The sequence below is a fragment of the Macrobrachium rosenbergii genome, chromosome 3 (genome assembly GCF_040412425.1).
Source record: "Macrobrachium rosenbergii isolate ZJJX-2024 chromosome 3, ASM4041242v1, whole genome shotgun sequence".
NCBI lineage: Eukaryota > Metazoa > Arthropoda > Malacostraca > Decapoda > Palaemonidae > Macrobrachium > Macrobrachium rosenbergii.
Window position 1 is genome coordinate 60332763 of NC_089743.1, and position 144179 is coordinate 60476941.

At 40.6% G+C, this 144179-nt stretch overlaps 2 protein-coding genes across 5 annotated transcripts in view; one reads left to right on the forward strand and one right to left on the reverse strand.

The window, feature by feature from the left end:
* Positions 1-13043: 13043 nt before the first annotated feature.
* LOC136856150 (S-phase kinase-associated protein 1) lies at positions 13044-83320 on the forward strand. Of its 2 annotated transcripts, XM_067133819.1 has the most exons (5): positions 13044-13087; positions 13338-13449; positions 43453-43555; positions 64933-65108; positions 82294-83320. In XM_067133819.1, the coding sequence occupies exons 3-5, from the start codon at positions 43453-43455 to the stop codon at positions 82501-82503; spliced, it is 489 nt and encodes a 162-aa protein (XP_066989920.1). In that variant the 5' UTR covers positions 13044-13087; positions 13338-13449; the 3' UTR covers positions 82504-83320. The 2 variants fall into 2 exon arrangements, with proteins under 2 accessions (XP_066989920.1, XP_066989928.1); XM_067133827.1 differs by lacking the exon at positions 13044-13087 and having other exon boundaries at positions 13322-13449.
* A 16060-nt stretch (positions 83321-99380) lies between these two features.
* The window catches only part of LOC136856140 (tetratricopeptide repeat protein 23-like), a 125695-nt gene continuing 80896 nt past the window's right edge, over positions 99381-144179 (reverse strand). For 2 of the 3 annotated variants that reach the window (XM_067133799.1, XM_067133792.1), the window contains exons 7-12: positions 143841-143966; positions 139576-139760; positions 132335-132518; positions 127695-127790; positions 111001-111164; positions 99381-99899 (exon numbers count right to left, since the gene is read on the reverse strand). In XM_067133799.1, the coding sequence (XP_066989900.1) occupies positions 99818-99899; positions 111001-111164; positions 127695-127790; positions 132335-132518; positions 139576-139760; positions 143841-143966 (837 nt within the window). In that variant the 3' untranslated portion in view covers positions 99381-99817. Of the gene's footprint in view, positions 99900-111000; positions 111165-127596; positions 127791-132334; positions 132519-139575; positions 139761-143840; positions 143967-144179 lie in introns of all 3 variants that reach the window. The other variant, XR_010858257.1, reaches the window with a different exon arrangement.

Here is a 144179-nt window from a genome sequence, read left to right on the forward strand (position 1 = left end):
TTAACGAAGCTTCAGTTCCCAGTAAATGACGAATAGGTTCCTAACACAAATAGGTTAAATTACTGATAAAAATTCTTTAATACCGACGGAGTTCTTCGTTGGGCGAGTGGGTTCCGTTCTCAGCTAGCGCTCTGCTGGCCGCGAGTTCGAATCTCCGACCGGCCAATGAAGAATAAGAGTATTTCTGGTGATAGAAATTCATTTCTCGCTGTAATGTGGTTCGGATTCCACAATAAGCTGTAGGTCCCGTTGCTAGGTAACCAGTTGGTTCTTAGCCACGTAAAATAAATCTAATTCTTCGGGCCAGCCCTAGGAGAGCTGTTAATCAGCTCAGTGGTCTGGTTAAACTAAGGTATACTTAACTTACTAAATGGCGATCCATTACTATTAATGAAGTTAGAGCTCATACAAAATATGCTTCATTTCTGTTAAACGGCTAAAAGATTCCTAATGCAAAAAGGATCAATGAATTGCAAAAGATGCTGCGGATCCTACAGCTTGATGCTCCAGCTACTAATCATGATTTTTCAATTCTGGTTAATTAGCGCTCCAGCTCATGTTAAATGTCAAATAGCTTCTTCCCACAAAAAAAAAGGTTCAATTTATACTTGAAACTACTTGAGTTCCCATTAAACGACGATCCATCTTTTACTAACGAATATTGTTTAATTACTATGAAATGGCAATTAACCTCCAACAAAAAGAGAACTCTGCTACTGAGAAGGATACTTCATTTCCAGCAGAATGAAGATCCATCCAGTGATGATGATGTTTCAAGTCCTGCTAAAAATGTTCGTCTCTGCTGAATAGCAAACAGGCTACTGTTACTATAAAGTTTAATTACTGTTAACAGATACGTTGGTTGCCATTACATCATCTCCCAACGAACGATGTTAAAGGTTCTGATTAATGATGCTTAAGATGCTTCAGTGAGGAGTCATTTTCTAAGAATCATTCTTAATTTCCTGCTTAATGATGGTTCTGTCTTTGCTGAATGAGAAATAGTTTCCGTCTACATAAAGGTTCAGTTACTGGTAAAAGATGCTTCTGCTATTACAAAAAGAAGACTCCTTTACTAACATTTATGTTTAAATTACTGTTGAATAACGTTCCAGTTCCTGTTACGCGGCAATTGTGTCCTTGCAACAATACGGTTCAATTATCGCTAAAAGATGTTTCATTTCTCATTAAATGGTGAGTCATCCATCTACTTACATGATGTTCAGGTTCATGCTGAACAAAGTTCCAGGATCTTTTCAGTGATAAAAGATCCTTCAGTCCCTATTATATGATGATCCATCCACCGGTAGTGGTGTTTAAGCGCCTGGTAAATGGTTTTTTAGTCGTTCTTAAATGGCAAAATAATCATTCTAAAATAAGTGCACTTGCTCATAAGAGATGCATTGGTTATATTTAGACTATTATCCCTCTTGATAATGTTCAAGAACGTGCTGAATTAAGCTACAATTCCTGTTAATGGCATTGCTAAATAATGCTTCAAGGGTCTATTAAAAGTCAACTGGGGTCAGGCTACAGAAAGTTTAATTACAGGTAAAAGCTGATTCTGTTTATAACAAGTAAAAAATGCGTCGAAGTTTCTTCTCCGCAGTCGAGTTTTCTGTACAGCGTATAATGCTGTATGAAACTCTCACCCACGGCCCATAAAACTCTCAACCGTGGCCCATGAAACTCACCTGCGGCCCATGAAACTTTCAGCTGCGGCCTGTGTTGTTGGCACCTATAGTGGTACCAACCAGACGCACGGTCATGGCCAACTTTAACCTTAAATAAAATAAAAAACTACTAAGGCTAGAGGGCTGGAATTTGGTATGTTTGATGATTGGAGGGTGGATGATCAACATACCAATTTGCAGCCATCTAGCCTCAGCAGTTTTTAAGCTCTGAGGGCGGACAGAAAAAGTGCAGCTGGACGGATAAGTGCCATCTCAATAGCTTTCTTTTACAGAAAACTAAAAAATGATGATCCATCAATTACCAGTTTTCAAGTTTCTGTTAAATAGTGCTTCAGTCCCTGTCAAATGGCAGATAGTTTCCAGCCACAAATAGATTACATTACTAGTAAACGATGCCTCAGTTCTCATTAGATGATGAGCCATCAACTTATAATGATCTTAATCTCTGCTGTACATTGTTAAATAACAATAAACTCTTACCCAAAGAAGATTCAATTACTGATAAAAAATGCTTCAGTCGCTACAGAATAATTCATCCACTAATAACGATTTTAAAGCTACCATTAAAAATTTTCTGTTAATTGACATACAGGAGCCTATTCCAAGGCGATTCAGTTACCGGTAGAAGACGATGTAGTTCCTACAAACTGATGATCTATCTTTAAATAATTATGTTTAAGATCCTGGCAAAAAATGCTGCAGTCATGTGTATTGAAAAAAACAAAGGCTCCTAGTACTGTACAGAACGGTTCAAGTATTGATTAAGAATTCACTGTGAATAAAGCTGGAGTTCCTGTTAAATGACAAATAGGATCGATCTCATGGCAGAAAGGTTCATTTGCTGATAAAACCTGCTTCATTCCTAGAAAATGAATATCAACATATTTTTAATGATGTTCAAGACCTTACTCAACGCTCCGGTCTCAGCTGAATGGCAATTAGTTCCGACTATTGGAACGTTGAGTTACTGGGAACAGGTGCTTCTGTTCGTACGAAATGATGATCCCTATCTTAGTGATTATTTTTAAATTACCACTCAATAATTATTTAATTTTTGGTAAATAGAATATAATGTAGGATTTAGGACCAAGACCAAGTACTGAGACCTATGAGGTTGTGAGAGAGGTGCAAAATAATGAGCAGGAACACAAGTACTGCTAGTTTATTGATGTTGTTTTAGATTTAGCTGGCCTTGTGCCAGCACGGGCTCTTGCTCCTCAAGCAGCCCGCATTATAAAGCGGCGTGCGGACGTCTGCGTACTTCGCAGAGACCGCGGGTACAAAGATTTACAGGTGACCTGAGGTCAAACTATTCTCTACAAAAAACAGGACAGGTACATACAGAAAACATAAATGATTAATAATGTCTGATGTGTTACAAAAATACTCCGTTACATGTACATAATGCATGGTCATTTGAACAGACAATAAAATATACAATTCACAATTCACAATATTAATGGTAATAGTATGTGTTCAGTCGACCCCAGGCCAAATGTGAAGGCACCGCAGAAAACAGGATGTTCATTACAGAGAACGCGTTGAGCGGGGACTTTACAAGGTCATTCCTCGCTGAAAGGGAAATTAAGAGTAGAAACGTTGGAAAGGTGTAACAGGAGGAAAACCTCACAGTTGCACTATGAAACAGTTGATAGGAGAGGGTGGAAAGAAAGATATAAGAAAGAGAATACGAACGTAGGTACAATAAAAGGAACAAAAGGGGTTGCAGCTAGGGGCCGAAGGGACGCTGCAAGGAGCCTTAAGTGATGCCTAAAGTGCACCACATAAGGTGCACTGACGGCACTAGCTCCTACGGGGTTAATTTTTTGTTGAATGGCAAAGAGGCTTTTAGTGCAAAAGATAGTTATTGAGAAAAGATGTTTTAGTGCTCACAAGGTGAAGATTCGCTACTGATAATATTGATACAAGATGCTTTAGTTCTTACAGAATCGTAAGTAAAGTAAGTATATCTTAGTTTAAAATCGTAAGTTCCTGCTACTGTCATGGGATGGACCCTCGACAAGAAGGTTCGGTTACTAAATAAAAGAAAAGATGCTAAATTTCCTTCAAAATTATTCATCTTCTAATAATGATGTTTAAGTCCCTAGTTAAGATTGCTTCTTTCCTTTTGTGGGTACAGTTCTTACTGAATTATAAATTCATCTAATCATAACGATATTTAAGATCATGCTAAATAATGCTTCAGTATTGTTAAATGTAAATAAGATCCTATTGCAAAAAGGTTCAATTACTAATAGACTGTGCTTCATTTCCTATAAAATACTAACACGTCTAATATTTATGATGTTTAAGGTCCTGCTAAATAGTGCTTCAGCTCCCACTATATGGTGGTCATTCTACTAATGATGTGCAACCTCCTGCTAAATAATATTTCGAGTTCTGTTAATTAACAAATAGGATTTTTATATGAACAATTTCAAATACCGTTAAACGGAAGAGACCTTCCAACTACATGGAGAGTCAATATTAATAAATGACGGTTTGGTTCTCGGTAATTATAATCTTCCTCGCAGCAATTATGGTAAAGTTCCTATTAAATAACTATTCAGTTCCTATCAAATGGCAAATGGGATCTAACAGGTTCAGTTACTGATAAAAGATATTTCGGTTCCTATAAAATGATAAATCCGTCTGTTAGTAAGATTATTTAGGTTCTTGCTAAATGATTCCTCAGGAAAAATTCCAGTTCTCAATCATTACCCACAGCCTAACAATCATTTTAATTTTATAAGTTCCGATTAAATAATGTTTTTGTCCCTGGTGAATGGTAAAAATGTTTCCCTACAAAAAGGTTCAGTTACTGATAAACTGTGCCTCAGTTTCCTAAAAATAATGATCAATCAACTTTTGAAATGGTCGATAACAATGATATCCGAGTGGATCTTGTTTGTCCTCCCTCGGGTGACAGCAGGGGAGACATGACAAAGCCACCCAGACCCTGCAAACCGGGTTGTCTGTTCCATGTTGGGGCGGGGTAGGTAGTTGAACGGGAGGGTAGGGGAGACCTTGACCACCCACCTGCAAACATGTTTATCCTTCCCGAATGGGAGCCGGGTCGGTAGGGGATGGGGAGGGTAGGGGAGACAGCAGCACCAAGTTTCAACGGGCGTAGCGCACGCCAAGCTCGTATAAAATAATGGCCTGTCTGCTTATAATGAAGCTAAATTTATTTCTTATGGTCTACTTTGTGATCTGCATCTTGGAGTATATCACTCCCCACCCCTACCTCTGTATGTGCCTCATAAATGACGATGGTTTCCTCGGCTTCTCTGTCTTCCCGTCCCCTCCCAAAGTCTGTAATGCATGTAAAAGATTGGCTGGGTGTACTCCCTAATATTCTGGAGACATCCATGGCCCTTTCTAATGTTATTTCTGCTCCACTGAATCTGCATCACAAACTCTTCTGCTATTTCTTATTCCAGACCCCTTCACACAGCTTGTCGAGAACCACCCCAGCTTGGTTTCCAAAGTCACTGCCTTTTATTTTGACTTTTAAACAATTCATGGGTGACTACCTAGACTGATCTCTGAAAAATCTTTTCTGATTTGCCCATGGAACGTTCTGAAATATCAACTTTTTTATGGAACAGTTTGTCTGGCAGCAATAAGTCACCTACTGTACATGTTCTCCATATGGGTACATTTTTTTGTGTGCAAAATGCTCACTTGATATCTAATTCTCATTACGTAAACATCATCAGTTTCCTACATCTGCATACCCCCTTTCGTTTCCCACACCTACACAACACTTCCTTTTCTGCGCCAAAACACCTATCCCATTTTCCAAGCCCATGTTCGACATTTCTCACACTACCTATTCGCATCACACTGCTCTCTTACATCCCACGTCCACCATCCATGACTAACCCTTCTCCCCATGATCTCTCTCTCTCTCTCTCTCTCTCTCTCTCTCTCTCTCTCTCTCTCTCTCTCTCTCTATATATATATATATATATATATATATATATATATATATAACTTGGGAAAGTTATATTTTTTTTTATTTCTTTCCTGCTTGTCCATTAGCTGGAAAAAAGTAATTAGATTGAGCCTAGATTTGCAACTGTCCCAAACAGCTACATGGTAACGAGTAAGATCATCTGAATTATAATGTTTTGACCTAAAATTTTGTATGACCATATATTTTACTTTGTCGCGGTCTCATGTACACACACACACACACGTCATTATACGCCATTTCTCGCCTTAGAAGCAGATGATAAATAATTCTGCTTTAGATTTTTGCACCAATGATACAGGGCCGTGTATAGAGACGGCTCTGCAGTGATGTAGACAATACCGTCAGTGCGCACCCAAGACGATAACGTTTTTTTTACGCAATGCTAGTTTTTGTGGAAAAAACTTGTATTTAGAAACTCTTCGTATTTTTTTTAAACATTCCTCAAATTCCTCAATAACATTATCACATTCTTCGTCTTTCCTCCTGCCATCATGAAACTATTATTTATTTGTATATTACCTGAATCTTAATTAATGAAGTAGAGCATGCATTTCTTTGTCTTCTCCTCCAAGCCTATGACGAATCCATGTTTATAAAAATCTCTGAGCCATTTCTACCAGTTACAAAAATTTCCTTCATGTTGAAATTAGGATTGCTGACTAAAACATATAGTGGCACTGTTTGCCGTAGTTCAGTCAGAACAACTTCACAGTCAAATACCTTTGATACAAGCAAGGATGCAAGCAGTGGAATTCATGGGACTTTCAGGCTATGGAGTTTCAGCTCTCACTACGCTGCCCTGCCTATCGGCGAGACCAAAATCAGTATACTTTGTAATTTCCAATACATTACCTCGCTCAGTGTCAAATGTGGGTAGGTGGCTCAGAATTATTCAGAAAATTTTCCAGGAAGCCATAGTGCTGTGCGGCTGCTCACCACCAAATGTCACCTCAAAACAATTTCATCACTCCGGACAAGTAGCCTACTCAATTAATTTTATACTTAGTGTAAGACGCAACTCATTCAAAGCTCATTTGATTAAGCAGGGGCTGACTGAAGTTCCAAAAAACTAAAAGATTCAATATTTCTGTCATTTGATGAAAATGCGCAGAACTTGACAGCCTTCCTGCTAAAGAGGTGAGAAGGGCGGCGTCATTCAGTCCGAGTGTTCCAAAAGGTTAAGGAAAGATAGAGATTCTTTGTTACTAAAAAAAAAAAAAACACACACACACACACAAATGTTCACTTTCTCTGACAGTCAAGAAACACAATAGATACTCGGGTGACTCTGCATGTTTGCATGATGTTGGAAATTTCTACACAAACAGCAAAACAGTGTTTGATTTCCGCAAACTGGTGTTTTTATGTTGTTCCTCAATTTTGCACAAAATCTATTATCACTGTACTGTGCTCAATTTTACCAGCAGTTTACGTGTACAACTGCTGTAAAATCAATAGCGTCTCGCGATAGAAGGGCGAGAAAGCACAATTTAAGATCCTCAAGCAGCATCTGGCATACAAATTTGTCACAGTTACTCATCCAAAGAAATTCACTTGCAATGTGTGAGATAAACCGTTTACAGATGACGTAAGTAGTTTACATTATAGGAAATTCATGCAGAGATTCGGTCCTAAATCTATGAATGATGCTATCATCGCAATACTCCGAGAATAAACTAAGAAATGGGAAGGGGAAATCAAATTTGTTAAGGTGACGTTGTAACAAGAACTTGGAGTCCTTACTGAGAAACCAGAGCCCAGAGAGGAAGATTAGTCTATAGATTGATAATCTATAATTTGCGGGTGTTACAACGCAGTAGTTTTACAAGCATTGTTTTGAACTAATATTTTTGGCATTTATGGAAGCCATCCCTCAAAACGGCAAATAAACACTTGTTTTGGAAAAGACTGGAGAGAGACAGTCTGTGGGAATTTTCTTTGCGGAACTAAACAGAATATGCGCCAGATGACAGAACGTATATGAATTAGTAGGTATTTTCTTTGCGGAACTGAACAGAACACGCACCAGAAGATGGCAGTGTAAGGGCGTCAAACCGCCTCTCCATTCCATATGTTTCGGTCTACTTTTGTACATTAATCATGTTGTATTTGTCACTTGTTATTGTTTCAGATTTTTTATGTATCTCATTATATGTATCATTCTACGGCCTATTCGCCGATATATATATACTGCCTTGTACATGTTCTGTAATGCTCTGTATGTCATTTTGTCTTTCAACAAACACAATTCTGTACGGACACTGCGTGGGGCCGTAGGTCGTCCGCTTTTCGCATTATAAGTACCTGCTGTGAACAATAAAGAATCAGTCTCACTTCTGGCCTTTTTTGAACCTCACACTGGTGACCACAGGAAGCAACAGGTAGCGCAGTTTTGGCCCAGCCATTAACGGACTAATTACGGCCACAGCCTACCATCCAGAGAGCCTTTAACGGACTAAACATGGCATCAAGTTTAGGCCTCGATAGCTTCTTCCCTGGCGGAAACTGTGCCATTAACAGACTAAATATGGAGTACCCAACAAAGGGAACGTTTTGGCACTACAATCAGCACCATTAACGGACTCAACACAGCGCATTTTCCTGCATTTTGGTGCATGAGAAGTAAAGATGGCAGAAGATGAAATTAAATGTAAACATGTGAGCATCATCTGTACGCCTCTCTCGCTGACAAAAGCAGATGCGGTCAAACTCCCTCAGTTTTCGCGCGAAAACACGGCATCATGGTTCCAGTGCGCAGAAGTACACTTCCACATGGTGCGCATAACAGATGATGCAAGCAAGTCCGACATCACCATGGTGGCACTCCGGTAGAGGTGTTCAACAGGATATCCCCCTGGCTCGATGTGCATGCAGACGAAGTTACATACGCGGCATTAAAAGATAAACTAATCAAGACCTACTCCATGCTTGTGACGGAAAGAGCACAGTGCACACGCGACTTGGCATCCCAGCCCCTCAGAGAAGCATTACCCAGAGAGGCCTAGGACAAATTGCAGGGGCTCATAACATTACCAGGCTGAGATGAGAACGGGAGGACAAGGAAAATCGACCTCGCAAGGGCGATCTTCCTTCGACGCCTCCCGCAGGTAGTGAGGATCCAGATAAGGGACGCCGATACCCTCAACACCAGGACATTAATAGACATCGCCCAGAACATGCCACCACCCTTGCATCTGCCGCCCTGGAAGCCTGCAGCCTGATGGAGAGCAACAACGACGACAGAGAGATAACATCGTTTTCAAAAAGAAACCAAAAGAGAACAGAGGGAAATCATTTGCACCGTGGTGCTTCTACCACAAGAAATTTGGAGCCAAAGCAAAGTACTGCAAACACCCCTGTTCCTTTCCAAAAAACGACTTCAGCAGTCACAAGTAACAGCAGTGGCTGCAAAACTGATCTCCCCCCGACCAGCAGGCTTTTTCATCAAAGATGGAATCTCCAAGCACCACCTGCTGGTAGACACGGGGGCAATACAGTCTGTCTTCCTGCCAGCAAAGGAAGATCTTAAGAAGAAATCTGACTCAACAAACGCCCTCATCACAGCAAACGGGACACCCATCTGCACATACGGCACGACACGGATCATCTCCATCCTGGGCCGCAGATACCACTGGCCCTTCGGCATTGCGAATGTTAAGTTCCCGCTGCTGGGTGCAGATTTCCTAGGACACCACGGACTTCTTGTCGATGTCGGAAGGGAATGACTACTGGACACAAGAACCTGCCACTCCCGCCAACTCGCCAAAGGACCAGGGATGCCCGCCATCTGCTCCACAGCCTCCAGCAGCTACACGTCCCTCCTACAGGAATTTCCAGACGTGTTTAAACCGGAGCTAAGACAGTCACCAGGGGCTTCAGCAAAGCACAGCATATTCCATCACATCACCACAACAGGCCTACTAACTCATGCGAAGTTCCGGCGCCTGTCCCCACAAAAGCTACAAGACACCAAATGGGCCTTCACAGAGATGGAACAAATGGGCATCCGCAAAAAAGCATCAAGCCCGTGGGCATCACCCCTTCACATGGTAAAGAAAGCAGATGGTTCATGGAGGCCATGCGGAGAATAGCGCCGCCTAAACGCAGTCATGACACCAGACCACCACCCCTCCCAAACATGCGGGACCTGACGAGCACACTCCATGGGGCAAAGATCTCCTCCAAAATGGACCTGCTCAAATCATATTTCCAAGTCCCTATGCACCCCGATGACGTCCCAAACACCGCAATGATAACACCCTTCGGGACCTATACATTCTTCTATTCAACCTTTAGTCTCAGAAATGCAGGTGCCACATTCCAGCGACTGATGGACACCATTTTGGAGGACCTGCCCTTCTGCATCTGCTACATCGATGACATCCTGATCTTCTCCAGGTTGCCCAAGGAACACCTTTGACACGTCCGGGCAGTTCTAAAACATCTACAGGAGAGCGGCCTAGTGGTGAGGTTAAACAAGTGCATCTTCGGGAAGGAAAAAATAGATTTCCTCGGACACGAAATCTCACCTGCAGGAGCACGTCTGATGGCATCTAAGGTGAAGGCCGTAGAGAAGTTCCCAGAACCCCAAAACATCAAGGCCCTGCAGGAGTTTCTGGGGATGATAAATTACTACAGGCAGTTCATCCCCAACATCACCTGAATCATGTACCCACTAACATCAGTCCTGAAGGGAAAGCCAAAGGCGCTGACCTGGGAAACTCTGCAGCAGAAGGCATTCAGGGAAATGAAGGGAGCCCTTGCCAGTGCCACGACTCTGACACACCACAACCCCGCAGCTGCCCTCAGGTTAACAACGGACACCAGCAACATCACCTATGGTGCAGTACTGGAGCAGGTGGTGAACGGCGCCCCTCAGCCCTTGGCTTTCTTCAGCCGGAAGTTCTCACCAGCTGAAAACCGCTACAGCGCCTTTGACAGGGAACTGCTGGCTATCTACCAGGCCATAAGGCACTTTAAGTACCTGCTGGAGGGCACTGAATTCACCATCCTGACAGACCACAAACCCCTGGTACACACCTTCACAAAGCAGGGAGATACACGGTCGGCAAGACAGCAGCGGCACCTAACCGCCATCTCAGAATTTGGCTGCATCATCAAATATGTCCCTGGGAGAAAAAACCCAATAGCCGATGCCCTGTTGAGAGTAGAAATAAACTCCCTCCAGCTTGGCATCGACTAGAAAGACCTGGTGAAGGAGCAAGCAGCGGACCCTGAAACGGCAGCCTACAGAACATCACTGATGGCACTGAAGTGGGAAGACGTGCCCTTAGGAAACCCCAGAACTACACTCCTCTGCGACACCAGAACAGGCCACCCTTGCCCCCTTGTGCCAGCTTCGAGGAGAAAGAAGGTGTTCGACGTGATACACAGTCTCTCCCATCCTTCAGGGCACACAACGGCATGCCTTATGACCAACAAGTTCGTCTGGCACAGTATCAACAAGGACGTACGCCATTGGGCGAGGAACTGCATAGTGTGCCAGACAAGCAAAACATCTTGCCACATGGAATCAGGGATCGGCGAGTTTCCCCAACCATGTCAGCGCTCCACATCGACGTCGTTGGCCCCCTTCCGCAGTCTGGAGGAGCAAGATACCTCCTGATGATTATAGACTGCTCCACCCATTGGCCCGAAGCAACCCCCAATAAGGAGGAATCCACAACGTCATGCGCAGAGGCCCTTCTCTCCAGCTGGATCAGCTGCTTCGGAGTGCCTGATAGCATCACCATGGACAGGGGCCCTGCCTTCCTCTCAGAACTCTGGGTCTCCCTGGCACGTCTGATGGGCTCGAAGCTGCACAGCACAATGGCGTACAACCCTGCAGTGAACAGCATGATCAAGAGAGCCCACCCCTCTTTTAAGGCAGCTCTCATGGCACACTGCACCAACGAGAACTGGAATACACAGCTCCCCTGGGTCCTCTTGGGTCTTCGCACCACACCTAAAGCAGATGGCAATGCCTCCCTGACCAAAAAAGTATACGGGGAAACACTGGTTGTGCCTGGAGAATTCTTCCCGCTGTCAGCTGGGGCGCAGATACGCCCCTCCCGAGGTTGAGGGAACTCTCATGGATGTTCGCTCCCTGCCATAGAACCTTCACCGACAGGACCAGCAGATACAACCCACCCGCCTTAGACTCCTGCGCCTATGTCTTCGTCAGGGTGGATGCTTGTCGGCCGCCCTTAACCAGGTCCTACAGGGGGCCCCACAGAATCATCAGGGGGTGGCCTAAAGCATTCCTGCTGGACATCCACAAGCGTGAGGACTGGGTAATGATTGACAGGCTAAAACCAGCGTTCCTGTTGGACAACGAAATCAGCGAGGAGACAGGCAAGTGACCCAGAGTTCCCCCTCAGCAACACTCCGCAGGAACAGCCGCCCCCACGCCGAAAAGAGGTCCAGGTCTGCCCAGGAAACAGCCCGCGCCAGAACCAGAGGTTGCACCCACACCCCGCCCGCAGTTCTCGAAAGTAGTGGCCCACTCAAGTTGCCGCAGCGCCTCCACGATTGATGTGTCATCCAATAATTTCTCGCATAATTATTGTCTTGGGGGAGTATTGTAAGGGCGTCAAACCGCCTCTCCGTTCCATGTGTTGCCTCTGCATTTGTACATTAATCATGTCGTCTTTGTCACTTATTGTTTCAGATTCTTTGTGTCTCATTATATGTATCATTCTACGGCCTATTTCGCCGATATATATATATATATATATATATATATATATATATATATATATATATATATATATATATATATATATATATATATATATATATATGTCTTTGTACATGGTCTGTAATGCTCTGTAGCCTATATGTCATTTCATACTTTCAACAAACAATTCTGTACGGACGCAGCGGGGGCCTGCAGGTCGTCTGCTTTTCGCATTATTAGTACCTGCCGTGAACAATAGAGAATCAGTCTCACTTCTGACCTCAGAACAGAATTAACAGGAATTTTCTTTGCGGAACTGAACAGAACACGCGCCAGAAGATGACAGACCGTATATGAATTAGTGGGAATTTTCTTTGCGGAACTGAACAGAATACGCGCCAGATGACAGATCGTATATGAGTCAGTAGGAATTTTCTTTGCGGAACTGAACAGAATACGCGCCAGATGACAGATCGTATGAGTCATGAGTCAGTAGGAATTTTCTTTGCGGAACTAAACAGAATACGCGCCAGAAGATGACAAAACGTATATGAATTCGTAGGAATTTCTTTGCGGAATTTGAACAGAATACGCGCCAGATAACAGAACATATATGAATTAAACATGTTAACCAAACAACAAAGACAATACCTTCATTCTTATGATCAGGGGCCTTTCGTTCCTTTTGGTACCGCACTTAAACGTGAGAGGAGAATCGTGGAAATGGCAGTGGTATGATAAAGATCATATATATTTTAATTGTATGCTACCTCTGGCTCAAGGCCTAATGTTTGCTAGCGTTGTATATTCCGACAGCATAAATAGGAATACTTGCTTTTATAAGTAAAAATACTTGTTTTTTAAGTTACCTTGGTATTAACAAATATACATCTGATGGGATGATAAAAGGCAAACGAGGATTACAAACGTAATTTTGAAAACGATTATACATTTAACTGGCTTCGATTGCGTGGTTTTATAGATGGCAGCAGCACAGCAGACAAAGCAATGCTCCTCGACCTCGTAGGCTCGTACCAACGGCAACAACAGTGACAGAGTGAGAAAGTCGTGCTCCCCTGCTACCTAACGTCAAGGTAAATAAGAAGTAAACCATCAATTGTTAAACGTTTCTTGACGACTGAATCCTTATTAGGGATATGTGGAAATTAACTGTCATGAAGTTGGGTCATGTTATTGATGTGTTAGATGTACTGTTGAGAAATCTCTCGGTAGGGAAATGTCCCTTTCTAAGAGACGAGAGAGAGAGAGAGAGAGTTGGTGGCGAGTCTATTTTTATTTCACTCTGGAATTTCAGGTGGTCTCGGGAATTTTAAGAAAGTCGTTTCAAATAAGCGTGATGCCTAATGAACATTTTTCAGTATTTATTCTTGATGATATAAGGGGTTAATCAGGCGAAGCTGAGTTTGCATTGTGGAATATTCTACTCTTTACTCGGCCGCCTGAAATTCTCTTATATTCAAATGTAATCTCACGCAATTTGACGGTCGTGCTATTGGCTGCTTGTCAGAGTGCGGCATTTAATATACGTTTGCTAAATAAAGATTTTTATGTAATTTTACCCAAGTAGCTTATGACAGAAGGAGAGGCTAAATATATTGAAGCAGTATCAAGGCCAGGCAGTTTCGTACTGGTTGAAGTTAGGCCTAGACTAAGGGCCTCGTGCTCTACCCTGTTAAGCCAAGATTGAGAGCTGCTGTTCACAATAGCCTATCAAGTCTAAATACACAGCTTTAATGCTATGCTACATGATTTTCAATGTAAATACCCCACATGAACTATATATTTTTCTGGTAAAACTGCAGGGTAGTCCCGCATGGACTGCCATGTTGTTGTTATGGAATGGGCCAATTCTAAGTACTAGCTCTGCGCCTGTTTTTACCTTGGAAAATGGTTTTTTCTACACTTTTAGGGCGTCTGATACTGGCAGTGAGTTTGTTGTCAGCCAACTGTTATTTGCCCCCTAACTACTCAACAGTAAAGGGGATTGTGGGAATTCTGGGTTTTGGTTGGGGGAGAACACAGAAATGGAGCGGACATGTTTACGTTGGGGAGGCCCCCGCTGGAGGGGAAAAACGAGAGGGAGCCTTTCACCAACAGGAGGGAGTTAAATGCATTTTGCTGTGTTTAGTACTGGCATCGGCAGGATGGAATGTCCCTTCGCCGTGTTTAGTACTGGCCGGGTGGGGGAGACCCATACGTTAACAAGTTATTGCACTTGCTGGACGGCATGTGAACCGTTCCAAACAGATGTACCCGTGCTGTCTTGTGAAGATCGCTTATGGAAATCCCTTGTTGGATGGACTTCAGGGATTAATTACAGGTTAATTACATTCGTGTGACAAAAATTAAAGATGAATCCATAATTGGCAACCAAAAAACTGTAGAAAATGTCAAGTTAGAAGGAAATTGCTGCAGAATGGTTCTGTGCATGCACAAGTCATTAGGGAGCCATATGTTCAAGAAGGGATTGGCTAAGGAAACCTATTACCAAAGGAACTATACTAACCTAATATACCGTAACCTAACCTAGCCCCCCGAACCGTCCGGTGAAGGAAACCACATTTTACCAAAACCTACCCCATAGTACTGTGTAGGCGTGATAGCATTCCAGGATGGCCAGCATATGAAAACACCTGTTCTGATGTTAATTACAGGTTAATTACAGTCAACTGCCAAAAAAATGGTAAATTACTAATAGGTAATCAAAATACTACAGGAAAAGTCAATTTCCTATACCATTTTTCTCTACTGGTTAGCCTGTCTTGCATTTTATGCATTTATAACTGTGGCTGTCACAAACCATTTGTTATTTATTCATAGATATTGATAGAAAAAAATGCAATATGTAAATTACAAAAGAATCAGTTGGAAAAAATTACATAGTTCAACGATAATAATAAAAAAATTTACGAAGCATGAAAATATTGCACGTACGGTTAGGCTAAAGATATGCATCCTAACCTAACCTAGGGTGCCAAGTAGCCTATATTCCTGGCCCTAGTGGTGAAGATCTCCAAGTCAGTTTTTATTTGAAACAATTGCATTCCAGAGTTGAAAATATGATTGTCTTGTGCTTTAGTGAGTTTTTGAGTGTCTGTGACAGTCATCTTGGTAGTGAATTACTAGTTTTGATGATGCTTGACCTCCCTGTGTCTTGTAATTATGGAGGAACCAAAGTGGGAACCAGGAGTTTTGGGTGCGGGAAAACAAAAGATGTGAATTACAGGGATGTATTTGATCTAATGCATTGGGTCCTATCCTGGCAACCCTGCCCCCAGCCTAATCAAACATAAATTGAAATAAAAGTTGAAATAAACATGGTTGCCACCTGACTTAACCTAAGCACCAGGTCCTTACCAGGCTGGGGAGGGGAGCTTTGCCTTCTGGATTACCCCCATTGAACCTAATCTATGGTTATTGTAAATTGAAATAAATGATAGGGTTATGACTTAATCTAATCCTACATGGCCTAGGGGGCTTGGTCCCCTCTTGACCCTCCACTTAACCTAGTAGATGGTGTCACTTTGAAAATTTGTAATTTTGTACATGCAACTTACCCGTCAGATATATACTTTGCTATAGTCTCCGGCGTTCCCGACAGAATTTCAAAACTCATGGCACACGCACAGGTAGGTCAGGTGATCTACCATACCCGCCGCTGGGTGGCGGGAATAGGAACCATTCCGTTTTCTAATCAGATTTTCTCTGTCGCTGGTTCCGGCAACATCTGTTGTTGGTTCCTCCTGCTTTGATTTTCGTTTCTCGCTTGCTGAGGATCTGTTTTGGCCTGATTTTGGTGACGTATTGGATCTTTGGTTTGGCATACGCTATTGTGGACTGTTTTTTGATTTGCTTTTGGATTGTTCATTAAGATGTCTGATGTTAATGTTTCGCCTGTGTTCCGTGTGTGTGCTAGGCAAGAGTGTAAGGTGAGGTTGCCGAAAGCTGGTAGACCCTCACACTGTATGTATGAGGTGTAGGGGAATGATTGTTCTTGGACAATAGGTGCAAGGAGTGTGAGAAGTTGTCTGTTCAAGAATGGAAGGTTTTGACTTCTTATTTGAAGAAGCTCGAAAAGGATAGAGTTAGGAAGGCTTCCTCCAGAAGCTCGAGTAGGTCTCGCTCTGCTGAGCACGAAGTAGAGATTAATACAGTAGACTCTCCTAATCATTTGGTTTCAGCCCCTTCTCCCTTCATCGAACCTGTGGATTCGTCCTCTGAAATGGCTGCGATGAAAGCGGAACTTCTTCGGATGAAATCGCAACTGCGTGCGATGAAGGAAGGTAAGAGTGATAGTGATATGTGCAGTGTCCCCAGTGCAGTGGAGGGGGCGTCTGATCGGCTCCGCATTGCTCCTAGGCCTAGACCTCTTCCAAACTCCCAGGACCAGTGGAGGAGGAATGTCGAAAGCCGCAGGGAGGATGTAGAGCATCCCCAACGATCAGGCGTCCCTTCGGCAGATCCTGTAGTTGCGTCCCAGGCTGCCTTGGATCGCCATAGAAAAGGCATCCTGAAGAAGTATTTCTCGTCTTCTGACGCGTCTTCTCCGAGGCGCGGTTGGAGTTCGGCTGAGGAGTCGCACCCTCTGAAGAGATCCTGGAAAGCTCCTAGAGTTGAACTTTTGGACTCGAGCCCTGAGCACTTCCCGGAGGATTCTCCTATAGTCAGGAAGAGAGCTCGTAGATCCCCCTCCTCCTCTCCAGCAGGAGTTAAGGATTCGTCGAAGAAGATTTTGATCGGCCTCCAGGAGCAGTTATCGGCACTTGTTGGATCTCTTGCAAAGGATACCTTGTCTCGTAGGAAGGATGACTTTCTTCCTATTAAGAGTTCCAGGAAGCTCTCTTCTTCAACTCGTCGCTCTTCTCCTGCCAAGCTTCCTTCTACTAGCAAGTTTGTTCATGACACTTACCTGCCAGATATATATATAGCTGTATTTCTCCGAAATCCGACAGAATTTCAAAACTCGCGGCACACGCAGTGTGGCCAGGTGGTTAGTACTCATTCCCGCCGCTGGGAGGTGGGAATCGGGAACCATTCCCATTTTCTATTCAGATTTTCTCTGTCGCCGGTACTGTTAACATCTGTTACAGTACCTCCGCCTCTGGATTTTGTTAACTTGCATATTTCCACTTAAGTATTCTCTTGACTTTTGGTTTTGGATCTTGGACTGTGGATTGGCACACGCTTTTTTTTGGACTGTTGTTGATTTTGCTTATGACTTCTCTTTAAATATGTCTGGTTCTAGTTCTGCTAGTTTTCGTGTATGTTGCATGAGTGATTGTAAGGTGAGGCTACCAAAGCTTCGGTAGACCCTCACCGGTTTGCTTGAGGTGTAGGGGCATGTTTGTCTAATAGATGATCGATGTAAGGAGTGTGAACCTTTATCGGATGCGAGCTGGAAGTCTTATGATTCGTATGTTCGCAAGTTGGAGCGTGACAGGGTCAGGAGGTCTTCCTCCAGGAGTGTGTGCAAGAGTCAGGTTATTTCCTCTCCTGATAATCCTAATGTAGTTGATGTTGCACCTGTCCCTGTGGTTTTGCCTTCGGGCCCTGATGTTGTGTCTGCGGAGGGTTTGGCCCTGGCGGAGATCATGAATTCCATCCGTGCGCTCGAAAACAAAGTGACATCTCTTCAAAGTGTTGTGAAGTGTAGTGCTCCCCCAGTGTTGTGGAGGGGGCGTCAGATCGCCCCATAATGCTTCTAGGCCTGGACCGCTGTCAGACTCCCAGGACTCAGGAGAAGGCATGTCGAAAGCCGCAAAAGAAGGTTACGGGGCTTCCCACCGATCTGACGTCCCTTCGGCAGGTCCTGTTGTCGCTTCCCAGGCTGCCAGAGATCGTGCTTCGGCGCGCATTCTCAAGGACTGCTTTTCGTCCTCCGAGGCGTCCTCCCCTCGTAAGGGGTGGAACTCTCGTAAGGACTCTCGTCCTCTGAAGAGGAGCTGTGTTCAAGAGGACGCTTCTCGTCAGTCTTCTTCGTCTGCTTGGTATCTTGAAGCTTTTCCACCGCAGAAGAGGACTAGGATTTCGTCTGATGAGGACGTTTCTGAGCGCCCCAGTCGCTCTAAGGAGAGAACCTTTCTTGCACCTGTGAGGAAGAAGAAGGCGTCCCCTCGCCCATCGTCTTCCCACAGGATTGTCTCTCCCCCCAGACTTGATTCTTCTCCATCTAAGAAGATTTTGTTGGAGATGCAGCGGCAGTTGTCTTCTCTTATTGCTGAGAGGGACTCTGCTCCTCGTCGTCGCAAGGACTTGACTTTGCCTGTCAAGAGGTCCAGGAAGTCTCCTTCTCCTGCTCCTTTTTCTTCGTCTCCATCTCCTGTGTCGTCGCCTTGTCACCCTCTTAGCTCTCAAGTTCCCCGTCGTGACGCTTCACGAGCTGCTTCCCGGGACGCTTCGGTTGCCGCTCTTCAGGACGCTTCTGTGCAGGACGCTCTTCTGGTTTTTGGGCGGGACGCCCGTGTGGACGCTCTTCAGGACGCTCTCCAGGACGCTCCTCAGGACGTCCCTTCGGTTGCTCTTCAAGACGTTACGGAGCATTCTCTTTCGTCTGGGAAAAGAAGATCTCTTCTTCGTATCGGACCTCAAGGCCTTCGTTCCCCTAAAGTGTTGGGTGACTCGGTTGTTTCTCCGGCTGTGGCGGGAGAGGTTTCTGGCGAATCGGATCCTGCTGACGTCGAGCCCTCGTCTGCTTCCTCTACTTCCGATTACCAAGTTTTGACCGGATTGCTTAAAGACTTGTTCGGAGACAAGTTTAAACCCTCGGCTCCTCTCTCTCCGTTTTCTCAGTTAGCTTCTTCCAAAGCGAGGAGAGCGCCGGGGTTTTTGAAGATGACTTCTTCGTTGGCGACCAAGAGGGCTTTTAAGAAAGTCAACGTGTGGATGGAGGAACGGAAGTCCCATGGCAAGACCTCTTTCGCAGTGCCTCCGTCTAAGCTTTCCGGCAAGGCTGGTATGTGGTATGAGACGGGAGAGGATATCAGTCCTAGAGTTCCTTCCTCTTCTCAAGGGGATTTCACCAGTCTTGTCGACGCTCCCAGAAGGTCGCATCTGTCTACTGCTAAGGTTTCTTGGACTTTGTCAGAGACAGATCATCATCTCAAGGGTCTCTTCTGCACCATGGAGGTGTTTAATTTTTGGACTGGTGCTTGGGAGCTTTAGATCTTAAGCTTCGAGCTCTGATTCAATTAGCCTGGGGAGCTCTCTAGTGTCCTTAACTGTATGGACAAGGCAGTCAGGGATGGATCTGAAGAACTGGCGTCTCACTTTTGGTACGGGCCTCTTAAAGAAGAGGGCCTTGTTTTGCGACTTCACATCTAAGTCTGTCTCTCCTTCGCAAAGGGCAGAGTTATTGTTCGCCCCTTTGTCCAACCATCTGTTCCCCCAGTCTTTGATTCGGGACATCTCCTCAAGTCTTAAGGAGAAGGCCACGCAAGATCTGCTGGCTCATTCTTCGAGACGTCCTCCAGCTTCTTCTTCAGCTTCAGTTTTGTCCGCCAGGAAGAAGAAGCCCTTTCGCGGAGGAACTTCTTCCTCTAGATCGTCTCCGCGAGGAAGAGCTTTCACCAGAGGAGCGGCCCCCTCAAAACCTAGGGGAAAAAAGTGACTCCTTACGCCTCCAGACACCAGTAGGAGCCAGGCTTCTTTATTTTGCGGGAGCCTGGAGAACGAAAGGGCCGGACGCATGGTCGCTAAGTGTTCTAGAGAAGGGTTACAAGATCCCCTTTCTCATGTTGCCACCCCTTTGCACGTCGCCCAGGGATCTGTCGCCTTCTTACCACCGAGAGAAGCAACAGATTCTTTTAGACCTCCTGGAGCAGTTGATAGAGAAGAGAGCCGTGGAACAAGTTCTGAAGTTGGATTCTCCGGGGTTCTACAACAGGCTATTCTTAGTCCCGAAACAGTCGGGAGAGTGGAGACCGGTCTTGGATGTAAGCGTCTTGAATCGCTTTATTTCGAAAGAAAAATTCAAGATGGAAACGCCCCAGTCAGTTCTCGGGGCTTTAAGACCAGGAGACTGGATGGTCTCTGGACTTACAGGATGCGTACTTCCATGTTCCCATACATCCTCAGTCAAGGAAGTACCTGAGGTTTGTGCTGGGGGGACGAGTCTTCCAGTTCAGAGCTCTCTGCTTCGGTTTGAGCACTGCTCCCATGATCTTCACGGTGATCATGAAAAATGTTGCGAGGTGGCTTCACCTGGCGGGTGTTCGTGTTTCGTTCTACCTGGATGATTGGCTCATACGAGCCTCTTCTCGGGGGAAGTGTCTGGAGGACCTGACTTTGACGCTGAATTTGACGAAGTCCCTGGGACTTCTTGTGAACCAAGAAAAGTCCCATCTGATCCCGAAGCAGTCCATCGTCTATCTGGGGATTCAGATGGATTCAGTGGCTTTTCGAGCTTTTCCATCCCGAGAACGGCAACTGCTTTGCTTAGAAAAAGTTTTGTCCTTCCTAGGGAAAGAAACATGCTCGGTGAGGAATGGATGAGTTTGCTGGGGACCATTTCCTCGCTGGAGAAGTTTGTTTCCTGGGGAGGCTTTCATCTCAGACCGCTCCAGTTTTTCATGGCGGAGAACTGGAGGGACAAGGAGAATCTGGAAGAGACTTTGACGATATCTCCTTTAATCAAGGATCATCTGAGGTGGTGGTTCGACCCCTTAAAGCTTGCGGAGAGGGGTTTCTCTTAAATCTTCAGAGCCCCGACCTAGTGTTGTTTTCCGACGCGTCCAGGGAAGGATGGGGAGCAACACTAGGAGGGGAGGAAGTGTCAGGCACCTGGAGAGGGGAACAGGTGTCCTGGCACATAAATCTCAAGGAATTGGGTGCTATCTTTCTGGCCCTTCAATTCTTCGAAGACCAAGTTTCAGGCAGAATTGTCCAAGTAAATTCGGACAATACCACAGCTCTAGCGTACCTCAAAAAAACAGGGGGTACTCGATCTCGTTCCCTGTTCATCCTAGCGAGGAGATCCTGCTTTGGACTCGGGGTCGGGGGTCACTATTCTCACGAGGTTCATTGCGGGCGTGGAGAATATCCGAAGCGGACCTTCTCAGTCGGCAACATCAGCTTCTACCGACCGAGTGGACCCTTCACAAGGAGGTATGTTTAGAGTTGTGGAGGATATGGGGACGTCCTCTAGTGGACCTCTTTGCTACGTCCAGGACGACAAGACTCCCCCTTTATTGCTCTCCTGTCCTAGACCCAGGAGCGGTAGCCATAGACGCGCCCTCCTCTGGGACTGGAAAGGCCTCGACCTTTACGCTTTCCCTCCCTTCAAGATCCTGGGAGAAGTGATAAGGAAATTTGCAACGTCAGAAGGAGCAAGGATGACTTTAATAGCCCCCTTCTGGCCAGCAGCGGATTGGTTCCCAGAGACCTTGGCCTTCCTAGTGGACTTTCCAAGGACGCTTCCACTGAGGGTGGACCTTCTCAGGCAGCCGCATTTGAAAGGTTCCACAAAAACCTCTCCGCTCTGAGTCTGACTGCGTTCAGACTATCACAAAGCTGGCTAGAGCAAGAGGTTTTTGAGAGCTGTGGCAAAGGCCATCGCCAGTGCCAGGAGACCTTCTTCGAATGCGGTCTACCAGTACAAGTGGGCTGTTTTAGGAAATGGTGCAGGAGTAAAGGAGTTCCTCGACCACGACCTCTGTACCACAAATAGCTGACTTCCTTTTTTATCTCAGGCATAAGAATAAACTGGCAGTCTCGACTATTAAGGGCTATAGGAGTATGCTATCGGCAGTCTTTAGGCACAGAGGCCTGAACTGCGACAACAAGGATATTCACGATCTACTGAGATCCTTCGAGACTGTCAAAATTCCTCAACTCAGGACGCCTTCTTGGAATCTGGACGTTGTCCTGAAGTTTCTTATGTCAAGTGCTTTTGAACCTCTGTCTTCAGCTTCCCTCAAGAACGTGACTAGGAAAGCTGTCTTCCTAACGGCTCTGGCGACAGCTAAGAGGATTAGTGAAGTGCAAGCCATTAGCAAGCATATTGGCTTTAGGGTCCTAATGCTGTATGCTCCCTAAATCCTTTGTTCTTAGCCAAGAACGAAAATCCTTCAAACCCTTGGCCCAAGTCGTTTGAGATCAAAGGTTTGACGGAGATGCTTGGGCAGGAGTCAGAAAGAGTCCTGTGTCCTGTCAGGGCTCTCAAGTTCTACTTAGCCAAGACCAAGAAGACTAGAGGCTCATCAGACAGTCTGTGGTGTTCGGTGAAGAGACCTGATCTTCCCATGTCTAAGAATGCCTTAGCATTCTTTTTAAGAAGTACTATTAGAGAGGCTCATTCCTCCTGCCTAGAAGGTGACATGAGACTTCTGAAAGTAAAGGCTCATGAAGTAAGAGCTATCGCGACTTCGGTGGCTTTCCAAAAGAATATGTCCCTGAATGATATTCTTGGTGCCACCTTCTGGCGAAGTAATTCAGTGTTCGCTTCGCATTACTTGCGGGATGTGAAGACGACATTTGAAGACTGCTCTTCGCTGGGACCATACGTTTCCGCAGACACGATGTTGGGAGAAGAGGGCAATACTCATCCTATCCTTTAGGGGTTAGGTAGTATTTTTTAATCTTGTTGTTGTATTTTTTGGTTGTTGGGTGGCCATTGAGATGGACGTCCCAATTTTTTAGCCTATGTTAGGTTCATTGCCTTAGATAGGTCGGTCAGGTGGTTGGTCGTTGCTCCTTTTCCCTCTCTGTATGGTCGCATGATCTAGTCCTATTGTGGTCACGCCCCCGTGGACAGGTCATCTAGATCTCTCCAGCTTTATAGGTCCCTACCTTGCTGGAGACTCTAGAAAAGCAGAAGCAGGCTTGGGTGACAGATAACCTCGAAGTCAGCTATGCTAACAGGTAAGGAACCAAGGCGTCAATCGCCTACATTTATTTGTTTCCTAAATCCTATTCTGTCTCTTCCCACCTCCAACGGTGGGATTCAGCTATATATATATATCTGGCAGGTAAGTGTCATGAACAAAATGATATTTTAATAATAAAATAAGGTTTGTTCATACTTACCTGGCAGATATATATACTTTTAGTGCCCACCCGCCTCCCCTCTTGAGACAGTGGCACTAGAAAATCTGAATAGAAAATGGGAATGGTTCCCGATTCCCGCCTCCCAGTGGCGGGAATGAGTACTAACCACCTGGCCACACTGCGTGTGCCGCGAGTTTTGAAATTCTGTCGGATTTCGGAGAAATACAGCTCTATATATATCTGCCAGGTAAGTATGAACAAACCTTATTTTATTATTAAAATATCATTTTTCTTCGTCTTGTAGACGCTCTTCGCCGAGCAGGCACCCGTCTCCCAGCAGGCGCTCATCATCGGAGGGAAGCGCCTCTCCTTCCAGGCGCCGCCAAAGTGATCGCCGCAGTACTTCTCCTTTGGACAGGCGCTGTCTTCCAAGCTCCCTCCTTCCAGCAGACACCGCTCTCCTGCCAAGCGTCCCGCTTTAGGGCCTCTTCTCCTGGAAGGCTCTCATCAGTGGACAGGACCCCCCTCTCCTGTCAGGGCGCCCGTCCGGTGTCAGGCGCCATTCTCCTGGCAGGCGCTCTTTGTTGGACAGGAGTGCCTCTCCATCCAGGCTCGCTTCTCCTGATAGGCGCTCTTCTTCTTTTAAGCCTTCCTCTCCGCCTGCTGCATTGGAGGAAGTATCAGAGGAGGAATCTCCTAAGGACGCTGGAGTTTCAGATTACAAACGGTTGGCTTCGGTTCTGATTCAGGAGTTTGGAGATTCTCTTTGTCATGCTGCCCCTCCTTCTCCGGGATCTTTGTGGGACAGCACCAAGTCAGCAAGACCCTCTTCGTTCGTCAAGATGCGCCCTATGATCTCGATGAGGAAAGCCTTTAAAGGAGTCGGAGAGTGGATGCAATCTAAGAAGGATGCAAGGCAAGACTGTTTTCTCTTTCCCCCCTTTGAAACTTTTGGGAAAGTCAGGAATGTGGTATGAGACCAAGGAGCCTATGGGGTTGGGGCTCCCCACATCAGCAGACGCAGATTTTTCTAATCTGGTAGACTCATCCAGGAGACTTTCTCTTTCATCAGCGAAGGCGACTTGGGGAATGAGCGAAATGGACCATCTCCTCAAGGGTCTTTTTAGAGTTGTGGAGGTTTTTCAACTTTATGGATTGGTCTCTTGGAGCTTTGGCCAACAGGACTCGGGACCCCGAATTCCTGTGTATGGATGACTTCGTGAGTGTTTTGTCTTGTTTGGACAAAGCCGTGAGGGACGGTTCCGCGGAAGTCGCTGCCTTATTCGGAGCTGGTATACTCAAGAAGAGGTCAGTATTCAGCTCTTTCCTCACGAAGTCCGTGTCTCCTCTTCAGAGATCCTCTCTTCTGTTTGCTCCTCTTTCTCCCCACTTTTTTCCTCAGAATTTGGTGAAGGAGATTTCTCGCTCTTTATCAGAAAAGGCGACACAGGATCTTTTGGCCTAGTCATCGAAGAGGATCAGACCTGCTGTCCCTTTCGCCAAGAAGGAGAAGGCTCCCTTTCAGGAGCCCTTTCGAGGTGGTCCTTCGTCTAGATCCTCCTTCAGAAGCAGAAGACCCGAGAGAAGAGGAAGATCTTCCTCTCGTCCGATCAAAAGGACTAAGTGAGGAACGAGTACTCCATACGACAGTGGGTGCCAGACTGTTACAATTCGCCGAAGTCTGGGCACAGAGATGGGCGGACGACTGGTCCCTCTCCATTCTAAGAAGAGGCTACCTTATCCCCTTCAGGGAAAGTCCTCCCTTAACATCAACTCCCAGGGAGTTATCCGCCAGCTACAGGGATCCCGTCAAGAACCAGGCTCTTCTTCTAGCAGTGGAGCAAATGCTAGAAAAGGAAGCCATAGAACCGGTTCAAGACCTCCATTCCCCGGGGTTTTACAATCGGCTTTTTCTGGTTCCGAAATCCTCGGGGGGTTGGAGACCGGTTCTGGATGTAAGCGCCCTGAATTTCTTCGTGATCAAGACGAAGTTCAAGATGGAAACTACCTCTTCGGTTCTTTCAGCTCTTCGTCCAGGGGATTGGATGGTCTCCCTGGACCTGCAGGACGCTTACTTCCACATTCCCATTCATCCCTCGTCAAGAAAATTCCTGAGGTTCGTGATTCAGGGAAAAGTTTTTCAGTTCAGGTCCCTGTGCTTTGGACTTTCGACGGCCCCACAAGTGTTCATGGGCATTTTAAGGAATGTGGCACGCTGGCTTCACTTAGAGGGAGTGAGGATATCAATGTATCTCGACGATTGGCTGATCTGAGCTCAATCGAAGGAAAGTTGTCTGGAGTACTTGTCGATCACCCTAAAACTGACACAGTCCCTTGGACTATTAGTAAATCTACAGAAATCCCAGGTTGTTCCGCAGCAGAGCATTGTTTACCTGGGGATTCGGATGGATTCTCGGGATTTTCTAGCCTTTCCATCCCAGGAGAGAATAGATCACTGCTTAGAAAAGGTGACAGTCTTTCTAAGGAGAGAACATTGTTCGGCGAGGGAATGGATGAGTCTGCTGGGGACCATTTCCTCGCTGGAACAGTTCGTCTCCTTGGGAAAACTTCATCTGAGACCGCTTCAGTTCTACCTAAAGGAGAGATGGGACCAGAAGTCTCAGGACTTAGCAACTTTGTTCCTAATTTTGGACAAGGTAAAGAGGATCTCAGCTGGTGGTTAGACCCTTGAAAATTAAGCAAAGGACTGTCTCTTCAGTTACGAGCCCTACCCTAGTGTTGTTCTCAGACGCCCGGAGTCGGGATGGGGGCAACACTAGGGTCGAGAGAAGTGTCAGGCACCTGGGAAGGAGACCAGGTGAACTGGCACATCAACAAGAAAGAGCTGACAGCGGTACATTTGGCTCTCATCAAGTTCGAGTTCCTAGTCTCAGGACAAGTAGTCCAAGTGAACTCAGACAACACTACTGCCCTGGCTTACATAAGGAAACAGGGAGGAACACATTCCTTCTCCCTTTACGAAACGGCAAAAACGTTGCTGTTATGGGCACAGGAGAGGAAGATCAGACTCCTCACCAGATTTGTACAGGGAGAAAGGAATGTGAGGGCCGACCTTCTCAGCAGGAAGGATCAGGTCCTTCCCACAGAGTGGACTCTCCATTCAGAAGTCTCTGAAAGCTGTGGAACCTGTGGGGAAGGTTGAATATCGACCTATTTGCAACCCACTGGAATGCAAGACTGAAAACTACTGCTCTCCGATATCGGACCCGAGAGCAGTTGCAACAGACAGTCTTCTCCTAGAATGGACAGGATTAGACGGGTATGCTTTTCCCCATTCAAGATCTTGGGAGAAGTGGTAGGAAGTTTGCGTCGTCGGAAGGAGCGAGACTGACCCTGGTAGCTCCGTTTTGGCCAGCTCAAGATTGGTTCACAGAGGTACTGGAATGGATAGTAGATTTTCCCAGATCGCTTCCACACAGGAACGATCTTCTCAAATCTCCCCGCTCTCAGACTAATCAAGGTCTGGTCAGAGCGAAAGGTTTTTCGCACAAAGCTGCGAAGGCTATTGCAAGAGCCAGGAGATCCTCAACCCTTCACGTCTACCAGTCGAAGTGGGAGGTCTTTAGAAGATGGTGCAGGACCTATAAGATATCCTCTTCCAGTACCTCTGTGACAAACATTGCTGATTTCCTTATCTTCCTGAGGGAACAATGCAACCTCGCTGTATCTACAATTAAAGGTTACAGGAGTATGTTATCATCAGTTTTCAGACAGAGATCTGAATATCTCTGAAAATAAAGACCTTCATGATCTTATAAGGTCTTTTGAAACGTCGAAATTCATGACTTCGAAGCCTCCCAGTTGGAATCTAGACATAGTCTTAAAATTCTTAATGTCTAAGAAATTCGAACCTCCTCATCAAGCTTCCTTCAGGGATCTCACCAGGAAGTCACTTTTCCTCTTTGCCCTCGCTTCAGCTAAGAGAATAAGTGAAATACAAGCCTTAGACGGTAAAGTTGGTTTTAAAGAAGTTCGGCTATATGCTCCTTTAAACCATTCTTCCTGGCGAAGAATGAAAATCCTTCTAAACCATGGCCAAGAACCTTTGAATTAAAAGGTCTTTCTTCAGTGACAGGACATGAGTTGGAGAGGACTCTATGCCCTGTCAGGAGCCTTAAATTCTACATAGAAAGGAAGAAATTACTGGGAGGATCGGTCGAAAGTCTTTGGTGCTCTGTCAGGGATCCTTCACGAGCGATCTCAAAGAATGCGCTTTTCTTTTTTATTAAGGACGTCATCAAGGAAGCGCATATCTCGTGTGAGGATGAGCACTTCAAGCTCCTTAGAGTGAAAGCACACGAAGTGAGAGCCATTGCTACATCCTTGGCTTTTCACAAGACGTTGTCTCTCCAGTCTATTATAGAGGCAACTTATTGGAGGTGTAACTCAACGTTCGCATCTCATTACTTACGAGATATTAGAGTAACGTATGATAAGTGCTTCTCTCTAGGAGCATACGTATCTGCGGATTCGGTGCTGGGACAGGGAGCTGAATCCAATCCTATTTAGTTTAGTTAATTCAGTTGTTTTTAAGGCCTGGTGATTTGTGTTTTTATGGTTGGTTGGAAGAGGTTGGTGGAGTTTTGCTTCCCCTTTCAATTCTTATCACTAACAAGGTTAGGATTGGTCAGGTGGTCGGGATTGGTTGTCATGTTCCTTGTATCTTTTATGGACACCTAGCTCTGTCATATAAGAGGGATAGCTCCCATTGATACGATTCAGGGGTAGGCTCGGTCATGTAAGTGGGTCAGTCCCCTTTGACACGATCCGCTATAGGCTCTGCCATGTTAGTGGGTCATCCCCCATTGGCACGATCCAGAAGGGCTGTCAGTCATAGGTCACATCCTTGCTGAAGCTCCTGAGGCAAGCAGACTCATAGACAGTATCCACGAAGTCTTCTGCCCAATCAGGTAAGAACCATGGTTTTTTTTGTTTATCCTACAACATATGTTGTTTCCCGTTTTTTAGTGATTTGCTGTCTCTTGCCCGCCTCCAAGGGTGCCAATCAGCTAAGTATATATCTGACGGGTAAGTTGCATGTACAAAAATGATATTTTTATGATAAAATAAAGTTTTGTACATACTTACCCGGCAGATATATACGACATTAACGGCCCGCCCAGCCTCCCCTCAGGAGACAGGTGGAAGAGAAAATCTGATTAGAAAACGGGAATGGTTCCTATTCCGCCACCCAGCGGCGGGTATGGTAGATCACCTGACCTACCTGTGCGTGTGCCATGAGTTTTGAAATTCTGTCGGGAATGTCGGAGACTATAGCTAAGTATATATCTGCCGGGTAAGTATGTACAAAACTTTATTTTATCATAAAAATATCATTTTACAGAAGAAACTAGTGCTCTTATATAGTAGACCGTGTTAGACTAGACAATGTTGGCCCAGTGCTCCATGATACTTTATTTCTTAAGCAGTACAATGTGGTGGCTGTCACCCATCTTGGTTTTATGGAACCCCACCAAAACAATAGTGCATCCACAAGCGCAGTCGCACAATATACTTTACAGTCCTCCTTCAGCGATGAAAAATACTCAGCAAAAGGGAAAAAAGCTACATGTAATTATTATCTGTATCATAAGGTAAAAAAATAAACCATTACAAATTGAATTCATCAGGAGATTTAATAACTGTACTTGATCTCCTCAAAATTGGGCTATGTGACACAGTAGGATAACTATTCAGAAATCTGCGCACCACCGGATGTAAGTTTTTCATATGATGCAGTGTAACTATATTTTGGAGTCGCAGGAACATTACATTCTGGTTGGGGCAATACCTCTACAGGGGTGGTCCCCATATGGGGTTTGTGCCATCAGTGCATCGGTAGACATTAATTAAGGTTTTTTGCAGCATGCCTTCAGCCCATAGCTGCAACCCTTTTCGTTCCTTGTACTGTACCTCCTTTCATATTCTCTCTCATCCATTTTACTTTCCACCCTCTCCGTTCAAACCTTTTACTGTCAGTTTCCATTTCAGCGCAGAATGACCTCTTAGGTCTCAGTGCTTGACCTTTGGCCTAAATTTTATATTCAGTTCAATACAGGGGGTGAACAATCAGCAGGCCTAAGTGAATCCTTAGGTAGATTATAAGAATTACATGTAAATCAGGGATTAGCTGATCATGATGTTGCTTCCATAACTTTTTACCAAAATTATGTATGTGGATTTAGTGATTTCTTACTCTTAGAACTTTAGAAACATCACCTTCAGTCCAAGGTTGTCCCTAAAATTTCTAGCAATTGGGTTTCCAGGGTGAATAACTTCATGGATAAAGATTTACATTTTTTTTTCACTTTTATTGGTCATTTTTAGTGACTCAGGGGTTTTCTTAAAACAACTAACAAACAACAATTCTGCAGGAGGCTTCCCTATACCACAATGCACACTTTTTTGGTAACTGTGCAAAAATTGACACACACACACTGGTATCGAAAGAATCACACTTGAACTTCTTCAGACCTTCTTTAAGCGTTCTAGCTGAAGGGTTACTTGGAGTTGGTGTTATGCGATTTATACTATTTTTCTTTTAAAAAGGCCCTAATTTCTTCTGAAACAAAATATGTTGCACTGTTACCGATGACATCATCAGGAATGCCAAAATTAGAAAACGTTCCCAAGGAGTTTATTTGTAACATTTGATGTCATTGAGGAAGTAATATGAACATCCAGAAACTTAGAATAAGCATCCACAATCAGAAGAAAATATTTATTATAAATAGGTCCAGAATAGTCTGCATGAAGTCTTGACCATGCCTTACCAGGTTGATGATGAAGAAAGAACTGGAGCTTGGTTTGGTTGAAAATTACCAAAAAAAAAGCATGACAATTCTGTGTTACTTCTCTAAGGTCTGGATCACTCCTATGCCACTGGACCCAATTCCTTGCTTTGGCCTTCATTGCATTTATTCCATTATGACCACTGTGCAGGTTTCCAACACCTTACTTCTTAAAACAGCAGCTATGACAATTCTGTCTCCATATATTATTACATTATCATATAAGCTCAGATCAGATTTGACAGCTACTGTATATTTAGATAACCTTACGTCACTCTCATGTTCAACCAAATTAAGAGTTGTGAATGAGTAAGCTCAGAAATTCATTGTTTGTAGTGCACTTCTTAGTAACCTCAAAGGATATATCCTCAAAATTTAAAGTTTCCCGTAGTTGAATACAGGTATACAGTATTCAACTGGGGTTCCTACTTCGAGATCGTTATTAACTGGTAATCTACCAAGGGCATTTGCCATTACATTTTCTTTACGAGACTTCTAAGATCAGAATCGTACTGTGATGATAACAGAGTCCAGTGCTGAGTGCAAGCATTAACTTGATTATGAATTTAATGCCCTTGATTAAGCAAACCTAATAGGGGTTTATGGTCTGAGCCTCAAATTTCCTGCCCAGGATGAAACACCTAAATCTGTTTAAGCCAAAAAATAAGCAGTTCCTTCTCAGTTTCTGTAACTATAGTTCTGTTCAGTTGAAGTGAACTTTATACTTGAGAACTACATAGGCATCTTTCCACCAGCTTGTAGCAAAGCACAGCCTACTCCAACAGGTGAAGCGTCAACCTCGAGTGCCCATTGACACTCCATCATAGTTATACAGTAATGGTTCTTATTGCTAAATCTTTTTTTAATATATGTAACTTAATAAGTAATTACATTGCTTATACTTTCTCTTGCTGGCAGCTTTAAAATTTTGAAATTTGTGGTAGCACTAGTGTCGGTGTAGGTAACTAGACCCCGCCCACTTGCGGGGTAAGAGAGGAACGACTTCAACATCGAGATTCAATTGTTTTTCTGCCGGCTCCGACAGTGGTTCAGTTGTGAGCAGTCAGCTTAAATTTTGGCTTTTGTCATTTTTCCTTTTGAGATTCTTCTTTGGGTGGAGTACTGGTACTCTACTCTACAGCTTTTGTATTTATGTTAGGTTTTCTTAGCAAGACCGTTAATTTTCAATTTAGGATGCTTTTTCTTCTATTTGATTTAGATTTTAACTTGATTGTTGACTTCTTAGACTTAGTATGCCTGACTCTAGTGCTACTATCCTATGCTATTGCAGCAAAGACTGCAATACTAGGCTTACTAAAGAGAAATATGACTCTCACTCTATGTGCGTAGAATGTAGGGGACAAGAGTGTTCAGTTGATTGAACCTGTGTGACTAATGTTCAGAGTCGGATGCTAGAAAATGGAAGGTTTTGGGGTTTCATTTAGTGAAATTAGACAGAGACAGGAAAGTAAGGCGGCTGCTAGAGCTGAAAAACAGACCGTAGATAGCAAGACCATGGTTAGTTCTGCTGATGATGATATTCCTGCTCTACCTCTGCCTGCTCCTGCAGTGTCACCTGTTCCCAATTCTCTGACTATTCAACCTAATCCTTTACCCAGCTCTCTTGCCTCCGAACGTGACCCCCATGCCAGCCTCGAGTCAAAACTCGCATGTAATTTTGATGTCAAGATGGGGTTAATTGTGGATACTGTGACCCAGTTGGGTGCTTCAATGCGTGTCCTTGTGGACAAAGTGGAAGAAAGTACTAGTGTTAGTGAAGTGCCAGTGGAGGTGATGGCTGCTCATCCCGCCAACACTCCTAGTCAAAGGTCACTGGCGCACTCCCCTACACCTGGGAGCAGTCGCACCAGAGACCCAAAGTAGGGTCTGCCCACGGCCAGTCATTGCCTCAGTCAGACTTGTTGCAACTTCCCAGGTCACGGCAAAGGATAGCTGTTGGAAAGGCATCCAAATGGAAGTGAGTAGGCTATCCTTGAGTTCTGAGGCTTCCAGCCCTGAGAATAGGCTCTGCTGGCACTTTAGTGATGAATTGCAGCCACTGAAAAGGCCTGCAGTGGACACGGTCTGCTCCCCTCAAGTGGCTTACAAGAAATTTAGGGAGCCCCTGCAACAGCCTTCTTGTAGTTTCTGGGATTCCCGAGAACGCTTTTCTCCAGTGTATCCTGTGCGTGAGGCCAAGCGTTTGTTGTCTGCTTCAAGACCCTCCTTGTCTCATGAGCACCCAAGAGCAAAGTTAAGTATACCATAGTTTAACCAGACCACTGAGCTTATTAACAGCTCTCCTAGGGCTAAGAACCAATTGGTTACCTAGCAGTGGGACCTACAGCTTATTGTGGAATCCGAACCACATTATAACAAGAAATGAATTTCTATCACCAGAAATAAATTCCTCTAATTCTTCATTGGCCGGTCGGAGAATCGAATGCGGGACCAGCAGAGTGCTAGCTGAGAACGATACCTACCCGTCCAATGAGGTACTGCACCCAAGAGCAACCGACCTCCCAGCAACAGATGGACGCTCGGTAGCTCCTGAGCACCCAGTAACACCTGAGCATCCATTAGCGCCTGTTCCTCCATTAGCGCCCTTCAGTATCCGAGCACCCTTCAGTATCTGAGCGCCCTTCAGCGCCCAAGACTTGAGCTCACGGACAGATTTTGCCTTCCTTGGAACACTCAGCACTTTCCCTGACGCATCTGGCACCTGATGCCAAATGCCTGACGACAGCTATCCCGACGCTTTCTGCAAACATGACCGACCCATCGCTAGCTCCCATTCAGCGTCAGCTGGCGGACATCTTAAATTTACCCAAGAGAGAGCCTTCTTCTTTGGCCCAGGCCCCTCAAGATTTGATTCTATCCCGTTTCGTTGGAGGATGAGGGTGAAGTTGGTGAAGTGGATCAGGGCTCCCCTCTGACAGCTTAGGCAGCTTTATTGATGTACTTGCTGCAGAACTTTCTGGAATTCTTCTCGACTCTGGCCATGGCCTCCCCAGCTTCGACGTTTGTCATCAGTGACAAGCCTTCCAACTCCTCCAGGTTACTGAAGATGGTGCTCTCATCTTCTGCTAGGAAGGCTCTCAGTGAGCTGGACGGCTGGCTTATGGAGAAGAGAGAGCAGGGGAAGTCTTCCTTCAGCTATCCTCCCCCTCGTCTTGTGCGCTGGAGGTATTCTTTGTACGAGACCAGAAAAGCTCCCTCACTGGGAGTGGCTGCCTCCTCCCAGGGGGACTTTTGGGGACTTATTGACTCGTCTAGGAGGTCAGCCTTTGCCGTCGCTAAGGTGATGTTCTCCCCTACAGAACTCGAACACCTTTTGAAGAACTTGTTTAGGATTTTTGGAGTTTTAAGATTTTTAGGCTGGTCAGTGAAGGCCTTGGCCCGCAAGATTAAGAATTGCTCCTCGCTCCCTGAGGAAGTCTCATCGGATTGGCTGAGTGTCCTTTCGTGCACAGATAGTCACTCCTCTTCATCTAAGAAGCATCTTCTTTCTGATTCCAAGTGCCCCGCTTCTAATGTACAATGAAGTTCTTCGTCTAAGCGCCTAGATTCGAACGAGTGCCCAGTAGCGGCTGAGTGCCATATATTACTTGAATGCCTGCCTTCAATTAATTGCCCTGAATCAGCTAAGCTTCCTGTAGTGTTCAAGCTTCTTGAAGCACCCAAGCTGCCTGAAGCACCTGAAGTGCCTGAGCTGCCTGAAGTGCCCGAGCGCCCTGTAGCACCCGATTTCCCTGACACTGCTGCATGCTTTAGAGCTCCGACTCGTTGTAGTGCATCGTCTCCTCCACCTTCCACCAGTGCCTCGGGGGGAACCAACCAGTGTTGTGATGTTGGCTTCCAAGCTTCAAGTGCCAGCTTCGTCCAGTTTGGTGACGAATTGTCAGTCTGCTTCAAGTTTGGATCCAGCTTTAGCTCCGCTTCAGCGCAAGTTGGATAACATTCTGCAACTTCCTCATGGACCATCCACTGCTAAGGCACCTCTATCAGATGCTCCTTTGTCTCTGGTTTGGTCTGAAGAGGATTCAGATCAAGATTCTCCAATGACTCCTTACACGCCACTTCTGAAGTTTTTACTCCAGAATTTCTCAGAATTCTTCTTGCCTGCAACTCTTTCGTCCCCGACTTCGTCTTTCGGACACTGCTGGACTACCCAAGTTGGTTCTCTCATCCTCATCCAAGAAGGTCCTTAGTGAAGTGGAGAACTGGCTTTCCGAGAAGAGGGAATATGGGAAGGCTTGCTTTAGTGTTCCTCCTCGTCTTTCTAGGTCTCGCTACTTGTCTTATGCTACCGGGGAAGCTCCTTCCCTGGGAGTGGTTGCCTCTTCCCAGGGGAACTTCTCTGGTCTCATTGATGCAGGCCATAGATCCGCGCTATAATCAATGCAGGTCTTCTCTTCGGCACAAGAGATGGACCACCTCCTGAAAAGTCTTTTTAAGTTTCATGGACTGGTCTTTAGGCGCTCTCACCAAGAAAGCTCAAGAGCCATTGCTTCCGCCTGATTACTTGTCAGAACTTCTGAGTTTTCTCTCCTGCGCTGACAAAGCAGTCAGGGGAAGTTCGCAGGAGATTGCTTTGCTAGGCCTATACGCAATGGGTGTGCTCAAGAAGAGGAAACTTTGGGTTCCTTTACGTCTAAACGTGTTGCTTCATCCCAAAAGTCAGCGCTTTTATTTTCCCTGCTGGACAAACATCATCCTTTCCCACAGACAACTGTTAGTGAGATTGTTTCTACCCTTCATAAGAAGTCCACACAGGATCTTCTGACAGTCGACGAAGCGACAGAGATTGGTCCGCAGTACCCACCAGGGCTTCCTCTCCTCTGCTGTCTACTCCCTTTCGGGCAGCGGGGCGGGGGATAGACAGAGATCTCAATCTAGGCCCAGAGGATCAGTTACGTTCATACCCCAAGCCATCAAGAAGTCATCAACTAAACCTTCAACCCGCAAGTGAGACCTCAGTCCTCCATGCCCCAGTGGGTGTGAGGCTCCTTCTCTTCTGGGAGAGATGGAGTTCGAGAGGGGTGGACCAGTGAGTAGTCAAAGTACTCGAGGGTTATTCTATCCCCTTCAGGTAGAGGTCTCCCTTGACCAATACTCCCGTCACCTTGACGGCTTACTCCAAAGGATCGGAGAGGTATTCGGCCTTCTCAGAGGAGGTTTACTCTCTCATCAGCAAGAAGGCCATAGAATTAGTCAGTAACCTCAAGTCGATGGGGTTTTACAATTGACTCTTTGTAGTGCTCAAGTCTTCAGGGGGATGGAGACTCATGCTAGATGAGAGTGCTTTGATTGCCTTCATAGAGAAGACAAAATTCAAAATGGAAACAACACAATCGGGTCTTGCTTCCATCTGTCCGGGGATTGGATGATCTCCTTAGACATGCAGGATGCATATTTTCACATCCCTGTTCACAAGGATTCAAGAAAATACCTCAGGTTTGTCTTCAGGAACCCAGTTCATCAATTCAGAACTCTTTATTTTGGCCTCTCGACTGCCCCACAAGTTTTTACAAGAGTACTCGCTCCCGTAGCACGTTGGCTACATCTAGCAGGGGTAAAGATCATACTGTGCTTTATTTAGACAACTGGCTACTTCGCTCTCCCACGAAGAATCAGTGATTGGAGGACTTACAGAAGACAAATTGCATGACTCAAGATTTAGGACTTATTGAATCTCCAGAAATCTCAACTAATTCCCACTCAGAGAATTCTCTGTTTGGGGATTCTGATAGACTCTCGGAGTTTTCGGGCTTCGCCGTCCCCCAAGAGAGTGGAGGACTGTTTAGGGAAGGTGGAGTTGTTTCTCACCCTTCATTCGTGCACAGCAACTCAGTGGATGAGTCTTTTAGGTACACTAGCCTAATTGGAGCAGTTTCTAAGACTAGGGAGACTGCCCATGAGGCCACTAGTTTTACTTGAGAGCCTGCTGGGATCAGAAGGCACATCAAGATCTTCACTCCTTTCTTATCACAGCAGAAATAAAGGAGGACTTGCATTGGTGGAAGTCAAAAGAAAGATTGACTGAGGGGAAGTCTCTTCTCCCAGTGAGCCCCGACCTAGACTACTACTCCGACGCGTCGGATCTGGGTTGGGGAGCGCTCCTCAGGAACTGAGAAATCTCGGGAATTTGGTCCCCGAAGGAGAAACAGCTTCACATCAACCTTTGAGAATTAAAAGTGATTCACTTGGGTCTCAATTATTTTGCAGCAGAAGTCTGCAACAATATGGTCGCAGTGCATGCAGACAACACTACAGCCTTGGCTTACATAAGACATCAAGGGGGAATGCTCTCATTCTCCCTGTGCAAGATAGCAAGCGATCTGTTGTGCTGGGCAGACCAGAACCAAACCCAATTAGTCACAAGGTTTATCCAAGGCAAATGCAGTGTCCTGGCCGACGAACTAAGCTGCCAGAATCAGACTTCGTTAGACAATCAAGCGTGCTCCAACCTTTGGAGATTATGGGAACAACCAACCCTAGACTTATTTGCAACGTCTTGAAATCACCGTCTACCTCTGTTCTGCTCCCCTGTTCCAGATCCTCTTGCGTTGGGCAACAGATGCGATGATTCAAGATTGGTTGAATCTGGACCTTTACACTTTTCCACCCTTCGGAATGATAAGGGAAGTTCTCAAGAAGTTCCGCTCTCAAAGCAGTGTAAGAATGACTGGTGGCCCCCGTTTGGCCACAGAACGAATGGTTCCCAGACCTTCTGGATCTCCTCATAGACTTTCTAAGGCTCCTCCCTGCTATTCCAAGTCTTCTCAGACAACTGCACTGCAGGATTTTCCATCAAGGCCTGTCCACTCTGGCCCTGACAGGCTTTCGGCTGTCAGTAGACTTGTCCGAATAAAAGGTTTTTCGCAATCGTCGGTGGAGGCCATTGCCAAATGTAGATGTGCCTCTTCCAACAAGCTCTACCAGGCAAAGTGAAAGTTTTGTAGTACCTGGGGCAGAAGAAACAGAGTTTCATCTTCCCAGACATTTATCCCTCAAATAGTGGATTTTCTTCTTTTCTTGAGGACTTCTCTAGGAAGGTCTTCTTTCACCAGAAAAGGCTGCAGAGCAATGCTCAGCTCTGTTTTCTGTCACAGAGGCCTCGACAATTCTGCTAATCAGGATATTTCAGACCTAATTAAGTCATTCAACACCACCAGATCTAGAAAGGAGGAGAATTTCACTTGGAATCTAGATGTGGTGCTTTAAGTGGTTATCAAGTGGGAAGGCAATAATACAACTGGGATGATGGTTCTCTTTTTTAAAATGTCAAAGTAGGTTCTGAAAAGTCCTTAATCGACCTCACTTGCCTCGTGACCCTGCCACAAACTTGTTGATCCGTGCTAGTCTAAATTGTACCTTATGTTTGTGTTTTGCTTGTGGCTGAGACTTTGCTTAACTTTACCGCATCATATTTTTGAACTTATACAGTGAACTCCCCGTATTCGCGGGGGATGCGTCCCACACCACCCCGCAAATAGCTAAAATCCGCAAATACTTAAAACCCCTCAAAAAACACTTAGAACTGCCCATTTTGATAGTTTAAACACGGAAAAAACCTGTAAAAATGCATATACTTGAGTATTTTAATAGTTTTATCACAAAAAGTGCATTTATTCATGAAAATTATATGAAAATACAGTAATTAGTGAATATTTCTCAGTGAAAAATACTGCGAATGGGCGAATTTTCCGCGAATGATGGCTAGATTTGTTCTACAGAGAAACCCGCAAATGTGCGAGTCCGCAAATCATGAGAACGCGAATACGGGGGGTTTACTGTATTGTGATTAGTAATCGGGAATAACAATGCCACATGTGAAGAAGAAGAAGAAGCCAGTTAAGGAAGTGATGAAGAAAAAGGAGTCTTTAACTGTTGAAGTTAAGTAAGAAATGACTGCCAAGCATGAAGCTGGCACACGTGTCCGACTTAGCTCGAGAATATGGCAGATTTATGTCGACAATATGTACCATTCTAAAGAAGAAAGAGGAAATAAAGGCATTAGACACTGCAGTAGGAGTAACAAGAATATCGTTTAAGCAGTGTGAAATGTGGGAAAATTTAAAAAAATTTGTAGAAACAAACAATCCAAGGCGCGCAGAAGCAGAACATGGCACCACTATGTTTGATGATGTGGGGCTAAATATCGCAAAAAGCAAGTGTCACTTGATAGGTATTTTACCTTAACAAAAAGAAGTGATTCGGGCGAATCAAGTGTAAGTGATAGCAAGCAGGTGAAACATATTGAAAAAGAAAAATCAGCCAAGCCCGGTCCCAGTGGCACATCTGGGAATTCAGTGGTAAGTGAACCCCCGTCTCCCACCCAGTAACCCATCACCATCCCCTCCCTCACCTCTCTACTACATCACTAGCGCTGTCCCGAACACTCGCTCGAGGTAAGACTCTCTTTCAATTTTTTTTATTGTTACTGCATTGCATTTGATTGTTTTTATATTGTATGACTGTTAAATTTATTCTTATATTTTTTTTACGTGAATTGTTACTGCTTTTACGTACATACAGTACAGTCATGTTTTTACTGTCTCTTCTCCTTCCCTTCTTAACTAAATGCTCCCTCCCCTATCTCAAGTCAGCTGTGCATCATCTTTTATGTTAAATTTTATTGTGAAATGCTTTATTCTTTTATTTATTTTGTTAAATATGGTTATCATAAACGATATATTCTGCTTGCGCTTAAAATAATTGTGTTGAAATGGTACAAAGAGTTGACATGGGGGAAATTCTTGAGGGTGGGACAAATTAACTGAATACCCATTATTCCTTATGGGAATATTCAGATCGATATACTAATATTTCGATATACAAATTGGAATTTGGAACGAATTAAATTCGTATACCAAGGAGCTACTCTATTTATCTTACTTATTCAGAATGTCAGGATTGGGCCGAGCAGAAGTGACTGATATCGCATTTAGCAAGTTTGGATAGGAATTGAAATAGGAAGGTGGCCCTTAGGGCCAAAAATAAGGCTAGTGTAGCTCCTGGTCCATCTCCTCCTGTGTTAGGAGATAGTGCTGTTTTTTTTCCTCAGATCCCTGCTTTGTATCCAGTCCTTAGCCCTCCTACTTCATTATCACATACTCCGTTACCAGGTTCCCGTGCTTCCAATCTCGACACCATTGCCAGTCTTAAATCTAGGTTCGATAAGAAATTTTAATATTTAGCAAGCACGGTAATGGAATTGGGTATGCCAGTTAAAGCCTTTCTGGAAAGGGCTTCCAGTGTTCCCAGTGTCAGTAGTGCAGTGCAAAGTGACAGTGTTGTGCATAATGAGGTGGTGGCTACCCATACCACCAGTGCTCCTAGAAGAAGGTCCCTGTCCCTCTCCCCCGCACCGGGGAGAAGACATACCGGAGGTCCAAGGGAGACTGGTGGGGTTTGTCCATGGGTAGTTGCCCCTCCACCGAGCCTGTTGTCCATTCCCAGGCTGCGGCTGACTGCTACTGGTAAGACGTCTCTGTTAGTGCTGATTGTCTGTCATTGGACTCCGGTGACTTGTCGCCCAGCAGGACGCGCCAGTAGCTCTGAGTTGTCACCTCTAGGCGTTTGAAGAGGCATTCCACCATTGCAGACAGTTCTCCTTCTCCTGTTAAGAGGTATAAGGAGACAAGTGCCAGTCACAACCTTCGTGCGGCTTCACCGTTCCACCTTCGGACAACCAGAAGTCTGTGAGGTTTTCAAGTGACCAGTGCTTGTGCCTAGATCCTCTGATCTTCCTCTTAAGCGTCCATCAACCTCTTCTCTTCAGTCTTGGGCTTCCAAGCGCCTGTCTCCTTTCAGTCACGTGTCACTCTCTTCAGCGCCACACTCAGCTTCTTCAACCCACGTGACGCCAACATCAGTCCGCTCGGCGCCAGCTGCTGAGGGCTCAGCGCCAACCTCGCCGCTTCCGCACCCGTCTTTGCAGGAAGATTCTTCCATGTCTCCAATTTCATCGGATGCAGAGCACAATTCCACCCCTTCGTCAGCTTACTCCAGTTTGCGAAAGTTCTTCCTGGCAAACTTTCATGACTTTTTCAAGCCTGCTTCTTCTGCTTCGCCTACGTCTACTTATACTTAACAAGCAGTTACATAATCGGAGCCCACCCTCCTCCCCGCAATGGACATTTGGGCATCAAACGAATTGAAGCTCCTTGCTGAGTTGTACCTATCAGTCCTGAAAGTGGGCGTGATCCTGTTACCTACGCTAGCAATGGTGGTGCCACTGAGAAAATTTGAATTCTTAAGATTGCTACGTGGAAAGCTAGTAGCTATGTAATTGCTTGGTAAGTATATATAAAACTATTTTATCATAATGTCATTTTCATCGAATTGCAACAGCTTTTGGTAGGTGTACTACAGCTGTATCATTTTCCTATACACAGGCAGTCCCCGGTTATCGGCGGGGGTTCCATTCTGACGGTGTGATGATAACTGAAAACTGCCAATTTTGGTTTTTTTTTTTGTTTTTTTTCTGCAGTTTTTGGGGCTTACTGGCGCCGAAAAGCGCTGAAAATTGCCGATTTTCGGTTATTGATGCCTCTGTTAGGTATGTATCGGTGCCAGTACCCAATCATCGGCACCAATAAGCGGAAATCGGCGATTTTCGTTGCTGGACAATCATCATCTATGTCGTTCTTGTGAATGTCGCCTCCACTCTATGGTTGTGAGTTTAGAGTACCATACAGAAGAGACACAGCACTATACACCTGCAATGCTGCTGTTGCTGCAATGAAAGCCACATTCTTAGGATGTATTATTACGCTAGAAAACCACTCACAAACAGTTCAAACAAGTAACTGATCATCTACAATTGTACAAAGAGGGGAAAACACTCTTTGCTATTTTGTGCATTGTTACTTTCTGGATGTAGCCAATTAAAGAAAGGTATGTTTATGATGCATATGCCTGTCAGCCATCAAAGAGGGAAAATCACAATGACGTACTTATTTCCACCAACAACGAGGAAGCGTACAAAAACAAAAATGCTTGGCCGCCAATGCACCCTCTACCATATGTTATTAAATTGATGACATATCTGTATCAGCCAATAAACAATGATAAACAGAGTGGTGTTTCATGATATGTTAGGTAATGTTATGCATTTAAGACAATAACAGTCATGAAAGCTTGTTCACTGTCTCTACCTCTTACACTTTGTGGGTGTTATAAGTTGTACATATATAGGTGTGTTTTAGTGTGGTATCACTCATTCTCTCCTTTTTTTTTCGGTGATTTGTTTCAGTACAAGTTTAGTTGACTCAAATATATTATCACATGTACAGTAAACCCCCCGTATTCGCGTTCTCATGGTTCGCGGACTCATGCATTCGCGGGTTTCTCTGTGGAACATATCTAGCCATCATTCACGGAAAATTCACCCATTCGCGGTATTTTTCACTGAGAAATATTCACTAATTACTGTATTTTCATATAATTTTCATGAATAGATGCACTTTTTGTGATAAAACTATTAAAATACTCAGGTATAAGCATTTTTACAGGGTTTTTCTTGGTTTAAGCTATAAAAATGGGCAGTTCTAAGTGTTTTTAGAGGGGTTTTAAGCATTCGTGGATTTGACCTATTCGCAGCGGGGTGTGGGACGCATCCCCCATCAACACTGTAGTATATATCATAACAGAACACGAGAATATTTTAGCACTGTTCATATACTGTATGTTCATATTCACAGTAAAATATTAATTGAAAGAATGAAAATTTCATCATGAATTTTGTCACAGATGTTGGCAAAACGTGATATCAGCTATGTTTTATTCTCATTTGGGTTGTAAATATTGTTTTTCATCTTTTATGCAGTAAAAATTATGACAAGCACATAAAAGTAAAAAATGGGAAATACATCAAGCACAGTGCAGAGAGAGAGAGAAAAATTGAGGTATTGCCAATTTTAAAGCCTATAGCACACATTCTCCTTCCCTTTTTTTTTATTTTTATTTATGCTATTCTCATTCTTGTTTTTTATTTTGATTAAAATGAGGAAGTACTGTACAGTAAAAATAAAAGTGAGAATCACATCAAATAAAAATCCTAAAAAAAGGAAGGAGTATGTGTATGAGTAGACTTTAATGTAGGTGATACCTCAATTGTTTTCTCTCTCTCTCTCTCTCTCTCTCTCTCTCTCTCTCTCTCTCTCTCTCTCTCTCTCTCTCTCTCTCTACCCCCGTATCTTTTTTTTTTTTTGTGCTTGATGTATTTCATTACAAGTTACAGTAAAGTACTTTACATATCCTTTGAGTATGGGTTCTCACGGCCTGATTGAGTAATGGCATACAAACCCTTTACATGATGTTCTGGAAGTCTAGCAACTGTTACATCCCATATGTTCAGTATGCTAGATTTGCAGGGCCCCTTCATCTGCTCTTAAACAGACCAGGAAGGTAACACCCAAGCTTGGACAAACCTAGCAGTCGGTTCAGAGAGTACCCAGATTCCTCCCACCAATGAATAAATCTCTTATGTAAAGATTGAAGGCTTGTATTTGTGTAGGAACAAATAGCAAATTTTTTAAGTAATTTGTATTTTTCCTAATATAAAAACCTGAAGTTCTTCACATTAATAGCCCCTCAGCCACCCCTCAATCTGGCACTGGACTGGAAGGCAAAGCAGACTGCATACTGATAGGTGGGCAGGGCTTCCCCCACCTGTGGCTAGTTAACAATCTTGTCTGAAAGTTAAACAGCTGTTCCAGCTCATATTTGCAAGCTAAATACTATGTAAAGAACTTCAGTTTTGTATCCTAGAAAAAATTACGTTAGAAATTTGCTATACAGTAAACTCCCCGTATTCGCGTTCTCATGATTCAAGGACTCATGTGTTCTCGGATTTCTCTGTGAAACGTATCTACCCATTATTTGCGGAAAATTCACCCACTCGCGGCATTTTTCACTGAGAAATATTCGCTAGTTACTGTATTTTCATATAATTTTCATGACTAAATGCACTTTTTGTGATAAAACTATTAAAATACTCAGGTATAAGCATTTTTAGAGGGGTTTTCTTGTGTGTAAACTATCAAAATAGGCAGTTCTAAGTGTTTTTAGAAGGGTTTTAAGTATTCACAGATTTTAGCTATTTGCGGGGGGTTGCAGTACGCATCCCCCACGAATACACTGGGCTTACTGTATATCCTTGTACATTTGAGAACTTATTTCACTTTGGCATGCTAACAGTTGAAACCTTTCCAGGTGGAAAAAGTTTGTTGATGATAAATTTTATTATCCCGAGCAATTTTGTCTTTGCAGATGCCAAGTATTAAGCTCCAGAGTAGTGATGGGGACACCTTTGAAGTGGATGTCGAAATAGCAAAACAGAGTGTTACCATCAAAACTATGTTGGAAGATCTAGGTAAGAGTTTTTTTTTTTTTAAGCCTGTCTGTTTTATGACCATTTAATAGTAACTGGTTCAGTTTTTGTAATTAATAGTACTGAGTAGCCCTTCAAGTGTGATAATAAATGCAGTTGATACTATTTGTTTAATGTAGATTCAAATGCATTTTTAGTTTTCTGTAAAAGAAAACTACTGAGATGGCAATTTGTCTGTCTGTCTGCACTTTTTCTGTCTGCCCTCAGATCTTAAAAACTACTGAGGCTAGAGGGCTGCAAATTGGTCTGTTGATCATCCACCCTCCAATCATCAAACATACCAAATTACAGCCGTCTAGCCTCAGTGGTTTTTATTTTATTTAAGGTTAAAGTTAGCCATGATCATGCATTTGGCCTTCTATAGGTGCCAACAACATAGGCCACCACTGGGCCATGGCTGAGAGTTTCATACAGCATTATACACCATACAGAATACTCGATTGCGCCAAAGAAACTTTGGCACATTTTTACATGTTTTGGTTTTGGATTCAGTTTTATGATAGATTAGCTTTTTTTTTATCTTAGTGCAACTTGTACCTTGTTAACATTTAACATTGAAAGAACTGGTAGTAGTATATATATTTAGTTGTTGATTGACTATTTATGTCAGCGTTAGCTTAATTTTGTAAGACATTATATTTTTATAATTAACCCTTAAACGCCTACTGGACGTATCATACGTCGACTAAAATTGTCTGTTGGATGCCAAGTGGACGTACCGTACGTCGACTACAAAAAATTTCAACCTTCGGTCAACTTTGACTCGACCGAAATGGTCGAAAAACGCAATTGTAAGCTAAAACTCTTACATTCTAGTAATATTCAATCATGTACCTTCATTTTGCAACAAATTGGAAGTCTCTAGCACAATATTTTGATTTTGGTGAATTTTTGAAAAAAACTTTTTCTTACGCCCGTCATGTAACTCGGCCGAAAAATTTCAGAAATTCTTTTGTCATTTTGTCGTAATTTTTGCACTGTTCTATATTAGCCGTTACATAAAGTCTTATATATGAAAATGTGCGCAATTTCATGTACAATACAACAGAAAATAACTCATGGTTGTAGCTTTTATCAGTTTTGAAATATTTTCATATCACGATAACTGCCAAAATTTCAACCTTTGGTCAACTTTGACTCGACCGAAATGGTAAAAAAATGCAATTGTAAGCTAAAACTCTTACATTCTAGTAATATTCAATCATTTACCTTCATTTTGCAACCAATTGGAAGTCTCTAGCACAATATTTCGATTTATGGTGAATTTTTGAAAAAAACTTTCCTTACGTCCGCGCCAGAAATTCTTTCGTCACGTTGTCGTAATGTTTTATATTAGTCGTTAAATAAAGTTTTTTATATGGAAATGTGCACAATTTCATGTAGAATACAACAGAAAATAACTCATGGTTGTAGCTGTTATCAGTTTTGAAATATTTTCATATAAATCACGATAACTGCCAAAATTTCAAGCTTCGGTCAACTTGAACTCGACCGAAATGGTAAAAAAACGCAATTATAAGCTAAAACTCTTACATTCTAGTAATATTCAATCATGTACCTTCATTTTGCAACAAACGATAAGTCTCTAGCACAATATTTCGATTTATGGTGAATTTCTGAAAAAAAAAACTTTCTCCTTACGTCTGCGCGTGGTAACTCGGCCGAACATCTCAGAAATTCTTTCGTCATGTTGTCGTAATGTTTGCATCGTTTTACATTAGTTGTTACATAAACTTTTATATATGAAAATGTGCGCAATTTCATGTAGAATACAACAGAAGATAGCTCATGGTTGTAGCTTTTATCAGTTTTGAAATATTTTCACATAAATCACGATAACTGCCAAAATTTCAACCTTCGGTCAACTTTAATTCGACCGAAATGGTCAAAAAACACAATTGTAAGCTAAAACTCTTACATTCTAGTAATATTCAATCGTTTACCTTCATTTTGCAATAAATTGGAAGTCTCTAGCACAATATTTCGATTTATGGTGAATTTTTGAAAAACATTTTCCTTACGGCCTTTGGTAACTCAGCCTAACATCTCAGAAATTCTTTCGTCTCGTTGTCGTAATATTTGCACCGTTTTATATTAGTCATTACATAAAGTTTTATATATGAAAATGTGCACAATTTCATGTACAATACAACAGAAAATAACTCATGGTTGTAGCTTTTATCAGTTTTGAAATATTTTCATATAAATCACGATAAATAGAAACAATTCGACTTTCGGTCAACTTTGACTCGACCGAAATGGTCGAAAACTGCAATTGTAAGCTAAAATACTTACAGTCTAGTAATATTCAATCAATTAGCTTCATTTTTCAACAAACGGGAAGTCTCTAGCACAATATTTCGATTTATGGTGAATTTTTGAAAAAAACATTTTTTTTATGTCTGCGCGTTACGAATTCATGGATCATTTTGTGATAATATTTTCTCTGTGTTGCTTTGATCGTTTTACAATTTGTTATATACCAAAATCATCGCAGTTTAGTGTGCAATACAACTAAAAAAAATTAACTCATTAGCTTTAACCGTTGTGCTTACAGCGCGATTTGTATACAATTATGTTTTTTTTTTTTTGCTGTCATATATTCCAATATTTATATATGATAATGATATTTTTTTCCATTTCTGATGGTTGCATACTAAACTTCAGGCAATGACAAAAAAAAGGAGCCAAAAATGAACTCTTAATCTTAAAAACTAAGCGTGCTGTGATTTTTAAAAAAAAACTTTTTCCGCTTCGGCGCTAACTCACCGAACGCCGCCGGCATACGGGAGACGTTTTTGTAAATAGAGGCTCGGCGTTTAAGGGTTAAGGACTAAATGGGACATAGGAATTTTATTTTCCATACATCTGGCTTTTTTTGGTATTCACCCCTGTTCAGTATTGGAAGTCTGTTTATGTCCTACAAACATTTATGATTGGGCCTGATGCTATAACTAGGCTGCATTCCATTATGATCAGTCATAGAATAATACACTGTAAATCTATACATAAAATAGAAAATACAGTAACAAAAATGTTTGATTCCAAGTGATAACCAACCCACTTAGTCAGCTTATATAATTTTTGTGCTCCAAATTCAATTGAGTACAGTACTGTGTATCATACAAGATGTATGTGTGTGAGATTTACAAACCATCACCCCCTAAATTGCAGATAGTCTATTCATCATTATTTTTGTTAGCTGTCAGGTCTGATGACAGTGAAGCTGTGCAAGTATAGTACCGTACAGTAGCAAAATCATAGGTATCTTGTTGTTTTGTTGGTTTATCACAGTATCCAAATTCATTTCAGGAGCCAGGATCTTATTTACTTTTTTCAGCTTGTGTGTGTGTCTAAACTTGGCCAACATTTTTTCACTGTTCAGTACACTAAAAACTCTTGAAGGTAGTTATACATTTGCTCATATTCACTACAAAAATCACAATGCTGTCATATATTTTTCACTTGAAATCTTGCACAGTGATGTGTTCAAAGTCCTTTGAAAATGGTGTATTGAACACTAATAAAAAAAAAAGCTTTGAGTAGGGTATCATAAATATAATAATGCAGTCATTAATGACCTGATACTCAGAAAGTGCAAAGCCATATGTTAACGAGATTCTGCACAGTTTCTCAGCATTCTTCGTAGCAGAACAACTCTTGTAAATAAGAATTTGTATAATCTGGCATTCTTCCCAGCAGAACAGCACTCCTCTATATATAAAATGTATGATCTAGTGGTGTTCTTCCCAGCAGGAGGGCACTCTCATACAAAGAAGCTTCTGTGCTGTCTATCAGCATTATTCCTAGCAGTGTAACAGTGGTGTGAGAATGATTTTGTCCCACCTCTCAGCATTCTTCCCACCAAAACAACACTCATTAATTAACCCTTAGTGGACGGATTGGGCTTCAGTGTGAAGTAAAACAGGTTTGGGGAGGTAGACGGATTGAGCTTCAGTGTGAAGCAGAATTACGCACATCTGTTATGGTAATAATGATTTGAAACAAAGGTGCCAATACTTCTGTATGCTATAAATTCACTAATGGCAACTTTTATACAGACGTGAGAGTTAGGCCAGTAGCCCAGTATCAGTAATGCTTTTGACTTCAAGGTGGAAGGTACGGCATCTCTCTCTCTCGCGTAAGTCTTTTTGTAAATTTGCTTGTAAATATACAAAGGGGTTGCCGTTGTTTTTTGTTTTTGTCTTTTACGACAGTATGTCGGTTGTAAATGTAATTTTACAAAGAAAATTGCAAAGAAATATTAGAAAAAGCATGTAAAAGTAAAAAAAAAGATACTGAATCTTCCTTCTCGTAAATTTATGTGAATATTTTACAACAAATATGCAAAAAATTTGTTACTGCTTTTATTTCTTATCTGTTTTGATATTGTGTGAGCAGTAATAATAATTTTACAAAATCCAAAAAACTTATTTATTAGAAAAAATATATATAAGTTGGTAAAATTTACAATTGTCTTGTAAATGAGGCCCCACAAGGAGTTGTAAATAGTCATTTTCAACTTCTCGTGGAAGGTAGGGAAAATTTTTTAGAATTTTTTTATTTATACAGGGTGAATGTACGTGTCATTCTCTTTCCATTGATGTGATTTTTTTTTTATTTTGCCAACCTCAAAGTTTTCCCAGTCTGGGGTGCTGCACATTGATAAATTATGCTGTCCCTTAAGGGTTAATATGAGTGGGGGACTGGCTCCCTCCCTTCGCTCTTTTATCTTTCCTCTCTTGCCGAGAGAGGCAAGTAGCCATCTGTCACGTGCTGGTTGGGCGGGTCTTGCAGGTGAGCTTACATAACTGAGTACAGTACCCTGTCTATAATCTCAGATGATTATTAGATGCAAGTCCTCCCCTCTCTCCAGCAAGGGGAGAGAGGGGCTGATGATAAAACGACCCATTGGTTACCTCTAGTTAAATTGCCTCCGACACACGGGGATCATCCAAACCTCTTTTGAAGCAATGTGCCTACACACACACATAAATTCGAAAGGTCCAGAAGTCTGTCAGTTGAACACAGTTCTTCACACTTATGTTCAACACGTCAGAGGCATGGTTTCCTTCCTTTGCTCTTATGACCAGGAAGGTGAACTACCAGTCAGTTCAGAAACTTACTCAGAATCCTCCCACCAAGGAAATAGGTCTTACTATTGTAAAGACTGATGGTCTGTATATTGTGTAGGAACAAATGACAAATTTTAAAAGTAATTTGTATTTCTCCTAACTATACAAACCTGAGGTCTTTACAAGTTAAATGCCCACCTCAAGCTACCCCTCATTCTGCTCCCTGGGCCAAAAGTGAATGCGTTCTGACTGGGTGGGGCCAACTCCCACCCGTAGTCAGTAGACAACTACAGGCAGTCCCCGGTTATCGGGGGGCTTGATTTCCACTTATCGGCGCCAATAATCGGGTGCTGGTGCTGATACATACCTATTAGTGGTGCCGACCTCCGGTTATTGGTGTCGATAAGCGCCAAAAATCTCCAATTTTCAGTTAACTGCGATTTTGGCTTATTGTCACACTGTTGGAACGGAACCCCTGCCAATATCTGAGGACTGCTTGTACATACTCAACCACCATGTTTAAAGTTAAACAGCTGGTCTCGAGCTGTGCTGAAGCATATTCCTATTGTAAAGCCTCAGGTTGTTTAGATTTTTATACTTTTAAAATGTGTCATTTTTTGTGTTTGTCTAGTTTATCCTAAGTGGACAAAAAGAAGAAAAAAGGGCATTTTAAGGGATAAGAGCATTTGTGTAGGCACTTCTATATCTCTGTTGGCACTGAACCATACAAATTTGTTCTTGCCACTCTCCATGTAAGGAGTGCACTGGTTGGTCTCCCTCCCAGTAGGAGAGGTTTATGAGGGAGAAGAAAAATCATGGGGAGCATTTACCGGTCTCCTTGGGGGAGGTTACTTTCCCAGTGTTTCTTCTGAACCTTTTCAGTTCTTTTTTCCCTTCCCCTGCCTCCTTCACATAACACTCTCCCTCAGTCTTTTGGGGGTGGGGAGAAGGGTGCACATGGAAGGAAGGAAGTGCACCTACCATACTCTGTCCTTGTATGATAAGTTAGGTACCCAGGTTGATCTCTTCCTTCAGTAAACCTTGAATGGTTGTACTCCACTCTCCACTGTCTACTGCACTTGATTATATTGAAGTTCCAGGTATACAGTCATCTTAGGTTGGGTACATGCAGAAGATGTGCCATCTTTGAACATCCAGGGTAGTCTGTCTTTCACTGTGTTCCTCAAACACTTCAATTTAGCCAAGGGGGTTCTGCTGCTGCTGCCATCACTGTTACTGTTTATCCCACTCTAGGGAGGTAGATCCTCCTGTAGCAGCAGCACTTACAGTTGGAGATGCTCCTGTTCCTTTCACAGGAGTCCCATATTCCATCCCATTGCGTTCCATTCCAAGATGCAGTTGCTCTAGAACAAAGACCATCTCTCATTCTGTTACAGACTAAGGAATGTGGTAACCTGGAAGAAATTAGAGCTCCTTCCAAATTAGCAGACAAAATACCTGGGCATTCTCACAGGTGCAGCAGAGTGGGTGTCTTTCTATCCATCTCTGAGGTGAGCAAGCTCAGGGAGGTAGTAGTAAGTTCTTTTCTGACAGGAAGCTCCAGCTCAGCTTTGGTGGTATTTTTGACCACCTGTTGTCATTGGAGAAGCATGTTTGTTCCACATCTGTGCCCTCCGTCACTTGCCTTTCTGTTTTTCACACTTGGAATCTTGTTTAGTGCGTTAGCTGAAAGATTGTTTCCCACCATTTGGAAAACATTATTCAATGCAACGTATGCAAGTTCTACCATCATCAGCACCTCATATAAGGTTGTTAGCACCAAGACTAATTATATAGGATAGTGTTATTGATATAATGTGTCTGTAGTGAGTTGTAATTTTCTGAAGTGATGTTGACTCAGTTCATTGCTAAACAAATCTCTTCCTCAATTGCTCATTGTAAATTCTAGTCTGCCAGCCTATTCCTCTTTCTCCATCGAAATGCACTTGTTTGGTCTTTGCCTGCTTTTTCTTCAGCTGTCAGCGAATCTCTTACTTCTGCTACGATTAATGTTTCTCTTTCTCATCTTACCATGGCTACAGTATCTTCTGTTGTTTCCAAGCTAGATATTATTCTAGCTACTTGGCTTTCGAAGGATGTCGTATGGGAATGCTCTCAAGTCTGTTGACTCTGGGAGCAAAGCAGGAGAGTCATAACTCTTCTTCCCCCTGCCTCCCAATATTTCCTGTTTTCTTTTGCCCAGTCGACTTGTGTCGACACAGCTGAGTCTCTTCAGTCTGTTTTCCTGTCTCCCCTTTGTTGAGTCACAGATGCTTTATGTCGTCAGCTGACTCACTTTCGGGTGAGACAGGAAGGATGTAAGTAACCAGCCACACGGCTTGTAACTCGGATGCGTTGTGTACGTACTGTTTAGTGTATGAGTTTATGAGTTGTATCTCTCTCTCTCTCTCTCTCTCTTTTATTGAAATACGAATTACTGTATCATAAACATGAAAATGCGAAACTAAAACTCCAAGAAGTTCACGAAGCACACGAATGAGTACGTGTCGACACATGTATGTTACAGTTTTTTTATAACATATATGTATGCACACACTCATTTGTATGCTTTGTGAACTTCTTGGAGTTTTAGTTTCATATTTTTGTCTATGATACAGTAATTCATATTTCATTAAAGGATATGTACAGTGCTGAGAGAGAGAGAGAGAGAGAGAGAGAGAGAGAGAGAGAGAGAGAGAGAGAGAGAGAGAGAGAGAGAGAGAGAGAGAGTAAATATTTCATTAAAGGATATGTACAGTGCTGAGAGAGAGAGAGAGAGAGAGAGAGAGAGAGAGAGAGAGAGAGAGAGAGAGAGAGAGAGAGAGAGAGAGAGAGAGAGACTGGACGATAATAAGTGATAATAGATCAATATGATAATAGAGTATATTATGTTTTATTGATATTTTACTGTGTTTACATTAATATTAATATTTGAAAATTAGTAAATTGTTGTAACGTGTCATACCAACTTCACTCACTGGCAGTACTTTTACTTTTACCTCTTAGCCAGGTATATTCCAGGCAAGAGTAATGTAATGGCCGACAAGCTAAGTTGTCAGGTTCAGGCCTTAGGGACAGAGTGATCTCTGCATCAGCAGATAGTGGACAGTCTCTTCCAACTATGGGGAAGGCCCATGATAGACCTGTTCGTTACAAGGTTCAACAGGAAGCTAGAGGTCTATTGTTTGTTGGCTCCATAGTCCTTCACTGTGGCGGAGGACGCCCTTCAGCATCCTTGGGACAATCTGGAAGTTTACACCTTTCCCCCCCTTTTGCCTGATCTGTCAAGTCTTGAACAGGGTAATGATTTCCAAGAATCCCAGGATGATCTTAGTAGTTCCCCTATGGCCTCACTCAGAGTGGTTCCCAGACCTGTCAACCTCACATCAAGAGATTTCACCAATCTATAGGATCCATATCTCTTCATGGTTGGAGAATACCCAGTATCTCCTGTGACCGAGAGGCTTTTCTCGCAGAGCAGCAACAGAGGTGACTGGCTATCTCAGAAGATCTTCCTCAGCTGTGTACCAGGGAAAATGGGCCGTCTACTGTGATTGGTGTTGTCGACGGGGTTTCCTCTCTGGTCAGAACTTCCTATCAGCAGGTAGCTGATTTCCTTATTTTCCTCCATAGGGAGAAAAATCTTTTTGTCTGCCATCAAAGGCTGCATAGCTGTTTTGGGCAAGGTCCTATGTTTGAAAGATGTAAACCTGTCTACTTTATAGGAAATGTCGATGCTGCTCAATTTTGAGCAGTCTTGTTCTCCTAGAGAACTTAAACCACCTAATTGGGACCTGACTCTAGTACTAAGCAGTCTCACTCGTGCTCCACATGAACCTTTATGACGATCATCAGACAGCAGCTTGACCCTCAAGACGGTCTTCTTACTGGCCTTGGCTTCATCAAAGAGAGTGGATGAACTTCATGGCCTCTCTTTTAGTGTTAAATACACGAGGGGTTGGGGGTCCGTAGCCTTCAAATTTGTCTCCGAACTTGTAACTAAGCCTCAGAATCCCTCAGCACGTCGTGACAGGTTTGAGTCCTTCTCAATACCTTCTCTGGGAGATTTTGTTGATAACAATCCAGACAAATTGCATAGTTACTTTAGAAGGGCTCGTCACCTCAGACCTGGGTGTCAAAGACTTTTCTTTAGCAAAGGCCAGAACAAGAAAGAAGTGTCCAAGAATACCATCTCCTTTTGGCTTTGTGAGGTCACCAGACATGCTTATAGTTCTTCTTCAGCCTCTAGTGCTTGGCTTTGTCAAACCACCTTCACATCCTTTCTATCTGCGGGACATTGCCCACAGATCCTTGGACACTTTTTCCTTGGGTCCAGTGGTGGCTGTTTAACAAGTTGTGTAGCTCATCCAGTGCCCATGGCAGGACAGTTTTTATCTTACCTAAGATGATGGTGTGAAAGTGAGAATGAATGAGATGGCTGGTCTTTTTTTTTTCTCTTTCCTCTTTTCTTCTCTACTGGCAGGCAGTGAAAAGATTAGTCCATTATGTGCTGGAACTGGTTAGGTACAGGTGAGTGAGTGGTCATTCTGTTTGAGTATATGTTATTCATACACAAATTAAATACTCTCAGAAGCTATTCCTTTCTCTCTCTAATAAGGGGAGAGAGGAACGATAACAAACGAAATTGGTGGCTAACATAGGTTTGTTGTCTTAACAGATACAGTTCTTTAACTTAATCTTATACAATGCCTCTTCATATTGTGTATTAGCCCAGTAGTCTGACTGTTTGATAAACAATCTGTCTAACAGATCAGAGGCTTAAGCCTCCTTCGTATGCTTTCCCTTATCCAGGAAGTGAGACCATGTGTGCTGAACCTCCAGTCGGTTCATGACTTTTCTTTCTTCCCCCCAAAAGTGAGTGTATCCTTAAGTTAAGACCCAGGTTTGTTCCGCATATGAACAAATGACAAATTTTTAATTAATTAGTATTTTTCTTAGTCAACAAACCTGCGGTGTTAACATATACTGCCCACCTCTTGCCTCCCCTCAGCCTGGTTACCTGGGCTGGAAGAAACTGAATGCGTCACGGCATCATGGGCGAGAGAAGGTCTGCTGATGCCTTTTCTCTCATCCCATTGGCCAAACCCTGTTGCCACCAATTCCTTGTTCAACAGTTTTATGATTTTTACCGGTTTCCAGCTGGCGCTAGAAGAATTTATCCTTATGTTAAGACCAGAGGTTTATTAGCTATGAAAAATACGAATTAATTTTAAAATTTATCATACTTTTATGTTTATGATATACAGTACAGACAGTTCCCACCTATCGGCAGCATCGGTTAATGGCTTTTCTGTTTTACGATGCTTGGCTAACAATGTTGTTAACCAGATTTTCAGCACCGGTAAGCGATTTTTGTTGCCAGTAAGTGTTTATCGGAGTCGGTAGGTGTTTATCGGCATTGGTAGGTGGTTTATTGGTACTGGTAGATGGCTTACCAGTGTCAGCAAGCGATTTTTGGCAGTGGTAAGGAGGTTATCGGCATCGGTAGGCAGTTTATTGGTGCCAGTAATCAATTTTTGGGACCGGTAAACAGTTTGTCGTTATTTATTGGACCTGATAAATAGGAAAAGATGTCATAGTGGGAATTGGGTTTATATCCGAAGCTAAATAGTGGGAACTGTGGTAGGACCATCAACTACCCGATAACGTTTGGACCTGAGAGATATCAGATTGATAGCTTAAAGGCAGAACTGTTCTTTAGGGCCAAACCACTGATTCCAGGGGGGTCTTGTTCTGGGGATAGGACTCGGCATTCTATCCATTCTGCCCATGATATGATTAGGGTGGGGATGATTGTATTGTTGTAATACTCTCAGTCCTAGCAAGTGGGTTGGAAGACAATTAGGTCATTTGAATAGAAAGTTCAGTAAAATAAATAAAACATTAGTGATATTTGAAGAAAATATACAAAAAATTATATTATTATTAGAAATTGATACATTACAACCTCTGTATAACAAAATATCTGCAAAATTTAAAAAAGACTTAATTCAAGGAAGAATAATTTCATTGAGGAAATATGTATCAGATCTCTCTAATAATACTCCCATACAAAAATCTGGGAAAAATCCAGGAAAATAAATGGTACCCATGTTAAACTGCCTCTACATGCCATATTAAAATATAGGAAAAGAATATTTGATCCAAAAGAAAAAAAGCAATGTAGCAGGAGAAAACTTAGCAAACGTAGGTAGTGATAGAAATTTAGATGAACACTTCTGCGCAAATAAAAATAGTATGGAATTAATAAAAATAAATTTTGAAACCATAAAAGATATATAATAGAAAATTTAATATGGAACAGTTGGAATTTGCTCTGTTGCACAGCAATAAATCTGCCCCTGGAGGTGACAATATTTGTTTTGAAATTATCTGCCACTTGGCACCTTTGGCAAAGTCGTACTTATTAGAGTTTTATAATCACCTATGGCATCTAAATTTATTTCTGGACGAATAGCATAAAGCTATAATTATTCCTATCCCCATTTCTGGAAAGGATCCCAGTAATGTAAACAATTACATACCAATTTCTTTAACAAGTTGTTTATGCAAATTACTAGAGAAAGTGGTAAATTATTACTAATATGGCACATTCAAGAAATAAAATTTTGACTCCCACTCAATTTGGGTCACAATGTAACAGATCTACATTGGATTCTCTACCTCACTTAGAAGACCACATACGTAGAGGATTTGAACGATAACAAATTAGTAATTCTGTCTTTTTTGACATTGAAAAGGCTTATGATACTACACTGAGTTATGCAATATTAAAAACAGTACATAAAAACAGCATCCATGGACATTTACCCAGGTTTATTCTAACTTTTTGACAAAATGCACTTTTCAAGTGAGAATTGATGATGTATTGATAAGTACATTTCCACTTGAAAATGGTGTTCCACAAGGAACCGTCCTTAGTGGCACACTGTTTTCTTTAGCAATAAATGACATCAGTAATAATCTACCTATTGTAATTAAAAGTAACTTGTATCTGGATGATTTTGCCAGATATTATTCAGCATCTCACTTTAAACACGCAGATCAAATCATTAATAAAACTATAATAAAAATAGATGAATGGGCCTCATCTGTAGGCTTTAATAAATTATTCATACAAAAGACTCAAGCAGTAATTTTTTTATAAAATTAAAAAGTGGAAAAGAAGGTGAAGAAAGATTTAAAAATTAGCCAAACAGCAAAGTTTTTGGGATTATTATGATATACACTTGAACTGGAAAGCTCACATAACATATGTGAAATTTAAATGTAAAAGAGCATTAAATCTAATTAAAAACTATCAAACACTACTTGGGGAGCTGATAGACATACCCTAACTCTACTGTATAAAGCAACAGTGTTGTCTATCATTGAATACGGAAGTGAAATATATGTAAAGGCCATTTCTGAGCCTATACTTGATTTAAGTCTCTGTTTTATGAACAGAGGTTTGATCTCGCTTATTCCGAGACATTGTGTGATAGCATGTAGCGTGAGCTACTTCATCAGTTGTATCTTTCCCTAACTAAAATCTAAGGACTACTGGAATGAGATACTAAGTACAAAACTAAAACTCTTTATTGACAAAAACAACGAAAAATAACTTCTTAAAAATTACGAAGAATGAAATCCAATGTTTCACATAACTATCAGAAAATCTTCTAAGGAAATAATGCTCCAAAATCATAAACCCCCAATTACAGAAAATAACTCATCTGTCAAAACATGAACACGTCAATCAATTAAAACAGGTCATCTCAAATGTCATACCACTCTCATCCTCGTAGGAGGGAGAGAGGAAAAAGGAATAGGAATGGAGTGGAACAGAAATACCTGTGAAAAAAACAAACGTCACATTAAAAATCATAAAATGTAAAAAATTGCAGAAATACATCTTCCACTGTCACAGGAGATACCGTGCGTTCACAGTTCTGAAAAACAAAGTCTAAAAACGTATATGAATTCTTACTCACTCCACAAGTCCTCTGGGACAGTCTCCATGTGAAAAATCACTCACATCTTCAGACACACAAGAATCGGATCTCACAAGTCCGATTCGAACAACGGTTCCTCCCATTATATTCATTATGTAACGCATTACGAACTTAACGTACTTTTGTATGACATCATTCGAGGTCAAAGTTCGGCAAGACACGCTCTGTACTTCGAGGCGCCACGAAGGCACACGTACACACCATACATTATTAAGAAGCATCCTTCAAAACCGGATTTTGTAACTGGTTCAGCTTCTAGAACGTTCTTTGCTGAAAACGCATTTGCCAGCCCGTGTCTTGTCACCAAGGAGCCTTCTGCGACTTCCTGTGGTATGCGAATTGCTTCAGCAGTTTCCTATCTGCTGCGTGTAGTGAAAATGGACCCTGCGAATAGCTGACCCAACTTTTCAAAGGTCACCTTCGCGAGCCTTTACAGATAACTCGGTCCATGCACCTGAGGTGGACCCCACCTCAAAATGTCTAGGTGCAAAACTTATATATATCTTATAACACAGATATTATAGCACAACCAGTTCATTCAAGAAACGCATTAATCTAGACGATTTCACTCCTGGTACTGCCTCACGCTGAAAGGCCTGCGACTGCACCAGTCCAAGCTGAATGTATTCTTGCGTCTCCCAGCGATCCGACGAAAATGAATGGCTCGCAAATCCTTTTTGCGCCAGCCCAACGTCTCCTCGAAAGTACGGCAACATGAAGACATCTTGCCCGACATCTCTCCAAAGTTCTGGATCGTCCCACCACAGTGCAGAAGTAACGTTGACAGCTTTCTCATATGTTGAGGACGGTGAAGCTATTCCAACCTCTCCATTTCGAGGGAGTGGTATTTTCCGTGAGTCGGTCATATCGACAGTCATATCAAAAAGTAACTCGTCTATTCCCTCTTTTGATCTCTACAATCTCAAAAGGTCCGTGGAACTTCGGACTTAATTTATAATTCAGATCATTCCAACATTCACTTTAACAAACACTCTATCACCCATCGAAAAAGCTACTCCCCTCGATTTCGTTACTTTTCTCTACCATTGCGCGCGAACTAAGTTCAAGTTCTTTACTGATACGTGCAAATCTTTCTCTCGCTGTATTTATCAACGAAGTGACCGTAACATCACCCTGAACTCGCTCTGGCAACAAATCAAAAGGTCCTTTCAACTTGTACCCATACAAAGCTTCTGCTGGAGATATCTTAATTGTGTCATTTGTCATAGTATTGATACTATATCGCACTTCATCCAAAGATCTGTCCCAATGTGTATCGGAACCACCCACCGTCATGCGCAAAGCTTCGATTACTTTCCGATTCGCCCTCTCAGATAACCCATTCGCTTCAGGTCTATACGGGATTATAGATACTTTCTTTATCCCCAACAAATTGGCAAGACCCTCTAAAGTCTTATTAATAAACTCCCTACCATTGTCTGTGATCAGACATTCAGGAACACCATATCTACAAATTATCCCCTTAAAGAACGCTATAGCAACTTCCTCAGCTGATTTGTACTTCAGTGGGAAAATCTCAACAAAACGAGTTAACTCGTCAACAACTACTAATAAATGTCTATAACCATAAGCGGACTCTGAGAAGTTACCCAGAATATCCATATGCACTCTGAAACGGCCTATGTGGTACGGGATATGAACCCAAACGACACGACACCGTCGTCACCGGCTTATTCGCATTGCAAACGGCGCAACTCTTTACAAAGGCCTCCACTGCGGAAAACATATTTTTCCAAAAGAACTTTGACCTGACGTTTTCATACGTCTTGTCCACACCTAAATGAGGAGAACCAAATTTACAATGTACAATGTCTAGAACTTGTGGTACTAGACTCTCTGGCACGATGATTTGTGTAATTTCACCCATGCTTCGAGTACTTTGCAAGTTATACTTAACTTTCCTCACCAATAAATTATTCTCCAACTCTAGACCAGAAAAAGGCAACTTATACCCTTTCTTCGGTGAAACTCCCCTAAGAAATGCCTTAGCATCTGACAACAATTTATCTTCATCTTGCTTTTGTTCGAGCAAGCGTATGTCCCAAGTGACATTTTCACCCGTAATATAACACACGGCGTTACCCTCAATATCACAAACAACAATCTCTCGTGAGACTGCCGACTCACTATTTCTCCCCGAAGTATGCACTGTAGAAACGTGTATGTCCTCTACATGCGATATCTCAGAACTACTAGTATCAGAGACATTAGACACCAAATCTTTTACTCGTCTCCCACACAGGATTCGGATTGCACTCCCTCATCCTCGACCGGAAAATATCTGCTCAATGCATCTGCAACCACATTATGCTTACCTTCAATGTATTTGAGGTTTGCATCAAAATCTCTCAATGTCAAAACCTGCTGGATCAACACTTCCCTTTGTCCAAACGGAAAGTGTCACTCAAGCAAAGGCAAGCGCTCTGCCCACATACTCACACACACATACCCACACGCACATACGTGTGTGACTACAAAAACCAAGAAGTGCATTCACACTTGTGCATAAACTGTTTTGCACCCCTCAACTCATAAATATCACGTAGGATACTACCCAAATATTGAAGTTCCCAGAAATAACCCAACAACCAAATATCACCCTTACATAATACACGCCGATGCGTACCACAGATTGCTATAAAAAAAAAAAAAAAAATACAACACACCATAATACGCTCAGCGCTTCACTAGGCGTGGCAAAGCAAGCACGACGCTCCGCCCAAACTCGTGACGCAATTACTATGTCACCGTGGTGATGACGTAACACACTCGTTGCAACCGAAATACTAGTTAAAACTCGACAAAAAACATACAGTTGTCCCTATCACCAGTTACAACACAACGAAAAGGACAATTTCACATTAACACAACTAAAAAAAAAAATAACATCACAACACTTACGTCAGCAGCGCGCAAATTTCCATCAAGCGAAGAGAGAGAAACAAAAAACACTCGCGCGTCTTCACGTGTTTTAACACGCATAGCGGTCTTAATATCGCAATTATTGCACAATATCACTGTTTTTACCCCCTACCCAAAACACTCTTCACGAAACACTAGCCAGCGAGAGAGATGCTCGCAGCTCGCCCCCGCAACTGCTGACTCCCACAAAATCCTATCCTGAGATGCCAATACTAATTTATGTCTCTTCGGAAACGTATACATGCCTAATTATTTAACACCCTCTAACTGCCCTAACTACCTTTTACGCTACCTTTTACGCTGCCACCAAAAACTGTAAAGGCCATTTCTGAGCCTATACTTGATTTAAGTCTCTGTTTTATGAACAGAGGTTTGATCTCGCTTATTCCAAGACATTGTGTGATAGCATGTAGCGTGAGCTACTTCATCAGTTGTATCTTTCCCTAACTAAAATCTAAGGACTACTGGAATGAGATACTAAGTACAAAACTAAAACCCTTTATTGACAAAAAAACAACGAAAAATAACTTCTTAAAAATTACGAAGAATGAAATCCAATGTTTCACATAACTATCAGAAAATCATCTGAGGAAATAATGCTCCAAAATCATAAACCCCCAATTACAGAAAATAACTCATCTGTCAAAACATGAACACGTCAATCAATTAAAACAGGTCATCTCAAATGTCATACCACTCTCATCCTCGTAGGAGGGAGAGAGGAAAAAGGAATAGGAATGGAGTGGAACAGAAATACTTGTGAAAAAAACAAACATCACATTAAAAATCATAAAATGTAAAAAATTGCAGAAATACATCTTCCACTGTCACAGGAGATACCGTGTGTTCACAGTTCTGAAAAACAAAGTCTAAAAACGTATATGAATTCTTACTCACTCCACAAGTCCTCTGGGACAGTCTCCATGTGAAAAATCACTCACATCTTCAGACACACAAGAATCAGATCTCACAAGTCCGATTCGAACAACGGTTCCTCCCATTATATTCATTATGTAACGCACAAACGAACGTACTTTTGTATGACATCATTCGAGGTCAAAGTTCGGCAAGACACGCCTCTGTACTTCGAGGCATCACGAAGTACACGTACACACCATACATTATTAAGAAGCATCCTTCAAAAACCGGATTTTGTAACTGGTTCAGCTTCTAGAACGTTCTTTGCTGAAAACGCATTTGCCAGCCCGTGTCTTGTCACCAAGGAGCCTTCTGCGACTTCCTGTGGTATGCGAATTGCTTCAGCAGTTTCCTATCTGCTGCGTGTAGTGAAAATGGACCCTGCGAATAGCTGACCCAACTTTTCAAAGGTCACCTTCGCGAGCCTTTACATATATGTCTCAGCATCAGATGCAGTGCTGAAAACATTAGACCCAGTTCATAATGAAGTCCTTAGAATATGTTCAGGAGCCTCAAGATCATCACCAACCTCATCTTTACAAGTTTAATGTGGTGAACTACCACTCTCTCTCCATAGAGAGTTTGTAACAATGAAGAGTGCCTTGAGAATTCAGACAAGTGATTCTCCAACCAAAAAAATATTTGAATTAAGAGATGTATTTATAAACAATCACTCACCACCTTTCCTTCTTAGAGCTAGAAGACTGTTTGAGTCGTTGAATATAAATATGCAGTTGCCTTCAATGGTAAAATTACCTCCTCCTTGGACTATGAATAAAACAAGAATTTCCACACCCTTAAGATATTTATCAAAAAGCTACACATATACCCCAGAACATCATAGCAACATACAATAAAGCATACAGAAAAGGTCCACATTACTCAATATACACAGGCAGATCTAAATCAGAATTTGGAGTGGGATATGCTGCAATATCCCAAGACAAAATGTATCAGTTCTCTCTACCTGATAGTGCCTCTGTATTTTCAGCTGAGTTATGCGCAATAGCATCAGCCATAAAAATAACTGAAGAAACCTCATGTAATAATTTTGTAATTTTTAGCGACTCCAGAAACGCCATCGAAGCCATTCAAAGTTACAAACCAAAAAGTAACATTGTACAAGATATAAAATTATTTCTCCATAAATTATATAATAATGGGAAAAATATAGAAATATGCTGGATCCCTGCCCATGTAGGGATTGAGGGAAATGAAGAGGCTGATACAGCAGCTAAAGAAGCAGCCCGTATGACAAGATCGAATGTAAATATCCCTGTTAACGATTATATAACACATATAAAGTAGGCATTGTAAACAAATGGAAAAATATATAGAATGAATAAACTGGAAATAATAATTGAAGCAAGTAAAACTTGGAGTTAAAAAATGGAGTTCATCATACCAAAGACAGAGGCATGCTCAAGTAATTCTGACTCGTCTCCGAATAGGCCATACTCGTCTGACTCATAGACACTTAATGAGCAGCCCACATGAATCAGCTCCTGAATGCTCAGAATGCAAAGTTGTAATAACAGTTAAACGTGTTATGCGAATGTCAAAAATATAACCAGCATCAGTTATCAACTTGTGGAAATGGATCAATTGGCAAAATTTTATCATAGTCTGCAACATTTTCAGTTGACCCAATGTTAATATTCATGTGGAAGTGTAAATTAATTGATAAAGTATAGAAAGTAATTAATGAAAATATGTGCTGTTCTAGTGTGGAAGCATATGCATTTTTGCATATTTTTAAAGTTTCATTATTCATTCATCATTTAGTCCCAGTGCTTAGCCTATGGCTTAGACCTCGGGCTCCATTTCATTTTAATCCTTTTGGGCCAGCCCTATGAAAGCTGTTAATCAGTTCAGTGGTCTGGTTAAACTATTTTAATAATAATAATAATAAACTCTTTGATGGGGAAGAAGAGGGAATGCTTCCCTACCCTGTTAGGGCAATTAAAACTTACTGAGATAGGTTAAGCACGGAAAAGGCAAAGTTAACCTTTCGTTTTGTGGTTTTAGAAAACCTAGAACATCTTTGTCGAAGGTGAAGCCTGAATAGGCAAAGTTAACCTTTTGTTTTGCAGTTTATAGTGTGTCATTGTCAAAGGTGAAGCCTGGAAGAGACAAAGTTGACCTTCCATTTTGTGGTTTTAGACACCTAGAACATCTTTGTCACAGGTTAAGCTTGGAGTAGACAGAGTTACCCTTTTGTTTTGGGTTTTAGAAAACCCAGAATGTCTTTGTCAAAGGTTATGCCTGGGAGATGCAAAGTTAACCTTTTGTATAGTGCTTTTAGAGACCTAGAATGTCTTTGTCAAAGAACACAAGGTTTTCTCTAACATATTTGATTAGGCTAGCTCTTGAGAACTAGCTCCATACCTTTTACCATTATTGAAGTTAAACATTCATAATGAGAAAGCAGTTGCAACTTCATTTAGTTTTATGACAATTTGTTGCTGAGGATGGGATTAATGTGGCACAGTACAAATGCAATTTGGTTTGCTGCTCACTACCTTAAGTATGCAGAATCATGTGTGAAAACAGTAAAACTCCTAGTTTCCTACTAGTAGCAGGTAAAGTTTCTTCCTGAACCAAAGAAAGAGCAATCTTTGAAGCTCTTTGTTTTAATCCTTGGTTTTGATATTTTGGGAGCATGAAGGTCATATCAGTATTGTATGGGAGCATACCTGTATATCATAAAAGTATTTATTTTTAGTTGACTGTCGTTATATAGGGCTTTTGAACCCAGGCACTGGAGTCCTCTCATGCCACTTCTGTTTCATTGTGGCTGAATTGAAGCGGTTTTTTCCGCAAGGCTGCACATCGCTGCACTTGTATGAGAGCCTTGCTGCCTGAATGGAATCCAACTTCTGGTAGCAGTGAGATCCAGAAAAGATTCCAGATCAGGTAAGAATGTTTGGGTTTCATGCAAGAAACCTTTAGCTCGATTGGCTGAGCGGATTTTGTCTAGCTGTACTACCCACCATCCTCTTCTCAATGTGGGAATCAGCTCTCTTTAAAAATAGGTAAGATTCATTTCAAATAATATAAATTTTCATCATAAAATTTATTATTTGGATACTTACCTACTGCTCAAGTAGACCCCACCCAGCCTCCCCACATTCAGTCTTTAGTTTAATGCCAACTTGCCTATTGGCACGGAGATATAAGCTACATGTAACAGTAGGTAAGTATCCCAATAATAATAAATTTTATTATTGAAAATTATTTTATTCAGAAGATGAACCCTGTTCATATGGAACAACTCCACAGGGGCCATTGACTTTAAATTCAAGCTTCCAAAAAATATGGTATTCATTTTGTACCAGCAGAAGAGTCAACAGACAGTATCTTCAGCACTGTATATCAATACAGTATTTTCAGTCTCCACAGACCATCCTATATTTAAGGGAACATTAACTGACAAAAGTAAACTTGCAATATGTTTAAATGGTTTACTGGTAAACCTTACTGCTGTATTGGATTCAAATATATTCACATTGTGTTAGTTTGGCAGCTTTACAAAATTTGATGGTAGCATTGTGCAACATATTTTCAGGTTTTGGAGATTAAAATTCTTTTTCATATTTACAATGTCTGTAGTATGTGGCTTTTAAGCTTTTGAGTTTTTGTCTGTTTGGGATGTAAAGTTCTTTTTCATGTTTATAATATCTGTAATTGTGTGGCTTTAAATCTTTATTGAATTTTTTGCTATTTGGGATGTCATGTTAATGTAGTGTTTATTAAAAATGTAAATGCAAAACAATGTTACTGTATTCTGTATTTTTAATATTTCCTATTGTAGTCTTTAGTTTTTTCAGTTAGCTGGTATGTCAGCTACTGAAAATCTTAGTAAATATTAAAATCAATGAAATTGAAAAAGTGAACAAGCATAAAACTATGTTTATAAATTAAAGGGGAAAAATTACAATAAATAAAGAGCTGTATTAGCTGAAGTCAGTATTGCAATGCATTGAGACAGCTAAGTGCATGCAGCACACTATCCAAAACAAAGCTTTTGACCTTTGAAAGTGATGTTACATTATTTTTTTCAAAAACTTATGAGTCAAAATTGGTGTGCATCTTTAAGGACAGAGCATCTTTGACACCAGGAAATATGATCTATGCTACACCATTATATTTTTTGCCTTAAATATGTAGGTTGCTTTTATTTCAGGCAAAGCTTATAGTAAATTACAAATTTCATACTTACAGTCTACTTTGTTCCTTTATATATTTGGTAACGCTCCTGTGACAGTATTTAGTGTCTTAATGTTGTGTAATAATTTCATTCATTTGCTTTTTGGTTGTATGTTGGCCCACCCTGGATACTGATTAGTGAGATCCATAAGTTTCCCTTTTTGGGAAGTTCCCATATCCTGAGAGTATATTGTTACAGGTATGGATGAGGATGAAGAGGAAGTTGTTCCCTTACCTAATGTCAATGCGGCTATTTTGAAGAAAGTCATTCAGTGGTGTACGTATCACAAAGATGATCCTCCTCTTCCTGATGATGATGACAATAAGGAAAAACGTACAGATGATATCTCCTCATGGGATGCAGACTTTCTCAAGGTATGTAAGCTTATGGTAGGATTGCATTTTCTTTATTTTAAAATTTTGTACAAAGCTACCTAAATACAGTCCATTTGGTTTGTGTACAAAGATTGCTCTTAAAAGTCTTACGTAATTCAAATGGGGGGATGCTCTCCCATGAATATGTATCCTTTCAATGATAACATTTTTATAGTATATAGCAATTTACAAATGAAAAAATAAAGAACATTAACATGTTAACGAAAAAATAATGATCACATGACAGGTAAATATGTTGCACATGTGACATGCACGCTTACACGGTGTTGTCTGAGTTGGATGTTTATGTAAAAAGAAACACCATTCACCAAAAGTACAGAGACTTCATGCATATTGGGATTAACTGGCAGTGTAGGAGGGTTGGGACTGTTGATACAACCATAGTGTTTGATTAAGGTTTTTCTGGCTTGGTGGTGGTTCTCATGGTGAAGTAGTAGTGAAGGATTTTTTACTGGCCTGCTTCCTTCTGTCCTGCAGCATCAGTCTGTAGTGGCCAATGTCTTGCTTAACACTGTTGTTTATACCCATATTCAACATTTGCCCCTTGAGTGCCTTGACTAGGTGAGGGGCTAAGGGACCTGGCCTTTGGGCCCGGGTCTTGACGAATCATCCTACATAGTTGTTTTTGGTTTAAATGGCGTGGACATTTCCACATTCCCCAAATTTTACTGCTTAGGTGAATCTGAGAAGGGATCGTTTTTTGGAAGGGGTGTTGCACTCAAAAGCTAATTGTGGGAGTTGTTGTGGTTGAGTCGCCACCTGATATGGTTTGGACCCAAGAGATAGTGATGGGATTCTCCCATTGCTATCTTGGGGGGCAGAATCATCTGCAGGGATCAGCCCATTGGAATCTGGGGAGGTTGTTGGAGGTGGGACTCCTGGCTTTTGTCCGAAGCTCACCAGCACGTTTTGGAGTGGGAAGTCGGTCCCCATTAGTTGGGGCAGAACTCCCAGCAGGCAGATTGGCTTATACCTGGGCCACTGCAAGTGTATTGGTGCTATCCTGAAAGGGTAGGGTATGGGAAATTCAAAACGCTATGGAAAAAACCTTCTAATACAAGCTGGTAATGAGACTCAAGCAATTTTGCTGTCTAATTTTAAACCTCCTGAAAGTGGAAATATTGAATATATTTCATCTCACAGATTCTTTAACACACTGAAAGTGGTAGTTTACTCAAAAGACTTGCATGTTTTTAAAGAGGAGGAGATTCTCCATCGATGTCCTCCTTGTGTATCTCATGTAAAAAAACTGGGAGGGGATGCAGCTATCCTTTTAACCTTCTCCTCCAATTACTTACCTGATACCATCATTGCTGGTCATGAGAGGATGCAGGTTAAAAAATATTAAATCCCAAACAGTGTCGCAAATGCTTTGAATATGGCCACATTCAATACTCTTGTGATAACAATAAAAGTTGTTCTGTGTGCTCTGCAGAGCATGATAATTTTGATGAGTGTGAAGCAATCCGATACTGTTTTTTGTGTAAGGGTGGTCACACTCCAAATTCTAGGGCTTGCCCCAGATATAGATTTGAACAAGAAGTGTTGGCAGTGGCTGATAATGAACATAGCATTAGCGAAGCAAAGTGCATTGTAATGGGGCAAACAAAAATGCCAACTCTGCCTATGCTTCTGTAATAAAACTTATGAAAAATATCAGGAGTGTAAGCCACCAATAACTGCATCTGAAAGTAGATATCACAAACCTGCTATTCTTCAGACTGTAAATAATGAGAATCTCCAAACTGATCAGAAACTTTTGTCGGCAAGTGCGTTGGAGTCCAGTACCAAAAATTGTACTTCCAAAAGCATAGATAATTTATCTTCCAAAGTCAATACAAATACCACCTCTACGATAGCTGCCGATTCATCTCCAAAAATAAGTGTGCCAAAATCAACTAATAATTCAGGAAGATATTCTAACAATACTTCAAACAAAAATAAGCTAAAGGAGCAATCCCAATTAGATAGAGCTAGTTCAGAACCATCAATCGTCACAGCCACAAACAAAAATAATAACAAAGCTACAGTTACAAATACCAAGAAGTGCACATTTAACATTTATCATTATTTGGGAAATACTTCCCCAAATAATGATAGCTTTACAATAAAAACTTCAAATGGGTTCAGTGTTTTGGAAGAGATCTCTCTTCCCAGAAAGGTGGTTCCAAAAGTAGATTCAGAACAAAAACATCCGAGTTCAATTCAGTCTTGCCACCCTAAGACAAATAGGATTAGTGTTGCACAGAATCACAGTAGAAATTCTGAACATCAGGATCATAATAAAAAATATGAAGATCAACCAAAAACCCTGAACTCCAGTTCAGATGAAAAGGGATTAAGAAAACAATCTCTTATAAAGGAGAATTTCCCACTCTACCCAGGGCCAGGGCCCCGGGCCACCCACCAAGATGGGGCCTTCTACCAATAAAAACAATACATTTTAATAAGGTTAGTATTGTAATCAGGCACTTATATTACCCATACTAGCCAAATTGAAAATTTGATTATTAAGTTTGACAATAACATGATGCTCGTACATATGAATGTTACGAATGTTTGTGTCACTATGGTTGTAAGTTGTGTTTGAAATTGTAATGATTTTTGACTGCAAAATAACATATCTCAGTATTCTTTGTTCTTCTTTGTTTTAACGTGCTTTTTTTCCCATTTTTATATGGGGTAAGCACAGTGCCTTCTTTTGAAGGACTTCGATTTAGCGGTGGGGTAGGCCGTAGCCTTGATCGGCTGCCCTGCCTGACATCGCTTAGACCCCGGTAACAATTGTGTACACGTATTGTACCAAATCCCCAGCAGCAAGGAGAACTGGGCGGGTAGTTCGACAGTTCGAGACGTGTGAGGTGTCTGTTATGTTGTTAGAAGATGTTGGAGTGGCTTTGTTTATGTGTGTATTAGTCTGTAACACCCATTTGCTTTGAGCAAACCTATCCGTTGATTACATACGTAATCCCGGGGTCTCTACACGGATAGCAAAGTGTCCGCCTTCTCTGACTGGTCGGCTGCGGAGATTGAACCCTTGCCACAGTCCTCTATGAAGTCTGAGGTTGCTGCTCTACCAACCGAGCCATCGAGGCTCCATATCTCGGTATTCTTTGTATTATGGCCAAATCAAGTTTCTAAGACGTCATAGTTAGAATACAACCTAATTCGTTAATCTATATGTCTCACGCGAGATAATAGCATCTATAAGTATATCTAATTTGACTTAATTATAATAACAGGTTACGCTAGTCATGCTTACGGTTCCCTAGTGTTCAGATGAAATGTTCGAAGAATTAGCCTCCGGCTAATGTTAAAAGCAGAAGGACTGTTAAAACAGATGAATCAGCTTGAAACAGGAATGTACACCACCTTCTGGAATGATATTCTGCAAAGAACAGATGCAACTAATAAAACTACAACACGCAAAACTTGATCTAAATACTGCTGTGGCATCACTGACTAGCTTGAAAGACTCTGTTACATCAAAGCATGACTCCTTCCACACTTATGAAAAAGAAGGTGAACAGCTGTCTCAGTCTGGCTCAGCATACTATAAGCGGACAGAATCTCGGCAGAAGCGCCAAGAATGTGCGACTTAACCCATTGGATTATGGACATGCAGAAGAAGTACAACTCAGCCCCTCTGAAAAATACAGAACACAAACTTTTATACATGAACTTACCTGTTGTTTACATATAGCTGTAATTCTCGATCTTGACAGAAAATTCAAAACTGGCGGTTCCGCTAATATATGGTCAGGTGTCTGACTACCCGCCCTCTACCCGGGGTACCTGGATCCATTTCCATCAACAACTAATCATATTTTCTCTGTCGGGGCGACTGATCGTCTGCTCCTCTTCAGGAAATTCATCGGTGCTTTTCTTTGGTGAAGTACCCACTTTGTTGACAGTTCTGGCTTGTTTTGGCTTTGGTTGGGAATTTTTCTAGATATGTCTGATTCAGGATCTCAAATTATGATCTTCACGAGGGTGGGGGGTTGTAAAACTTCAGATATCTCGGTCTAACATAGACCCTCTTTCTTGATGCTCTAACTGTAGAGAGAATTGTGCACGAATCTGGATAGATGTGATGAGTGTTAGTCTTTGTCTGTGCTTGATTGGCAAAAGTTGGCTAAATATCAGGCAAAATTAAGTAAAGATAGGGCACGTAAGGCTTCGGCCAGAAGTTCCTCCCAGAGTAGGAGTAGTATTGCCTCTTGTTCTGTTCCTGTTACCCCTCCTGTTCCTATTCCTGCCCCGGAACCTGTTGTTTCCGAACCCACTACCGTGTCAGACCTTCGGGCAGAATTTGATGGTAAGATTTCGGCTCTTTTCTCTCGCGATAGGAAGATTGGCCAGGATGTGAGTCTGATCATCTGACATGAAGTGTTGAGTGATAGTGTTGTGGAGGAGGTGACTGTTAGGTCCCCTCGCTCTCCCTGGGTCTAGGTCTCTGTCCGGCTCCCAGGGCTCAGGGAGAAGACATGCCGAAAGCCGAAGGGGCAGTGGGGTCTGCTCCGCGAGCAGTTGCTCCCTCCTAACAGTCTGTTCGTCGTCCCAGGCTGTTGCAGCTCACCATAGTAAGCGATGCGGAAGTGTCTTCTTGTGCTTCTGTTTCGTCGAGGAGGAGTTGGAAGCAGTCAGAGTCTAGTAGGCCGCTGAAGGGGCGCTTAGGCTTCCTCTCCCAAAAAAGTCAAGTTCCTATCCAAGAAACTTTGGCGCGTTCTCCTCTTCCGTCATGTAGCTTTTGGGATAGCCCAGAGATCTCTTCTTCTTCAGGCAGTCCGGATGTGCGTTCTACGGATCGTAAGCGAGCGCCTGATCCTCCTGTTAGCATGCAAGTAGCGGCTTCCTTCCCGTTGGATCCCAAGTCGGCTTTTATGCCTCTGGTTCCTGCCCCCCTTTCGCAAGAGGACAAATTGGACAAGATTTTGAGACTTTTCGAAGGTTTTAAAGCACCAGCACTTCAGGATCCTTCTGCAACTGAGGCTCCGGTCTCTGCTCCCGCTCACGCACCTGGCGCCGCTTCCGCTCGCGCGCCTGGCTCCGCTTCCGCTCGCGCTCCTGGCGCCACTTCTGCCCGCACCTACTGCACTCCCGACGCTACTTTGGCGCTTGGCGCCTCTCCACAGCACGTTTCCAAGGCGCTGTCTTTGCGCTTCTGGTGCCGTGGTTTTTAGCGCCTCTTTGGCTCGGATCTTCTAGGCTCCTGACTCCTCTCAAGCTCATGTTTGGATATGGCGCGAATTCGAGCACTTAGCGCCACTCCGGTGACGTTGGCGACACTCAAGAGGATAACGTAAGTTTGGCTCCGGAGCGTTTCTATCCAGCGGTGCTCAACTGCTTCAGAGATTCTCTCCCAGTTCCCGATGTTTGGAAGTAGATGATGTTCCGTCTGCTCCTTACGTCCTTTAAGCATCTCTTCAACTTTTTGAAGAACATTTTCAAGAAGACTTTGCTCCAACTGCCTTAGTCTCCAACTACGCAGTTTGCCCAAGTTACTAAACCTCCTTCCTCTAGATTTCTGAAGCTGGTCCTGTCTGTTTCGGCGAAAAGAGCTCTCCGAAGGCAAGAAGGATGGTTGAGCATGAAAAGATCTCAGGGTAAAACTTCTTTCTGTTTTCCCCCCTCACAACTGTCTTTTAAGTCTCGTTCGTGGTATGAGACTGGGGAAGTCTTTTCCTTGGGAGACGCTGCCTCCTCTCAAGGGGATTTCTCCAGCCTTGTGGATTCTGCCCACGACAACAACTTTGCCTGCCAGTCAAGTGAAACTTCTCGTCTTGAAATTGACCATCTGGTGAAGAGTTCCTATAGGATCTTGGAAGTCTTTTCTTTTATTGACTGGTGTCTATAGGGCCTTGAGCAGGAAGGTGAAAGTCTGTGATCTTCCCCAAGACTGCTCACGGATCTTGATGCTATTTTGGCCTGCCTGGACAGGAGCCATCACGAGACGGGCGTCAGAAATTGCCTCAGTGACTGCTACAGGCATTTTGAAGAAAGAGAGCACATTGGATTTCGTTTGTCGTGAGAGAGGAGTCTCCAGGAACCAGAAATCTGCTCTACTTTTGGTCAACTGTTTAAGAATCCCTTCTTCCGCCATGTTAGTTAGGAAATTTGAGGAGCTCTCGCGGAGTCTCTACTCAGGACCTACTGGCTCACTCTTCGAAAAGACCCAGGTTTTCGACTTCTCCAGTAGTACCCAAGCCTTCTTTCCCTGTATCCTCTAGGCCTTCTCGGGGCACTCCTTCTCGGCCCTTTTCCCGTGCTAGAGGAAGAGGAAAATTCTCTTCTCATCCCCAGAAATCTAGGGGTACCAACCAATGAGTTCAAGGTCCTTCATGCGACGGTCGGAGCCAGACTAAAGTCGTTCTGGCAAGTTTGGGAGGCCAAGGGAGCAGAACCCTGGGTGATCAACGTTCTGAGAGAAGGCTACACCATTCCCTTCTCAGAGAGTCCTCCTTTAAAGTCTTCGCCAGTAGACTTCAACGTATCATCCAGGGACTCCGGCTTGTAGTGTTGGAGGAGGAAGTTACTTCCCTCCTTGAAGGGAGCCATAGAGCAGTCCTCGAACCTTCATCTCGAGGTTCTACCACAACCGTCTGTTTCTGGTTCAAAGTCGTCAGGAGGATGGAGACCAGTCCTGTTAGCGCCCTGAACAAATTTGTGCTTCAAACACCATTCAAGATGAAAACCACACAGTCGGTTATCAATTCCCTGAAGGAAGGAGACTGGATGGTGTCCCTCGATCTCCAGGACGCATACTTTCATGTACCTATCCATCCGAGATCAAGGAAATTCCTACGGTTTGTGTTCAGAGGCAGGACTTTTCAATTCAAGGCTCTTTGCTTCGGCCTATCAACAGCCCCACAAGTTTCACAAGACGATGGCTCAGTGCGAGAAATGGCTTCACTTAGAAATTCACATATCCCTTTACCTCGACAACTGGCTGATCCGGTCTCCGTCAAAAGGCCAATGCTGAAGGACCTACAAAGGACCGCTTTCTCTTACCGGCCAATTGGGACTCATAGTAAATCTTCAAAGTCACCAACTCTCATCTCAAGACTTGACTTATTTGGGAGTTCGGATGAACTCAGTTCTTTCAGGTTTTCCGACGTCACAAAGGATCGAAATGCCTGCTGAGAAGTGAGATACCTGATAGCATCAAGACTTATTCTGCCAAGGAATGGATGAGCCTTTTAGGCACCCTCATCGCTAGAAGTGTTAGTCAGTCTGGGGAGGCTACACATGAGACCTCTTCAGTTCTTCCTACAACAGACCTGGAACAGGAAGAAAGCCGGATGCGTTTGTTTTTCCTCTATCCACTCCACGAGTAAAGTAAGACCTGTGGGTAATTGCCCAGGCGACAGGAGCAAACTAGATCGAGGTTTGTCGCTGAGACAGAGGAACCCAGACCTGATGTTGTTCTCCGGCCTTCCAGGCAGGGTTGGGAGCAACCAGGGGATCTTCAAGTGTCAGGCAATTGGTCTTCATCCCAACGGGACTGGCACATAAATGCGAAAGAGTTGAAGGCAATACATCTAGCCTTGGAACATTTCGTGCTTCTGGTGGAAAACAAAAAGATAGTAGTGCACTCGGACAACTCCACAGCTCGCGTGCGTGGAAGAAACAAGGAGGCACTCCTCCTTCTCTCATTCGGAATCGCAAAAGACCTGCTTTGTGAAGGCAACCAAGAACATAGAGCTAGTAGCTTCCGCTTCATCGGGAGCTCTCAGCGTGAAGCGGATATCACTCCAGCCAGGTCCTCCAGGTCATTCCGGCGGAATGGACCCTCCTGAAAGTTTGCCAAGGCCTGTGGAAGGTTTGGGAACTCCCATGCTAGACACTGTTTGCAACGAGGAAAACCGCAATTCACACCTCTCTTTTATCTCTGTCCAGACCAGAAGCATTAGCGGTGGATGCCATGCTCCTGGACTGGTCAGGTCTCTTCCTTTATGCATTCCCTCCCTTCAGGATGCTGGGAGAAGTCTTGAAAAAGTTTCGAGCACACAAAGGTGTGTCAATGATCCTAATAGCTCCATGGTGGCCAGGAAGATCATGGTTTCCAGAGCTACTGGAGAAAGTAGTGGATTGGCCAAGGAGGTTGCCATTCAGACCAGACCTTCTGTGCCAGTTGCACAGCAGAAAGTTCCACAGGAACCTGCCAGATCGAATCTGGTTGAGGTTCGGGCTGCCGGCGACTCACAGGAGGAGGCTTCTCTGAAGAGTGGCGCAGGCAATGGCTAGTCATACAAGGCCTCGTCTGCAAAGGTCTATCAAGCGTGGTATGAGTGGTGCTCCGAGTCTGGGTGTCTTCCACTTCACGACCTCTAAGCCAGGTGGCGGATTTTCTTTTGTTTCTGCACAAGGGAGAAGAAATTGGCTGTCGACGCGATTAGGGGTATAGGAGTATGCTGGCTGCAGTTTTCAGGAATAGAGGTATGAACCTTTCCTCGGACAAAGGATATTGCAAGAACTCCTTAAATCATTTGCTACCACTAAAGGCAAATCTCTTCATTATGCCGCATTAGATTTGGATGTGGTGCTAAAGGTAAAGCTTACTTCCAAATCTTTTGAGCCCTTTGAGTTCCTGCTCCATTAGGAATCTAACTAAAACTCTCTTTCTCTTGGCACTGGCCTCGGCAAAGAGATTAAGTGAGGTTCATGCTTTGGACAAAAGAGTTGGTTTTTGTGCAGATAAGGCTGTAGTTTCCTTCACCTTGGGTTTCCTAGCTAAGAACGAAAACCCTAGTAATCCGTATTAAAGGAATTTCCATTGCTAGCCTATTCTCCTTGGGAAAGGAAACGGAGAGACTTCTCTGTCAGTCCAGAAACATTGAAATTCTATCTGGACAGGGCCAGAAGTGTAAGAGAGGAACTCATGATTTTTATGGTGCTCAACTAAGAACCCCAAGAACCCTCTATCTAAAAATGGGATTGCTTTCCTTTTGAAGAACTGATACAGGAGGCACACAAGGAATTAAGGGATGTGGATTTCCCCTTAGTTAAAGTGATGCCTCATGAAATTAGGGCTATTACCTTCTTTAGCCTTCAAAGAAGAACATGGCTTTAAAGGACATTCTAAGTTCAACTTACTGGAGATGTTAGTCTGTTTTGCCTCGCATTATCTGAGATAGATCCAAACCACATGAAGACTGCAGTCGTTGGGCCCCTTTATTGCGTCTGACACGGTGATGGGCAAAGGGGCAGGGCTCTAGATCCTCTCCTTAGTTTCGCCCAGGTGCAGAAGGAGTCTCTTTTTGATGACTACTAGAGCCTTAGAGTTTAGATGGCCTAGTAGGTCTAATTTTAATAGGTTGGTGTGAGTTTTTTATGGTTGGGTGATATGTTAAAAAAAAAAAAAAAAAAAAGATAGTGTATGATGGTGGATGCTTTGAGTACTGCGCCCTGAGCAGGGGCATTATATGCTTTGGTTGATTGTCATGAAGGCGGCTGGAGCCAACAGACCTTTCTCCATATGGCAGCCTGCGACTGAGCTACTAGGCCCGCAGTTGCACTAAGGATAGCAGGTTACAAGAGGCAGTAACGAGGAAGGCAGCTTCCTTAGCAGGTAAGGATCCAAGAAAGTAAAAACGTTTTTCTTGGCATGATGATCTCAGGTTTTTCCATTTAACACTTACAGCTGTCGTGCCCACCTCACTCAATGTGGCAATCAGCTATATGTAAACAACAGGTAAGTTCATGTATAAATGACATTTTTATAATAAAAGATTTTATATCACACTTACCTGTTGTTTGTTTACATATAAAACATTCCCACCCGCCTCCCGCAAGGGACAGGGGACATAGAAAATATGATTAGTTGTTGATGGAAATGGATCCAGGTACCCGGTAGAGGGCGGGGTAGTCGATCACCTGACCATATATTAGCGGAACCGCCAGTTTTGAATTTTCTGTCGAGATCGAGAATTACAGCTATATGTAAACAACAGGTAAGTATGATATAAAATCTTATTTTATTATAAAAATGTCATTTTCTTGCCTGTCATTGATCAGTTTATCTCTTCTCTCGACCAACGTCTGGAAGCATACAAACAGATATCAAGTCAGTTTAATTTTTATAGACATCTGCAAAAGCTTTCTTCAGACGAACTTCACGACACAGCAGAGCAACTCGTCAGGGCATATCCAGATGACTTAGATATTACATTTAAGGAGGAACTGTGCCAGTTTGTAGCATCTGCTAATATATTCACAGATGAGGAGCCAACAGATATCAGCACTGAGCTTTTCCTGTATAGACTTATATTGGACAAGGGTGTACAGGACACTTTCCCAAACATAGAGATAGCTCTACGAATAAACCTTGTTTTGATGGTGTCAAACTGCAGTGGGGAGCGCTCTTTCTCAAAGCTAAAATTAATTGAAAACAGATTACGGACATCCATTGAACAGAAACGTCTGGTAAATCTGACTATAATGCGCCTCAAGTCACATACAATATATTGCGTGAACTGGACTTCAATGAAATCATCAGTGAATTTGAATTTGCAATAAAAAAATCAAGAAAAGTGTCGAGAAAGTAATCCTGGCTATACATATAACTCCATAAGAAAGAATGAGCTATTATAATTATGTGTGTTAGTTAAATTATTATTTTTATATAAATAATTGTAACTGTATGTGTAAAAAAAATATGGTAAGAACAACCTGTGCTTATTTTATTTTGTGTTTATGCATATTAATAACATCAGAAGAATAGTCCCATTGTAGTATTTCCTAAATAAAACTGTCCTACTAATATATTAGTATTACTGTATTTTGGCTACTAGATTAATTAGACTATAGTTTGCAGTGTATGCAATAGGAGTTGGAAAGGGGGCCTCCCACCAGAGTGGGCCCCAGGCCTCCCACCAGCTTAATTCGGCCCTGATGTGTAGTGCAGTAAATTTAGAAGCAAGTGATTCACCAACCAAAAAAGTTTGAGGAAATAGATATGAAAAAGTTTCATTAGATATATACTTGTAAACTCATTCACCACCTTTCCCAATCAAAGTCAGTAGACTGAATCAACAAATACCAGTATCAGATTGAAGAAGTTGATAAAGCAGACAAAGCTGCAATTTCACAAGATCAGTCATAGATGTTCCAATTAGTGATTATTTAACATCTCTAAAACCCAACATAATCAATAAATGGCAGAATATATGGAACAAAGAATGTGATGATGATGAAACAAATCAAGCCCACGTTGGAATATGAACTTCAACATATCAGAAGGGCACACAAGTAATTTTGACTTGTCTTAGAATTGGTCACTTGTTTTACCAATGGATATTCCATTAATAGCCCACATGGTCCAGTCATTATGTACAAACTGTATAGTAACACTGACAATTGAACAATTTTGTGTGAATGTCCTAAATATATTTTACAACAAATGTTAAGTTTTGGAAACAAATTGGTTAAAGAAATTTTGTCAGAATAGCCATCTGTGTCAGTCAACTCAGTTATCAAATTTTTAAACAGCTGTACTGTAATAAATGAAATCTGAACCATATCATTAATAAGGACAGATCTGTGAGAGGTAAATAATAATGCAGTAGAGATAAAGAACAAGTTAAGTATAGGAAATTGCATTATAGCAGAACATAGGTTATTGTGAGAGTACAGTGGACCCCCCACTAGATTGTGGTTCAGCATTCGTGGATTCAGTCATTCGCGGTTTTTTTTATGTGAAACGTATCTCCAAATATATCACAGGAAAATTCACTTAATTCACAGATTTTTCATAGAGCAATATTCACCAATTACTGTACGTATTTTTACTAATTTTCAAATATTAGTATTAATGTAAACAGCAAAATGTGAATCAAATGTTGAAGTAAAATCCCTCAATATTGATCTATTATCATCTTAATATGTACTATATAAAAAAATAACGATGTTCATGTTCACCTCCTCTCTCTTTCTCCATGACGACACACTATTGGTTGAAGGAGTTGGAAGTAGCCAGTGACAAAGCTTGTAGCTCGATGCTTTGTGTGTATTGTCAGTAGTGTATGAGTTGTATTTTTGTTTCTCTTTCTTTCTCTCTCACTGAGGTAAGAGAGAGAATTTTTATATATATGTAACATATGTATGGTAAATAATTTATTTACTAATTTCCAGATATATTAATATTAAAGCAAAAACAGCAAAATATCAATCAAATGTTAAAGGAAAATCCCTCAGTATTGATCCATTATCATCGTAATATGTACTGTAAAAAAAAAAAAAAAAATGTTTACCCCCTCTTTCTGTCACTCTCCATGATGACATGCTACAGTAGAACCCCGGTCCTCGACTGTACTAGAACTCGACATAATCGGATTTCAACACGAAATGTTGAGTAAATTTTACGTCGGAGCTCAAACAACAAACCGGAATCCGACCCGATGAATCATATGATGTTTGTAGAAAAAGAGTTTCGAGCGGCTGCCGCTAGTTGGCGTTCTTCCCATGCTTATTTAAAAGCATTTAAAGCCCACACATGTTGCTGGTGCTGTTGAAAAACAAGCCAGATTATCACATTAAATTAATAATACAGTATTTATAAGCCGAATTACTGTATGTCTGTTATCATAAAATTAAGAAAAATTTCCTAAATTACGTCGGAACTCGGCAGCTTGTGGCAGATATAAACAAACCACAGCGCCACCCTGGTGGTGTATCGTGGTATTAATTACATAAACATTCAATATTCATGGTAAATTTCATACAGAGTCTACTGGAATAGTGTACAAAATCACTGTAAAACATCTTTCAGTAAATATTTACTGAAAGATGTTTTACAGTGATTTTGTACACAGTTCCAGTAGACTGTATGAAATTTACCATAAATATTGAATGTTTCAGTAAATATTTACTGAAAGATTACTGAAAGATGTTTTACAGTGATTTTGTACACTGTTCCAGTAGACTCTGTATGAAATTTACCATAAATATTGAATGTTTATGTAATTAGTACCGCGATACACCACCAGGGTGGCGCTGTGGTTTGTTTATATCTGTCACAAGCTGCCGAGTTCCGATGTAATTTAGGAAATTTTCCTTAATTTTATGATAACAGACATACAGTAATTCGGTTTATAAATACTGTATTATTAATTTAATGTGATAATCTGGCTTGTTTTTCAATGTTATCATTATTAACAACAGTTTTATTGTGTACCCATTGCAGTACATTCTGGTAGTGCCTATAGGCTACCTAGCCTAGCCTATGGCGCTCGGTCTATCATCGGTAATACGGCCGCATTGGTCATAGGCCAATTTTTTTATACATTATGCATTTAAAAATGTAAAAGTGCTTCTGATACATTAAGTTATTCAACTCTGAACTTATTTAATTGTAATTTGTGTAAAAGTTTTGTATAAAAGGCAAGGTTGGGGTAATGACTGGTGGTCAGGAATGGATTAATCCATTTTCAGTTATTTCTTATGGGAGAAATTAACTCAGAATTCGACAAAATCGAATCTCGACACTTCTTCTGGAACGGATTAGCGTCGAGGACTGAGGTTCTACTGTATTGGCTAAAGGAGTTGGAAGTAGCCAACGACAAAGCTTGTTGCTAGATGCTTTGGTATGTATAGTCACCAGTGTGTGAGTTATCTCTCTCTCTCTCACTGAGATAACAGAGAATTTTTATGCATATGTATTATTTATGTGTATTTGTTTTGTATGACAATGATTTACTAATTTTCAAATATTAATATTAACGTAAACACAACAAAATATCAGTTCATTAAGGAAAATATAGTAAATTAGGTAAGATTTTACCTAAATTGTTTTCCTTGATCTTTTTCTGTCTCCAACTTAGGGGAAGGGATGAAGGCGTAACTGTCAGTCATCTTGACACATTAACCATGAAGGGGGTTGCCACCTGGGCAAAGGGGGTTGCCACCTGGGCAAAGAGACTCTCACTCTCTCTTTCTCCCTGTACGCCAAAGGATACTCATAGAGTGTGAGAGATGGATAGATAGGCAGAAAGGGAGAGTGGTTGATAGGAAGATAATATACAGGTTGACCATCACTAATCCGGCACAAATTTCGGCTAGAGTAATTTCTAATGTTTCAACACTAATTTTCAAATTTCCCGGGTTGCTGCACTAACTCGCTCGCCGGCCGCTTCGATTTGGTGGCGCAGTGTGCTGCATCAACAAACTGGTAGCCTGGCCTACATTATACTGAACTCTATTCACATATTAACAGTATTATACAAACATCAACATAACGAATGTGCATCTTTTTCATGGATCTTTTTAAAAGTTATGCTTTACTACATTGTTTCCAATTGCGTATATTCTCATATTGCTTTTCTGTTATAAATTGCAATCAATGTTTTGTTGAGGGAATCGATATCGCCGCATTTAACCAAGTTCAAAGCGCTTTTCTTGCTTCTAGTTAGCGTAAATGAATATGGATACTTTATTTATTTGGGACAAGGATATTTTTCGTTATATGAAGTGTTTTCGTTATACGAAGTGTTTTTAAGTTGAAATATAACTTGAATAGGTCTTGTTGTGAAATTAATTTAGCTATTTTTTCGTTAATGTATGACGTTTGCGGGAATCGCGGCTGGCCTTTTTGGGGGCATGTTTTTTTGAGTAAAAAAAATAGATTTCGTTTGCTATTTTCTCTTGATTTAATCATAATACGAGCTTTATGTATTTATATTTTATCGGCGTGAAAACAGTAGTAATTTGTATTCTTTCATGCCCAGTAGTTTTGATTAAAATACATTCTCTCCAGTTTTATTTACGGTCGAGTTTCATCCATGTTGCCGATGCACGATAACTTATAGTCATTAGCAGCTTGAATATTGTTTTCTCAGCTTCAGCTACAACTTGCAGCTTAAAGTTACTGTAGCAGTATATTTCCCTGCCGATCTTTTCTCCAAAGCGAACAAGAGTATAGTGTAAAAAATATTTCAGTCCTATTGTACAGTACTTAACGTCATTTGTAACATAACCACAGTAATTGTGTATTACCGTACGATGGTTGAAATACAAGCACAACAGTTGTTATCCGATACGATTATTAGCTAAACAACAGTTTCCCGTTCGGTTGTTTATGGCTGTACACATTTACGCAAGAGTATAACGTTACTAACAATACTTTTATCATTCTCTTTTACTTTTTTAACTAGCAGATGGAAAAAAAGCGATGGAGGAAAAGAAGTTGGTCTATTGTAAGTTGGTCTCTCTCGCTGCCTGCGCCTGCGTGAAATCTAAAAATATTTCCTAAATATTTTCGTATCGGTATTAATTGCTAACTACATCGTAAACTCGACATATCGTAAGTCGAATTATCGTAACTCGAGCACTATCTGTATTTGATAATTGTCTTTTCTTTGTTAACCAACTTGTACTGATTTATGGGATATTTTAATTCTAGGATGAGGTGCTTAGTTACTGTGTTTCGTGTATTCTAGCCTAATAAATGGCTAATCCGGCACCCTCTAGGTCCCAATGATGCTGGATTAGTGATGGTCAACCTGTATATACATATATATATATTATACAGGCAGTCCCCGGTTAACAGCAGGCTCAGTTAACGATGATCTGGTTTAATGGCGCTTGTCTAGCGACAGAAAATTGGCAATTTTTGCCGCCAAAAAATTGCCGATTTCCGTTTATTGGCGTCGATACATACCTAACAGAGGCGCTGATAACCGAAAATTGGTGCTTTTTGCGCTGATAAGCCCTGAAAATCGCCGAAAAAGCGCAAAAAATCGCAGATTTTCTATTATCATCACACCCTCAGAATGGAACCCCACGTATAACCGGGGACTGCCTGTACTGTTGACCTATTATCATCGTAGTATGTATAAAAAAACTATCATCCCAACATTTTAATTGTTTAACCAGTGTAAACAAATCAGTTCAGCCCTCTCTCTTTTTACGCCGAAGGATACTCGTAGAATGTGAGAGATGGATAGAAAGATAGAAAGGGAGCTATTGGCTGGAAGGGTTAGAAGTAGCAAATCATACACCAGGGCAGGGTATGTTACCTCAATGCTGATTGGCTTGTAGCATCACGCGCTATTGGCTGGAATGATTAGAAGAGCTAATCACAGAGCAGGATACCAGCTTTGCTAGTTGCCGATTGGCTTGTAGCTCCAATGATTTGTGAGTGTTTCCCCCCTTTTTTTTTTTTTTGTTACGATTGATTTGTTTTATATTTACTGATACTGTATATAGGTATTCTTACAACCTTGTTTTGTGAATTAATCTTTATTTACTTTTGTGTATGTACTGTCACTGGTGTATTAAATATTTTTAATTTGCATATGTTTTTGTTTCTCTTTCTCTTAGGGTTAACTTTATTAGTTTTCACATGTACCTGTGAGCCATATATTTTTAAGGGTAATGATGTAAGATGACTTTGAAATTATAGTAATGATGTAAGATGACTTTGAAATTATAGTAAAGTGTTTTAGGATAATAGTTTAAGGTATATTTTTGTTTGAACTATTAAAATAAGCAGTTACAGTATAAGCGTTTTGGTTTATGTTATACTTTACTTGGTTCATCCCTTACCCCTTCTCTCTCTCCCCATGATGACAGCTATTGGGTGGAAGGAGCCAATCACACAGCAGGGTACCAGCTTAACTCGGTGCTGATTGGCTTGAAATAGGCAGTTATACTGTACATAAGCATCCTGGGTTGGGGGGAGGGAGGGCATTTCCAATATATAGCAGATTTTTGGTATTCACTGGTGGTTGTGGCCCCTAACCCCCCGCGAATACGGGGGTCAACTGTAATGTTAATTAAATGTCAGAGTGAAATGTTTTTATTTCATTATCTGAATTATATGAATTGAACCTAAACAGTATACTAAAACACATAAGGTTTTGTATGGTATTACACGCAAATAATCTCTGTACTGCAGAAATAGTGAAACCACAGAACACATACAAATACCATTATTTCATATGTAAATAATTTATACAATATTTTAATTGTAAATTATTGGTATCATAACTGCTATATCCTTGTTTGGAGCTCAGGCAATAATGGAAGCACTTACAATTTTACAATGGTTTTTATGCTATGTATAATACTGTATAGATATTGGACTTGATGCTATATTGTATATTATTAATCATTTCAAAATATGAATGGTACAACTAAAGATTAATACTTTCAATCTCCATTAAAGGTTGACCAGGGAACATTGTTTGAATTGATCCTAGCTGCTAATTACTTGGACATCAAAGGTCTCTTAGACGTTACGTGCAAGACTGTGGCCAACATGATCAAAGGCAAAACCCCTGACGAAATTCGCAAAACCTTCAACATCAAGAATGACTTCACTCCATCAGAAGAGGAGCAAGTACGCAAAGAGAATGAATGGTGTGAAGAGAAGTAAATGATAAACCCAATATTATTTATCTGTAGGTGATCAGAAAGTATAGAATAATCTGTTACTTGACTTAGGCTGCCATACTCCCAAGAGATGTTTAATCCAGAGGTGCTTAAGTTTGTACACAGCAATGCCAGAACAAGCCTCCCTTGGATTGGAAACTTTTAAGCCTTAAGACAGAGTTCTACTTGGCACTTTATCAACTTGTCGTAGTAATCTATATATTTATTATTTACTTTTTTGAACTTTCATTATTTTGTGAATATGGTACCACATAATTGGAAATCGACTATTGCCATATTTGGGAACATTTGGTGTGTGAAGTGGAGGAAAATTTTCTTTTTGGTTAAAAGTTGAGAATTGTGGTTAACCTACAGTTCACAATTGTTCACTTATTCAGATCTCTGGTTTGTCATTTGATGTCTGGACGATACATTTATTTTTTTCTTTCATTTTTTTTTTAATTCATAGGTACTGTACCAGTCAAAGTGTGTTCTACATCCACCCCTTAACACATACCAAAGTGCAAGGTTAATGTCAGCTTCATAAGACATTCAAGGAAAGGCATATTTTAGATAATTTTTTAGTTATCCATTAATAAAAATTCTCTTACTGTCCCCCAGTGTGAGTAGCTTTTTCCTTTGCAGTCCATTCATTAAATAATGTGCATTAGTGTCCAACAGTAGTGATATTTTGATAAAGCACTGCATATAACGCACTTGTGATGTGTTTATTGGCCACCTTTTGTTTAATGTTTTATTTTGACTGTTCTGAATGTGAAGGAAATTTTATTATTCTTGTCTAAATAAACCTCCAAGTTAAATTAGTTTGAATGTCTCCTAATATCTACCATTGCTGTATTATAAATGTGTATTTGGTTTGTTCCTAAAGTAATACAAACTGTTGACTTATTATGTCATAATAAGGTACTTAAATGGAGCTGGGCACTATTTTATATTGAGTGGTGTAAATCTGAAGCTATATTCTTTATCATTTAAACCTCATGGATGTCCCCCTTTTCTAGAGGAGGAAGTTTGTCTACAAACTGGCATCTGGTGGGGAGAAAAGTCAGTGTCTTCCAGCCAACACTAGCTACTTTCTAAACTTTGCTCTCTTAACCTGGGATGAGAGGTCAGAAATGGCCAAGTCTGTCAACATGCTCAGCCACAAGTTGAGCAATGAGGCAGCCTGGAAAGAAACCATGGTAATGGACTCCATGGCCCCTGACTAAAGCAAGGAAGGAAGTGCTTTCTTGTCAGTCTCTCCTTGAGAACTTTTGGCAGTAGGAAGCCTGATGAGTCCAACAGTAAGAGAGTAGTCTCGGAGTCTTCTAGGATGTAAAATCTCCTATGTATGTCAATGGTAGGGGAAGGAGCTTGCCTAATCTGTTGGATAACTGGGAACTTTCAGAACAATTTCAGCAAACTAATGACTCTTATGGCACTGAGGGGAAAGTTTATGTTCAGGCAGGTCTCCCAGGGCAGCCACATTGCTCCTCCCAATGTAGGCCACCCCCCCACCCTTGATGGAGAGAACCTATCTTGAATTAGTTTTATTCTGTTTGTACTGTGAGTATTAATCCACAACATTCAACCTCTGGCATGCCCTTGATTCTCCCTTCTTGCTCTTCCATCAAGAAAAAATAAAGAAATGGAAATAACTGTCAAATCTTTTGAGTAATGAAAATAAAACTAGAAATTGATTTCAAACAGTACCCAACATTGACCCATTTTTTATTCTCTTTTTGGGAACAAGAATTGGTCAAGGTTCCTTAATATGATATAGTGAACACAAACGTCATCTTAAACTTGAAAACTACTGGTTAAATGAATATTCAACAACTGAAAACCTAAGAGAAAAATTAAAAACAAAAATGCTTGATTGAAGTATTTACCATAAATCAATCTGAGAGTTACTCTGCAATACAAACTGTAGTTAGCTCCAACAAGACAATAATTAAGTGTACAGGGAACAATCATATTACTAAAATATGAATCTATTGACAAAATTATCATATTAGACTACCCTAAAAAAAAAAGATATGTGAAAGACTGAAATCTATGGCATTTCAAGCATAAAAAATTAAGAAATCTCTGTGTGCATAATTTGGTAACCTCACCAGGATAATTTTGGTATTAGTAATTTTGTGTGATAGTATGTTAGCCTACAAGATAAGTAACGGAAAGTGACAATGGCAACAGGACTTCAAAAACTCATTCATAGGCCACCCTTGGCTGTATGCAAACCTCCTCAATCTGTCAATGAGAGTGTCAATTAGTGTCCATGTTAACATGTTTTTCATCAGGCTGGGCGACTGGGGTTTTGTGGAAAGTATAGGGGTGGTAGTGCTGCTTGTCTGCTGTCTTTCAGATTCCTTTCTCCCTTTTTCAGCTTCATCCCTTTCCCTCAGTTGCTTTGCATGGGCTTGATCATTCACCAACTGCTTAATTTCATCTAGCCCCAATTCAGTTTTGAACTGGGTCAGGAGATGAAATGAAGCAGTTGGTGACGGATTAGCAAAATATACTGCAGCCTGTGCAGAGCAACTGTGGGAGAGAGATGAAACTCAGAAACAGAGAAAGGAAACTGGAAGACAGCAGGAACATGAACTGCTTGTAATAAGACTTGAGACTTGAAGTCAAATTGCACAGGGACAGGTAAGCAGCACTACCACCCATATAGTTACCACAAACCTAAGTTGCCCAGCTCTGATGAAAAACATGATGACATAGACAATTTTATTGAAAGATTTACACAGAGCCAAGGAGTGCGCTGTATGTTGAAGTCCTTTACTAATAAGTATCTTTTAAGTTTTATCTAGTATGCCTTCAGATGAAGCTCTTCAGTGTGATAGCCTAAAAAAATACTTGTTAAAGAGATGTGATGACAGAGGAGGGTTAAAAAAAAAAAAAATCAACAAGAAAAGGCCAGATAGGGTGAGACTGCACATCAGTTTGTAGTTGGGCTACAGAGATGCTTCAATAGATGGACAAATATCTGAATGCGGCAAGTTTAATGATTTAGTTGATTTACATATCAAGGAACAGTTACTCTGTGCGTTCAACCAAGAAGGTACCATTCCTCTGGGAAAAAGTTCCAAGAGGCATTGGTGATGAGGTAATAAAGCTTGTACAGCTGTATCTTGAGGCTCATGGGCTAAGCTTAGTGGAGTGCAGTGAGTCAATGGAGAAGTCTAATGGTGGTATCCAGAGACCCAAGGACTATAAGATGGCTGGCAAACAGAAACATACTGGCAAAAATGAAGGTATGTGCTTTACATGTCACAAACTTGGCATTTAGCCAAGAATAAGTAGCAGAGAGGGCAGTCCAACAGAAGGCAGCCTGTCTCACAACTTCATCCTCAGAGCTTTGTTTAGAGGGGGATTAATTTAGCTGCAGTTGATAGCTGGAAGCCATTCCAAGAACACAACCATGGCAGATCAGTCCAGTGAAAAGGGAAGAAACTTTGTGGCAAGGGCAATAAATAAAATTGTATTTTCCTTTTTGGTAAGAGTTAGTTAGTTATGATTTGTTTAACCAGACCTCTGAACCCTTTTATGGTTCTTCTCGGGCTGATTTGGTAAGAGCTAAGTACACTATTATATAAACTCCCTAGGCCACTTCCTACCATGAGCCATATACATTGTCTCATATTTTGTGACAAAAAGTAGCAAAAATAAAATCTGAAGGATGATCTTCCATTGGAAATTAACACTAGGTCAAGATAGAGAAGATTATACATTCCTAAATCATTACATTGCCAAAACTGTAGTAAATATGAAAAAAAAAGGTAGAGCAGCTCCAGATGTGCATATTCTGGATCAAATGATTACACAACTTGGAACTGTGGTGAACCAACCTGCACAAACTATGGTCAGAATCCTCATGCAAGATCTAAAGAGTATGCACATTATGGATGCAACACATAATATTCAAGACAAATAGAATGTCCATAAGAGAAGCTAAACTAGAGGTGAAAGTAAGAGGATTTAATGAAATGATAAAATATTTATGTACAAAACCATATCCCAACAAGGTAACCAAAATCAAAATAATCATTCACTATATAAAACAAGAAACAAACTATATGCAAGAGAAAAAAATATTAGAGCAAAGACTAGGTGAAGGAAATACAATCCAAAAAGAATATAGCATTAAATATCCAAACAAGTTTGATGTTCTGTCACAAATGGAATTTGAGGAACTTTATCAAGACCTTTAAGGAAAAGAGGAAAAGTAGAAAACCAACAAAACAATGTTTCTATACTTCAAGATAAGGAACCCGAAGAGGGGTGGGCATAGTGCTGTCAGTGCACCCCATGTGGTGCACTGTAGGCAATACTTAAGGTTCCTTGCAATGTCCCTTCAGCCCCTAGCTGCAACCTCTTTCATTCCTTTCATTGTACCTACGTTCTTATTCTCTTTCTTCCATCTCACTTTCCACCCCCTCCCAACAATTGTATCATAGTGCAACTGCAAGACTTTCCTCCTGTTATGCCTTTAAGACCTTACTGTCAATTTCCATTTCATCACTGAATGACCTCATAAGTCTCAGCATTTGGCCTTTGGCCTAAATTCTAAATTCTACTCAAGATAAGGAAAGGCCACTGGAAAGAACTCCACCTGAAAAGAAGAACAATACCAATGACCATAATGATACTAATCCATCTGTCAAAACCATGAATTATCTCAGATCTGTAGTATAAGACAATTGCTAAATTACAAAACCATGTAGTCTAGCTTTTGCAACAACAGATATCTTATGAAATATTGATTATGTAAAGATGATGTTATTACAAATGCTGTTTTACTTACTGCATCCCTAGAAATTCAAAATACCGTATACACTCGTGTATCATGCAACCTTTCAAGACCTAATTTTGAAGTTAATTTTAAGGGGGTCGCATCATACGCGAAATACAAAATTAGCATATGTAATATTCATGTATTAGTGTCATAACATAACGAATACGCATCTTTGACATGGATCTTTTAACAAGCTATGCTTTACTTCACTGTATCCAGTAATATTGTACGTACAGTATTCGCATATTACTAATCGTATTATAAAATGCAAACATAGCGATCAAGTGCCAATTGCATTGTTCAGGTTTTCATGAACATGGACAACGATACCTTCCGTGAATTTTTGTTTCAGCATCAATTCAATTTCCGTTTAAAGATCACCATGGAGGAAGGTTTTGTCCCATTTGCCATACACGTTAAAACAACAGTAAAGTGTGTTCTTTCATGCCCAGTAGTTTTGATTAAAATACTTTTCTCTCCAATATTATTTACAGCCGAGTCTGATGGTATCGAAGTTTAGGAGTTTAATCCATGTTGCCAATGCATGATAATTTATAGTCATTAACGCTTGAACATTGTCTTCTCGGCTTCAGCTAGAACTTGCGGCTTATATTTAGCAGTATATTTCCTTGTGATCTTTTCTCCATACCGAATAAGGCTATGATGTAAAATATATATCAGTCCTATTCTACTTAACGTTATTTATAACATACCTGCAGTCATTGTTCACTATTGTACGATGGTTGAAATGCAAGCAAAACAGCTGTTGTTACCCAATTCGGTTTTTCATAGCCATGGACTAGACCGTTTTCATAGCAAAACAGTTGTTTCTCGTTCGATTGTTTATGGCTGTACTCGTTGAGTCAACGAGTATAATGGAACTAACAATACTTTTATCATTCGCTTTTACTTTTTTAACATATTTAACTAGAAGATGGGATAAAGAGATGAAGTAAAAGAGGTTAGTTCATAGTGATCTGGTCTCTCAAAAAAGGAACTCGCATGATACATGATAAAATAATTTTTTATGGGTGAAAATTTTGGGGTCGCACGATGCTCGAGATCGCGCATTAACGAGTACATACAGTAAACGAACTAACAAAGTAAATTCTACGTCATGTTTTTCCTACACACATCGCCTAAAAGGGAAACAATGTCCTATGTTTCACCGCCAATCACAAGCAACCCCTACCAACAATACGATAAAGTATGATAATTATCGTTCGTGTGACTGAATTGTTCTAAACAGTTACAAACAGCCTGAATTTTTAATAAAAAATTAATATTATGTTATCCTAAATGTTATTACTACTGTAACTACACTGTGTCACCAAAAGGTAAAGGTTATTGTGAGCTCAACCATAACTCGATGTTTACATTTTGTCAGCTGGCCTCGCATAGATAAATGCTGATTTCATTTATATGGAATTATTCCTCGATTAGGCTATTTATTATGAAGATAAACCAATAGTATATAAGGTAAAATTATTTTTATTACCTTTATTATCACTTTATTTCATAATGTGAATCTTTTCATGTATGTTGGTGGATATCGCACCAAGGCCGAGGCTAGCCTACCGATAAACATCACTTAGAATTCAGGGTTTAATATTTAGAATGGTAGCATAAGACGACCCCCAATTTTTGGGGGTGAATTTTTTTATTTAAAGGTCATCTTATACACGGAAATATACGGTAACAACGAAACTTATGAAAAAGGATTCATGTGTACCTACCATTTGACATATAAAGAAATATATGTAAATGTTTTAGATTAATTACTGTATTAAAAACTTTAAATGAAATATCAAAAGAAGAACCAATTAGTGAAACAGTTAAACCCAAGAATACTAAACCAATTAAAGCAAGAAATTTCTAATGAACAATAAAAATGTAATCAATTAAAACAAGATAAATACGTAGTAAAACATCAACTTCGTAGCCCATAAAACCTGACCTCTCTAACATAAACATTCAATAATTATATAATCCAATGGAATGTACTGTAAATGGTCTAAGAACAAATTTCTCCTTGGAGAAAGACAGGACTTCCTCAAGTACTATGAACCAACAGCATTGTTTACATGTAAACAAACTAGTACCATCAGCACACAAATATTTACTAAGCTCAATATTTCAAGAAGAAGCAACTTGGGAACTGCAATATAAATACAGTACACAATAAGATAATTTATGATAAAATAAATTTAATTAATACTATCTTAAATTTTCCTCAATAAAATTGTGAACAGAAAACATTTATATCATATTCAACTTAAATAATTAACTAGACAAAAAGGATAATCTAAATAATGTACAAGTAATACTAAATAATCTCCAAGGGCCCCCTCTTAATAATTGGTGATTTTAATGTCCATAACCCTATTTGGATTACTACAATTATATATCATATCTTGCAGGAAATGTAGTAGAACAGATCTTGAATTCAAATGACAATGAAACAGATACAAACTTTTCAAAAGCACCTGGAACTTTTTCATCATTGGATTTCACACTACTCATCTAACATTGCACATAGGTTTGAATGCAGCATATGTGATGACCTATATGGCAGTGATCACTTTCCAATCTTAATTTTACTTACACAAAATAATCATATAGCAGACTGGGAAATATACCTTTTGCACACAGCAAATCCCTCCATCTGAATATCTAAGGGACCACAATGAAACTACTAATTTTGTTACAAAACTTGTAAAAATGTAGAAGATAAAGCCATACTCCACTCTAACAACCGAAGTACCACAGTGGTCTGATACTCTTTCAGAATTAATAAAACAAAAACGTTCAACTGTAAGAAGATTAGACAATCTAAACAAAAGGTTCAACAAATTTGATAAATCATGACCTTTACAAAAACAAATTTTTAAAAATAATAGTACTCACAGAAATATGACATTTAAAATCAATTTGTATTTTTCATAATTAACAAACCTTTGTTCTTAGCATAAGGGAAAACTGCAAATGACATACAACAAACTGTATGCAAATTTTAGAAAGAAGTTGTACTTGGAAGAATATCACAGAGACAATATATATCAGATACCTCCAACACATTCCTCTACAAAAAGCATGGCAAAAATTTGGGAAAATAAATGAGACATCAGTCAAATCACCAAGAACTGTTATTTTTAAAAAATGGAAACAATTAGATTCTTGTCCCCCAAGAGATAAACAACTTATCAAGGGAAATTTTTCCTAACATAAGCAGCAACAAAAACCTCAATGAAAAATTTTGTAAATTCAAACTAAAATTGAATGAAACTCACTAAATTCTGACAACTGAAGCCATATATCACAAATAGAAAATTTAGTGGATGAATTAGATTATATGCACTTTCAAACTAATAAATCTGCTCCTGGGAGATGACATTTCTCTTGAAATGAGCAGACACCCAGAACCTTCAACTAAATCACTGCCTTCACAGTTTTGTAGTCATTTCTGGCCAGAAATTTGTTTCATGAAGAATGGCAAAGTGCCATAATTATTCTTACCTCCAAAAAAGAAAAATGCCCAAGTAATGTAAACAATTGAAAGAACAATTTTCCTAACAAGTTGCTTGTGCAAAATCTTAAGAGAAAATGTAACTGCATGACTCAAATGGCATGTACATATAAATGAAATATTGATGCCTACCCAGACTGATCATAGAGCAATAGATACATCACAGATTTACTATCCCATTAAGAAGATTACATCCGTAGAGGATTTGAACTCAAACAAATAATAATAGCTATTATCTTTGATATGCAGATACTCAATATTACAACCATTATATACAAAATGACAAATTCCAATTAATTTGCATTTTTCATGGCTAACAAACCTGGAAACTGGTGAAAATAAAAACAAGAACTATTTATGCAAGGAACTGGTGGCATCTGGCATCCGTCACAGAGGTGAGATGGGAAGCGGGCAGCGACCTTATTTCAACCCCAACATCATCTCAGTTTTCTCCCATGCCATGGTTAACTGAAAGAGGGGTAGCTAGAGGTGGGCAGGAAATGTTAAGGCCAAAGGTTTGTTAGCCATGAAAAATACAAATTAATTTAAATTTTTCATTTGTTCACACACGGAACAAACCTGGGTCTTAACATTTGGATAGACTCACTCTTGGTGGGAGGTAAGAGAATCCTGAATGGACTGGAGGTTTGGCACACCCAGTCATACTTCCTGAATAAGAGATTACAAAGGAAGGAGACCTAAGCCTCTGATCTGCTAGATATACAGTAAACCCCTCGTATTCATGAGGAATGCATACTACAACCCCCCCCCCTCTGAATAGCTAAAATCTGCAAATACTTAAAGCCCCTCTAAAAACACTTAGAACTGCCTATTTTGATAAACACAAAAAACCCTCTAAAAGTGCTTATACCTGAGTATTTTAATAGTTTTATCACAAAAAGTGCATTTAGTCACAAAAATTATATGAAAATCCAGTAATTAGTGAATATTTCTCAGTGAAAAATACCGCGAATGGGCGAATTTTCTGCAAATAATGGGTAGATACGTTCCACAGAGAAATGCGCGAATAGGTGAGTCCATGAATAGTGAGACTGCGAATACAGGGGTTTACTAGGTATCCAGCAGTCAGACTACTGGGCTAAGTCCAATGCAGAAATTCTTTGCATTAGAGGAAGTTGAAGAGCTATATCTGTTCAGATAAACTAAGGTAACCACCTATATGTGTTTGTTATCATTCCTCTCTCTCCTTGCTAGAGAGAGGAAGGGTTTGCTACTGCTAGGTATATTCGTGTAGAATAAAAACAATCTAACAGGAAAGCTACTTCACTCACCTGTATCTGGCCCATTCCAGCGTATGATGGAACCATCTTCTTACCACCTGTAGGTAGAGAAGAAAGAAAACGGGGAAGGAAAAGAGACCAGTCATCTCAATCATCCTCAATCATCATCTTAGGCAAGATACAAAACTGTCCCGCTAGGGGCACTGGATGAGCTACACAACTGTTGAGCAGCCACCACCGGACCCAAGGAAAAAGTGTCCAAGGACGTATGGGCAATGTCCCTCAGGTAGAAGGAAGTGAACATGGTTTGGCAGAGCCAAGAACCAGCATTCAAAATTCTATGAACAGATAATTTTTTCTTGAATGCCAAGGAGCAGCTTAGTCCTCTAATGTCATGTGCTCTTACATGCACAGTATTGGCAGTAGAAAATGCTGATGAGGAGTAGGCATGCCTAATCACTTCACGAAGCCAAAACGAAATAGGATTCTTGGACACTTCCTTCTTGATCAGGCTTGCGATAACAAAAAGTCTTCGGCATCCCGGTCTGAGCTGTCAAGTCCTTTTTAGATAGCAACGCAGTGCTCTGATGGGGCAAAGAAGTAATTCATCTGGATTGTGTGTTAACAAAATCCCCAAGGGAAGGGATGGAAAAGGAGGTAAACCTATTATCATGAACTGAGGGGGTTTTGAGTCTTAGGCACGAATTCTGGGACAAATTCGAACGTTACTGACTTCCAACCCCTAGTATGTTTAACATCAAAAGTTAGGCCACGGAGTTTGCCCACTCTCTTCCAAGAAGCCAGGGTTAGAAGGAAAACTGTCCTGAGGGTCAAGTTCCTGTCCAATGACCGATGCAGTGGTTCATATGCGGCTCAAGTGAGACTACTTAGCACCAGATTCACATCCCAGGTAGGATGTTTCAGTTCTTTAGGAGAACAAGACTGTTCAAAACTTTTGAGCAACATAGAGATTTCCTAAGATGAAGTTAGGTCCACATCTTTCGAATGAAGAACCAATCCCAAGGCAGCCCTGTAGCCCTTAATAGCAGAAACAGAAAGGTGTTTTTCTGTTCTGAGGAACATCACAAAATCAGCTATCCACTGAATAGAGGTTCCAAGTGGAGAGAACACCAGTCACAGTAGATGGCCCATTTCCCAGTATGCAGTTGAAGAAGACCTTCTGAGGTAACCAGACATCTGTGTTGCTGATCTGAGAGAAAAGCCTTTTGCTCGCAGGAGATACTGGATAGTCTCCAACTGTGAAGAGACAGGGATGTTACCGATTGATGGTATCGTTCTACATGAGGTTGACAGAGAAGATTGTGCCAAGGGGGTATTTCTCTAAGGGCCGCTGAGAACAGTGTTAGAAGGTCCGGAAACCATTCTGCTTGAGGCCATACAAGCACTACAAGGGCCATCCTGAGATTCTGGGAAACCATCACTCTGTTCAGAACATGATGGATCAGGCAAAAGAGGGGAAAGGCGTAGACGTTCAGGTTGTCCCAAGGATGTTGAAGGGCATCCTCTGCCACGGCGAAGAGATCTGGAGCTACTGAAAATAGACCTCTAGCTTCCTGTTGAACCTTGTCGTGAAGAGGTCTATCATTGGTCTCCCCCACAGATGAAAAAGCCTGTCTGCCACCTCCTTATGCAGAGACCACTCCGTCCCTAGAACCTGTCTCCGACAACTTAGCTTGTCAGCCACTACATTCCTCCTGCCTGGAATGTAGCTGGCCATGAGGCCCACTGAATTGTTGATAGCCCACTTGTGTAACTGGACTGTTATCAAATGAAGTTGGCATGACACTAGGGCAACCCCCCCCCAATGTTTGTTCACATAGGCTACCATTGTAGTGGTGTCTGACATCAGAACAATGGAGTGCCCCATCACCCTTTCTTAAAACTCCTGAAGTGCTAGGAAGACTGCTTTCAACTCTAGCACGATGATGTGAAGTTTCCTGTCCTGAGGACTCCACACACCTGAAGTAAAGAAATCTTCTAGATGTGCTCCCCAACCTTTGGAAGAAGCGTCTGAGAGCATGAGGAGTTCTGGAGGGGCAAATGGAGAGGCACTCCCACTCTCAGGTTTTTGTTGTCCAACCACCACAGAAGGTCACTTCTTACCTCTGTCGACAGAGGGACCTGTAGCTGAGGAGAGTCCCATGCTGGAGACCAAAATTTCTTCAGCCTCCCTTGCAGGGAACAAAGATGAAGATGGATGTAAGGAACCAGCTTCTCTAGCAATGTTAAAAGTCCTAGGATCATTTGCCATTGCCGAGCCGGTTGGTTCCATTCAGATAGGAAGGAACGAGCCACTGCCCTGAACTTCTCTATCCTCTGGTCCGATGGGAAGACTCTCGATGAGGTAGCGTCTATGATCATTCCCAAGTAAAGGATTATTTGACTGGGTTGAAGATTGGACTTGAAGATTGGACTTTTCCAAATTTATCACGATTCCTAAGCCGCAACAAAATTGGAAAAGACGGTCCCTGTCTTGAATTATCTTTTCCTGAGAACTCACTAAGACCAGCCAGTCATCGAGATATCTTAGGAGGCGAATTCCCTGAGCATGAGCCCATGTCGACACTAGAGTGAAAACTCTTGTGAACACCTGGGGAGCTGTTGTCAGACCGAACCAAAGGGATCTGGAGGTAAGCATCCTTCAAATCTATCGTCACCATGTAGTCATTGTCTCTGACAGCTGCTAAGACTGTTTGATGAGTCTCCATCTTGAACCTTGTCTTTCTGATAAAGAGGTTCAATGTTGATAGGTCTATCACCGGCCTCCAATCGCCAGTTGCTTTGGGGACTAGGAAGACTCTGCTGTAGAACCCTGGGGAAGGACATTTTACTTGCTCTACAGCCCCCTTCTCCATCATCTTCCTCACTTCTTGGAGAGCTAGGTGTTTCGGAGAGCCCTGAGAGTAAGTGAGGTGAGGGAGAGGATGATCGGAGAGAGGAGGAGTGAAGTCGAAAGGTAGTAGATACCCTACCCGAAGGACGTCTACCACCCACGGCTCCACTCCATAATTCTGCCCCGTAGCCCAATGGCTCACCAGGCATCCTCCCGCTGGTGGCACAGAGTGGGCAGGGGTGCCCACTCTATCGTCTGCCTCCCCTAGCTCTGCCCCTATTTCCCCTTCCTGGTTTGCAAGAGCGTGATTAGAAGGGACATTGTTGGGAAGGCTTCTTCAGTGACAAAGCAGGTTGAGAAGTCTTGTTCGTAGAAGGTGGTCTTATAGGCTTCTTGGGAGGAGGCTGCGGATTCTGTCTTGGAACATTTGGACGAGAAGGAGCTGCTGCTTTACTCACTGCTTGTTGAACGAGACAATCATTATTGCCGACTCAAAGCCTGTCAACATCTGCATCCAACTGATCCCTGGAGAAAAGCAGCTGAGAGTCCAGAATATCACCATTCCTCAAGGATAACAAGGAATCCACATTGAAGAGGACTGCATCTTTCCTCATCAGCAGGATATTAGCCCACAAATTAGCACTCAGGTGGATAAGGCAGGAAATAGCCTTAGCACCAGATTGCAACAATCTGATGTAAGCTGAACTATTGACTTTATTCCTTGACGAAGAGGAAGAAGAAATCTTAGCAACAACTGAAGACCACAAATCCAGCCAAGAAACAGTTTGGAAGGCAGAAGAGGCAGTCGACTCCAAAGAAGCAGTTTCCTGAAAAGAAAGAGAACCTTCTGCTCTGACCTAATCTAGGGTCAAACTCGGCTTCAAACGGACGACATAGGAGTTGACCTGTCTACTCAGAAGATGCACAATAGGTGTTGCATAATACTTCCTGTGGTGAGGTAGAGGAGGAGGAGGAGGGGAAATCTTGAATGATCTGCCGGAACGAAGGGAGTTATCCTGTCCCGAAATCAAGGAATTTACATGATTCAGGACTGAGTTAGTGTGACTAGAACAAGGCAACTCAAAAGATGTCGTCTAGTCCTTCTTCGGTCCCAAGAAGGCTTCTATTCCTGTCGGTATGATTGTAAAAGGAGTCACAGTCTTTTTAGAAAGATTATTGAACTCACGACTGAGATCAATAGCCTCTTCATAAGAAGAAAGAAACTCCTGATTCTACAAACCCTCTGCCTCCTGGACACGAGGATCCCTGTCTGCCTCCTCCAAAGAATTTGCAGGTTCAGAACCAGAGCATAAGATCGATCAGATCCTAATACTTTCGCAGGAGCTTGAAGTTTTGATGTAGAGGGAAGAGAGAGGTCTCGATCACTGGTTCAAGACGCACACGGCACTTTCTCGTACGAGGGACGTGCATCATCCTGTAGTCCATGTCCATTACAATTATTTGGTCTGCACTTACTACAAGTTGAATGGGGGTCAGTCTCAGAGGAAGCCAGAAAATGCAAGGATAAATGCCTACATCCAGACATTTCCTTTGAGGCTTACAGGAACTTTTAGCTGGGTTTTGGGATTGCATGATAAAAACCAAAACACAAGCACACTAAAACAAACCTGAACAAATACAACAAAGAAACACGAGCGAAGGCAAAAACAACTGGCCATGGAGAGTAACGAGAGAAAGAAACAACCTCCCTCAATGGTGGTAAGAAGAAAACTGATACGTCATGGGGTTGAAACAAGGTCACTGCCCGCTTCCCATCTCACCTCCTTGACGGATGCCAGATGCCACCAATTCCTTGCATAAACAATTCTTGTTTTTATTTTTACTGGTTTCCAGTTGGCGCCACAAGATTTAGCCTAATTTTAAGACCCAGGTTTGTTCTGCTTATGAACAAATTAATATACTGTACTTGTTCATCTGTCAATTTTTATTGGAAGCTTTCTCAAGACCATACCTTCAAGTATAAATTAATTATTTATCTGAAGACTTTCTCACTTGAAAACAGAGTTCTATAGGGAAAAGTCCTTAGTAGCACCCTCTTCACACTAGCAATAAAAGACATCAGTCAGCAACTACCAGTTGGAATAAAAAATACCTATTTGGCAATAAAAGACATCAGTCAGCAACTATGAGTTGGAATAAAAAATAAAAGGATTTTGACAAAGGAAAAATCTATTTCTGGGGAGAGACCTGTGTCACCCGGTGAAATAACCTTTCAGCACTTATTTCTAGGTAAAGCTATCGCTAAACATACCAGAGAAAAGCTAAAAAGCTAAGCTGGAGTTACTACCCCCAGTGCAAGCTCAACCCAGAAATACCTATTTGAATAATTTTACTATGTACTGCACACCATAAAAAATAATACAATATAGTAAACACAGGCACATGGGCCTCATCAGTAGGTTTCTAGTTTTCTACAGAAAAGTTGATGGCATTATGTTTTACAAAAATGTATAGGCACTGATGAAGCAGCAATTAATATGACAAGACCACACACAGCTACTCATAACAGTGAATATACAACAGAGCTATTCCTATTAGTGAATATATAACATCTCCATGGAACAATGAGCATGACAGTAACAAATTAAAACAAACCAACCCCAATACTGGATTATGGCATGTGTCATATCAAAAGGACTGACACACCGGGTATTTAATGAATAACTCAAATGAATATAAAGTTTTGGAAACAAAAGAAATATTGTCAGAATCTCCAGCTTTATCAATAAATCCAACTATAAAGTTTTTAGAAAGATGTATTTTTTTAGTAAATCAAATCTAAACCTTATCATTAGTAAAGAAAAATCATTTGGGTCAGTCCTGTGAGAGCTAAACTAGCTCTGTGGTCTGGTTAAGCTGCTTACCAGCAGTAATGATAATAATCGACAAGGTGTGTTTCTGACAAAACACGGTTGGAGGAGCTGGAGCAGTCCTCCTGTACAAGACCCATGCCAGCCTGACCAATAACTACCTTGTCACCCTTTGGTGTCCATGAGTCACCCCACATCAGAGATTGGGAAGAGCACTCATTTGAAGCCCTACAGGACTTCTTATGACAGACCTTCTTGGACTTCCCCTTCTTGTGAGAGTAGGAGGAGGAGGAGGAAGAGGAGGAGGACAGCACTTTCACTTCTTCCCCTTCCTAGCTCGGGTCTTACTCTTCTCAAGTGGCGGAAGACAGGTCAAGGTAGAAAGCATTGCCAAAGCTGCAGCTGAAGAATGTGCAGGAGCTTTGACTGAAAGTACCACCATTGCTGCAGGGTCAACCTCCTTTTTGACAGCAGAGTAACAGCAGTAGAAGCAGCGGCAAAACCCTCCTCCTTTTCTGGGGCTAAGTGGTTGAGGAACACAATGAAACATGGACTTCTTCCTGAAATGTTCAAAGAAGGCCACATATTCTGCAGGGACCCCAAAACAGACAGCTGCATGCCTGGAACTTCAAGAAAATCAATAGCAGTAGACAGTAGCAAGAAGAGTACATGGGTTGAGGTCCCAAGCACTACACTTGTGATCCAAGGAGAAAGCATGGTAAGCATCCTTCCTTCCTTGAGCAGCCCTCTCTGGACCTAGTGGGGAGCGTTTGGTGAAGAAGTTACAGGAAGGGGTAGGGGCTGGAAAAAAAGAACTAGAAAGGGTTAGAGGAGTCACTGGGGGAATATTCCCTCCTGAGGAGACTTGCAAACAACACCTATCATTATCCTCCTTCCTAATAAACCTCTCCTAATGAGAGTGAGAGCAATCAATGCACTCCTTACTGGGGAAGAGGCGAAACAAGGTCTTGTCCCCACACAAAACACAGTACCTGTGTGGGTCAGTACTAACAAGGGACATGACAGTCACACACACACACACACTCACTCCCCCCACAGCATCTTTGTGCTTGTTTCTCTCCATCAAGAGAAAACTAAAATACACACAAAAACTAGTAATTATATCTTGTTCAATAACAGCCTAATGGAGAGTAAAACAAGATGTCTGCATCAGATGATGGCTGGTACTTGGTGATGCCAGGTAAGAGGATGGTATTCCATGCTCATCCACTGTAACCACCAATTAACTACCTTATTGACAAGTTCAATGAACATCTCCAGCTCACAGTAAAGTATACGGTATTCCTGTATAAAAGCCGCTGCTTTTTATACCTAGGAAAAATACATATTACTTTAAACCTTATCATTGTTAATGTGTTTTTAAGTGTTACTCCAACTTTCTTGGAATCATCTGGTTTGCAAACTAGAAATTTTTTGGACTGGAAGGATGGCAATGTAGGTAAAAATTTTATACCATATAAATTCTTTTAAACATCTATAACCTTAACAAGGTAAATAATTAACGCAACAACTACACTCCCTGCACTTTTCATCTGTATTAAAATCTTTTCTTTGTGCAAGCTCAGTTGCACAAAATTTTATCTAGGAATTTACTCTATTGCAGCTTTTATATTTGTCATTATATTTCAAATTGTACATATAGCAATCACAAAGCACAGTAACATAGTTACTGGGATAGTTTTATCCAGGAAGAAAGTTCCAGGAAAAGGTACAGAAGATATACTTATTCATAAAATGTGGAACTCTAATGTTAAACTATTTTTTTTAAATGAATAGATTAAACAACAATTTCAACAGAGCATAACTATTTTCAAAATTACTAGATTAAATTTTTTTTTTACAATATAAAGCAAACTAGAAGAGTAACTACTGTAGATACATTTTTCATTACAATATACAGCAACCTTGCAGTTATTTATTATTTTATGGCAACGTTAACCAGAACACAAATTATTGTAATGTAAAGAAACAGTGGAGAAGTGGAGAATGTATTATTTTAAAGACAAAATGTAAAACTTAAGTGCTATTCTTCTCAGACCATTTACAGATTTCTAAAGCGAGGCTTGTTTTGTAATTCGGGATGTTTTCTCCACATCTTCATCCTTTGGGCTAAGGGTAAATGCCTGAAATATATAAAGAGATGGAAACTATTACTAAAATTGATAAAAACAGTTGTGTCTACTTAGAAACTAATAAAAAACACATGTCCTCCAGCAATTTTGTTTTCTGTGTATGTGTTAGTGTTCTATTGTCTGTTTGTTGGTCACCTTCACCTTGTGATGACAATTTCCATGACATGTTTGAGGGGATTTCAGTTAAACATGATGAAAAGTAAACCATTCGGTATAGATTTGCATGAAATGAAATTGTCCATATCTGTCTGTTAATGTGTCTGATATGCTTACCTTGTCATTGCAACTCCTGTCTTCTAAAAAGATTTTAGTCATACTTGGAAAAAGGTAAACCAACATGCATAAACTTGGTTGAGGCACTATCTTTTGTTTGTCTGTTCAGAGTGTCAGCCATACCTGCCTGGTCATTGTGACTCATTGACATGGTTGAAGGAATTTCAGTCAAACCTGGTACAAATGTAGAACATGCACTGATTAGCATGAAGGGAAATTGTCCATATGTTGATCTGTGTATCAGTTTTACTTGCACTGTTATTGCAACTTTTGTAAGGCTGAAGGGATTTCAGTAAAACTGAAAGGCAGCCAATCACGTATAGGTTTTCATGTCTGGCAGTCCTTTGTCTGTCTGTTAAAATGTCCATCATACCTGCTTTCTCATTTGCACCTCCTAGTGGAGTGAAAGAATTTCAGTCAAACTTGGTACAAGTGAATGGAGGAAGATCATCTATGCCTGTATGTCATGTTTGCTTTGTCACTGCAAATGTTGAAGGGATTTCAGTCAAGATTGGTACAAAGTTGGACCGTCACACATAGGCTGCATGAAAGATCATCCACTGTATCAGTCGATCAGAGTCAGTCATACTTGCTTTGTCATTACATCTAAAGTGCATCAGTGTGTTTTTCTGCTTACCTTATCACAATTCTTTCATGGTTTAAAAGTGGTTAGTAAGCAGAACAGGCATAAATATGAGCTACTGCATTTGTATACAATATCCTAAAGCCTGAAATGACAAATTTTAAATCAATTTGTATTTCTCATAACTAAGAAACCTGCGGTCTTAACATAAGGGAAAACTCTCTAGAGCCTGCTGGAGTCCTGTTAAAAAATGTAAAAGGATTTTGGTGGCAATGGGAGCTAGCCAGGATGGCAGAAAGGAGGAGGGTACAGCCAACCTGCATTAACCCATCCCAGCTATAACGCTCTAGTTTCCTTTAGATAGATAGATAGATAGATAGAATATGGAATTTAGGCCAAAGGCCAAGTGTTGGGACCCATGAGGCCATTCAGCGCTGAAATGGAAATTGACGGTAAAAAGATGTAACAGAAGGAAAATCTTGCCGTTGCAATATGAAACAATTGTTAGGAGAGGGGGAGTAAGATTGAAGAAAGAGAATATGAATAGAGGTACAGTTAAAGGAATGAAAGGGGTTTTAGCTAGGGGCTGAAGGGACACTGCACAGAACCTTAAGCAATGCCTACAGTGCACTGCATGAGGTGCACTGATGGCACTAACCCCCCTACAGGGCAGTTTCCCTACCCAGGTAACTAAATGAGGGGTGGCTTGAGGTGGGCCATATATGTTAAGACCACAAGTTTGTTAGTTATGAAAAATACAAATTGATTTAAAATTTGTCATTTGTTCATATACAGAACAAACCTTTGGTCTTAACATAAGGGAGACTTACCCTTGGAGGAAGGATAGAGAAAGCCTCAGAACTGACAGGCGGTTCAGCGCACATGGGCTCGCTTCCTGGCCAAAGTAGGACATAGCGAGGAGTCATATGCCTCTGATCTGTTAAGTAAAAGGTTACTCAGCAGCCAGACATCTGGGTTAAGAGACAATGTGAACTCCTGTTACATTGCATCTTGCAGAAATATAAAGAACCTGTAATTGTCGGAGAAAACAAAACTTACATTAGCCACCAACCTTGTTTTTTGCCATTTCCTCTCTCCCCTTGTAAGAGAGAGGAAGGAACTTGGTTCCATATATAATTGTATTGTTTAGGAACAATTAAAAAAATGGAATGGGGCTCTCCCACCCATATCTGACCAGTTCCAGAGCATGATGGATTAATTATCTCCACTGCATGCTGGCAGAGGAGGAAAAAAAGAGAAAGAAGAAGACCAGTCATCCCATTCACTCTCACTTTCAAAACCAAAATCTTAGGAAAGATACAAACTGTCCTGCTATGGGCACTATGCAACTTGTAGAGCAGCCACCACCAGATGTGAAGGTGGTGTGGCAAAGCCATGTACCAGCCTTTAAAATCCTTTGAAGTGCCTAGACCCCTAACATCAAGTGCTCTTCCATGCACTGTATTGGCATCTGAATTGAAGAAGAACTGTAGGATTCCTTGATTACTGTACTTCACATAGCCAAAAGGAGATAGTATTCTTGGACACTTCCTTCTTGTTCTGGTCTGTACTAACAAAAAGTCTTCGACAACCTGGTCTGAGATGTCGAGTCCTTTTTAGAGTTACACAGTGCTCTGACAAGACATAAAAGCAATTTTCCAGGGTCATTACCAACAAAATCTCCCTAATGTAAAATTAAGGTTCCAGGCTGCTTGGATTTTATACACGAGTTTATCCTTGGCCATCTTTTGAATGGAGACAATGGAATTGGTGTTGCAGTCCATCTGAAAGGGGAACTTTCCAGACTTCAAGGATGCATACTTTCACATTCTTTGGTTATGATCTTCCTACCAAGCATTAAGCAAATTCTTGGCAGCCTCATAAGATGGTCTTTAATTTGAAATGGATGTGCCACCCCCCTGCCCTGCCTGCACAACATCCTGTCGCTAAATAAACCAATAAGTCTCACAAGCTTAAGTTGAAGAGTCAGTAAATATAAGTATCTTCAGGGAATGAGTGTCAGTGGAATTCCTACCAAGAAGTGTCTGGGATCCCACCACCATAGTAGGATCTTCAGAACATCTGTCATAGCTATGACTAGGTAGTCATCTGGTAGCCCTGATGCTGAACATGACCGTGAAAGTTCAGTTACAGCAAATGAAACCTGAATTGACCATGAGAAACCATTTCCCCCAAAAATAGAAAATGCCCAATTACCCAATTAGTGGCTGCCATAACTTGGCTGAAGGATCTGGACTTTGCTAAAACTTCTCTATTAGGAATGACTATGTCCATGTCCAATCTTTTGTCAGGTAAATTAATTCAACTTCTGCATCAATGACAATACCAAATACAAACCTGCGCTTTTTACATAGGGTTCTAGCTTCAAAAGTGAGCTGGAAACAGCTATCTGAACTTACTGACAAGGTAATTAACTATCGACAGGTGGGGACCCACCTGTTAATTTGCACTCCAATTTGCTTCCAGCCACCTTTGTTTGCAGATGTCACTCCTGACTCTATGATCTGACCTTTGCCAATTTGTTTACAAATAAATTTGAGGATTTCTTTGCTTTTTCTTGGTTTCTCTTGTATGATATCAAGAATGATCCAAACCCATAAATCATCTATACCTTCTTCCTCTAAACTCAGGAAGACTTACCATGCTAAGGACAGACCATGTAACAAATTTCTTTTGCTGGAAGACGTGAACACTCATACTAGTGTAAGAGAGAGAGCCCATGTCTGGAGTGTTGCAAGTGGCCTTCTGAACAATGGGTAAAGTTTGCGTTGAGCAAAAGGAGAGAGAAGTTCTCCCTGGTGTCAGAGGAGGGTTACTCTCTGCCCATAACATCTAAGGACGTCTTTGGAACTTTCTTCCTCCTTCCAAGCTTCCACCTGTTGTTACTAACCGTAAGGGGGGTAGCTTCCCCTTCTGTGACTTCAACTGACTGTTCAGTAGAGAACCCCATGGGGAAGAGGGCAACCACTCTGGCATCTCTCTCAAGGAGTCTTTCCACTCTGAGGGAGAGTTTTCCTCCAGTGAGCACTCCCTCTCATTGTGGAAGGAAGTGCCTCTCACTAACCTGACTTCCTTTGCAGATGCTTTGGAAGCTGAAAACTCAGGGAATTGTGGTCTTCCCTTGATCTCTTGGGGGAGCCCAGTATCTCTACTTTGCTTGGTCACCTCTCTGCTGGGAGGGTGACCCTGGTGACGACAACTAATGTGATTGTTACAGTCTCTACTTACTCTCTAACTGCCCACACCTAAACAGTATCCCTGCATAAACTCAATGTGATGTGCCCAGAGGAGTTGTCTTCCTCCTAACTGGGGGCAGTTCTCTTCCAAATGCTCTCTTCAGTTTTGACCTCAGCAGGACTAGGTAAGAAGAAGAAATTGAAGAAGCATGGGGGGAAATTGTCGTCATAGTCTGGATGCTTTGCCTCCTCTCCTCCTTCTTCCAAACATAGAAAGAAGGTAGCGGCTTTGCCTGGCAGTCCCTGCAGGAAGTATCACCAGGCTTTTAGCAGCAGTCTTAGTCTATGGAAAAGACTGATGGGGCTCACATTAGTGGTGCAATGCGCACCACTGCAATCATCGCTTCGTGCCTGAGTGCAACTACTACCCAGGGTTCCCCAGAACCCAGGTGTACCAGTACCAGCCTGGGTGCTAGCACCTCTGGTGCGTTGCATCCCACGAGCAAGCAGAGCCTAGGCAAGGGAAAGATAGTGACACAGCCTCAGCCTCCATGCCTGACAAGAAGAGGGCCCCCCTTCTCAATTTATTCTTGTGTAGAAGCTTTGGCTTTTAGGAAGGCTTTGGCACATTTGCAGGACACCTCTTACCAATGTTTGTGTGAGCAAGTCTGCTCTTCCCAACCTGCGAGGACATCATCACTGCAGCTGGATGACTGCCCATGGCCTCGCTCACCTGGTAGAGACTCTGTCTTTATCAGGCTAGGAAAGGGTGCCAGGGACAATTCACTCATAGCTTCATCTTTGGGTTTTCCTGAGAAGCAGGAACCAGATAAGTATGAGGGCAAGGACTGTGAGAGATTGTTCTCTTATCCTAATCCTTTCATGGAGGTGTATGTCCCTAGGTCAATGTTATGACCTGACATGTCATGCCTGAGTGGTGGAATGGTCCCCTGGGGTCTCTCGACGAGCTTCTCTCCCCTGCAGTAAGAGCATCTCAGGATGACCAGGACCTGGAGGAACCCAAGGGTCCTTTGTCCCAGGACTTGGACACTCCCCAGGTGCAAATGCTGTGGTTTAGCCCAAAGACAACTTTTCGGCCATTGAGAGGTATACAAATACTACTCAGAGAGGCATTTTCAAGAGGTTGAGGAAGGTACTATGACCTTGTCTGCAGACAACTTTTCAGCCATCAAAAGGCATGTGAGTAGTCAGGGAGAACCCAGGCCCTTGTTGGCTTGCCTTGGTCCCAGCTTGCTAGCAGGGTTTTAGATTAAATGAATTCTCTGGCTCCTGGGCAAGATAATTTGCCTCTGTTAAGCTGGACTAGTGAGCTACTTCCTATGCACTTGGTTAATCAGAAGAAACATTACCTATCTACACTGAGAGCCATACTGACACTGCAGGTACATCTGGCTCTCACTTGTTTGTCTCCTGGTTTCTCACTAGACCACCTGCGTGTGGAAGAAGTGGAGGCGGCTGCTTTAGAGTCAACTGCCATGGCAGCACTCCAAGCAGTTTCCTGGTTGGACCTTTGGTTCTTCACAGCAGCAGAAGTAGCATTCTTCTTGGGATGTACCCTGTGGAAGATGCTGGAGGTACTTCAATTATCTACCTAACCCACCAGATGGCAAACCTGTAGGCCAATTTAGTCTTGACGAGGCAGGATGCAGAGTTATCCCAACTCTCAAGGTACACTGGCACTAAGTTGGTATTGGCTCTCAAGAATGGGCTGGTTCTGGATCCAACCTTCCTCCCTCAAAGCAAGGTAGAGGCTGTGGTGGACAGGTTGGCACCCTCCTTCAACAGACAGTGTCCTACAAGGTTCCCGGACCTTCAAGAGGCACTACAGCCAAATCCTCAGGTTCAGCTGACCCCTTCTCTTTAGGACAGAGGAAGTTCCAGGCTTTGTCTGCTCCCTGTAGAGGACCCCAGACTTCTGTCCCTGTGGGAAAGGGAACCGAGTCTCACTCCTTTCAGTCTCCCAGCTACTCCAGGAAGGGAAGAAGAAGGGAGGAAGACACTTAAGGTGATGTTCCTCCCTACCAGCTGCTGATAGTGGGAGGGGGGGCCTATTGAGCACTGGGCAACATGGCAGTGACATGGAGCAGAGACCTGGGAGATGTCTTACAGTAAGGGTATTTACTTCCCTTTGAGGCCCTGCCCCTCCTTGCTTGTTCACTGGTCCACTTATGGACTTTACATTCCCAGCTCTCAGAAGGACCTCGCTCTCCAAAAGGAGGTGAATACAATGCCGAGTTGTTCAGATCAGTTTCTAGGGTTTTACAGCTGGCTGTTTTTGGTGAAGGCATCAGGTGGTTGGAGACTGGTCATCAACCTTTCTGTTGAATCAGGTTGTTCATAAGACCAGGTACCAGATGAAAACAGTTCGCTCAGTCCTGGACTCCGTCAGAGAGGGCAACTCCGTGCTTTCAGTGGACCTCAAGGATGCATATTTCCAAATACCCATCAATCGGTCCTTTCAGAAGTACCTCTGCTTTACCCTTGGGGGGATGGTCTATCAATTCAGGGAACTTTGTTTCAGACTTTCAACTACCCCCAAATGTTTGTGCAAGTTTTCACACTAGTATCAGCTTCAGCCCATTTGCACAGGATACATCTTTTGAGGCATGTCGATGACTGGCTAGTATGTATGGAACTTCAGGTTCTGGCAAGCCTGCTGCCACAGTTGCTACAGGACAGGGGCTATCTTCTTGAGTTCTGTTGCAATCTGGGTGTCATTATAAACTATGGGAAATTGGATCTCACTCCCAAGCAGGGGGTAAAGTACCCGGGCATGCTGAAGATACAGCAGCACTGGACAACCCACTCAGCAATGGTAAGTTATTCTAGGTCACCTGTCATCTTTGGTCAGACCACTCTTCAGCCAGTAGCAGACTTTCTAGCTTCTCTCTGTCTTGGCCATTAAGGGCTATAGGCCAGCCTTGGGCACGGCTATTAAGGGCTATAGGTCAGCCTTGGGCAAAGTCTTGAGACTAAAAAGAGTAAATCTCCCCTCCTCATGGGATATTTCCATGCTCCTGAAAAGCTTCAAACAGTCTTCTCCTCTTATGGAACTAACTCAGGCCCCCTGCATGGGATGCAACTCTCGTTCTAAAGAGTTTGACCTGTTGCATGTACGAGCCTTCATGAGAGTTGTCAGGCAGGGATCTGATTCTAAAGACTGTTTCCTCTTAGCCCTGTCATATCAAAGAGGTTAAGTGAACTTCACGGCCTACTGTACAACACTAAGTATTCAAGGGGAAGGGGCTCTGTTCTGCTCTAATTTGTCCAGGATTTCGTAGTGAAGACTCATAACCCATTGGCCCTGACATCAGGTTTGAGTCCTTTTCAATCCCCTCCCTAGAGTGATCAGGAAGAGATGCTACTGTGTCCCATTAGGGTGTTGTGGTACTACCTACTGGGAATTCAACATCTCAGGCCTGAGTGTTGATGCCTCTTTATTAGTACTGGCAAGGCAAAGAGATATCCCAAAACACTATTTCCTTCTGGTACTGTAGGATGACCAAGTGGCCATATGGCAATTCCTCTTTTTACCTGCAAGACGTTGCCAAAAAGTCCTAGGACACATTTTCCTTGGGTCCTGTGGTGACTGCTCAACAAGTTGTGTAGCTAGACCTGCTCCCCTTTAGTGACAGGCAGCACCTTGTCTAAGGTATTCAGCCAGTGAGAAAGTTGTAAGGGTGACTGGTTTCTCCCTCCCTTCTCTTCCTTCCTCTTTTGTAGGGCAGAAAGTTAGCATGCTAGGCTGCGTGCAAGCTGGACAGACATGAAGTGCAGGTAAGCTAATATGACTGAGCACCAGTCCTTTTGTTTTTTGTTGATTCGAACAGATGCATGTTCCCCTCCTCTCTTGGCAAGGGGAGAGGGGTATAGAAAGTAGAACAAACCCATCAGTTTCATATTTGTCAGTTTTACTGTCTCTGACATGTTATATTTAAGGTTCTTACAGCCTGATTAAGTAATTACTTTGCAAATCCATACTTAATAATCCAGAAGTCTTGCAGCTGCAACATCCCATATGTGCACCAAGCTAGAGGTGCAGGGTCATCCTTTGCTCCTGGTGGACCAGGTTGGGCAAACCTACCAGTTAGTTCGGGAGCACCCAGATTTCCTCCTACCAATGTGTAAGTCTCCTATGTAAAGAACAAAGGTTTGTATTTATGTAGGAACACATCAAATTTTCAAAATAATTTGTATATTTCCTAAGATACAAACCTGAAGTTCTTCACATTTATGTCCCACCTCAGCCACCTTTCTCATCTGGCACTTGGGCAGGAAGGCAAAGTGGAGTGCAGACAAACAGGTGGACAGGACTTCCCCCTACCTGTCAGTAGTTAACTACCTTGTCAGTAAGTTTAAACAGCTGTTTCCAGCTCACGATTGAAGCTAAATCCTTATGTATGGAACTTCAGGTTTGTATGTTAGGAAAAAACATATACTTTTAAAACTTGACCTTCTAATCCTGTTGCTGTTGGTGCCATCACCAACCAGTTATTAAAGTACCTCTTAAGTCTCAAACTGATCTGATGTACCCATTCTGCCCATGGTTCTAAGGTTCAGGGAGACTTGCAAGGTAGTTCAGAACAAAACCTGCACTCGAAACTGGAGTAAGTTAAACAACCAACCCCCACCCCCAACGAAATAAGGATGACTGGTGGATAAGGATATGAAAATAAGCATTCTTGAGGTCCAGATATGCTTGAAAGGGCCCTTTTAAGATGGACTGCTGTATTGACTCCACTGTCTCCATTCTTAAAGGGTTTACTGAACAAACTCAATCATAGGCTAAGGCCAATAATCAAGTCTCCAACCACCTGTTGCTGTCAGTATTGCAAAAAAAAAAATTACTGTAAAAACAAAGCAATCAATTTAAGGCTTCTTCAATTAGTCATTTCTGGATCACTGGCCTCACTCACTATAAAAAGACTAGTCTCTCTTTTGGTCGCAACAATATGTTCAAGTTCAAAAGCCTACCAGCTTTGATGAGAGAGAGTAGTTTATAACTGATTGCCAGCATCAACTACTCATTACCCAACTCATCTCCTGCCAAGATTTCAGTATTTCTAAAGACAAGCCCCATCAATGGAATAACTTTGTGGGAGTGTGCTGCCCTTCCTTCCTCCTAACCCCTTACCAAGAGATTTCACCATAAGCTGTCCACTTTCACTGGCTGAAATGGAGATGCTGCCTCTTTGCTGGAGTCATACTGTTGGGTTTGGAGGGATACTACCTCTTCAAAGGAGTGTTTGGTGTCCTTTGCAGCTTGGTTTGTGGAAAAGAGGAGTGTCTTGGCCATTGAGTCCATCAGGATGGTCATCCACCCATAAGACACCTGCCAAAACCAATTATGAAGCTCATTAAAAACAGCAAGCCCAACTATGGATTAAGCTGAGGAAGATGATTCTTAACACAGAAAAGATTCAGAGTTATCACTTACGTCAGCCATTCCAGATCCATTAGTAAGTGCTGCCTCTAGTAAGAAGCCAGAGTTTATTCAAATGTACAAAAATTTTTTTTCCACCTTTACTCCTTCAGCCCTCTGTAGGCTGCTACAGTTAGACATAGCCAGCAGAGAAGTGCCGTGATGGTATAATTTCCATGAGATGAAAGCTAAAGTTAGACCTACCACTGATACCCATGAGATGGAACTAGGGGTTTATAGTTAAAACAGTGACAAAGCAAAATCCTCTTCAATGACTGCTACATCATGCACAGGTACTCTTATGACTGGGTAGATTCTCTTGCCTGCAGAAGGATTACAGAATTGTTTTTTCCTGGGAGCATCAATGAAAATCATTTAAACAAATAACTGGATTGTGATCAGTCATATGGACCAAGACTTGCTATAGGGTGACAGATGGCAATAAAGAGGTTCAGATAGTTATAGACACATGACTTGTGATATAATTTTGGATATGAAACGAAGTCAGCATGAGCAAGGAGCTTCTTGACTTAATCCGGATTCACACCTACCAGAATACACTCAATTATAAAAGGAAACCAATTTACAGTAATGGCCAGAGATTGTTTCAGGGTCCAACCAAGAAACTGGTGTAGTTCCAAGCATAATATCATTCAACTGACCATCTAAAGCAACTCTGTAATCAGCTCACATATAAAACTGATAATTAACTTATTATTTGTTCATATACCAACTTCATGAACATCTTGGCAACTCTCTAGGCCTGCAAAATATAGCCAGTGTCCTTTAAATGAATCTTTCAAATGAACATCATATTCTTTGGAAGCTTGAATTTCAAGTCAATGGCCCCTGTGGGCTTGTTCTTAAAGTGGAGCTTTCAAATGAACACTATATTCTTTGGAAGCTTGAATCTCAAGTTAATGGCCCCAGTGGGTTTGTTCCATATAAATAATAATAATAATAATAATAATAATAATAATAATAATAATAATAATAATAATAATAATAATAACAATAATAATAATAATAATAATAATAATAATAATAATAATATCTTTCCCACAGTTGTAATAGATATGATCATGAAGTGAAGGACTTAGTGATACCAGTTACAATCTGTCTGACTAACCTCAAGAATAAAGTGCCATGAGTTTGTACCTTACTTGGTCACGTGTCCCATGAATGCAACCACTGTTTTGAATCAAGAAAAATTATGTAACTCAATAAGTATTTAAAAATAAATGAACCAAGTGTTATGGGTACCTATTATTAACTCTGTGAAGGTCACCAATTAAGTTCAGTTTTGCAATAGTAAAACAAGTTTCTTTCATGTATGGATATTTCCAAGATTCCAAATAATTTTTAAGTTGCATAAACAAAAGGCCCACTCCAAGGAACAATTCTGTATTTCATAACAGAAGATATTAAATTACTCTGTTGTCCAAGCTTACTGTGCTTTGAGGCATAAGTAAAATAAGGTCAGAACAGATATTTTAAATTTCATATTGTGTTTAAAATAAGTGCATAAGTTGTTCCACTACTTCTAAAATCCGCCCAATATTCCTAGATCTGGTCATCGTCAAAACGAGAACTTACTGTATTATTTCCCGAAGCCTTAGACGAGATGCTTGGGCTCTTCGAGACGAAGAGCCATAAATCAGTATTTCTGTGTGAAGGCACTGGTCAAGAGCAGAGGCCGCAGCATTCAAATCATTATTAAGAGAGTGGACACGAGAAAGTTGTTTTAGAACACCACAAACCTGAAAAACTGTCATGGATTAGCATGCAAAACCTAATTTATAATTGTACAGTATATGTAACTAAATATTTTTTCTATACAATATTTGCCTGAAATATACCTGCTGCTGCTAAGGGAGGGATTTCATGTTGGCAAGTGTCGTATGATGTTCAACTAAAGACATATAAGTTTTTAGACTGTAAATGAACAGTTAACTCTGAACCTACATACTTTTGTTTGAGGTGGTGTATTTTCAAATTTTTTAGCTATTACCTCTAACACTATGAATGGGAATCAATGCCTTTTGGAATGTATTACTAGTGTCAACATTCTGTTCAGAAAAGTTAATGCAAAACACAATATTGTAACTTTTGTAGCAGATAACATCTTAATTATAGTTTACAAGCCATTAGATAAGTTTATAATAATTTTCAAGATAAACACAACATGATATACATACACATTGGGGTTATAGGAGAAACTGTCTTGTGGATTTTCTGGGTTTGTGGAGCTGCCAGATAATATGAAAATTTTTACCATAAAATTAATTATTTGGATACAGTACTTACTTACTGTTAAAGTTAGCTTGTCTTCATGCCATTAGGTACGATCAGCATTAAAAAAAAAAATAACACTTGGCTAACCCGCTAGGACCGTCTCTATAATCACTTGTTTCCCACTAGGTGGTGCTGGAATGTTTACATTCTTGTCAGAATTCTTCATGATCACCCACTAAGATGTTGGGAAGCTGGGTGAGTTTCCACTATAAGAGTAGATAAGTATCCAAATAATTAATTTTATCATAAAAATTTTCATTATGAATTGGGGATGAATCTTACCTATTGACAAAGTTAGCTGACTACCACACTGAATGAGGATGGTGGGTTAGCGCAGCCAGAGAAACAATGTTCAGCCAAGTGAACTAAAAGCTTTTTAATGGGGGGAAAAAAAGCTTCTCAACATTCCTGCCTGTTGTGTGATCCTTACTGGCAAGTACTATCACCAGATGCTGGAACCACAACAGGGTGTATAAGGTCCTTCTAGTGAGACTTGTCAGAGGATTCTTACAGGGGAAAAAAAGGACTCTTATCTCATAGAGTATCAGTGACTCCTGTGCCTGAGTCAAAAGCCCATAACTGCTTCTATAAACCAATGTGTGCCTTTATGCTCCAAAAACTCAACAGGGGGACTTCCTAACAACTAACAATATAATAGAAAGCAAGGTTGCTATCATATCTGGTTCAGGAGAAAGCGTTCCTGCCACAACGATAGGATTAAGGGCTTACATATACATACTAAATTTGAACATTTCGTAAATAATGAGGCAAAAACAGTTACACCTCCCCTGAGCTGCATGACAACCTCCTCCAGCAAAAGGTTTTAAAGGAAATAAAGACATGCTTATGGTACAGAAGCCATGAGGATCATTTAAAAAAATGGTAAAAGCTTAGGAATCAACTCTGTGCATTGACCTAAGCATTTCTGGACAAATGTTTGGCGTTCTAACACCACAGATAAATTCTTAACTCCTCCTCTTACAGGTTTATGTCTGTACAGGTAAACCCTTAAGAGTTCTAGCTGGACATAAGATAGCTATTTCTTCATTACCTACCAAATCAGTAAAATCAGGCACTCACAAATCTGGGAAGGGCTTTCACCTCTATATCATTTCTCTAAGCAATGAAAGAAAAGAGAGAGGTTGCCACTAAAACAAAGCCCACATACAAGAAAGGGCTTGAAGCTCACTAATGCACTTTGCTGCAGCAAGAGCTAAAAGAAAAAATGTCTTCAAAGTTCTTAAGTGATGCCTGAGGTTATGTTAAAATCTGAAGGACATCTAAATTTCATCGTAAATCATGATAGGAAGATAAAATTTCCAGCAAAAAAGATTGAAAACCTCTTAAAACTTTACATCATGAGTGATATTCCAGTCAGCATGATGTAGAACGAATGCAAAGTAAAGTGGTATCCTTTGATTGGTGTGACAGAAAACTGCTTTGCATACCTGAGATACTGGTAGAGCTTAAATCAGGATATCTAGTGGAACGGGTGCTGGATATCACTCTGGACAAGCGCCGGGATAAAAAAACTGACCACTATTATTGATGCACAAGTCTAACAGTGAAGGGTCTTCTAGACTTAAGGATTGCTTTTTGGGCCATTCTAGAAATGCCCTTAGCTCGCAACAGACAACTGACAATCTCCAAGCAGGCAGACAAAGCATGTGGAGGTTTCTGGAATCTTCTCAAATAAGACTGTCTGAAATGATTTTTCCTGAATGGAAGAAAACAAGGAACATCTACTGCCAGGAAAGTTAGCTAGTGGAACCATTCCCTATGGGGCCACCAATGAGCTATCAAAATCATCCTTGTGTTCTGCAAAGCTCACAACTTGTTAAGTATTTCCTAACGTCAGCAAACAGAGGAAAAAAATAAAGGTCCAGATTCAACCATTCTTGATGAAGGCATCAACTGCCCATGCCTAAGCTCCTGGCATGGAGGGTAGTAAACTGGAAGTGTAGTGTTTTGTGCAGTCATGAACAGATTGGTGTTTGAGGTTCCACAACTTCTGGCAAGCCTGAGGAAGAGGAGACTATCTGACTGAAGACCTTGCCCTTTTCTGCTAAGTTGGTCTTCAATAACATTTTTCCCGGGACAAAATGAGGTAACAGAATGATGCTGCTGGACTCTGTTCAAAGGATAAGGAAGTTTCTTTGCTAGCCTGAACAAATCTCTTGATCTGTGTCTCCTTGTCATCTTTAAGTAATAATTGAGACTTGCTTAAGACCATTCCAAACTGCCAAGAGCTGTAGGTTGTTTACCTTCCACCTCCCTAACATCAAGTTTCCCAGAATGGCCCCCCAATCTGCCTCCAAGACATCTAAAGAAAGTGTAAAGATTCTTGAGGTCTACAGGCCAACCCATTACAGTTCTCAAAAGTGGTAGAAAATTGTCTATCCAACTCTCCATTGGAAAACCCCCAACAAGAGAAAGCTGATCTTCATCTGCAGATAAGCAACTGACTGGATCAGAAAAGCATAGATTAGTCAACACTGAACAAAATGCCCACTCCTGAGGCTAGAAGTAAAAAATTCTTCACCCTGCAGGTCATCACAAAAAACTGGTGTGAACGAACCAGTCGTCCAAATATGAGAGAACTACTCTGATACTAAGCAGATCTTCGCCACACAGAATACTTTACTTCAACTGAAGGTGTACTGGGATGTGGAAGTATGTGCCCTACATATTAACAGAAATCATCCTTTGCCCTTCCAAAAGGCCACCAGGATCAAAGTGAATGCTTCATCAAAAAGGGAGTAAAACTAATAAACTTGAGACTGGAAATGTCCAAAACTGGCCTCGAGCTCCCTCCCTGAGGTCTTGGAAGCAAGATAAAAAAGAATGGTAACTCATTGGTGACTAGAATAAAAAATGGCTCGATGTTCATTGCATAACAACTGTCCAATCTACCCCTCCCAAGTCCGAACTTCTCTGTGTGAAGAGTGTGGAGAGAAGGATATCAGGAAGCTGATGGGGGTAAAAATATAACAAAAGGTACAACGAATCCTTCCCTGAGAACCATCACTATCAAAGGGTCTTCTTAAAGCTTTGCCAGACACTTCCGAAACTCTGTAGGCTACATGGCCTTCTGAGGATCCACACAGTCTACTTGTACTGGAAGTTCAAAACATCAGTTATGGATACAAGTGTAATTTTTCCACTTAGAATGTGAGCCAGATCACTACTGAAGCAGAAATCGAGTGGTTTGGGAAATTCTACTTGGAACTTACATGCAAAAAAGGTTGTTGGGGCAAGACCCTACGGGAAAGACTTCAAAGGTAGTGCTAAGAATTTTCTAATCTCCTCATTCAAGACACATTTGAAGATGGCCTTAATCACATAGGGGTTAAGGAGACCATGGTGGGACGCTGTCAAAAACAGCTACTAATGGTTGAACAGGGCTACTTTATATGATATGTACACAATTGTTTCAGTTACTTTACAACGGAGTTGTAAAAGGAATAAGACATTCCTACCATTAGCCTTGGAAGTAAGATTGACTCATCATCAAGAAACTCTGCCTCTTCAGGACTAATATTTATAACTATTATCATCATCATTATCACTTATATGTATCTACATTTGTACATAAAAAGAATGTTAAAAAAAATAGCCCTAAAGAAAACAAGAACATAATATATAAAATTCCATGTTTGGACTGCCCCTCTTTTTATATTGGCCAATCTAGCAAAGATTTAGATGTACGTATTAAGCAACGTACGTATTCAGTCAAAACTGGACAAACATCCAATGCTATATTCATTCATTTAAGTGAAAACTCTTACAGGATAAACTGGATTGAAAGTTCAGTGATTGCCAGATCAAAAGATTTCTCTTCAAGAAATCTATTGGAGTCCGCTATTATCCAGCTTACTTCCAGCTGTAATTTAACCTTAGCCCTGGCATGTATTATTTGGACCCCTGTATTAGAAAAATGTTCAAGAATGACCTAAAAGATAAAATCACTGACTTAATTACAAATTAGTTATCTTATATATATTTTCTATGTATCCATATGCTTAATATAATTTTCCATTTGTGAAAATGTTCATCTTGGAAAAATTATTATTGTTTACAAAAAAGAGAATTATTTTGTTGTAATAATATTTTATGGGTGGTCAGTCACGCCCTTGTATAATCTTTTAATTGCCCTGTCCCTGCTTCTGAATGGTTGATCCTAATCCTTTGTAAAACCTCTTAAATATTTAACCCTGTTTTGGCAGTTCTACTAATTCTTCAATTGTGTTGGATTCCAGGTACACATTTTTCCTCTATAATCCCCATCTGTCATTTATATGAGCTTTCTTTCTAAACTTACTGTTATATTTCTTCAGTCTGCTAAGTAAAGGACGAAAGAGTCGAAAGGCCTCGCAGCACTCCAGTGTTTCCCTTTCCTTCATGGATTTTATCTTTATTTATATATTCATCACGTTCCATATTTTTTCGTGATTCAGTTATACATATACACCTATATATGTGTGTTATATATATATATATATATATATATATATATATATATATATATATATATATATATATATATATATATATATATATATATATATATATATATATATATATATATATATATATATATATATATATATATATATATATATATATATATACTGTATACAGTAGTACCTTGAACTTAGATTAGATTAAGTTCCAGAACCCGTCGTGTAAAGCGAGGATTTGCGTAAGTTTGGTACGGTCACTAAAAATGCTAATACATACAGTAAATGCTTCTTTCTAAAGTTTAAACCATAAATATGACAAAATCATGCTCCCAAAGCACTTTAATTTCATTTAAAAGTTAGCTTAATACCATACTTTAATTCATATTTCATTACAGTACAGAGAGAGAGAGAGAGAGAGAGAGAGAGAGAGAGAGAGAGAGAGAGAGAGAGATGGGGCGTTGTTCTTACATTAAATATCAAAAGTGTAAAACTATTCATGAATTGTTACGGAAAGAGAGAGTGAGTTACAAGGAGTTGCAAGGATTAGGTTGTCTCAGAGACATTTTAGTCCATCAGAGGAGACATCACGTGCTCACTTATCTCTAGGAGCAATTTTTACTGTTCCTTCACAATGTTCTAATGGTTTTGTCTAGCTGTCTTTTTAACTCTTCCACACTGTTGCTGTTGACAACTTCTGGTGGCAGTTTATTCCATGTGTTACATATCTTGTATGTGAAGAAGCTCCCACAATGAGATGTGTTGTATCTCTTCAGTTCTAGTTTCCATCTGTTATTTTTTGTCTGGTTTTTGTTTAATGTGAAGAGATTACTGTCTACTTTTGTTATGCCTTTCAGTATTTTGAATGTTTCTATGAGCTGTCCTCGCAATCGTCATGCTTCTAAGCCATACATGTTCAAGCCCTCTAGTCGTCTTTGGTAGCCTATTTATCTGATGGATGGAATTAGGAAAGTGTTTTGTTGGAACCAGACTCACAGGCTCTTAACTTTCATCCCTAAGGTCTGTGTTCGTCTAAGACCAGTACTCCGTCCACATTCGGTTTCCTGGTCTTTGAGTAATGTATCGGAGTTAGCTTCGGTAACCAACAATCATCTTGTTCTTACCTTTCCTTGTTGGGGAAGACCCAAAATTTTTAATCAGCTTAGCTTCTAGTGTTAGTTTTCCTGTACTTTCTGCCCTGTCTAGCGGAACCAATCATTTTGGTTTCCCCTCATCAGGGGTAGTGTTGCAAATTCCTCACCCTAACTTTCTATCTACAGTTGAAGGTCCTCATTTTCGGTGGTCACCTTGGAAAGTACTCCCCTTTTACAAGGTCTGTTTCTGTGCCCAGTTTTCTCCTTACAGGCTTTTTTAGACAGGACCTCGCAATTTTGTCAGATCCTCTCTTTTTAAAAAAAGGGGGGCGGTTACTGTCACTGTGTCTGCTATTAGACAGAAAGTATTTTCTTAATACAAGCCTATTCAGGTTCAATTCTAAGCTCATGATCTTAGACGGTGACCACTTACATTATTTTCATTACATGAATTTAGAGGACCTTACTAATGTTCAGGGTAGAATTCTCCTAGTTTTCAACGTCTCTATTTAAGTCTTTAATAGCATAAGAATGATGTTTATTTCTCTGTTATTATTTTCACCGGCTGACACGGGACCCCGATCCAGAAAAAGGATTTTGACAAAGGAAAAATCTATTTCTGGGAGGGGCCCATGTCACCCGGTGACCCACCCCTGTTTTTCATTCTCTCCCTCCCATGGTAAACATCATTCTAGTGGGGTGGGTGCTAACATGGAATGCGGCTAGTGTTGCCTTGTGTACAGTCCGCGAGTAGTGCATGGGCTTGTATCGGCACCTCTCTCGTTGGGACTTTTGACATTGGGAATCTTTATAGGGCAGGGTCCCGTGATTGTGACAATCTCACCCTTTACCATATACGACTCCATTTCTTGGAGCTCGCTCTGGGGGTAGTAACCCCAGCTTTACATTTAGCTTTTCTCTGGTATCTAGCAACGGAATTACCTAGAAATAAGTGCTGAATGGATTATTTCACCGGGTGACACGGGCCCCTCCCCAGAAATAGATTTTTCCTTTGTCAAAATCCTTTTTATGTCCTTTCCTAGTGTTGGTGACCAAAACTGTACTGCATATTCAAGATGAGGTCTAACTATGGATGTGTAGAGCTGCAGCACCATTTCCTTGTTTCTGTATTTGAACTGCCTCTTTATGTATCCCACTAGTTTCTGTGCCTTCTTTTCAGCTTTTATGCACTGTTTTGTGCATCTCAACTCCTTGGTAATAAGTGACTCCAAAGTCCTCTTCTTGTTCTGCACTATTTATGTCATTCCCAAGCAGCATGTAGTTGGCATGAGGGTTGTTTGTTCCTATTTGTAACACTTTACACTTATCCAAATTAAAAGGAATCTGCCATCTTTTTGACCACTCTCCTATTTTCCTTAGATCATTTCTTAAACTTTCCAACGTATCTGGCTCTGCTGCACTTACACCTAGTTTGGTGTCATCTGCAAATTTGGCTATCCTGCTAGTTAAGCCCACATCAATGTCATTAACGTAAATCAAAAAAACAAGAGTGGGTCAAGGATAGAACCCTGAGGAACTCCGCTTGTCACATCTGCCCATTCTGATTCTTCACCGTTTATTATGACTCTCTCTTTTAGCCAGTCTTCGATCCAGTCTGCTATTTCTCCTACAATTCCTAAAGCTCTAACTTTTACCATTAGTTTCTTGTGTGGAACATTTGTCAAAGGCCTTTTGGAAATCTAAGTAGAGTATGTCTATTGTTCAACTACTGTTGTAAATACCAAGCATGTTATGAAAAAACTCCAAGAGGTGTGATAGGCAGGATCTGTTTTGTCTGAAGCCATGCTGACTGTTTAACAACAGGCTGTTTCTATCAATGTGATCCACAATTTGATCTGCAATTATGGACTCAAAAATCTTACAAGGGACTCACATTAGACAGATTGGTCTATAATTTCCTGGCTCTTCTCTTGGACCTTTTTTGTAAACTGGGGGAACATTACCTAGTTTCCATCCTTTTGATGCCTTTCGTTGTTCTGTGGTTTTTCTGTAGTTTATTTAAGTGAGGAACTATCTCCTCTTTTAACTTTTTAATTTCTCTTGGATGAATCCCATTCGGGCCAGGAGATTTAAACTTGCTTAGCTTTTCTATTTTGTTTTTAACGTCTTCTGTAAATATTATTTTGTCAAGCGGTTCTGCCCCTTCATATTTAATAGCTGGTTCAGGGATTGAGGTAGTGTCTTCAATTGTGAAAACACTAGTAAAAAATTTATTCAATAACTCTGCTTTTTCCAAGTCTGAGTTCACTAGGTTTCCTCTATTGTCTCTTAAGGGACCTATGCTATTTTTTTTACTGGTTTCCTACTATTTACATTCGCAAAGAATTCTTTTGGGTTTTCCTTACAAATTGATGCAACTCTCTTGTCCTTGTTTATCTTTGCATTTCTTACTAATTTGCCCACCATCAGGGTTCTTTGTGCCTGCTTGCTTCTTCTGGTGTTGGGTGTGGAGTCACTGATTTGTGCAATCTGTCACTTTCTCTTATTTTATTTTTATTTTTAATTTCTCTGTTGAACCACTTAGGCTGAGGATTGCTGTTTGTTTGTATTTGCTTTAATGGTATACATCTGGGGCGTTTTTCTGTGTATTCTCCTAGAAAGGCTTCCCAGTAGTTATCTGTGTCTCTGTTCTTGTTGTACTCAAGATTTTTAACATACTCCATCAGTTTTTTTTAGGTCTCCTTGACGTAGTCTAATCTCTTTAATATCATTTCTTTTTCCAGGCGAATATTAATATAAAGTGTAATAATTCTATGGTCACTTCTGCCTAAATTTGCACCTACTGAAAGGTCAGACACTAGGTTATCTTCTCTTGATAGGATGATGTCTAGTATGTTGTCTCCTCTAGTAGGTTTGTCAACCTATTGGTGGAGAAATTCATTTTTGACAAGTTCTAAAAGTCTCTTTCCTTCTAAGTTTGATGTGGAGGTCATAGTGTCCCAGTGTACTGCTGCATTAAAATCTCCCATTATTATGCAGTCTGTTGTTTATTTCTTGTCCTAGTAATGCATACAGCTCCTCGTCAGACATTTGTGGTTGGTAGGGAGGTCTGTACACTAGTATTAGAGTTAGCTTCTTCCCTAAACAGCTAATATTGATGCCAATTACTTCTTGAGTGGTTGCAATTTTACACTCTGTTAGACTGAGGTGTTCCTTGACACATAACATGATGCCTCCACCTTTTTTATTGGGTCTATCTTTTTTGAACAATTTATATTTAGCTATCTGGTACCCGCCTGCAAAGTCTCTTGTTGTTGCAATTTTACACTCTGTTGGACTGAGGTGTTTCTTGACATATAAAATGATGCCTCCACCTTTTTTATTGGGTCTATCTTTTTTTTAACAATTTATATTTAGCTATCTGGTACTTGCCTGCAAAGTCTCTTGTTGCCTCTTGTATCCATGTTTCTGTGATACCTATTATGTCCAATTCTTCACTTGCTATTATAATGATATGTCTTATGTATGTTTTCTGTAAAATTAACATGTTTTCTGTACTTTTGATATATTCTCTCTTGTAGTTGTCATGTACTGTGTGCTGAGATGTCAGGTCTCAGATCTTAAGAGGGTTAGTTGACTGTGTGGTTTTAGAGATAAAAAACATTTTCCTGTTAGGCTCTTGTGTTTGCACAACTGAATGTTTGTTCAGGTGTCAAGTGGGTGACCAAGGTTTATCCCTTTATGTGAGAGAGGCCTTAAACCACTTAAGTTGTCAACTAAAAGGGAGATGAGATGACAAGTTTAGATAGCAATGGCTGGTCTAAAAGTTTGTTGTTTACACAAGTGTAAAGACAGGAAATCCCCTCTCCATTTAAAAGGATGTGTGCTGACAGGCCCAGATAACTATTTTCAAGCCAGAGAATAATTCCGTGTTTATTTTCCCTACTCCAAGGAAAATAACTCTGTTTATTCCTTTTTTTCCCAGGGAAGATTCCCAGAGTGACCCATTTCCAAAAATGCCTAACTGGCAACATAGGTTTATTCTCACAGTAGAGTTTGAGAAACTGATCAGTCCAGACAGACACTCTGTAGAGTGTAGTTAGGTTTTGTCTCTCTCTCTCTCTTATCCCTCTCTCCCTACAGAAGAGAGTAAAACTTATAAAATAAGTTTGATGGTCACTGTTAATAATATTTATTGTTCCCTTGGTAAGATCTGATATAGTAAAAGTGAGTTAACAGTGTATCAGGTGCCTTAGATAAAAGTGTTTCTGCTGCAGTAAGAGTTTTGTAACAGTGTTCAGAAACTTGTATAAAGCAAAGTGGTTTTTACTTATTTTTACCATGGTAAAACGATAGAAGCTTTAAAGAGATTTTGCCTTAGTGAAATTATTGTTGATAAACCTTTTTTGCACTTTTTGTATGTACTTGTTTTTACATTTTTTTGTGTTCTTGTGTTTACAATTTCATAGTTTTCCTCAAATTTTTTTTTTTTGGTGATTTAACATTTATTTACTTAGCATTTTACTTATGTTGATACTTTAACATTGCATATTTGATTTGATTTTCATTTGTTAAGATTTCTTTTTCAAAATTTGAGTAAATCTTAATAGTTTAAATTTTGCTTAGTTTACGTACTTTCTTGATAAATTAAAGCTTTGTGAATTAATCTTGTTTAGGAATTAATTAAATCTTGTGTTGTTTTCAAGTAATGGTAAATTTTTTCATATTGTGAATTTCAATTTTGACTTTTGAAGTTAGAAATAAATTTTTTTATTTAGTTTTAAAAAACACAATGTTTCATTTTTTGACCACCATTGAACAGGGTTATGTGTGTGTGCATAAGGCAAAGTGATAGACATGTTTTGTTCTCCCATAAAATGAAGTGAATGAAGACAAGGGAAACAATTATAGTTGTTTGATGGAGTGATGCCCTTTTTAATCTAGTATATCTCAATACCTCACACATAACTTGATAAACCCAGTTTGATATTCCAAGTGATAAGCAAGTTTTAAGGGATCACTGTTACCTTTAGAGTGTTCAGTCGTAATTTTATTGTTATGAGGGTTCAGGTATCTGGCTGAAGTGAGGCAAATTTTTGGATTTTGTGACTAGTTGTGTAATAACCAGGTACTTTGTACACTTCGTGACACTATCAATGCTTTGAAGTGATCTACTTTGTTCCGAATAGATTGTGCACTGAACTGCGCCACTCTGAGGGACTTTTCTATCTTTCGTTTGTCCTCGGTGGTTTTATTTGTTTCCCTTATTTTCACTGTTTCCTGCAGTGCTATTACTAACCAAATTCTGGGAGCTTTCCGGCTTCTTCCCTTGAGTGTTCAGTTCACTGAGGTGTTTCAAGGGGTTTTCGTTAAAAAGGTTTCCTAGTAATTTTGCTCCTTCCAAATTCAAGTGAGTTTCATCTTTTTTATTTAGTTTTTTATTCCTTACAAATCTGTCCCAAAAGTTTAAAAACCTAACACCTTTTTCTTGCATATTTGCTCCAGTCTGTCATTGATTCCAATTGCCTTGCTGAGGGAGTAGTGGCTTAAAAGAATGCCATAGTCGGTTTTCTCATGGATGTTTTCTACAACATTCCTCAAGTCAGCTACAAGACCTATCTGGCCAGTTCTTCCATCTTTTAAAAATAAGTCATTTCTTCCTCCCTGCACTATGATTGCACTTTTTCTACTTTTCACTTTGGTTTTCTTCACTACCTCGGTTATCTTCTTTGTTCCTGCACCTGGGTAAGAATGAACTTTTCTTGTATTTTTATTTTTGGCCATAAAATTTGTCCCTCTGTTCTTTTACCGAGTCCCCAACTAAGGTTGTTTCCTCTTCTAATTCTGATAGCAAAGGAAATATTTGATGTGTTTATTCCTTTTAGGGGACAATTATGTTTTCTGGCTGCTATCACTCATCTACCAACAGTCTCTTCAATTCATCATTCTTTTGCTTGTAAGTTTCTTTCTTTGTACCTAGTCTGGTGCTTGTTTCTGTTTCATTTCTTGTTCTGGTCTTAACTAATTATGTTCTAATTTCCACTATACTCTTTCCGTTTTCTACTATGTCGTTGTTCATTTCCTGTTTCTCTCTCCTAAGGTCTATTGTAAAGAAGTCAGACGTCTCCTCCTTTCCCATCAATCAGGATCACGTATCGCATCTATCAACACAGCGAGAATCTCATGTATATATTTGTATGTAAAATTTCCTGGCCTTTTTGCCAATATATATTTTATTACTGTATGTACATTATGTCTCTTATTATTGCTATTTGATTGACTGTTAACAAACACAAATTGCTCTCACTCAGCATACGGGTCATGGCAATCGCAGGTCGGGCACTTCGTTTCCGTCCACACGCTGCTATGCACACCTGTGCCCGGGTAAATAAATTAGTCAGTACCCAGTTCTGTCTCTTTGACCTCACAACTGGTGACCCAAGGAGCGACGGTAAACACAGTGGTTTTGGCTTCGCCATTAACGGACTTACTACAGCCACTTTACCTTCAGAGAGCCCTTAACAGAACCATACAGCGACAAAGTCTAGGCCTCTGAAAGCTCCTTTCTTGGAGAACACCCATGCCACTAGCGGACTAATTACAGCGTACCTCCTTCAGGTACGTTCTGGCGTTCTCAAACGATTTGGCCCTGCCATTTACGATTCATGTCAACCATATTCAGAAGTCATTAACGGAATCACACAGCATATAGTTTTGACTTCTGATGAGCCCCAAACACCATTAATGGACTAAATATGGCATCCCCCCTCCGAAGGCAGCAATAAGCCAGGCGATAAAACTCCCACCGTTCTTGCTGCAAAATACTGCATCCTGGTTCCTGCGGGCAGACATCCATTTTCGGGTAGCAAAAATCACGGACGAGGAAATCAAAGAGGAGGTCACCATGACAACGCTGCTGGAGGAGGTCTTCAACAAAATCACCCCATGGTTGGACTTGTAGCCGGGCAAAGTCAAGTACAGAGACCTGCGACAGAAACTCATCCACACATACTCCATGCCCATCCCAGAGAGAGACCAACGCGCCCTCGACCTGATGACCCAGCCCCTGGGGGACGCATCACCTAGGGACACCTGGGATGAACTACGAGGTCTCCTGATGCTGCTGGGCGTTGGCTCAGACAGACGGAGGAGGGAGATCAGCTTGTTGTGGGAAATATTCCTGTGACACCTTCCACAGGAGGTGAGGGCACAAGTCATGGATGCGGACACCCTCTCAATGGATGAATTGGTGAACACAAACTCCACAAGGCCACCAAGGCCTCCAAACATGCCGTAACACCTGCAGCCTGGTAGCAGAAGAAGCCAAAGTGGGGGACACGAATGTGGTATACATGAAGAAGGCGCCGCCGCAGCAGCAGAAAACAAGGACAAATCCAGCCTGGTGTTACTTCCATCGGAGGTTTGGAAGCGATGCCAGAAATTGCAGAGCCCCCTGTTTTTTCACAAAAAACTAGAATGGCAGCCACCCATAACAGCAGGCCGCAAACCTTAAGGAACCCCAGCCAGTAGGATTCTTCATCCACAACGCCATATTGAGGCGACAGATGCTGGTAGACACCGGGACTATGCAGTTGGTATTTCTGCTGTCAAGGGAGGACCGTGACCACACGTTAGGCGCCACAGCCGCACTAGTGGCCACAAATGGAAGCCCCATCCGCTGCTACGGAACTCGGACCCGCAGAATATCCACCCTGGGCCTTAAATATGAATGGCCCTTCGTCATTGTGGATGTCAAGTTTCCTTTACTGGGTGCCGATTTCCTTGCACATCATGGACTGCTAGTAGATATCAACCAAAAACGCCTGCTGGATACCGGAACCTGCCGCTCCCGACCGCTCTCCACCAGACCGGGAATGCCTGCTGTATGTTCTGTCTCATTGAACAAATACAACGCCCTCCTCCACGAATTCCCAGATGTCTTCAAGTCAGAACTGCGTCAGGTGCCAGATACCCAGGCCAAGCGCTGCATCCATCACCACATCACAGCCACAGGCCCGCCAACACATGCCAAGTTCCGCCACCTGCCACCCAAGAAACTCCAAGATGCTAGACGAGCATTTGCCGAGATGGAAAGGATGGGTATCTGCAGAAAGGCATGGAGTCCATGGGTGTCCCCCCTCCACATGGTGAAGAAACCAGATGGTTCCTGGAGGCCCTTTGGGGATTATCATCGGCTGAACCTAATGACAACACCGGACCACTATCCCCTGCCAAACATGCAGGACCTAACAGGTCCCCTGCACAGGGCCAAGATATTCACAAAAATGGATTTGCTCAAGTCCTGTTTTCAGGTACCAGTACATCCCGACGACGTTCCAAAGACAGCCATCACTCATTATCTTCACAACAAGAAAACCACACTTGTGCCTCAATGGCTAGGCTAACACATGTTGCCATCATGCACAACCGAAACATTCGGTTTCCACAAACTCTCTTCTATACAGCCTAATGCTTTCACCTGTGTTTGTTGTAGATGGTATAATGCAAAAACAGAAAACAAGTACAATACTGTGCAGGAGAAAATCAGCCAGAAATCATCAAAATTATTACTAATGCCGATTCACACTGTCAGGACAAGGACACGGCATGAAGAATTCTGACAAGAATGTAAACATTCCAACACCATCTGGTGGGAAACAGGTGATTACAGAAATAGTCATAGTGGATTAGCCAAGCATTTTTTTAATGCCGATTGCACCTAATGGCGCGAAGATATAAGCTAACTTTAACAGTAGGTAAAATTCATTCAAATAATGAGTCTTCTAAAATTGTAATAAGAGAACATGCCTAAAGATATCTTTGAAAAATTTCTTAAAAGGCATAATGTAGAGCACTAATAAAAATGAATGAAAATGATAAATTTTATTATACTAACTTGAGGATAAGGTGTCTAGAAGACCTAAAACACAACCTGAATTAAATACTAAGCCTGCTCTTATTAAAAATCTGACTTTTCTGTAGATACAGTATAGTCAACCCACCATATTCACGGGGGTTAGGTACCAGAATCACCTCCCAATACCGAAAATCCACAATATATTGGAACCACCTCTAAAAATGCTTATAACTGCCTATTTTAATAGTTCAAACACCAAAGATAAGCCCCCCCTCTACAAAATGCTTATAATTGCTATTTTAATCATTCAAATACCAAACATACCTTAAACTATCATCCTAAAGCACTTTAATATTATTTTAATATCATTTCAATATCACTTTAATATAATTTCAATATCACTTTAATATTTCAATAGTATGTATTATTTCTGATCGGTGTAGCTACAAGCAGGTGAGAAAACCAGTTTAGGGACTATCCATTAGCCATCTGGAGGTTCACTATAATAAGGTCCCTAATATGGTCCCTAATATGGGAAGGTTTATAACAAGGTCCCTCCTCTATACAGAGGGGAAGAAAACCAGTATACTACCAACCAAAGCTTAAAAACATGTTTCTTCCACATAAGTCTCTCTTTCTCTCTCTCTCAGAGTTATTATTTAATCTTAAGGCAGTCCCCGCTTATTAGCGGCATCGGTTAACGGCACTTCAGTTTTACAAAGCTTGGCTAACGATGCCATAACCAGATTTTCAGTGGTGATAAGTGATGTTCGGAGTCAGTAAGCGGTTTATCGCTGTTGGTAAGCAGATTATTGGCGTTGCTAAGCGGTTTATCGGCACTGATAAGCAGTTAACAGCGCTGATAAGCGGTTTATTCGTGCTTACGACATTGTAAATGAGATTTATTACCATAATTATTGATGATTTTTGGTTATTAGCGCTCGGCCAGGAACATGACCCTCCCCATTAACCAGGAACTGCCTTATTATTATTTAATCTTATTACTATTACTACAGGTACAGTATCATTATTATTATTATTATTATTATTATTATTTGAAAATTATTACTTATGATTACCTGTATTATTACATACAGGTCCAGTATTATTATTATTGTTATTGTTATTATTATTATTATTATTATTATTATTATTATTATTATTATTATTATAATTATTATTATTTATCTTAATATTAATATTTGAAAATTAGTAAATTTTTATCATAAAAAATGTATTTGGCCACGAAAATAATCTGAAAATAGAGTAATTAATGAATATTGCTCTACGAAAAAATCTGCATATTACCAAATTTTCTGAGATTTACTGAAAAATACGTTCCGCAGAAAAGGCTGCGAACAATTGACGCCACGAATACCGAACCATGAATAAGCGGAGGTCCACTGTATACTTTAGCCTCTTTCAATATTAGTCCTTAAAAATTACTCTCTATTCAGCAAAACCATAACAGCTTACTCCAATGATAGCACGTAAATATACTGTATTAAACATTTGATACACTCACCTTTAGAAAAGGCTTCAAAACACAGAAATAGGTGGACAATGACTAGGATTTAAATGATCTTATAGATATGAACTGGTATTCAAAAATGTGGAACTGACTTGTGGACTGTAGTCACCATGAGCCTCGCGGCACAACTTGAGCCGAGTTCTCAGATGCTGAATGGCTTGTTCGTAATCTTCCTCTTGAAGGAGAACCTAACAATGGAACAAATTTGAGAAAATGTAAAAAAAATGCATGTGTATTCTCTCTCTCGTTATAACAAAACTAAAGAAATTCAGTTCTTGGATGATATTTTAATTTTCTGGTGATTCTTAACATTAAAGATAATTCCTACCAAATCAGTCAGTATATCAATTTTCAAATCAGGTTTTCCTTTTATGGGGGGTTAAATGCTCAATGAGCTCTCTACATTTTCAACTTTGTGAATCCAGCTTGAATTCCATTTGGCCCAAGTACTCATCAAAACCCTTCCCCCATGATTACTTTTCACATGCCACTTTCTCATTTGCTTTCTTTTTGGTCACCATAATTTTGGAACTTCACCACACTTCTCTTCTTGAGTCCATTTGTCCAGCTTCTAAATGTTATCAAGACCCTTCCCTATGCTGAGGTACTGTCTACATACTACCTTGGTCCAGGGCCAGCTAAGAGTTTTGGCAACTAAGGCAGTCACCCAGGCCACCACAGACTACAAGATGGGTTGCAAGCATGGATTTGGGATCCTCTAAATACAAAGGAAAAAATCTGATAATTTGTAAAATAAGATAAAAAAAAAAATTAAAATGAGTGAAGTTAAATGTTTGAGAATATGATTATTACTGTAATTCTTTAGTTGTGTTGACCAAACTAAGAAAACAATTGGAAAAGGAAATTTCCATAAATTTCCAAAACAAATGTTATCTATGATCCATCATAATGGCCAGATAGGCTATCAGTCATGGAAAATTACCGCATCATTATCAAATAGTGCACATCCTATATGTCTATATAATAAGACCTCTCAGTCCTTGATTACACCATTAGCTGTCTTGTCAAGTTCCTGACTTGAGCACTCACCTTTCTTAGCACTGTTTACTTGGATTTTCTGTGAAAGTTAGAGTTTTCAGAAAAGTTTAAAAAGTTTTGAAAGTGTTAGTAAGATACCATGATTCATTCTTGGAAGAGAAGATTGAGTCCTTTGGGCTTTTGTAATGACAAAGCTTGCTCTCCACCAAAGAAGAGCACCAGAAATAACAAGACATCACTTGCTGAATCCTGCAAGCTTTCTTCTCCTTCTTCCTCCATTTCCTCTTCCTCACATTTCTCCCTTCCTTGTCCTCCAATGTCTCTATCCCTTCCTCCTACTCTAGACCCTTGTGTCCCTCCTCAAGCCTCATCCTTTTCCCCTACAGTATCTCCTACTGAAGAATGCCCTCCCCTGCCAAAGTTTTGAGAACTGCCTTCTGAAAGACAGACTTCCTATGCTGTAATTGCTGCCCTGAAGAAGAGAAACCCTTATATAAAAATCACTGCAAGACTGAATATTTGATAATTCAGTATGTCACTAGAACCGTGGATTTCCTGAAGTCCAGCAGTGACTCTAAACTATTTAACCTGAATGTAAAACTTAACATGTTGTTCACTTTTATATGGTATTTGTTACTTTTTGCTTGCGTGGTAATGTTTTATTTTAAAGTAACTAATTTTGCTACATCTTTATTTGACTGACTCTTTGATTGTGTGATGTGGTATATTTATTTATTGATTTACACCAGACTTGACTCAATTGTAAATATGTATATTACGTAATGTTAATAAACTGGTACTAAGGTTATTTTGCTGGTTTTGTTGTTCCCCTTTTCCCGTGGTTGTCTCGGCTTCTGCCAGTCTTTCCAGTCCCCTTCTCTGTAATTGATGATGGAACCTGATGAACTGGGGTTTGGTTCATGACAGTAATATAAAGCACTTACAAGTTTTGCTCTCTGCCTTTGCTGGGCAATGCCATGAACTGGGAAAGCATGTTAAATGCCTCAATGGAAAACCTTTCTGTAAGACTACATGGATATGCAAATTAGAAAGTAAATTTTAAATCATACTAATCTGAAAACACCTGTATGAATTTTTATAAATGCAACTTTTGATAAAGTAATGCAGCATGAAACAAAAGACTTTAGTGTCAAAAATAGGGTATTAGTTTTATAATGATGATGAATTCATAGTTTGGTTAACATGATGACAATAATAACGTAACTGAGCAAATGACTATAAAAAAACAGTAGCATCAGAAAAAGAATTAACCACAGAATTAGATGAAGAATCAGTTTTCAAAAGTAGATAAATAAGCACGTTACGAAGGCACTTGGACTACAAACACACAGATGGGGTACCCTAAACAGGTGATCTAGAAAGAAAATACAAGAAAAATCACAAGCTCAATGTAACACTCACCACTGCTAACAATTCCTCCTCCTCAGTTTTGGACAGTTACAAATGTTCCTGTACCATATGCAGTTTTTTAATAACATAGGTGATTTATCATAAAAAACTGAGATTAGCATGTTAAGGTCACAAGATAAGTGAGCACACTAAGAAAAACAGATACAGTACTAGCAAATGTGATAACTTGACTGAACTGTGTATGTACTGCAATAGCATCATTTCTTGGGGATGTAAAGCTTCCAGTAGAACCTATTTGATTTAGAACCTATCTGAATTATCAACAGTAACATGTTACAGGATTCATACAAATCTTCTGGGCTGCAATAAGGATAATGTTTATGATACCTACGATTGTGGCCACTTGTCCAAGATACAAAGCAGACAAAATTCTATGGCAGTTTTGTCAATAGTAGATGATTTTTAATAATAAAAGATTTAGAATATGCTATACAGTATTTGCAATTTACTGTTAAGGCAAAAATGTTTTAGCTGGGATAATTTGCTCTCTTTCCTCTTGTACCATGAACACAGCATGCTAATTTGACAGCATCACCATGTGATTAACTGATTATGCATGCTTTATATAATCTTTCATAAATCTGATCATCCTTTGCATTATCTTCTAAGAATATATCATTCACCACAGTACAAGATATTCAGCTAATTCTAAGTTATGCAGTTTCTTTTCTGAGTTTTAGTACCAGAGTTTTTTAGTAAGTTTCATTCCATTCATGGAATGATCTCCCTAATCATGTGGTTAAACCACTGGAACTAAATAAATTCAATCTTTGTGCAAATATTTTTTCGTTGAGCAAGCTCACGAGTCTCATTACATAGTTTAATTGCATTATATTTATTTTACCGTTACTGCTCTTATATTTTATTCTTTACTTCTTTATTCCCTAGCTAATAATAAGAATAACAACACTGAAAACATCACAATCTCATGACTAAACTGCTATTCATTACAGAAATCCATACCAATTCCAATATTGTATCTTCTTTACGGGACAAAGTTGAAAAGCCAAGACTTTCAAACACTTGTTCAGTGCTGGTTCCTCATAAATGTTTAAAAAGAAGAATCTCTGTTTTAGACACTGATGAAGAACATGGTGTACATGTGTTTAAAAGTCTTTTCTTGTGACCTTTGACCATTTAATATTAATATGACTATCACACTGGGTTGGAAGGAAGGAAGGAATACAGAATTTAGGCCAAAGGCCAAGCGCTGGGACCTATGAGGTCATTCAGCGCTGACACAGAAACTGACAGTAGAAAGGTTTGAAAGGTGTAACAGGAGGAAAACCTTGCAGTTGCACTATGAAACAATTATTAGGAGAGGTGGATAGCAGGATGGAAGAAAGAGATTATGAATGGAAGTGCAGTAAAGGGAACAAAATGGGTTGCAGCTAGGGGCCGAAGGAACGCTGCAAAGAACCTTAAGTAATGCCCATAGTGCACCGTGTGACGTGCACTGACGGCACTAACCCCCTATGGTGTACACTGGGTTGGACAATAGATTTATCATTCATAAATGAAAGTCCCGTAACTCATTGCAGGTGTTCATATATTTCCTAAAAACAATGTATGGACTGTATTACTGTTCAGTGTTGGTTAATAAAAAAAAAAAAAGGTGATTTATTCACCTAAAGAAATGTATGTGAAAACTAGATATCAAAGGTCTTCAAAACCCTACCATCAGAACTTTTTAAATCAACTCTGATTTGATCAGCATGGTCTTACTCTTTCAGGCTTTTAATTACTGTATGTATGGAACACAAGTGTGTGAAGATCATTTCCAGTGACATAGGTGAACTCTCTCTCCTAGTTATATGATGAAATGATTTGAAACTGATGCTGTGCTTGAACTGCTTTCATTGGCTTATATACTGTGAAGAAATTTTTATTTATTCTTTAACTATTCTCCCTCCTAGTACAAAGGCAAAAAGGCTTTGTCTGCTGTGGGTGCTAGCAACTTGGGGACAACCTGCATTGGACACCACACTGCAGACAGTGCTACAGCTACTAAACAGCATCCCTTCAGTCCCCAGCTGCATTACTTTCTTCCTTTAATGCTTTCAGGGATCTAAATATCCTGACTACTGCTATATTAATAAGTTAAGCTTTATGTATCATGAATATTTATAAATTCTTAAAAGCATCCATATACCATTTTCATAAATATATATAATCCTAACTCATAGCAAATATTTTAAGATGAAATTGATACATGCCATTCACTAAAAGGTAAAGCATTGTACCTTACAATGGTTATGAATATAAGAAAATGCAAAATAAGGATAACCAGAGACATTCCTACCTGAATAGTGAGATTATAGATTGCTAAACTCTTTGGACTCTGTTCACCATGAATTCTAGCATAAAGAATGCCAAGTTTATGCAGTTCTCGTAGAGCTTCTTGTGTCTCTATCCTACGCAAGCGTAAACGATGTTCAACCAAAAGCCCTCTAGCTTCACATTCTGCAGTGCTGCCTGGGCGATTACTGTGAAACGAATATACATTAATTGTAGCATAAGAGTAAAAACTCAATATCAATTACTACTACTACTAAAATAGTCATAATAATCTAATGGTAAAAATTAACAAACTAGCAATTATTTATCGCAAGCTGAGGGGGTATATTGCTAACACTCAACAATAAAGCTTAAATCTGTTGTAGAAAACCAGCTTCTGTAATAACTTAAACTTTGCCAAAGTCATAACTAACATTCCCTCTGAGAAACTTGGCAAGGACATACCTGCCATCCCTACTTCGAGCCGTGGAAGGGAATTAGTCTCTCAGATTCATGAGATTAAAACTTTATTCAACAACTGCCTAACAGTGAAGGGAATCAAGCCATCATCACAAAAAAGTTGGTGAAAACAAGGGTGAGCAGCATGTGCCAAAACTGCAGATGATATAGAGCTGTTGCAAACACCTGAACATACAGGTATATGTCCAGGAAGGTGCATAACTTTTGGTCCCCTATATTACTTCAGACAACTAAGTTCTACTGCTGTTGTCAGCTTAAGTTATTGACTTTCTAATATTTGCTATAAGGTCTTCACATAAGACTGAGTATATCCCTGGAAGTGGTTCACCCACCATGTACTTAGCAAGCTTATCTGCCTCCTCATTCCTACATATACCCTCACTGTGCTGGTGCCCAGCAAAAAAGAACTTGCATACCTCAACTCTGGAAGATGTGAAACCAATGCAAATATTTTTATATTGAATGACTAGAAGAATTAAAAATATCTAATGCTTGCAATATACATTGGTATCAATAAAAACTATTTTTTCTGTTTCTTATGCTGTGGTTTTCATAATGCAGTAATATCCCCGTGTTTATGTGTGAGTTGTTGTATAACTGTATGATTTTGTATTCAGATACGTGTATACCGTAAAAGAGTTAGCCTAAGTAAAATGATTACACCCTGTATGGTTTATAAAAAGGGACTTATGCGTGGGCAGAGAGAGACAGGGAGGCCTTGTTCGTTGTATAGGGACGCAATTTGTTTAGTCAGTATTCAAAACTTGCTGAGATTAACACCTTCTCATATGACTAAATCCATTCGTGTACAAGACGTTAGGGGACTCGATCAAAACACTGTTGGGTGGAAAATCCTACCACGTAGATAGACGCCCATACAGAGGAGTCAACATTGAGAGACCATTACTCGTGCGGAAAGGAGCTGCCTTTTCCACTTCCCTCTCTCTCTCTCTCTCTCTCTCTCTCTCTCTCTCTCTCTCTCTCTCTCTCTCTCTCTCTCTCTCTCTCTCTCTCTCTCTCTCTCTCTCTCTCTCGCTCTCGGGATTACGAATGTCCTGTTACAATGTAATTGATATTTTGATAGACGATGGTCACTCATATCCTTTAAGTGTTTAATTCCTTAGCAAATGTGTCTGAGTTATCTGAACAGTGTCTTTTATTAACTGTGTGTGTAACGGCACCTGATTAAAAACACGAAGCAATTTGGTACCAAGGTATTGTAACATAATTATTGGTTTTTAGTGCACTAAAAATAATATTTGCAGTGATTGTATGTAAAGATACCTTTTCACTTTTTTTAATATTTTTTCGTGTTATATGTTTTATGCTTTATCTTTTGAAGAATTTTTCTTTTATACATATATGTGGTGTGTTTGCTATTGCCTTAATTTTTGCTTTACATTTTTTGATATTTAATTTTTTGCAGAGTATATTTCTGTGTCTTTTGTATCCACATTTTTACATGATTGATTTATTTGCTTTATTTTGTTTAACACTTGGGAATTGAAATTTTGTTACTTAACAATTTAAATTTTACTTGAATAATTTTTTGATTAATTAATAAATTAATTTCTGACTTAATTTTGACTGATGATTAATTCAGATTTAATCCAATTTTGTTTTGTTTTCAAGTAATAATAATTTCCCTGAGACTGTTAAATGTCATGTATAATCTTTGAATTTAGAAATAAATTTTTGTATTTAAAATATTATATCAGAGTTTCATTCATTGACCCACCAGTAATTTTGATTTGAATTAGAGATAGAGTGGTAAGTGAGATGTTTTCCTTCAAGTAATTGAAGTGAGCTCGAACCAGGGAAATGAAATAAATAGAAATACTTGAACTTTTATAATATTAATGGAGTGACGCCCTTAGATTTTACCTCACACCTGTTTAACGAACTTAATCTGCTTTCTTTCATGATTGATAATTTTTATAAGGGATCACTGTTGCCTTTAGAGAAATCAGTCGTTTTGTATGTGTGATGAGGGTTCAGGTGTCTGGCTGTTGTGAGGTAACTATAATTGTTGAATAAATGGTAAGTTTGGTAATCAAATATCAAGCACTTAGATACCAGGTTTGATTTGAAGAACAGACACTGGACACTTCGTCACATGTTGCACATAAAATTCCATATATGCTATAAATCTGAGACCAGTATTGGAAGTGCAACATTACAATTAAAAAGGGTGTTACAGTAATTTCCTTATCCAATGCCAGTACAGCATACTGAATTGGGAGCAATCCACGATAGTGAAGTCTTAGTCCTCCTGCTTTGAAATATGCTTAAAAAAATGTAACATATTTCTTCCTGTATCATATTCTTTTTAACTCCTATAATGTAATTGCAGAAAGACATTTCAGGCACCTTCCATAAAGGAGTTGTACAAATTTTATACAAGGGGTCACACCACATTCCTTGTCAAATTAAAATTACTTTATAAGCTGTTCTACTGTACATACAAAAGGTTTGAGATACTTTGGGTGAGTCTCATAAAATCAAAAGAATAGAATACAGAATTTAGGCCAAAAGCCAAGCACTGGAACCTATGAGGTAATTCAGAGCCGAAACGGAAATTGACAACTAAAAGGTTTGAAAGGTGTAACATGAGGAAAACATAGCAGTGTACTATGAATCAACTGTTAGCTAAGGTAGCTTTCGTGTGGGTAGGACGCATCTGTGAAGTGCTTTGTGAAAAGTGCCTGACTTGCGCGATGTTCAAAGTGAATACAAGGAAGAGGAAGGAAAAGGAGAAAATAAATACTGTAGAAATTAAATCATGTAAAGGGAAGATCAAACTATCATAGGAACATTATCTCATATCAAGGCAGCACGTAAAGATGGAACACTTAAGAAAATACTGGAGAAGGATGAGTCAACCAAAATCGAGAGAGTGAGCAACCTGCAGACACTGCTCTGGGGAAGCTGATGAGGAAGGAACTTGCTTAGAAATGTGTGACACATGCTTTCATTATGAATGTTCAAGTATCGAGGTCATATACACACCCATACTTCGTAGTGATAACATATTGTACATCTGTAATAATTGCAAGAGGCCTGAGCAAAGAAGAACAAAAACTCATTGAAGATAAATTTGAAGAAATAAAAGAAAACACAGAGATATTAACAAAGTTGATTCAGGATTCGGCTCAGAAAACTACTGACGTAATGATCAACATAGATGAAATCCAAAACAAAACTAACAACATTGATAAAGATGTAAAGACCATGACAAACATGGACAAAACTTATGCTGAATCTCTAAAGACAAAAAAAAGTGCTTCTGATCAAATCTACAAACGAAGAGAGGACAGCAGCAAATGAAAAGAGACAAATTATGAGTAAAATAACGGCGCCAGTTGAACAGGTTATAACAAGAGATAGACACTTATTTGTAAGATTTCCAGGCAGGAAAAACTTAGAAAAGGCAAAGATGGAGATTCAGGACATTGGCAATATATCAGTAAATGAGAAGGGTAAACTTAAACCAAAAATAAAAGTAGTCTATGTCCCGAAGGATGAAGATGACATTGTTGATATCATTGTAAAGAAAAATCCATGGATAGGTAGCCTCATTTCTGAAAATGACGACCTGAAAATGTAAAGGAAATGATAGCCAAAGATGACACATATAAACACTATCAAATGCACACCACAAATACAAAAGGCTATCTATGATAGAGGTGACAAGTTGTGTGCACTGTATAGCCATTGCAAAAAATAAATGCCAGGAATTTGGTCACAGCACAACAAATTGTAGAAATGACCAAGTTTGCCCTAGATGTGGTGAAAATCACAAATCAAATGAATGTGCTAGCAACATCTTCAAGTGTAAAAATTGTGTAAAGAAAGGTCAAAGTGATACTAAACATAAAACATATGATGGCAATAAGTGCACAGTATATAAAGAATATGAGTCAAAGGCAAAAAATAATATGGATCATGGCTTTGACTACTAATCTTCTATGCAATTTAATACAAGAAGAAAGCAAATTTAAAAAAGAACTAAAGGCTCTCCTATTCTGCAGGAACTACAATAGTGATGAGAAAACACTAAATGACAATTATAAAATCTAAAAAGCACCCTATTTTGAAAACGTACATGGGCCCGCCAGAGAGGGAATTATCCCTGTAGAGGGCTGTACATAAAACCAAACAAAGTGAAGTGTTAGAAGACGGGAAAAGTAAGAGGGAAGAGAGAAAATATGAATGGAGGTACAATACATGGAATGAAAGGGGCTGCAGCTAGGCCTACAGTGCATTGTATGTGGTGCACTGATAGCACTACCCTCCTACAGGACATAAAATCAAAAGGAAGGTTCTTTTGAGGAAGTTTTAAAAACAGGAAATTGGGAAGTCTGTAATCTGTATCAGTCACTACTGGTATAGAAGAGGGGGGGGGAAGTAAGAGGGAAGAAAGAGAATATGAGGGGAAGTACAGTAAAAGGAATGAAAGGGACTGCAGCTAGTGGCTGAAGGGATGCTGCAAAGGAACTTAAGTAACGCCTACAGTGCACTGTATGAGGTGCACTGACAGTACTAACACCCCTATGGGACATAAAATCAAAAGGAAAATTCTTTTTACACACAGGAAATTACAAAGTCTGTAATCTATACCAGTCACTACTGGTATACAAGAGGAGAGAAGTAAGGGGGAAAAAAGAGAATATGAACGGAGGTACAGTAAACCGAATGAAAGGGGCTGCAGCTAGGGGCCAAAGGGATGTTGCAAAGGAACTCAAGTAATGCCCACAGTACACTGTATGAGGTGCACTGACAGCACTACCCTCTTACGGGACATAAAATCAAAAGGAAGATTCTTTTGAGGCAGTTTTAAAAACAGGAAATTGGGAAGTCTGTAATCTATGCCAGTAACTACTGACCATGCTCTATGGGTGAAGGTCCGGAAGTAATTCCCCTGCATCAACTACAAGGCTTGGGATCAAAGGATTTAAAAGCACCTGTGACACAAGTCTGATGCCAGTATGGTGCACTGTTTAAAACCTTGAATCTGGATGGGTTTCCTGAAGAACATATTTAATATCCATAAAAAGCTTCCTTTCTTCTCCATGATGGCATTGGTGACTTGCAATCACATCTTAATTTTGTGAAACACATGCGAAAAGTTCACCTAAGGCACTACTCACCTCTGCAACATTGGTGACAAGCTGGTTGTGGATATTAAAACTAGAGGAGGGCTTGTTGTAAATTATATAGCTACTTTCCCTATTTTCCTCCACACTGCAGATACTAAGGTTCTACAGTTTATGGTTGACCTTGACTGACATTCAGCTTCTTTAATTGTATGGCAAAACTAAGCTTTAGACAATTTTCTGTAATACTGTACACAATTTTACTTATATTAGAATCTTTCTTGTTACTCAGTACAAGATCTATTGTTGCAAAAGACTAACATGGTAATTGCTGGAATAAATCAAAGGGTCTTAAAATGAAATGAATTCTGGCTGTATATAATATTCCATTAGGTACATCACTGGCATCATTTACAGTTTGATATTCTTCTGCTTCTGTCTCTTCTTCAATCAACTCTTCAAATTCTGCTGTCTGCTTTTTCGAGAGGCCATCTTGGTATTCTTTGTAAACATTTACACCACTGTTAAAATGACCAAGGTCAGTAACTATAAGTGCCTTAACAGGATTAATAAAATATACATGCTATGTATAAATAATTTATGAATTAAACAGTTAAATGGTTCATAGAAAATTGTGGCCTTCAATATTTCATAATATTCTTTGTGCTGGCTCTTTTTTCAGATATCAACAAATTTGGCTTTGTGCAGGTTGTTCTTGTCTAACAGAATTGTCTTCAAATTTTGATCTATTATTTTGGGCCACCTCACCTTTGGTAAGAGAAGCTCCCATGTAACAATTCAGGTGGTTTCCCCTCTATAAGGCAAAATCCCCATGTCTTGCCCTATTTTATTGTCATTTTTCCTTTTGCATATTTCTCTCTCCTTCTTTTGTTCACATCATGACTATTCCATATCTGTATATCATCTTTACAATACCTGTATATTCATTTGTTCACTGATTTTGACCAATGCACATTTCAATAAGACACCATATACTCCCCGGGATGACAGTTCCCAAACTTCTTCACCTAACTGCCAAATGTAACTCCCGTAAGTAGAAGTCCTCACACTTTTAACCCATAGCTGGATACAAAAATGGTCTTGTTCATTGTCTCCAAAAGCCATTCCTTCTACATTATCAGGATGAAGGTTCTCCCTCATGCTTATCAGACCACAAGGAAAAAATCAGGAAAAGTTCCATTGACAATTACTACACACATTCTCCTCATTTGGCCTATTCCATAAAGCAACAACATTTTCTAATGTCAGGATAATGATCCTAGTTATGAAAGAACAATACAGCTATATAAAAATAGCACCTGCCAGTACTGAATATTGGTAGGGTGGGGGTTATAAATTTAAATATAGCAAGTAATCATTTCCACTGATATAAAACCCTAAAACAGGGCATAAAAATTAAGTCATATGAAGCAGATGCTCTCATCAGAACAAAAATCCATTTGCCATACACACACGTTGACCCTCTGGGAAACTAAAAACCACATGTCTTCAGTCATGCTAAATAATTTTCTGATGTCTGGTATGGCCTATTTTAGAAACTGCAACCAAACAAGGTATTTGGATCCAACTACTTTTCCTCTGGAAAATGAGTGATTATATGATAAAACATTGCATTTATGATAAAAAATTCAAGATCACTAAGAATATAACCAAGAAATCAGAGTTTTACCTGACTTGAGTAATGTTAACAGCTCTAGCTAAACACTGAAGACCTTTTTCACTATCATCTTCACTTGTCTGTCCTCCCCCTTCCAAAAGAAGCTGGCCAAGTTGCTGTAAGGGTCCTACCAACCCTGGATCTTCAGGACCTGTCCCTTCTTTCTCTATGGTGCTGATTGTTAACTCCAGTCTCTCCTGCAACAGTTGTTCAACATAATTATAACAACAAAGACTCCAGTACAGCATTTAGCAAGTCAACTGAAACTATCTGTAAAATGACTTGATCCAGAGGTAGATAAAGAACCTAAGCAAAAGTCACTGGTCTTTCACAATAGTACCAAAACACTTTGCTATAACAAAGTTACTCTAAATAAAAATATAAAATGATAAAAGAATGTCTATTAAACAGTAAGTGAAAAGCAGTATATAATACCAATGAAATAACTAATAACTGTCACAATAATGTTAAGTGAGTGTCATGTTAAAACTGTTATCCAGCCATGTCACCCCTACCTTGGCCCCACCTGCAACTAGAAGCCTGTAAGAAGGAAATTCCCAGGGATTTTTCATGTTTTTTGTGCATGGGGACAAATGTTATCTAACTTTCATGGGATTTTTTTTAACTACTTGTGCTGCCAGAATCAGCACTATGTACATCGCAAATGCAAGTTTATGCTTTGTTCTATCCTATGGGGTAACTTTATTACAGTAACAAGTCAGTTAAAAGGTAATCCTACTCTTGCCTGATTCTGATAAAAAGGATATTTTCATAATAAAATCAAGTTTCCTATGTACTTAGCAAATAATTACATAGCTATAGTTTCTAACTCATGCGGCAGGTTTTATTGATGAAATAGCTGTAGCGCTTCGGTTGTTTAACGTAGGTGACAGGCCCTGCCCACCACCGGGAATACTGGAAACGACTTAGCAGATAGCCTCATTGTGTTTGTGCCCTTAGGTCTGCCCTTATGTCCATCCGAGGGGAGGAGGGCGGGCTCTGATTCTGTAATTACTTGGTAAGTATATATAAAACTTAATTTTATTATGAAAATATCATTTTCATATAAGTAACTTACCAAGTAATTACATAGCTGAATCCCATATTGAAAAGAGGGTGGGATACATGGATATATTCTACTTCAAAACATAAGGCGTGGTAATGACTCTGAAACAGAAAAATTGCTAGCATTGAAACAAAGCTTGTGGTTTCCTTACGTGATAAGAGAGCTACTGCAGGTGAATACTGCCTCTGGTTGGTGCTCACCTTAAACCTGTAGTGACGTGGCAGTAAAGCCATGGGGTGCCTCTACTTAAGTGGGAGCTTTGCAGTGAAGGATAGGACCAATGGCTAGCAAAGCATATGTAAGTGCCCTTGCCCTGGGCGCAGTATCAATATAAAAAACAACCAGACAATACTGTCACCTACACTGAAACAAGACCACAACCTATCCATTCAGACTGGTGGGTACTCCAGGTATATTGTACCCCCAGGCTCCCCAAGGCTTGATGCCTTGCTTCAAGGCAAAGAGATAGAAGGAGAAGAGAGCTTTCTAAGCTTTGTCCCCCAATACCATGCCAGTCCCTGATAATGGTCCCATGGTACTGCAATTTTCAAACACTGTTTCAACTTCTTTTAAATAGTGAGATGCTTAGATCAATTGCACTTCCAGTAGGTTGACTGCAGAATGGAAGTGAGGAACATATTGTGCCTGAAAGCTAATGAGGTAGCAACTGCTCGGACGTCATGAGCTTTCACTTTGAAAGTAGGCAAAAAAGTCCTCCTGAATCCGAGAATGTGCCTCAGAAATCAGGTCCCTCAGAAGGAACGGCAGTGCATTCTTAGTAAGAGGGTGAGAAGGGTCCTTAACAGAACACCAGGGGTTGCTGGGTGACCCTCTGATCTTCTCAGTCCTATTCAGATAATACCTTAAGGCTCTAAAAGGACAAAGAACCCTTTCTTCTTCTTCTAGGCCAAGGATTTCCATTAAACTCTTAATGATGAAGGAATGGGGTCAGGGCTTGGACAGGTCCTCATTCTTGGCTAAGAAAACTGAGGGCAAAGGAGCAAACTGCGTCTCCTAGGGAGATTCCTACAGTCTTATCGATGGCCTGAAGCTCACTGACATGTTTGGCAGTAGTCAGAGACTAAGAAGGGAGTCTTCTGAGTGAGGTCTGTTAAAGAAGCAGAACGAAGGGGTTTGAACAAGAGGCCTGTTAGCCACTTCAGTACTACATCTAGGTTCCAAGAGACTGAGTCAATCTTTTTCTGCCTGAACAAGTTGAAAGGCTTGATGAGGTCATTAAGATCCGGGCTTGAAGGCAGATCCAGATCCCTATGCTTAAAAACAGATCCCTTAAAAACAAAGCTAGGCATGACTCGATACCCCTTAATGGTGGGGGACAACAGGTCCCTAGAGGTCCTCCGATAAAGGAGGAAATCCTCAATCTGAGTCAGAGATGTCTCAGAAGAAGAGACATTATGTCTGCTACACCATTTATGGAAGACTGCCCACTTGGCCTGGTAGACGTGGCAAGGGGACTGACATCTGCAACAAGCAACAGAAAATTAATCTTACTCCCTTTCACAGTTGTTGACATATTTTCATTTATAATTTTCCTGAGTGCTTTTTCATTCTCAAGGTATTTTTGATGTATAAAACTTCTATAAGTGGTGTATGGATCAACTTTTGTCGTTACTGGTGTCCATCAAATTTTCACGGTGCCAATTATTTGTGAATATCCAGATTTTCTGCTCAACCACGATATTTCATAAATTATTATTTGTCAGCACTTGTGTCAATATTTCAACCTACTCTGAAAAAAATGAAACAAAACAAATTGTGGATGCATTGTGAGAAAAATAAAACACCTGATACGGGAATTCACATACAAATTCCAGCTGGTTGTTCTCAAGGAATATTTGTGACTCTTCAAGGGAACAAAAACATGAAGTCAATCTTGGCTTCACTCTGGATTTTTCCAAATTCGTCTGCATACTTGCAGCAGGTATAAATTTGTTTCCAGATCTCCTGAACTGATTGGGAAATTAGTCATATTGCTGGCATAGAACAGGTTGTTTTTTTGTCATTCTACTGATACAGTAACTAACTGAAGGGGTGTTCAGTTTCTTGATAGCATATTTATTTGTTACACAATATGGTGAAAAAAATGTCACCATTATGAAACCCTTTGGAAGAGTTAAAGTTGTAAGGCAACACATTACCTCATTTGCCAAAGAACTGCTGCATGAAGAATCAACAGTATAATATGCCAATTAAGAATAAAGGTGAACTCTTTTAAGCTTTGAAAAGAATAACAAATTTCAAATGGTTTTCTCACAACAAAATGCATGACTATAAGAGAGAAAGATGTCAAGTAATATGTCAGTAATTCCCTAAGATACAGATGCAAGCACTGAAAGTGGTTAGCATCTTTAAAACTAAACTGGTTCTGGTGTATGTAGAAAAAGACAAAGGTTCACTTAATGAGTGGCATTAAGTAAATTAAGAGTAAGGATTGTTGAAAAAAAAATTATGAATTATGCAAACATCAAGTAATGCACCTATAAGAGTGTAAATTATTGGGTGGAAATACCAGAACTTTTTCTCAGGAACACCTTCAACTTGGAGGGCCTCATCTTCAACCCATTAATACTTTAAAGAAAATTTCTGCTTCAGCCAAAACTTTTTTTTGAAGAAGTCAGATCTGCTTCTTGATTCGAGGTTAGTTGATCAGGGTTTTTCATGGTCCCCTTCCCTCACAGAGACACCTACAGTTTGGTATTTTCCTTAAATCACCATAGGATATAGGAAATTTTCATTTTTTTGGCTCACAAAGGTTGTCCTTGCTTTACACGGTGCACCTTTGAAGATTTCTGGAGGTTAGCTACTTTTTCTTCTCTTCAGGAAGTTAAAGCACCTGTTTTTGGGCTCTCTTACCTATTCTTTCATTTGTCCATTTTCAACAAGGTTCCTTTCCTACTCTTGAACATCTGTTCCCTTTGGAGCCTTGGATTTCTTCAAACTATACCCAAGAGACCCCTTGTTTTAAGATATGGTATAAAGAACCATAATTATTGAAATACTATTAAAAAACTGCCAAAAACCAGATGTATTATTAACAAAATTTTTCTAAACAAATCTTAAAATCAAAGAACAAAATATAACGCACAGAGAAATATTGAAGCACATGTAATAGTATTGTATATTGTAATATATAAGGTGACTGATTAATTATCACTTTAATCACAAATTATGTACAAATTGCTGACATTACTTTTGCTTTGGTGAATTTTCTCCTCTTCTTGTAAAGGGTAGCTTGAGCACAAAGAACTTTCACTTGCAAATCCAGAGCGCGATCCATTGTCAGTGATGGTGTCAGCCTCTTCTTTCTTTTTGATATCTAATCCAGGAAAAAAAAAGTTGCATGAGTTGATGGCCAAAATAATGTTTTGTTAAAAAAACATTGAATATATGCACATTTTTATTTCCTGATAATGAAATTAACTCAAATAACCAATGATTACTTTGGTACTCAAGAAATTTTTCTGGTAGCATTCCATAACTGTAGAACAATTCATGAAACATTAAAGTGTATTCAGAAATATTTTTTTCA

Coding starts and splice junctions, on each gene's coding strand:
- LOC136856150 (XM_067133819.1), top strand. CDS start 43,453: ATGCCAAGTATTAAGCTCCAGAGTAGTGATGGGGACACCTTTGAAGTG. Junction 43,556..64,932: donor AACTATGTTGGAAGATCTAG/GTAAGAGTTTTT, acceptor ATATTGTTACAG/GTATGGATGAGGATGAAGAG. Junction 65,109..82,293: donor GGGATGCAGACTTTCTCAAG/GTATGTAAGCTT, acceptor TCTCCATTAAAG/GTTGACCAGGGAACATTGTT.